Here is a 143,626-nt window from a genome sequence, read left to right on the forward strand (position 1 = left end):
CTGGTAAAGAAAGACACCGCTATGCCAAGGCATTAAAAAGATGTTACTGACTCTTTGGAAGGGCATATAAATTGATATATACAGGAAAAAGCCACCCACACAGCCAACCCTCAGTTGCCCATGTCACTGTGCCATCAGAAGCCTGTGCGTGCCTTGTTTGCTAGAATAGCATCATCACCTCCCTTCCACAGAAGAGGCAAAGGACCTGCTCAAGACCAGCAAGGTTTGAGAAGGGAACCAGCTCTCTGGCTCCAGGCCCAGAGCTTACCTCCACTGCCTTAGGTGAGGCCCATGATTCCCTATTTCCTTAAACGTGCCCCACAGGCACCCCTCCTTTGATGATGTATGTTACTGCCTTATCTCACCCACCATTAGGAAGTCCTTTCTCATGTCTGATCCCAGTCCCAGCACTTGTGGTGCAACCCCTATATCTAAGGCTGCCCCCATGGAGATAGTGCAGGGCCAGAGGCAGCAGTGGGTAGGGAGAGGGGAAAGGGCTTCTGTATGATCTAGTTCCAGAAACCACTGTCACCGAGGAAGTCAGTTCATCCTGATATTTAACTTCAGCCCCACCGTGGGTCAAGCCTGTTCTTGCCTATCCTTGGAGGACATGGGGCATTTACTGCAGGGCTTCCGTATCTGCCCTGCAGAGATAGGAATCAAGTCCTTGTACTTCCTGACTTGATTCTTGGCAGGGGGACTCCAGGGTTATATATAAGGTAGACTCGGTGCTAGCCCAAGCAAAAAGTCACATCTTAACCCTGACTATCCAGGAAAGGCTAGTACTCCAGCAAATCCTGTACGGGCTATGCTGCCCATTGTATAGATGGGAAAACTGAGTCCCTGGCAAAAGAGGAGCTTTCCCCCAAGCACACAGCCAGGAAGACTGTGTTCATTGCAGTCCTCTCCCCAGTCTATCCAGGTCGCAGGAAAGCACTGGCAGTTTGCAGGATCCCTGAGCCTGAGTCATAGGTACAGAAAAAGCAGCTGATTGACTGTCCTTTATAACTTCAAAGCAAGTAGCGTCATCCTTGTCTCCTTAAGATCCAACATGGGAGTTTAAGAGAGAAGTCAGAAAGAACCTGCTGACAGGAGGAAGTGAGGAGGACTGTGGAATTCACTTTTCTGAGGGCATTTTAAACAACAGATACACAAGCAAGTCTGCCTAGTCCAGCAGTTCAGGTTGTCTGCTGTATCAGAGGATGAAATTTCTTTAATTCAAACTGACATTTTCAAAAGGCTTGTGGGGGTGGGTGCTGTGGACTAGCCACCCTTGTACCATGCTTTGACTGGTCTGGCCTGAGAGAGAAGCAGTGGTGCCCGTCCCTACTCTTGCTCCCAGCCTTGTCTGCTCCCTGCCTCGCTCCCCTGCCCACCCTGGCTGCCTCCGGTCTCCCGTGATTGAAATCTCCCTGCTGGTCTCAGAGCTGACCTTCCCGCCTTTAATTCAATCAGGAATCACAAGCCCTTTTAATTTAGGAAATAAAAGGCTGGCTGCTGAGCGGGCTGCACCTGATTGACGGGGCTGCCAGCATGGTCAGGCTGGCCTGGGGAGGGGGCATAGACCCATGACCTCAGCTGGCCTCTCTGGGGTAGGAATGCTCCCCCGAGCCTGGGGAACAAAGGAGGACCACCCCCCTCCTGATTCCCAGCAAAGGAGGGGCCAAGGCCACATGGTAGGGGGCGGCTGCTGGCTGGTCCAGAGAAGCTGGGGAATGTCAAGCTCTCACTGCAGCCTGAGAGACTTGGGGTAGACATGAGGGAGGACTTTCCAACTGACTAATTCCTCTGTTCTTGTTATGTGATTCTGGGTTGATGCTCCAAAGTATTGCAACAACACATTTTTATTTTCCAAAAAAAGTAGAAGAGGTGCCAGAGGAATCAATGCTAGCTTTTCTGGACTTTGGTTTCTCATCCACATATAAAGGTAGACAGGGACCCAGCCACCGGGCTGTTGTCAAGAGCATTAAATGAGTTAATGAAAGCTCACTGGCACATAATAATCTCTCATTAAATTATAGCTAATAATAATCTTAATAATATTATTCCTACAGAGGCATACAGAGGTCTCCACTTCTACTTGGAAATGGAGGAGCCTTGGGGAGAGAGTCCGGGGTTCTGGGCCCTGTTGCTTGCTTTCTCTCATTGGAGACAGCCCAGGACAGGTTCATCGGCACCTAGGTTCCTTCCTGGGGGAGGCAGGCTGGGGCAGTGGAAAGCTGCCTGCTCAGGAATAGAATTCTGGTTCAGCATGTTTTGGCCTCACTTCTCTGAGCCGTAGTTTCTTCCTTCGGAAAACAGGCTAGTAGCACCCACTGGTAGAACTGCTTTGATGCTGTGTTAAGGTGCCCAGGCCAGAGCCTGCCAAGTATTAATAGGAGGTGCTCAATTGTGGTACCTCTCCCCCCCGACCCCCCAATCAAGTGCTCAGCACAGCCTACCCAAGTAGTTTTGGCCTCCATCCTGAACCTACCCTGGCCCTGTGGGAAACCCCATTTCCGTGATCTGAAGCTGAGCTCTAAGAGGCCACTGCCCTGTTCCTGTTCAACCATATTGCATAAATGTCCTATGGCCTGATTCCCGCAGGGTTCTGCCTGTGCCTAGGGTCTGGCTCAGATGCTCCTTCCACTGTGGCTGGTTTTACTTATCACCTTAGGGCAGGCGGAGATGGCCAGCGGCTCCCCGCGTGTATACAGCCCAGTGCTTAGCATGAAGAGATGCTCAAGGAGGCCTCTCCCCAAACTCTGCCCCACCCTCCTGTCCTAGGCTTATTAGAAAAACATACACTATAACATCAGTCTTTGGTTTCTCAATAAGCAATGCTACACAGCTCCTGTATAAAATATGTTTGGAGATAAAGGTAATAGTCACAGTGGACACCCACTTGAGCTTCAGGCTTACTCCGTGCTAGACTTGGTGTTGCGTGCTTGAGACACACTGTCTCTCTCCTACTTCCCTATGAGGTAGAGATTGCACTGCATCTTTGAGGAGACTGACACTCAAAGAGATTGCATAACTTCTCCAAGCTGACCCAGCTACTAAGCAGCAGTGCTGGGATCTGAATCCAAGCCCATTGTCAGCCCTCTGCAGACTTGGCTGGGCAGTTCATAGAAGATTCTCATGGCCGTTGTTGCATTTGATGGCGTAGCAACCTTGGGGTTTTGCCAAGCGTGTGATTGTCATTATTATGATCCCATCCTACAGGAGAGGAAATGGAGATTCCCAGGTCACACAGTAAGTAAAAACGGGACAGGGATTTGGACTTGGACTCCCACACTGTGCTCAGGCCTCCACTCTAAGCACAGCTCTCTCCTGATTTAAAAGCATTCCCTTACTCCTTAACATCAGTGTTCCAAAGGGATAGTTCATTCATCCATTTGGTAAATATTTATCAGGCACCTACTATATTTTAGGCCCTGTGTGGGAGATTAGTGCTGAACAAGCCAGAACCTGTTCCCTTCCTGAAGCTTTCCATCTCTGTGGGTGAGAAAAACTTGAAATAACTGCACACACAAAAATGATAAAAACTGTGATAAGTATTGTTCTCGGGGTGGGGTGGGTGGGTGATCAGAGAAGAACGCTGAAGTCTGAATGCAGATCAGCTCTGGGAAGTGGGTTTGCAGGCTGGGAAGAGCAGTCTAGGCAGAGGCTCTGAGACAGGAGTGAGCGTATGAATAAAGGTGGAGGCACTCAGAGGAAGAGCAGAAGGAAAGGGGCCAGAGCCTGCACAGCCTGGGGTGCTTACCCTCACCCTAAGAGGAGGGCCTAGGGTTGGTTTTTATTCCAGGATAGTAGAGAGGAGACTGGATGGGGCTGAGTGGATACAGGGACCTCAGCCGTCAGGAAGCAACCTTACTGGTCCAGGCACAGGGCTGCAGGGGGCTGGAGGGGAGGAAAAAGGAGATGGGGCTGAGTAGTTCTACCCACACCCCCCATCCAGGGCCTCTCTAGCCCTTTCCCAGGTACTTGCTGCTGTGGTCAATGTTCAAGGTACCCTGACACCCAGGCAGTGGCTGGTTATTGTTTCACGACCAGCTCTCTGGGTGAAAAAAATTCTCATTAGCAGCATTTGCCAATTTCTGTGGTGTAAATACTCCCACCATGGCTGACTTCAGACTACCAACCTGAAGTCAATGGATGAGCAGTTGTGAAGAAAAGTTTACAACTGTCCAAGCTGCAGGAGATTGGCTCCAACACACTACTGCACTCAGGTCTCAGAAAGGCAGTAGTTCTGATGAAGTGCCATTTGTGTATGTCTCACCCTCTATGTAATTCCTGATTCCTGTGTATATGTTGGGGGTTGTGGGGAGTAGAGAGGGTGAGGGCTGGATGGGGAGGGGTGTGGGGGAGAGAGGTTGCTAAGGAATTAACAATAATGACCACTCCCTCTAGTCTTTCCCATGACTCCAAGAGATTAGTACTATTGTTATTCCCACTTCATAGATGAAGAAACTAAGACACACATTAAATAACTTGTCCAAGGTCTCACAGCAATAAGGGACAAAACTGGGAACTCAAACCACCTCATTCCTGGGGTGAAGACTTTGCCTTCCTGAATCTCTGCCCTGTCCTGCCTGTGAGCTGGCTAAGAGTGAGGGAGATGGGGGAGAGTTAGGAGGGAACAAGGAATGGAGGATGGGCTAGCTAGGAAGAAGGAGGAAGCTGTCAGCAGCAGGAGGTTGGGGGTGGGGTGTCATTTGAAATTATCTGGTTGGAACCCTAATGTGGGTGAGGTGGGAGGTTGGAGTGGCCTCTACAAGTCAGTTTGGGGTGAACGGGATTTTTAAAGGCGATTATGAACTTCCACTGAGAATGTGCCTGGGAGAGGGTGCAGCAAGTTGGGGTGGACAGGGGTCAGGCACCCGGAAGGCCCCCCACACACACACCAGCTACTGCCACAGGGAGGGGGCACCAGGCCAGAGTCCACGCGGCCTGCTGCCTCCAGATTTTTAAGGCAAGTGACTCAGCAGCCCCAACAGCTCAGCAAGGACATGGCAGCAGTCGGGTCAGCCCAAGCAGCCTGGAACAGCTCCAGTCAAACAGGGATTGCTGGCCCCTCTCCCGCCCCCCGCCTTCCCTGCTGTGCCCACCCCACACCCGGGGTCAATGACCTAGTGTTTGGCAACATCCTTCAGGGCCCAGGGCAGATTGGGCGAGGTAGGCGGGAGCGGGTGGATGTGGGGATGGGGCTTGGCCGGGGAGCCAGGATAGCCAGTGAGCCCCTGCCACCAAGTGATCTGTGGGAGTTGGGCTCAGCTCTCCTGCCACCTGAGTTCTCTGCTCTGCAAAGGCTGGTGGCTCACTGGCAGTTCCTCGCAGAGCACCGGGCTGTAACTCATACACTCCCACATCCACAGCCTGCTCCTCCATGCACTACCATTCCCTCTCAGCTCTCCTCTCTCCTTCCTCCCTGCTCGGCTCAGAATTGCCATTGTGCTTTTGACATTTCCTTCTCAAAGTTCTTTCCAACCCTGGGAAGCAAGTCCTGCTTGTGTTCTAATGACCTAGTGTCCTTCCTTTGGCCCTCAGTTTCCCCATCCTGCACAATGGAGAGAAGTTCTCATGAGACTCTGGGAACCCATGAAGCAGTCTGTGTATTGTGTATGTCTGGGGTCAGGGGAGAATCGTCCTTCAAACCTACTTGCTTGGTGCTAAGCACACAGTAGGTGCTTTATGGATTGGTTGGTGAGTCTGCCTTGCCTGGAAGTTGGGGATGAGGAAGCTTCTAAGGGGCAATGGGCTTGCACCCAGTGGTCATCCTAGGGATGGGATGGGAGTGGCCATGGTCTCTTTGTGCTTTCAAGGAACCCCTGGATATTCTGCTTAATTGTTATTATACTCATCATCCCATTTTACAAATGAGAGACCAACCTGGAAGAGGTTACATTGCTTCCCCGAAGTCCCTCAGCTAGTATGTGGCAGAGCCAAGATTTGAACTCAGGCAGCCTGGCTCCAGGGCCCACAAACGAAACCGTTGGACGACATGCCCTTCCTTGTAGTTGAAGTCAGTGATTTCCAAAGTGGGAAGAGTTTATATATATATAAACTTATATATCCTATATATATTATATATATATACGTTTATATATATACACATATATTTTTTGAGACAGAGTCTCACTCTGTCACTTAGATTGGAGTTCAGTGTCACGATCATGGCTCATAGCAGCCTTGACCTCTTGGGCTCAAGTGATCCTCTTGCCTCAGCATCCTGAGTAGCTGGAACTACAGGCAAGAGCCACCATGTCTGGCTAATTTTCTTGTTTTTTTGTAGAGACAGGGTCTCACTGTGTTGCCCAAGCTGGACTCCAACTCCCGGGGCTAAGCAATCCTTCTGCGTTGGCCTCCCAAAGTGCTGGGATTACAGGTGTCAGCCACCAGGCCTGGCAAGTTATATTTATCTCATCCTTTAACATTTCTACTTTCTTCATAAATATATATTTTTATATGTAGTGCAAGTATATAATTTTAAAAATAACTTTATTGAGTATGACTTGTATACTATAAAATCCACCCATTTTAAGTGCACAGTTCAATGATTTGTAGTACAACCATCATCATGATCCAGCAATTTTAGAACATTTCCATCACTCCAGAAGCAATTCCTTCTGACCCTTTGCAGTCATTCCTGGTTCTCACCCTGACCCCCAGGCCACCACCATGAATCTACTTTTCTGTCTCTGTAGATTTGCCTCTCCTGGAAATTTCATATAAATGGAATCATACAATATGTGGTCTTTTGTGTCTGGTGTCCTTGAACTTAACATAATGTTTTCAGGTTCATCCATGTTGTAATACGTATCAGTGTTTGGTTTTTCTTTATAGCTGAATAGTATTCTGTTGTGTGATACACCACATTTTCTCAATGCATTCACCAGTTGGTGGTCACTTAATTGGTTTCCACTTTTTGGCTGTTATGAATAATGCTCCCATGGATATTCATGGTTTTTGTGTGGACATACAATTTCATTTCTCTTGGGTATATACCTAGGAGTGTAATTGCTGCGTCATGTGGTAAATTTATGTTTAACTTTTAAGAAAATGGGTGCAGTGGCTCACACCTGTAATCCCAGCACTTTGGGATGCCGAGGTGGGTGGATCACCTGAGGTCAGGAGTTCAAGACCCGCCTGACCAACATGGTGAAACCCTGTCTCTACTGAAAATACAAAAAAATACAAAAAAAAAAAAAAATTAGCTAGGCATGGTGGCAGATGCCTGTAGTCCCAGCTACTCGGGAGGCTGAGGCAAGAGAAGCTTGAACCCAGAAGGTGGAGGTTGCAGTGAGCCAAGATCACTCCACTGCACTCCATCATGGGCAGCAAGAGTGAAACTCCATCTCAAAAACAAACAGACAGACAGACAAAAACTACCCGAGTATCTTCCAAAGTGGCTCCACCATTTTATGTGCCTACCAGCAGAGTATGAGGCGTCCTATTTCTCTGAATCATGATACTTGATGTAAAGTGGTGTCTCATTGTGGTTTTAATTTGCATTTCTCAGATGACTCATAATGTTAAGCATCTAAGTTGTTTAATTTGTTTGTATAAAGTTATTCATAGTATTCTTTATCATTCTTTTACTTTCTGTGAGGTTAGTAGTGATGTTCCCTCCTTCAGTTTTGATTTCAACAATTTATGTCTTTTTCTTTTTGTCTTGGTCAGTCTAGCTAAACGTTTGACAATTTTATTGACCTTTACATTTGATTTTCATTGATTCTTCTCTGTTGTTTTTATGTTTTCTATTTTATGACTTTCTGTTCTAATCTTTATTATTTCCTTACTTGGGATTGCTTTGGGTTTAGTTTGCTCTTCTTTTTCTGATTTCTTACAGTGGAAGTTTAGGTTATTGATTTGACATCTTTCTTTTTTTTTGCTAATGTAGGTTTTTAAAGGTGTAAGTTTACTACTAAGCTCCGATTTCGATTCCATACATTTTGATATGTTGTTTTTGTGTTCATTCAGTTCAAAATACTTTTCAATTTGCCTTGTGATTTCTTTTTTGACCCATTAATTATTTAGAAATGTTTTGTTTAATTTCCAAATATTTGTGGATTTTCTAAATTTTCTTCTGTTGTTTATTTCTAATGTATTCTTTGTGGTAATAAACATACTTTGTATGATTTTAATTTTTTTCAACTCATTGAATCTTGTTTTATGGCCCAGTATATGGTCTGTTCTGGTGAATTCTTTGCAAACTTGAAAAGAATGTATATTCCTGACATTTTGGGGAGAGTGTTCTCTAGATGGCAGATTAAGTTGGTGATGGTGTTGCTCAAGTCTTGTATATTCTTGCTGGCTTTCTGTCTAGTTGTTCTATACACTATTGTGAATGGAGTATTGAAATCTCCAACTATTATTGTTGAATTATCTTATTTCTTCCTTTGTTTCCATTAGTTTTGTTTCATGTATTTTGGGAGCTCTGTTTTAGGTGGATATGTGTTTAATTATTATGTCTTTCTGATGAAATGACTCTTTTATTATTATATAATGTTACTCTTTGTCTCTACTATCATTTTTTGGTCTTAAAGTCTGTTTTGTCAAATAATTATATTAGACAAATACAAATATAATTGATGTTGAAGTCTTTTTTGGCTTATAATTATATAGCCACTCTAGCTTTCTTTCTTTTTTTTTTTTTTTTTTTTTGAGACAGAGTCTCGCTCTGTCACCCAGGCTGGAGTGCAGTGGCCGGATCTCAGCTCACTGCAAGCTCCGCCTCCCGGGTTCACTTCATTCTCCTGCCTCAGCCTCCCGAGTAGCTGGGACTACAGGCGCCTGCCACCTCGCCCAGCTAAGTTTTTGTATTTTTAGTAGAGACGGGGTTTCATTGTGTTACCCAGGATGGTCTCGATCTCCTGACCTCGTGATCCGCCCGTCTCGGCCTCCCAAAGTGCTGGGATTACAGGCTTGAGCCACCGCGCCCGGCCGCCACTCTAGCTTTCTTATGGTTATTATCTGCATATGTTTTTATATGTTTATATGTGTAGGTTTATGTTTTCCCATTCTTTCACTTTTAATCTATGTATGTCTTTCGCTCCAAAGACAGCATGTAGATAGATTTTGTTTTTAAGTCCAATCTGATAATCTCTGACTTTTGATTGGAGTGTTTAAGTCATTCACATTTAGTATCATTATTGATATGGTTGGATTTGTCTCTGAAGTTTTGCTATTTTTTTTCCATGTTTCATGTCTTTCTTTTCTCAGCTTTCCTTTATTGCCTTCTTTTGTGTTAAATATGTTTCTAGCGTACCTTTTAAATCCTTTTTTGTTGTTTTATTATATATTTGAGTTATTTTCTTAGTTCTCATTCTAGGGGTTATAACATGTGTTATAATTTATTACAATCTATTTCAGATTAATACTAATGCAATTTCAGTAAATTATAGAAACTTTGCTCTAATATAAGTCCATTCCCTTCCCCATCCCCATCCTTTGTACTATTACTGTTGTGTGTATTACATCCATATACATTACAAATTCAACAAGACAATGTTGGGTTTATTGCTTTGTGTCATTTTATGTCTCTTAAGGAATTTTTTTTTTTTTTTTTTTTGAGGCGGAGTCTCGCTCTGTCGCCCAGGCTGGAGTGCAGTGGCGCGATCTCGGCTCACTGCAAGCTCCGCCTCCCGGGTTCACTTCATTCTCCTGCCTCAGCCTCCCGAGTAGCTGGGACTACAGGCGCCGCCACCACGCCCGGCTAATTTTTTTGTATTTTTAGTGGAGACGGGGTTTCATTGTGTTAGCCAGGATGGTCTCGATCTCCTGACCTCGTGATCCGCCCGTCTCGGCCTCCCAAAGTGCTGGGATTACAGGCTTGAGCCACCGCGCCCGGCCTCTTAAGGAATTTTAGGGAAGAAAGGGGAAAAATATACTTATAGATTATTTTATATTAACCTACATATTTACCATTTTGGTGCTCTTCATTTTTTCCTCTGGATTTGAGTTATTTTCTGTTGTCTTTTCCTTGCTCCAATATAGTTCTACTCACATTTTTGTGCTATTATTATCATATATATTACATCTTCATATGTTCCAAGCCCAACAATATGCAGTTGACCCTTGAACAATGCAGAGACTCGGGCACTGATCTCCTTCACCGTTGAAAATTTGTGTATAACTTTTGACTCCCCCCCAAATTTAACCACTACTAGCCTACTATTGACCAGAAGCCTGATAACATAAACAGTATGTTAGCACATATTTTCATGTTATATGTAGTAGGTACTATATTCTTACAATAAAGTAAGCTAGAGGAAAGAAAATGTTATTATAAAAATCACAAGGAAAATATATTTACTATTCCTTAAGTGAAAGTGGATTATCATAAAGGTCTTCATCTTGATCGTCTCCACAATGAGTAGGCTGAGGAGGAGGAGGAAGATGAGGGGTTGGTCTTGCTGTCTTGGGAGTGGCAGAGATGGAAGAGGTGGAGGAGGTGAAAGGGGAAGCAGAAGAGGCAGGTATAGTTGGTGTAATTTTATGGAAATGCATAATAATTTCTGCCTGACTTTTTGCTTTTTCATTTCTCTAAACAGGTTTCTGTATGGTACCAATCCTTCTTCCACTATCTGCTTTAGTTTTGTGCTTATATCATAGAAGGATCTATGTCGTAAAAGAAGTCAAAGGCAGTCTTGGATAATAGAACTCATCTGCCAAATTGTCTAATGTCAATTAGTTTTCTGGCCCTGTTTCTTCTATGTCTTCTTCCTCATTGTCTTGCATGGGTTTGGAAGTGCTCATCTTCATCAGGTCGTCTTCTGTCAGTTTCTCTGGTGTGGTGTCTATTCACTCTTGAATTTCTCCAAGATCCATATCTTGAAATCCTTCCCTCTCCTCTTTTTTTTTTGCCATACTCAAAACCTCTCTCATGATTTCCGTGTTTGGCTCATTTGTACATCCTGTGAAGTCAGGCACAACATCCGGATGCAGTCTTCTCCAGCAGGAATTTATTGTTTAGGGCTTGATGGCTTTCACAGCTTTCTCTATAACAATGGCATCTTCACAGGTATAATTCTTCTAGGCTTTCATGATGTTCTGTCTATCAGGGTTCTCTTCCACAGCGTTGACAATCCTTTCCATAGAATACCATGTTTAATGAGCCTTAAAGGCCCTTATAACTCCCTGATTTAGAGGCTGAATTAGAGACATCATTTTGGGGGCAAATAGATCAATTTGACACCTTCAGTATTGAAGTCGTGGGGTTCTAGGTAGCTAGGGGTATTGTCCAATATCAAAAGAACTTTAAAAGGTAGTCCCTTACTGTCAAGATACTTCCTGACTTCAGGGACAAAGTATCATTGAACAAATCCAGAAAAAGTGTTCCTGTTGTTCAGGCTTTCTTCTTATTATTCTTTTTTAAAAATAAGGACAGCATCTTGCTCTGTTGCCCAGAGTAGAGTGTAGTGCAGTCATAGCTTATTGTAACTTTGAACTCCTGGGCTCTACCAATCTCCCACCTCAGCTTCCTAAGTAACCAGGATTACAGCCCACACCACCATGCCAGCTAATATTTTAAATCTTTCTTTCTTTCCTTCTTTCTTTCTTTCTTTCTTTCTTTCTTTTCTTTCTTTCTTTCTTTCTTTCTTTCTTTCTTTCTTTCTTTCTTTCTTTCTTTCTTTCTTTCTTCCTTCCTTCCTTCCTTTATTTCTCTCCTTCCTTCCTCCCTTCCTTCCTTCCTTCCTTCCTTCCTTCCTTCCTTCCTTCCTTCCTTCCTTCCTTTCCTTCCTCCCTCCCTCCCTCCCTCCCTCCCTCCCTCCCTCTCTCTCTCTCTCTCTCTCTCTCTCTTTCTTTCTTTCTTTCTTTCTTTCTTTCTTTCTTTCTTTCTTTCTTTCTTTCTTTCTTTCCTTTCTTTTTGTAAAGGCAGGGTCTCGCCACGTTGCCCAGGCTGATCTTGAATTCCTGGCCTCAAGGGATCCTGCCTTGGCCTCCCAAAGTGTTGGGATTAGAGGTGGGAACCCCTGCTGCTGGGCCAATTCAGGCCTTCTTGTTGTACAACCAAAAGACTGCAGCTGGTGTTTACCTTTTCCCTTTGAGGCTCAGGGGTTAGCAACTTTATGGATAAAGGCAGTCCTGATTATAAACCAAACTGCATTTGCACAAAACAGTAGCATTTGCCTATCTTTTCCTGCCATAAGTCCTGGTGCTCACTTCTGTTTCTTATTAATAACTGCTCTTTGTGGAGTTTATCCCATCCTCCTCAAGAATAGGTCACTTTTCTCTGCATTAAAAACCTGTTCAGGCAGATATCCTTTCTCCTCAATGATTTTCTTAATTCTGGGAACTTGTCTGCTGCCTCTTGGTTGGCAGAAGCTGCTTCTGTTATCTTAACATTTTTCAAGCCAAACCTCTTTTTAAAATTATTAAACCATCCTTTGCTGGCATTAAATTCTCCAGCTTTAGATTCTTTACCTTCCTTTTGCTTTAAGTTGTCATATAACTTCACTTCTTCTCGAATATTAGGTATACTTTTCTTATAGCAATCCTGCACTCACCATAAAAGCTGATAAAAAGATATTTTACAAAAAGTGCAAGGTTTTGTGCCTACTGGCGTAGCTGCAGTGATGGCTTCACAAATTTCCTTTCCTTTTTTTTTTTTTTTTTTTTACAGTGGTCCTTACAGTAGATTCATTTTTCTTGAAATGGTAGGTAACCACAGCTGCAGACCTCAGTCTACAGTACAGATCAAGCAATTCAACTTCTTCTTGTAATGTAATGACTTTCCTCTGCTTCTTGGGAGCACTTCCAGCATCACTAGTGGCATGGTGTTATTCAAGGTTTACACTATTGCACTAAATACAATGAAAGATACGTGAGAACCGCAAGAGATCACTCTTTACTGTGATATGCAATTTACTGGAGAGATGAACTGCTCATGCAGAGATCATTAGCATCATATGGTATTTTAAGCCATACAACACTTGAGTTCACCACAATAGCAACAAGAGGTAGCTACGAAATTATTATAGCGGTACAGTATATACTACAGCTAATTTTATGCAGTTATAATTTAATGCTGTATTTTTATGTTTACATTTCTCTCAACTATGAATAGTATCATTTACAATCTGTGTTTGTGTGTGTACATTTTGATAAATTATTAACTTTTTATATTAGATTTGTGTATATTTTATGGTAGTAAATGATAAAATGACTAGTATCTACACATTTTATGCATTAATGACATACCTACCTTTTTCTTATTTTTTTGATATTAACAGGCTACACAGTTTGTCTGCAGGTTTTTTCAAATTGTTACAAAATCTCCAAAACATTTACCAATATGTTTACTGAAAAAAATCAATGTATAAATGGACCTGTGCAGTTCTAACCTGTGTTGTTCAAGGGTCAACTGTAATTTTATAATTAGTATTTTATGCAATTGTCTTTTAGATAAATAAAAGAAAAATATATTTATAATGTCTTACATTTACCTATGTAATTACCTTTTTCTGTGTTCTTTACTCCTTCAAGTGGATTCATGTCACTGTCTGGTGTCATTTCCTTTCAGCCCGAAGGACTTCCTTTAGTACTTCTTGTAGGCATGCATGCCAACAACAAATTCTCACCCTTTGTTTACCTGGGAATGTCTTTATTTCAGTTTCATTTTAAAGGAATACTTGTGTTAGATATGACTACATGGTTGGCAGTTTTTGTCTTCTTTTCAGCACTTTGAATATGCCATCCCACCTCCTTCTGGCCTCCATTACTTCTGATCTGAAATCAGCTGTTAATTATATTGTAGTTCCCTTCTACGTAATGCATCCTTTTTCTCTTGCTGCTTTCAAGATTTTCCCTATCTCTGTCTTTCAACAGAGTTACTGTGGTGTTTGTCTATGGATCTTTTTGTATTTGTCCTATTTAGACTTTGTTTGCGTGTGTAGTGTCTTTCATCAAATTTGGAAGCTTTTTGGCCACTATTTCCTCACGTATTTTTTCTGCCCTTTTCTCTCCTTCCGAAACGCCCATGAGGTGTGTAGTGATATGTTTGATGATGCTCCACAGATCTCTGAGGCCCTGTTCATTTTTCCTTATTCTTTTTTACTTTCTGTTTTTCAGATTGGATAATCTCAATTGATCTATCTTTAGGTTTGCTGATTCTTTATTTTTCCAGTTCAAAATTGCTGTTAGACCCCTGCTGTAAATTTTTCATGGCAGTTATTATACTTTTCAATTCCAGGATTTCCAGTTCTTTTCAAAGATATATATAATTTCTACCTCTTTATTGATATTTTCTATTTGATGAATCATTTGATGGGAGTATTTCCTTAATTCTTTGTACATGGCTTCTGTCATTTTAACACATTTATAATAACTTCTTTGAAGTCTTTGTCAAATGCAACATCTGGACACCTCAAAGACAGTTTCTCTTGACTGCTTTTTCCCTCTGAATGGATTACACGTTCCTGTTTATTTGCATGTCTTACAGTTTCTTGCTGAAAACCAGACATTTTTGATAATGCACTAGCAGTTCTGAATGCTGATTCACTACCAGCACCACCACCACCACCCCCATTGTTGTTGCTGAGTTTTTTGTTGGTTGATTGGTTGTCTAGGAATTTGCCTGGGCTGATTCTATGGAATCTGTCTTCCTCACAGTGTGAGGCTGCTGATATAGCTCTGCTCAGTTTTGTTTTGCTTTTAATTTTTGTTTTAATTTTTCAGCCTGGCTTCCTAGGAATTGCCCCTGGGTCAGCATAACTTAGTGTGCAGCCAATGATTGGTCAGAGGTAGATTATGCTTAAATACCTTGATCTCATAAGGCTTCTACCCTCTGCCAATGAATCTGTGTGTGGGTTGGGGAACACATTCAAACTTCAGGGGGTTCACAGGTCTCCCCTGAATTTAACTCTCTATATGCTCAGCCAGGGATGAGTAGATAGCCAAGCCCTTTCAGTCTTCCCCAGTGAGCACACAACCTTCCACACTGTCAGGGGTATGTGGGAGCTCATCAAGGCTCACTATGGCTTTCTTGCTCCTGGATGTCCCTGTTGAATGTCTTGCTGCTCTGATGATTTTTGCTTGCCCCAACTAGTATTACACTTCAGCCTACCTGCAATGTTGGCCTTAACATACATAATTTTAAAATAAAGAAATACACCTATACTGAGATGCACAATGATATATTTACTGACAAAAGTGCACAAGGGAACAAATTTGGCAACTGTGGGTCTAGTTTTTGGTGTCTCTGACTGGTCTTACCCAAGCTGGAAGCTATAATAGAATGCTGAGCTCTGGACCTGGCACTCTTGGGTGGGGTCTGGGGGGGCACTTAGACAGGCTTTTGCAGAGGCCATCTCGGGGGCAAATGGTGGTCATCCAAGGTAGTTGAACTTGCTTCCCTGGGACAGCCAGCACTGCCCATCCGGGCAGGGACTCTGGCCCTAGGGATGCATGCCTGGCAGTTCCATCAGCAGGCTTGGGGTGGGAAGCCAGTTGCCCTCTACACTGGCTTCAAGTCACCAGAAGCCTGCCAGACACTCGGAAGGAAGGTCTCGCAGAGCCAAGAGAATGATCAATTTCCTCAGGGCAGGGCTGCCGGGGAGGGGGCGGGGAGGGTCACCCAGTAAGAAGCTGGCTCCTGACTCAGAAGCCCAGGCTGGAGAGGGCTGGGGCCTGTGCTCTCCTCTACCCCCTGAGCACTTACTTAGAAGACAAGGAGTCAGAGAGCAGCCCCCTCCCCTCGGGTACTGCCCCTGTCCTTGGAGCGGGCACATAGAGAGGCCTGTGAGCTGAAGGTCAGTGTGCTCAGCAGGCACTGTGGGGAGGGGGAGGGCGGAGGGCAGAGGGGAGAGCTGGGCTGACAGTCACGTACGCTGATGTCACTGGTCACTCCGCCTCCCTAAGGTATTGTTTTCCTCATGGCCAAGCCTGCAGCTGAGTTCAGGGGGGCAGTCACGTCCCATCCCTGGCACAGCTCTTTAGGCCACTCACTGCACTGCCTCCAGGGCTGCTGAGGTCAGGGTGGCACTTAGCAGCACTACCCAGTGTCAGCTCTGCTCTGACAGCAGGGAGGAGGAGTCTAGGGAGTGGGGAGAGTGGCGGAGACAGGTGTCTGGGGGTTGGGAGTGGCCACACTGCTGAGAAAGTGTCCCAGGATGCCTTGGGGGCTGGCCCAGCCTAGGGGGCTAAGCTGGGCTCCTATCACAGGTGAGCAGGGGGACAAACCAGGAGCTCCCAGGAGAAAGACAGAGCGCTTGCCCTCAGGGAGTTTCCAGTATGATGGGAGAGTCAGCCCCTGCTTATAGGGAGCTAGCTCCCTGCCCCATGAGGAGACCCAGCCCCTGTCTGCAGATGCAGCGGTTGTGTCTGGGCCGAGGATGGTAGTGGCTGTGGTCAAAGCACCTTCTTATTCTCTTCCCCATGTAAGATTCTTAGGTCACCCAGATTAGGTCCTCTGGAAGATCCTGTCCCTTGACACGTTGAGGACCTGGCAGGTGCCCTGCATGTGACTGACCACATGCAATGTGGAGGGGCTGCCAGAGCCCAAGTGCAGACAGACGGAGGCGTCCCTGTGTCTGAGCTCGTCCTTGGGGCTGGGTCCAGCAGAGGGAGCTGCCAGCCAGCAGGAGCTGAGTCAAGCTGTCCCTGACCCCTGAGATGGCCTTGAGAGAAACTCCCACCGCTCACCCAGGGTAGGGGATTCACCCCATGACAGGAGCTGAAGGGCCTAGATTCTCCCCATGGTTGGAGCTGAAGTGCCTAACAGCATATATGGGAGCCGAGGCTGCTTCAGCCCACCCCACCAACCCATGCTGTCCCCATGGAGACCGCTCTGCAGAATCGTAAGTTCTTAATTCTTCCAGCTGAGCCTATGGAGTCCTTCTCACCATCCCCAGGGGAGGCAGTAATGCAAAGAATCAGACCTAGGTGTGAGTTCTCCTCCCTTCCTTACTAGCTTTGTGACTCTAGGCAAGTTAAGTAACCTCTCTGGGTCTTGATTTCTTCATCTACTGCTTCGTAGGCTGCTGTAAAGGGGAAGCACATGAAATGTGCCTGGCACATAGTAGGTGCCCAGTTAGGGTAACTTCCCTTTCCTAACAGACACATCAAGCTGAAGCCAGAATGAGGTGGCACTAAGGGAACAAGGGGCATGACCCTTGGCTCTTCCCTCAGCACCCTGCCTTGCAACCCTTCCGCTCATGTGCCCCTGGCTGTAGGTCAGGTCACGCCCCAGCAAGACTTCCTGGCCACTTGCCACCCCCATGGAGACCATGCTGAAATCTCCTTGGGATTTGTAGATTCTGAGTATTGCCTCCCTTTCCTATTCGGCATATTTATCGAAAACTTTCTATGTGCCAGACCCTGTTCTAGGCACTAGAACAGCAGTGAGCAAAATTGACAAAGGTCCCTAACTTCATGGAGCTAGCATTCAAGTGGAGGGTGACAAACATTAGACACAATTTTAGAGGGTGGTAAGTGCACTGGAGAAAGATAAAGGGACAGGGGACAGGAGTGAGGGGTGTAGGGTGTGATGCAGTTTTAAATAGGGAGGTCAAGGTAGGCCACCCTGAGAGGGTAACATTTGAATGAAGACTTGAAACAGGGAGCCATGTGCACGACTGGAGTAGAGCGTGCCCTGTAGAGGGAGCAGCACGCGCAAAGGCCCTGGGGTGGAAGCAGAGCTATTTATTTGAGGAACAGCAAGCAGACCAGTGTGGAATGAATGAGAGGGAGAGTAGTGGGAGGTCAGATCAGAGAGGTGGGACAGACTAGATTTTGTAGGGGCTGGTGGTAGGCCATTGTCAGAACTTTGACAATGTCCACAAATGTGGACACAGAGAAGGCAGAGGAAACTTCCATTTTCCTGATGGATAATGGGAGAGGATGGAAATGCCACCTGTTTAATAAAGATGAGCCCAGAACTCCCAAGATTGGCACTGGAAGTCCCTTCCTGACTTACAGGGACAGCTTGGTCCATGGATCTGCCCCGTGGGGATCTCTCACCAGATTCTGGTGCCATCTCACAGCGGTCTTATGGGGAGAGGTGCGGGCCTGTTCAAGGGAGTGTCCACCGCAGCCTGAGGGCAGGCATGTGTCTTGTTGATCCTACGTCTTACAGGCACTGAAAGAAGGAAGGAGTGAATGAATGAATGAATGATGGACACAGGTGCTGTCCTTTAATTCTCTTTAGCACCAGGGACCAGGCTGGAGTATTTAAAAAGCCAAAGGCAATAAACTCTGAGAGACAAGGCCTTTGAGGTGGTGTGGCTGACAATGCATTGCCTAAGCCTGCTCTTTTCCCACTTGGAGGCCCCCTACAGGGTGCCTCTGCTGGCTTCTGGGTGGCCAAAGCCCCATGACTCTCACTCCTGCAACACACACTCATCTCAGACACCCAGAACCTTCAGAGGCTGAGCTGGGAGCCAGGATTCCCACCTCCTGAAATCCAGCATCTTGTCTGAGGCCTTCTCTTTCTTCCCTGAGCCCCATCAGAAGGGGCTGCCTCTTCGTGGGGAGTTGCCCCATATCCCCACCCCACACACAGTCTGGCCTTGTGGCCCTCACCCAAATGACCCTAATCTCAGTTGGCATCAGACAAGAGCTGCTTCAGGCAGGGGTAGGGAGTGGCCTAGACTAGAGGAATATTACTAATGACGCCACCACAGTAGCGGCAACTCACACTCACAAATATTGCCCTTGTGCCAGACTGTCCTAACCACGCCATCTGCATGGTCTCATTTAGCCCTTAGAGGCTTCCATGAGCTGCTTGAGGGAATGGGGGCCCCGAGAGATCAAGGGACTTCTCTCTGAGGGGCCCTTCCAGGTGCTCTCCCCTAGGTGGGGGTGGTAGCTCTGTCAGGGCTCTGGTCCAGAACTGACTCTTCCAGCCGCTGCTTGGCCTCCCTGGAGCAGCCAAGCAGAGGGGTTCATCCCAGGGCACCCCTATCTCCTGTGAGACCCGAGCTGAGTATGTCAAACTCCAGCCCCATCCTTCAGAGCAGGACCCTGAGCAGCCCCCTCCTGTCCCTGGCTGCACTACAAGGACAGCAGAGTTGGCTGTCAGGGCTCGGGCCGCCCCCAGGGTGTGCTGCTGCTCCTCTGGACTGCCGAAGCCGCCTGCCTGCTCACCCTTCACCTCTGGGCCAGCTGGGCCCGCCAGAGAGAGGTGCTATAAGCAGGAATAGGCCCAGCTCCCCTCTCAGGCTGAGAATGTGTCTCCTGCCTGCAGAGAACAGATGTGGGGACCCACATGTACAGAGGAAGACTTCGAGACTTCCAGAGCCCATGTCTGCCCTGGGAGAGGTTGCTGGAGAGCTGGTACTGCTTGCTATGAACCCGGACCATTCCAGGCCTCACTTGCCCTTCCCGGGCTAGCAGAGTGGCTGCCCTGCCTGCCTAGCTCATGGCAGGTAAGACAGCATGTTGCAGGAAAACTGAAAAGTGCTCTGCAAACAGGGCCTTCTCCCAATTCACCTGCTGCATTCTCCTCTCCCTTTGCATCTGCATGCCCATGCCACCCCTTGCCTTCAAGGGCCTGTGTTGGAACCCAACAGCAGGATGATGCCCACTTTCTTCTTCTGAACGTGGAATGCCAGGAACCGTACCTCTCACATGGCCACAACTCGCCTTCCTCTCGACTTCTAATCATTCATGCACGGGTTGGACTCCTAAACATGGAGACAAGCCTGGGTGGGCAAGACTGATGAGCTGAGTCCACTCAGCAACAGGGCTTGATATAGATCCCTGTTCTTCCTACTGCCTCTTCTTTCTAGAAAACAGTGAGATAGACATAGGTGAGGAGTAGGGGAGTGAGACCGGGGCAGAGAGCTTGGGGAACAGAAAGAACCTGGGCTGGGAGAACACAGACCTGGGGTTGTGCCCTGGCTCTCCCTAACGTCTCCTACTCCCGTGCCCCTCCCGTTTAAACATTCAAGAAAAGACATGGTGCCTCTAGGGGCTCAGGCTGAGTCTACCCATCAGACAAAGGCTCCACTCATCTCAGAACCCAGAGCTGGCAGGATGGGAGCCAGAGACCTGATGGAGGTCATGAAACTGGCAGAGAGAAAACTCACAGAAGTGGCCCGCCCTGCAGCCTGGGCTCGTGCAGCTGCCTGACTCACAGCCCCTCCTGGCAAAGCCTTCATGAAGCCTTCGTGCATCTTCTCCAGAGCTGGGTCGGAGGCTGCTTTGCATTCCCAGAGCCTAGTGGAGGGTCTGGCCCAGAACATGCCCATAATAATTGACTGTTGAATAAACGAGGCCGAGTTGAATGGGGTCCTTGCCCACATCCACATTGGCTGGCAATGACAGTAGCCTTATCATTGAGAAGGCTCAGCAGTGAGCACAAGGAGGTGGGCCTGAGGATGATGGGCATCCTGGACTCCAGGAAAGTGGTGTGCTGGGAAGCAGTTCCATGGGAAAGAAAGGATCCCATGGCTTTACACTTTGGAAGGCTTGGAGAACCCGGAGAGACACCAGGCTTTGAAATGGAGCCCTTCCTGGCCCATCTTGGCCAAGTAGAAGGCGGTGAGTGCAGGGCGCTAAAAAGCCCTCCATTTTGAAAGTCCGTGTTCAAAATCTGGCAAAATGGACTTTAGGCCAAATACCAGTGCATGGCTCATCCTGGAGGAAGGAGCTGAGATCTCAGGGATGAAGACCTCAAATTGCATTCTTTCTTTGAGCTCTGTTGGAGCAAAAAATAGCCCCAACTTCTCCCCCACAGTGGGGACAAGCCAACAGCAGAGAAGAGTGAATCCAATAGGTGAGTACCAGAAAAGACAAGAGATGTTAGGATTGAGCAAGCCCCCTTCGTGGGGCGTAAGTCTGGGGCTGGAGGGACTTTCATTTCCAGTGCTGAAAGACCTCCTGCTCATAAGCACAGAAACCTCAGCTACAGACGGAGGGCAGAAAGCCAAAGCTGGGCTGAGCATGTTATAATGTATAAAAGCGTGAAGACTCTATTTAGGAAATGACAGACTTCTGAGCTTGAAGTCAATCCCCTGTGAATACTTGAGAGTTGATTATTATGTGAATTCATAGATAAAGAAGACAGATGGACAGACAGATAAATAGTAGAACTCTGCTGCTTACATGTAATTTCATATATACTTAAAACATGGAGAGATGGGTTTTGTTACCATAGTTGGCAAGTGAGGAACCTGAGGCTTTTGGAGGTTAAGTAATTTGCCCCAAACCACATCGCTAGAACTGCGCAGAACAGGCCCCCAGCTCTGTTGACCACAAAGGCCAGGGATTTCCTCTCCAGACCCTGCAGCTGGTTCTACTGGAAGCAAACAATGCCATGCTAACCAGCCTCAGCTCTTCTCACTGGGATGCTGGACTGCTGGAGGTGAGAATGTTGGGTTTTGGCCAAGAGGGTAATACAGGCCTGTTAGGATATTCTAGTGAGGCCAGCTCCCATGATAACAGCAGGGACTCAACCATGGTGACAAATGATGAATGGACACCTGGAATTCTCTAGGGCTTGTTTCAAGGCCCTTGTCCTTGGCCTCATCTCCGGCCTCATCCCCCTCAACATTTTTATCAATTGCTTGAACGGAGGCCTGAGAAGCTCCCTTCCCTCTGTTTGCAGATGACCCACAGCTGAGAGGAACAGGCTGGACAGCACTATGAGGATTCAAAATTAGCCTGACAGTGCCTGGAACAATGGATAAAACCAATAAGAGAGATCAACAGTAGGCATAAGTGACAAGTCCAGCTCTAAGGAGAGAAAAAATCAAGTCAAAAGGCACATGGGGATTGATCCTACAGAAATGCTGATTTATGTGCGAAAGCAGTCCTGGCAACATTGCCTTAAATGCTGCAAAGGTCTAGAAACAATCAAAATGTCCACCAGTAGGGGACTTGTTGAATACTTTAGGTAGATCCACACAATGGAAGGCTGTAGAGCTGATACAGAGAATGAGCCAAGGAATTATGTACTGATGAGGAAAATTCCCCAAGATACCTGGTTAAGTGAAAAAGCAAGGTGCCTGACAGTGCACACTGATAGTGTAGACTATGTAGCTCTTTGTATGATTAGGAATGTTTGTCTCTGTTTGTATATGTACAGATCATCTCCAGACAGACACACAAGAAAAGTGTATCTGAAAAGTGGCTGACTGGGGTCTTGCTTTGTATTGTATGTATATCTTTTGTGTATTTTTTTTGTGCCATATATATATATTTGTGTGTGTGTGTGTGTGTGTGTGTAAATGGATAAAGCAGGCCTCGTAGCAATTCTAGTGAAAAAGACCTGGAAGTTTGGCCGATCATAAACTCACTGAGAGCTAATTTAAAAAAAAACCAAAACAACAACAACAACAACAAACCACCAAACTGACTGTAATGTGAGGTTATACCCACGGGAACACTGGCAGGAGGAGGTGTATGTTCTGCTCTACTCTGAGCTGGTCAGGCTGTATTCGGAGTGTGGGGTCTCTCGGAGGGGCCATGTTTGAGGAGAAACATTGGCAATTAGAACAGACCTGGGGGACAGCTTGGCTGGGGTGGAAGCAGGGTAGAGGAGAGAACCTTGGTGGGCTTGGCGATTCTGGAGGAACGGAGAGCCATTGAGTTTGGACAAGATGCCTGTTACTGTGGGATGGGAGAGGAATATGCCAACTCTCTCTGGTTACTAAAGGACTGGCATGCGGAAGCAGGAGGAAGCTGATTATTTTATTTGCTCCAAAGAACAGAACTTGGATCAATGGTTTGGAAGGTACAGAGGGGTAAATCTTTGCCTTAGGAAGTCCTATCAATAATTAGAACAGCCCACTAGTATAGGAATGGGCTGTCCATCACCAGATGTTTTCAGGTAGCCACCGTGGTCATCTATCTAGGATGTTGGAGTGAGCATTGGCAATCACTGGGACCCACATTCTTGGGCTCACTACAGGCTTATTGAAACTGAATCTCTGTAGTCAAAGTCTAGAAATCTACTTTACTTATTTATTTTTACCTCAGATATAGATAATTGATTCGATTATACTCATTGATTCCCAGCATCCTATCAGTAGTCTACTCAAAGCCCCTTTTATCTGTTACTTTTCATTGTATTTTTTCTCCTTCAGCTACATTTCCACTCTCATCCTTCCTGCCTTCCAACCAGACCTAGACCTTCATTCTGTGTGTTAGATATAGGTCTTGAAATATGCATCTTCTTTGTATGCCGGGTGGTGGTGTTTTCTGCATGTTTTATAATTTATATAAATGGTACTATGCTGTAATTCTCCTTCTGTTTCTCACTTTTTTCATTCAACACTGCTATTAAGATCTATGTCTGTACATCTGGCCTGTTTCTAACTGGCACTTGGAAAGAAGCCACCCACCTTGCTTATCTCCTCCTCCAGGGATGAACATTTATGTTGCCTCCAACTTCCTAGTACCCCAAATTTTGCTGCCACAAGCATCGTGTACAAGTCCTCTTTCATTCCTGCATGATCATTTTCCCCTGCTATAGACCCATTCGTGAGATTCTGGGATGCAGGCCATACACATATTTAGTTTCACTAAATACAGACAGATTGCTCTCAGAATGGCTGTACTAGTTTATCCTCTCGCCTACAGGAGACAAGAGTCCCATCTCCCTATACTGAGCATGATCCACCTTTCTAATTTGTGCCATTCACTTAGGCATGAAGCTATATTATTGTTTGAAGCATGCATCTCTCTGACGACTGTTGAATTAGCATATCTCTTCATCAGCCACTGCACTTCCTCCCTCTTTTATGATGTGCCTATTCATATTTTTTGCCCATTTTTTTTTCTATTGAGTTTCCTGTCTTTTTCTTGATGATTAACAGGAGTTCCTTGACTATTCTCTCTCTCTCTCTGTCTGTCTGTCTCTCTCTCTCTGTCTCTCTCTCTCTTTCTGGCTCCAGCGCTCAACCTTGAGCTTCACTATTTTAGATATTAATTGCTGTCAGGTTTTTAAGTGGCAAGTATCTTCTCCCAGTTGGAGAATCTCCCATCTTAGCAGGTGTCCTAAGGATCAGCCAGGTTTGGGAAGCCCAAGTACAGATATATGCCACCTGAAATAATTTCTAATTCTGTCACTTCATGCTTTCTTGGGCTTTCTGAGGAGATTCCTTGCCACTTCTGTGGGGAAAACAGACCTCGGCCGGTGGGGGGGTTGGGGTGGTGAGGGTAGGTGAGGGTTGGGGAGTCATTGTGAATGTGGATGTGGAGCTGGGGTGCCACCTGCATTTTGACCACCTCTAGCAGCAAAGCATTGTGTTGTTTATGTAACCTGTTTGTTTATGTAACCTGGCTCAGCCAGACTTGTGAGATCTTCCTGGGGCAGAAGGGTGATAGGCAGTTCATTGGGATAGAGTATAGAACATCTCATTGTTCAGAAGATCATCAATCTACTGGAATTTTCTTAACTATAGAAGCTTAGTTCTTTTACCTCTGTGGAAGGTTTAAAATTTGGCTCCAAATTTTTCAGTATTCCTACTGAGAGGTAGCAGGGTCTCTTATCCCTCCCTTTGAATTTTTTCCCCTTGAAGCTTTAGTCACTTCCTGTGCCCAACAGAACTCAGAAGAAATGATGTTGTGTGATTTCTGAGGCTAGGTCAGAAAAAGTCATTCATCTTCTGCCTGGCTCTTTTGGGATACTCACTCTGGGAGAAGCCAGCTGCCATGTAAGGCATCCAACTACCCTGAGGTTGCTATGCGAAAGAGGTCATGTATAGGTGCTCTGGTTAACAACACTAGCTGAGCTCATAACCAACAACTGGCACCAACTGCCAGACACATAAGGAAGCTCTCTTGGATATCTAGCCCTGGCTGACATCTGACAGCAACTGCATGAGAGACTCTGAGTGAGAACTGCCCAGTCAAGTCCTTCCTCAATTTCTGACCCACCAAATTATGAGAAAACAAAATTGTTGTTTACACCATTAAGTTCTGGGGAGTAATTTGTTATGCAGCAACAGTAACCACAACAATCTCCTTGACCATTGTAAGCACAGTTTCTTTAAATCTTTGCTGATTACTCTAATACGTGTGGCCTCTATGGGTCTCTTTCTATTGTCTATTATTTCTGATGTTTTTAATAGTATGTTATCTGACTTCTTATGTGTATGGTTATTTTTGATTATGTGTTGGACATTGTATTTATACCATCATTTGTAAAAATAAATTGAAGCCTAGAATGAGGTTATCTTCATTCAGAGAGGATTCACATTTGTGTCAGCCAGGTGCCTAGGACAGTAATAATACAGGATCTCCTACTTCAGTTTTAAGGATTGAGTGAGTGGTTCACCCATAACTCCTAGGGTGTAGCCCTTTTGGGGTCCCTGCTTAAAGAGAGGAAGTTCATTAAGTTCCACCTCTTGGCAAGCTGGGAACTTCAATCCATGTCTTCTTAGTCCCACAATGCTGTCAAAAGAGTTGTTCAGCTTCTTGGACTCCCAACTGACCCCCCCTAAAAGAGCACACGCCCTCAGGAGGGAAATGGCCTTAAATGCCACTCATACCTGTCTAGGTCTTAGTCATGGCCTAGCAATTAGTTCTCTGATGCCTTCAAGTGGACTTTTAGAATATTTTGTTCAGCTGTTCTAGTTGTCCTCAGTGGGAGCATTGGTCTAAATCACTTAGTCTGCCATTATTAACTCTTAATGTGCTTAATTCTTTAAATGACAAAAACATACAGAAACACAAAATCATGTTCTTTGAAAGTCCTATTAAAAATATATCATATACTTTCAAATCTTCTTAAACAGAAATTGCTCATAATTCAATTTTCCATTGAAGACTCAGGGCCCCATTATGAATATCCCCTTCTGGAAGTGAAACAGTGATTCCCCTAAGAACTGGGGTATGTCATCTGCTTTGCTTCTACCCCAAATAACTTGAGATTGCTTTAATTTTTTAGTTCTTGGATCTACTTTTTATCATTGTGTCTTTGCCACCTGTTTGCTGTCAGCCTTGTTGCTGTCAATATGAATAACCTTAATAGCCTTTTATTCTTGTAGTATGTATGCAAATTATATAACCAAGCCTGCTAGAATACTGTATAAGGTTGAAGTAGATAGGCTCTGATTTAGGTAGGGGAAAAATTGATGAGTGAAGCTCTAACATTTAATTGTCAGACACTTGTCAAACAATTGTCAGGTGTACCCTTAGTCTGCTCAATAGCCTTTTGATCTCAGCTCTGAGTCCAGATGGTAGAGGTTGTCAAGTATGTGGGCTCTTGATAAGTAAAGTGTTGCCGTACTTGTTCTGATTTATGTACCTCCACTGACAGTGGGGAGCTTGAGGCCACAAGCATTGCCCTAAAGTAGCCCAAGGGCTTTGGCCAGACCTAGGCTGCCCTCTCTTTGTTTCCTAGGCCCCACCCTGTCTCCTGGCCAAGCAGACTCAAGAAATCCTGGCACAGAATGATATTCCCTGCTGCCCTGCGGAGATGACCACTTCATGGAGAGCAGAGAGAGGAAGGAGGAGAAAAATGAAAAGAAAGGTCCTCTTTCAGGCTTAAGATGATGTGGAGTGGCTGCCCCATGGCCTGCCAAAAGCTGACTCACCAGGCTGGGATGAGGCACTACAGGTGCACTCAGGCCATCAGACAATAGGCGCCTGTTGCAAACAGCCCCACACCCCAGACAGACCACCGTGGTGAGGCGGAGGCAGCCCCAGAGGGAGCATGAGGGCTGGAAGAGTGGGCAGTTGAGTGTCTGGTCTGGAAGCTGTCACTCTCCAGCCTTCCCAGGGCCTGGCTCTGAGTACTCACAACTATGAAGACCTTGTGATTTCATGACCAAGTAGCAGGAGCACTGAACCACTGTCTGGAGACCTGGAGCAGCCTCTAATGTGGGCCTCTTTCCTCATCTCTCAGCTAGAAAGTACCAGTTCTAACTGCTGCTAGTATACACTCTGTGATGCTGGGGAAGGCACACACCTTTTCCAAACCTCACTTTACTCCTTGCTGGGTGAATCCTGCACCTGTAGTATCTCTTTAAATCTTTACTGTACTTTGAAGTAAGTGCCATTATTAGTCCCATTTTACAGATGAGGAAACTGAGGCACAGATGATCCAATATGCATAACTGAGAGCTAGATTTCAAAGCTAGGGCTGTGTGAGTCTAGAGCCCATGCAGCTACTCAAGTAGACTAGGACCCAGCAGCCTGCATATTGGCACACACAAGGCCTGCTCTGGGAGTCTGACAGAGGCAATAAGGGTGGGCTGGTCAAGAAGTTTCCTGGAGGGAGTAGGGTTGCACAGCTCCTGGCATGGGCATGGGCAGTGTAGGAGGTGAGGGCTGGTGGGGTTGGGGTGAGTCGGGATTCCTAGTTGGCTCCTGCATGCAGCAGATTGGGGGTAGGGCTGGATGGGCTGGGTGTGGGGCAGGCTGATCACTCTTCTGCCCATTGCTAGTTGCATGTACTTGGGCAGGTTCCAGAGATATTATAGGCTTCAGTGTTCTCATCTGTAAAGTAGGAATAATAATACTGACCTCACAAGACTGTAAATATAATAACATTTAATTCGTAAAGTGATTTGACCTTCTCTTCTCTGGGCTGAGGCTTCACTTTTCTCATCTTTCCTAAGGCCTCTGTGGCCTGGTGCTTATGTCTCTGACGTCCTCTGTGGCCCAAACCGTCCCTCCTCATCAGAGTCAACTCCCTGAGTGGGCCAAGCTCTTTCTCACCTGTGTCCCCCTCTTGCCTCCTCTTCCCTATGGGACCTAATACAGCCTGTGCTCTCTGACTCCTCTGCCAGTGGGACCCCTGCCCAGGACCCTCCGGAAGCTCTTTCTCTGCCTTCACCCCACTGGTGGGAGATGAGGTGTAAATGGTGTATGGAGACCTGTGTTTGAGGCCTGGCTCCATCTCACTTACTGGATGGGTCAGCCACCAGCCCTCACTGAAGTTTCCTGTCTGTAAAACATTCCTGTTTGGGGGCCCACTCTCATAGGGGGCTCCAGGGTGAGCTGAAATGGTTTGAGTCCATGGCCACATTTCCTGGGGAAGGAGGATGGATGAGACTAGGCAGATGAGGATGGAGGGAGAGCCTCCCTGCCTCTCTCCTCTTGCTGCCATCTACCTTCCTCCCTCCTCCGGTCCAGAGCTCCCAGGGTTCTTTGTCTGCAGAAAGAAAACATCTGCCCTCCTGTGTCAGAGGACAGGGCCTCGATAAGGAATGAGGTGAGCAAATCCAGCCTGCATGTTAATCCTTCCTGGCTCTGAACTGGCAAGACTTGGGGCCGGCCAGGCGAGGGAGATGGGCAGGGTGAGGGCCCAGCCCCAGGACTAGTCATGTCTAGATCTCCAGCTATCAAGGTGGCAGATGATTAGCCAATTAGCCCGGAGAAAACCAGGTCTGGCTCCTAGGGGGTCTGCGCAGCATCTCCCAGGAGAGCAGGGGCTTCTGGGACTCCTGATTGACGTGAATAAGAGCAGCTGTGGGGCTCCTCTAACAAGAGGAGGGGAACTTCCAGTCTGCCATTTACAAGAGAGGAGACAGCAGAGCTGGGGCCCTGCACTCAGTACCCCAGCCTGGCCTCCTGGATGTAAGTCCTATAATGACAGAGAAGCTTGGCACAGACACTGCTCGGTAATGGCCAGCTGCTGTCATTATTATTGCTGTTATTGTTTCTACCATGCACTGAGTATCTATGTTGTGACATTATCTCTATGAAGTCCTATTATTAACCTCATTTTAAGAATGGGAAAAAATTGAGCAGAGATTAAAACCCAGGTCTCCAAAATCAGATCTCCTTAAAACATTGTACTTTGCTATGCTTGTGCCACTCTGAGTCACCTGCAACCCTTGTTTAAAATGCAGATTTTCTAACTCGCCCCAGGCCAGTTCAGTCGGGCTTTCTAGCAGGGAGGGTGAAGGGCAATCCCAGGCACCTGCGTTCTTTATATCCCCAACTACCACCACCACCATCACAGTTGACTTTGATGCAGGAGATCTATGAATGTGACTCCGAAATGGGTAGAAGCTGTGAAGAGAGCACCACTCCCTTTGCCTCCTTCACTCCAGTGCACCCTCTAAGCTGCATGGGTCAGGGAGTCTGACTCCTCTGCGGAGAGGAGTGGGGTGCAGTTCCTCTCAACACTTGGCTCTTTCATCCACTGAGGGAAACTTGGTGGCTCTGGCCTCCCTCCAGAGGCACAGCGGTGGCAGGGTCGAATGGGCAGCATTACCAGCTGAGGGGCTCACCTGCATCATCTTGGGGTCAGCTTGGCAGCTCTGGCCTCATGAATCCCTTCCTGCATCCATGACAGGAAAGGCCCAGAGAAGCCCTTGGCTGGTGCCAGGTCATCCGGATCCCAGGAGAAGGGCCCTCAGGCCAATGGGTTCCCAAACTAGGGCCACTAGTGCCCACAGGCAGCTCAGCTGGGTCTGTTTCTGGGCCTTGAGGAAACCAAGGCTTGGGGCCGGCCAGAAGCTTTGTGATTTTGGAAGGAAAAGGAGGCCAAGTCCTCAAGTTCCTGGGCCTCCACATTCACAAACCTACGCAGGCATATGCACACACACACATACACACACACACGGGGGGGAGGGTGAATGGGCAGGCACATGTTCATGCATAATGCATATAAGCACTTACATGCACACACACTCCAGGGGCAGGGCTGCAAGACTTAGAGGGAGCCCTGGGCTCAGGGGTGGCCTGTTAGATCTTGGCAACCAGAGAGACAGGACGATCTTGGTCTGAGAAGGTCTCACCCTAGCTGGTCCCACCTTTTCCCAGCTCTGCCTCTTCCTCTTCAGGCTGTTTGGCCCCAGGACAGGGGAGGCCATCAGCTTTGACATCGGCTCCGGAAGTTTCTCTCTTTCCTACTTGCTACAGAAGGGCTTCGAGGCCAATAGGGGAGGCTCATGAGGTGTGAGGAGCCTCCATGGTGAAGCTCCTTCCATCCTCTGTCCCCATAAGACCCTGAATCGTGGTCCCTACACAATGAAGACCAGACCTGGTGCCCGAGGAGCACTCATCTCACCAGTGCTGGTTCCTGCTGAGTGGAGTCAGAAAGGCACAGGTCAGACCTGTCAGCCTCAGACATAAACGTCAGGCCTGAACTACCTCCCGAGAGGTGCCTCCCTCCCTGGTTAACTTCAGGGCTGGCCCTCACATCTGTGGTTATTATTCAGGCTTGGAGAGGGGATAGATGCTGTGGTCCTGGTACTGTGGGCCAGGAGATGAGGGCATCAGGGGCCTAAGGCCTGGGACACTGGCCTGGTCATCTGGCCCTGCCTCTGCAGTGACCTGAGCTGACCTGGGAACATGTCATTCCACCCCAGATTCCCCTTCCCCACTTGGATTTTAGGACATATGGGCTACAACCAACTTTGGGAGCTCTCGGAAGGCTGGGGCCATGCTATGCCTGACATTGTGCACCCAGGGCCAGCACGGTGCCAGGGACACTATATGTGCTCAACATACACTGAGTGTGCAAATGCACCACATTTGTCCCTAATTCCTTTCTTTCTGTATATTCAACTTCTTCCTGCTTCCTACATCTCAAATCTTGGACATCTCCCAGCACTTCTGAGCGCTGCCCAGGACCCCTAGGGAGGGGCATAACTTGATCTTTCAAAGCCCATCAGGGTCAAATCCCCAAACAATCCCTGAGATAAGGGATGTTTCTTACTAGCCTCTCTGGGCCTTGAGGAAACTGAGGCTTGAGACTGACCAGCAGGATACTTGCTTGACTGAAGAAAAATTGCCTCAGAGGAGGCTGGGGAGGCCTTGGGGGTTGGCAGCTCTCTCCTGTTCATGGTCATTACAGACAAACCCTTACTCCAGCCTCCCCTAACGCTGGCCCCTCTGCCAACCCTCCGTGCCCACTTCCCTCCAGGTCTGGGAGCTGCCAGCTCCAGGAGTCGGGTGCTGGACTCACTCAGTGCCTGGTGCTGAGGAGGTTTCCGGCCCTGCCTGCCAGAGACTGACAGTCTGGCCTGGGAGATGCCCAGTCTCCACAGAGAGAGGGCCACAGGCATCAGGCCATGCTCAAGAGTGCTGGGACAGGCAGGCTGGGAATCCAAGTCACTTCTCTCCAAGATGGCCAGCTCCGCCCGGACAGGGAGCTGGTGTGCAACAAGACTGTTCAGGGCCCTCTGGTGGGGTAAGGGGCAGGGGGTGGGCCTGAGGGTGTGTAGAGAAACACCCCAGTCGCTAGGCTGTGAGGTAAGCAGCACTGGGTTTAAGAGTTCAGCCCCTGGCCCAGACCGTCTGGGTTTGTATTCAGGTCTGACCCTCAGAAGTTATGAACAGCTCCATGCCCAGGTGCCAGTCTCTGCAAGGTGGGAAGGTAACAGCCCTACCTGCTAGAGCTGTTTGGAGAATGAAATAAGTTACTCCACATGAAACACTTAGAATGGTGCCTGGCACATCGTAACCCCTGCAGTCAGTGTTAGATATTATTGTTAGACCAGGGTAAGCTGAACGCCCGAAAAGGGGCTTAATTGACTGTTGACATCTGGCTTCCTCCACTGGACACTGAGGTCCCTAGGCCCTTTATCTCTTATGCCTGGCATGTCTCAGGGACATGAAAATGTGTTGAAAAGATGGACTCATGAACAAGTGAGTCAGGGGAGCAGGGCATCAAGAGAAGCTCTGGGAAGAGGTGGCCCCAGGGGAGGCCCCCACACAGGAGGAGAAGTGGTGGGAGCTGAGGTGAAGGCTGGGAGGCCTCTGGCTGGGCCCATGTCCACCAGGGCTTCAGGCAGGCTCCTGAGGAGAGGGGTCATGGGGAGAGGAAGGCTGGAAGCTGACCGAGCTGGCCAGAGCCTACCACACAAGCTGGACAGCCGCGTCCCCTGCTCTGGGCCATGAGGGTCTGGGGCCAGGTAAGAGCTGCCGCTGAGGAGAGGATGGACGGGAAAGGGCCTGGAGAGGCCCCCAGGGCTGTCAGTGTGAACCTTCCTCCTCCTGCGCCCAGGCCGGTTATGGAGCCTGGCATTCTGTTGTCGCTGAGAGAAAAACCAGCCTCGCTCCACAGACACGGCAACCAGTGGAGAAACAAGTGTTGGAGATAAGAGGATTTAAAACAAATAAACTCCCCTGCAGGAGATTTAAAAGAAAAACAGATTGTGAGCTTTCTCCCTCACCGTTCTTTATCTCTTTCCGTTTCTCTTCTTTCTTTTGCTTCCTCCAACCCTCACTCACTCTCTTCCTTCCTTCCATCCTTCTTTATATTGCTTTCTTCCTCCTTCTTTCCTTTCCTTTTTCTTCCCATCTTTATGAACAACCAAACCTTCAGATTTTAAAAAAGCTACAGCAGCAAAACAAAACACGATAAAACAACAAAACATAACCACACACATGCAAACAAACAAAAAACCACCTATTATCAAAGTATCATCCTAGGCTGACCACTGAGGGTCTATAGAATGTTTTATTGACCCAAAGATCCTCAAGGGTCAGCCTGTCAATTTCTCTTCTTTAAAGTGCCCTGTCCTCAAGGAGCCCCAGCCTGAGGGGAGACACAGCCCCGTCCTCAAGGAGCCCCAGCCTGAGGGGAGACACAGCCCTGTCCTCAGGGAGCCCCAGTCTGCAGGGAGACACAGTCCTCAGGGAGCCCCAGCCTGAGTGGAGGACACATCACTGACTAAGAGAGCTGCAGTGTCAGGGAGTGGGTAAATAAATGTACCACAGATATTAGCCTATTTCTTCACTTTGATAGCAGAGGTATAGGAGTGTGGGGGGCGGAGGACGGGGGTGCAAAATCTGTGTTACAGAGGGGTGAGTGAGAACATGTGGGTAAAGCTGGCATCCCAGAGCCTTCCGAGTTCACAGGAACACTCTACCCCATTCTCTGTGCTCAGCCCAACTCTGACCAATAGGAGGGTCACTGGAATCCAGTGTTCCCTTAGGGCAAGGGAGAGTCAGAGCTGAGAAGCAGGCGGCTGGGAGAGGCCCGCTGAGTGGCTCTCTGGAGTCTGTCAGGTGAGTGACCACAGGAGATAAGCTGTCTATGATAAGGGGCATTCAGGCCACCTCATTTAAGCTTGTCGGTGACAAGCTGAGCCTCGCACGGTCCAGAGCATGTGTGTGGTGAGGAGGTGGGGGAGTGGGCACAGTTCAGGAGCCGTCTCCAGAGGTCAGCACTAATGGGACAAGAAGTCTTAAGATGCAGCCCCCAGCTCCTGTTTGTCCCCGTTCAGGTGGAGACATTTCCATTCCCAGACATGGGAGCTTCTCCCAGGAAACCTCATGAAGACAGAGATGGTGGGGACTGAATGGGGGTGGGGGTGTCTCGATTTCCAGCAGCTTCTTGGCTCCTCTGCTGTCACATAATCAGTGAGTGATGACTGGCAGCAGGCACTTCTCTGGGTGCCCATTGACGTTCCCATGACCTACAGGCAAGTGAGAGGGTTCCAGAGAAGGAGGAGTGGGAGCCTCAGGGTGGCAGAGTGGCTGTGGCCTTCCCACAAGGATCTCCTCCGGGGACCAGATGATGAACTTAGATTGTCTGCAGGCATTTGCAAACACCAACACTGGGAACATCCTCATGGTATAGAAAGGGAAACTGAGGCACAAGGCAGTGAAGGGACTTGCCTGGGGTCACACAACATTGAGAGTTCCCAATTCTCTTCTCTACTCCAGGCTGTACAAGACCTGCAAAAGTCAAACTTCCACTCTGCCTACATACTTGTATGTGTGCGTGGGTGCTTGTGGGCCCAGCAGCTGCAACTAGGCCCTGGAAGGACTCCCAAGCCCAGCCCTGTCCAGGCACCCAACCCTCTGGTCAGGCGATGTGACCCACATGGAATGGCCCCCAGACTTCCAGGCGACACTCACTCATCACCCCGTTAGCTGTTTTCCTACTGAGAGTCCACAGGCAGTTCTCCTTCTGGCCTGGCACTCCCCTAGGCCCTGCAACAGCATCCAAGACATGGCTCAAGCTTCAGGGACTATCGAGCTCATAGCAATTTTAGCCACAGCACAGTCTGGTTGAGCAGGCAGATTAGCTCTCATGAAAGCCACGTTCAGCCTTTATCAGGCAATGCCACAGGGAAACACTGGGATTTTCTGCAGCTGGGCATGGTCCCTGCCCTGTCTTCCCTTCCAGAAGTGGGAGCAGAAGGCATGGGGACAGCCAGCTATAGAGAGAGAAAGCAAATATGGAAGTCACAACGCCTGAGATGAATTTGTGTAGGAGCACGCTTTATGCAAATAGGCACACACATCTACCCCAGGGTCGGGAGGACATGTGCAAATCAAAGCTCCAGAAAGTCCTGACAATGAGGCTCCCTGTTCTAATGAGTGGGACACTGGGATCCCTCAAGTTTGTCTGTGGACTGGACTTGGTCTTCCTACTATATCTGAGACACAGCCCTCCCGTTCCAGCTCCTCCCTTGCCCTTGTGGACCTCCTTCTGCCTGCCTTGTGTGGTCTGGCCCTGGCAAGCTTCCCAAAGGGCCTGGTTTTCCTCTACTTGCCCCAGGCTGCACCCCAAACGCTCTCCAGCTCCTAATCACTGCCCCCTTCAAATGGGAAGGCTGCCTGTCCCCCATAACTGCAGTCTCTACCTCAAGCTTGGCCTTTGTCTCCACAAAAGGGGCCAAACTGTGGTCTGCCCATCAGAAACACTGCCTCCCCATGGGCCGTCATGCTGTTTCCAGCAATGCCCAGCACATAGAAGATGCTCAGTAACAGATGAATGGTGGAATCAACGAATGAATAAATGAAAATTCAAAGGCACGATCATTTCTCTCTGGGGACTCTCAGTGCTCCCCTTCTGCTTCTTGCTCACCATTTTTCACAGCTGTCTGTGCATTGGAGCTGGAGTATTTGTACTCTTTCTTCATGTCCTCAACCAGCCTGAGTGCACCACAGGCAGGAGTGTGCCCTGTTCATCTCCCTGGTCCTGACACCTTTCATGGAGGGCTCTCAAATGTTGGTTGCCTCAATGAACACAGAAGCATGTGGTTTACAGATGTCTGTTTACTTCTCTGTTCCCCTCAGTGGACCAAGAGTACCTAGAGATGAGGACAGGTTCACCCCTCTCTAGAGCTCAGGATACAGTAGTCACTCAATACATGGGGCTTGGCTCCCTGGGCAAATAAAGGATGGAGTGAAGGATGAACAAGTGAAAGAGTGAGTGAATAAATACATGGCTGAGTCCTGTCTGGGATCAAAGGAGACCGCTGGCTGCCTTACAGCATCACTGTCCGCAGCCCATGTTGCCCAACACATGTGTTGTGCTCAGATCTGAGCTCCTCTCCAAATTTCTGCCCTGGTGGCTGCTGCAGCCTCTAGGCCTTTGCTCCCACCACACTCCTCCTCACTCCCACACCCTCCCACATCCGTGACTCCCCTTGGTTCTTCCAGTGGCCTTGACCCCACCTGCCCAGCGGTCTGACTCAGAGCCCCACAGCCTCAGGGTGGGTTTTTTCCTGCTTTTCTTTGAGAATAGGGGTCAAGTATAACTCAGGAGCCAGCCACACCTTCTGGGCTTGAGATCCTTCTGCCACCTGCCTGAGGGCAAGAGACTGAATTTTCTCCAGTCTCAGTTTCCAAATCTGTAAAACAGGGATAATACCGACGATTAAGAGAATTAGATGGGGTTCCCAAATTGACCGTGGGATGGAGTGGCTGCTTGGTCAGTACTTGGTGCATGGGGTTTTCTTCACCTTCTTGTCCCTGCCACTGCCCCTGCAGGCCTCATGCGGCTTCTGTCTGTGGGGCCCAGGAGAGCCACCTTGCTTTCTAGAACAGGAGTAGAAGAGACTCGCTCCTCTGGGAAGTGAGGTTCCTGGAGCTGGGTTGGCAGGAGGGCCCAGCCTGTGAGCCAGAAGGACCATTAAGCTGGAAAAGAGGAGATCCTGAGAGAGGATCAGAACTGGAATACATGCATGAAGCATTCTTAAGGAACAACTAGAACTGAAATGAGAGAGCTTGAGGTTAGACAAGAGACAGGACTTCCCCATTCTGGAGGCTCAGGAAGAAGCACAGTGGCTGAGGCAAAGCCAAGGCACTCCTGCCTGAAGTTGAAGGGAGCTTTGAAAAAAAAAAAAAATCATCATTTGAATTTATCTCCAGCTTCCAAGGTTTCAGAGTGTTTGCCTGATCCTCATTTTATTTCATCCTTATAACAAGCCCTTAATGTGTGGCAACAGTGTAGCTTATCAAGCAGAGAGATAAGCATTGTGACTGCCCTCCGACGTGGGGAGGGAAAAAGGTTCTGAGGCCTAAGGTTGCCCAGCAGAGGCACAGGGACCTGGGCTAGAGCTCTCTCATGAAGTTCTCAGGTTATCGGCTTTCCCTCACTCTCTCCGAGGCTTAGCAAGTCTGCATATTTTTTGACGCTGAGGTTTGATGCTAATTTCTTTACTTGGCTAAGAAAAACACGAGAAATGAAGAGTAGGAGAGGTTTTCCCATACTATGGAGTGCAGTGACACCCAAGTGTGTGCCTTCACCTCTGGTACTAGACTAGGGCCAGCTCAGAGGTGAACAGAGAGCATTCTCTCCTAGGCAGGGAAAGGAAGACTCAGGAGAGCCAGAGGGGGCTGGGTCTCAGATGGAGCCTGGGCTTCCATCAAAGGCAGACGCCTCTTTGACCCCATCTGGGCAGCAGCCCTTTTGTCCGTGTGGCCAGACACCCCCCTCTCCATTCTTACTCCAGCCCCGGCCCATCTCTGCCTTGCCCCAAGCCTGCAAACAATGCGTTGTTGACAATCGTGGGGGCTAAACACTCGATAACACGGTCCCCACCACACCAGACATCCTAACAGCGGGCAGGGCTGTGCGCTGTGACGGGAAGGTGCTTTGAATACATCATTCTGTCAACTGAGTTTATTATTCTTTTGCTCAAGATAAACTGCAGCCGCCAACGAGGGGCTGTATAAATTCCAGGCTCAGAAGTCGAGCAGGCCCCACTCCTTGTTAAACACTCACTCACACACACGCACATTCACATAAATCCTGCTGAGAAAATACCACCCCGCCGCGGCCCCACAGGTCTCTTGGGGGCTCAGTAGCCTCTATCTCATGGGGTGGTCCTGGGAGCAGCTGCAGACATCAGGGGACCCAAGGCTTGGGCCTGCCCTTGGGCCACTTCCCTGGCTAAGGTTGAGCTGACTCCCCCTGGGGGCCAGAGAAGGTCTCCCCACAGAAGCCAGCTGTCTTTGGGGTCAAACCAGCGTCTTGACTCCCGAACTTCTGTCTGTCCAAGGCTACAGCCCTGCTGTGGGTGGCCAGGGCACCCACATGCCTGTTCTGCGGAGGAGATAGGCTTCAGACCCAAGGGTGGCCAGGCACAGAAAGCGAACCCCAGTGAAGGCTTCAGAAACAATCAGCATCCATCCTGGGGGAAAGGGGACTCCATGAACCACCACTGCCCACCCCCACACAGAGGAAACGCCGAGGAATCCACGTCACCTCCACATGCCGGCAGAAAGGGGTATCTCCGTGCCCAGAGCACACACCCAGCCCATTCTTCTCAGGGCCCAAGCTATTCACAGCTGGGGGGGAGGGGTCCTGTGGGCTTCATTTCCATCTTGCCCTGTCTCACTTGGGGACTTAGAATTAAAACAAAAACAAAACTGAAAAATGCCATTTAGAATTAAAACAAAAACAAAACTGAAAAACGCCATGCTGGGTGCAGGGACTGTAATAGGAAGCAGCAGAGTGCAGTGGAAGGAGCATGAGCTTTGGCCCTAGACCTGGATTTCACTCCCCAACTATCAGTTTCCTCCCCCATAAAATGGGGAGTACAATTTCTACTGTGCGGTACTGTCACGAGCCTGGAGTCAAAGCGAGGCTGTTTTCCCATTCGCAATGCCCCTTTCCTATTCACAGCCAGGCCAGGAAGTTCAGCATTACTATCCCCATCTTATGGAGGAGGAGACTAAAACCCCAAGCAGAGTCCAGAGCATCTCAGGTTGTAAGCTCGTTTCAGTTCTAACTCCAAAGCATGATTATCACAATAATTTAGCACCTGCTGTATGCAGGGGAACGCACTGGATGTTGAGGGAACATATAGGAGTTTGACTTGGCCCTGAGGATACCCCCCACCTCCCACCCTAGAGTATGGGCTCTGTCAGGGCAGGGGGCTGTCTTCTCCAGGGCATGTCTCCCCTTGCTTAAATAAGACCTCAGCACTAGCAGGCGAAGCCCTGGATTTGGGATTCAAGGACTGGTCTCACCACAGTTTTAGCTACATTATCCCAGGCAGGCTGCTTGATCTCTCTGAACCTCATTTTTCTCCTCTCCCATAGGGTGGAGTCTCTGGGAGGATGGCTGCGGAAGGACTGCCAATTCCAAGGGCCTGCTCAGGCAGAGGGATTCTTACTATTCCAAATCAAGGAAAGGGTAAAACCAAGATGTCAAAAGCCCTGCTGGTGTGGAAACAAATTTCTGCCTCCACCAGCTGGATGGCTGCTACCCACTGTACAGGTTCCTAACACTGGAACAGAGATCATCCCAAGTGCTTGGGACTCACCACGTCCTCCTCCCCAGCCAGGACAGCAGGTGGAAGACACTGTGGAGCTGAAAGAGGCTCACTGTGTGCTCAGCCCTAACCCCCTGCCTCACTGGCACCAGGCACTCAGGACTCCTCAGAACTCAGAGCCAGGGTTTGGGGCAGGCCCCCCTCCACAGTGCTCCTTAAATAGGATTTACAGGACTTGCACCAGGAGCTTGGGGCCATTCCAGGGGACATTGCTTTGGGGGAAGAAAGGACCCAATATGGGTACCTAGCACTTGAAGCGTGTCGTCAGAGACTGGAGCTCCAGGGAACTGGAAAATTATGCTTCAGAGGTTCCCAAGGGAATGACGGCCTGAATCCCACCCCTCCCCACAAATAAAGCTCCTTGGACCTGTTTCGTATTTTGGGCTCCACTTAGGACCTAACTGAATGAAAGATTCTACTGCTAAAAAGCTAGTGAGAAGTTCACTGATGGAGTTCAAGCCTCTTATTTCACACACGAAGAGACTGGGCTTCGGAGAGAACTGGCGAATTCAGTGGCTCAGAGATCAGAGCAGAACTAGAGTTAGGCTCCTGGACAAGCGCTTGCTCCTCCAGCCTCGCCTGTCCGCAGTCATTCCCCAGTGGGTCACCAAAACTGGTGTCATAAAGATTCTGTCAAAATCACCGAGGCAGCTTATCAGAATTTGAAACCTGGTTATCTGGATTCTTTGTAAGTTCCTTGGGTGATTCTAATCCATACCTGAGACTGGGAACCCATGCTCTGGGCCAAGAAGGGTGCTCCCAAATCAGTAATATAGAGCCACAGGCCTGGAGTGTGACCTTCGGTGGATTACTTTTCTCTGTATCTCAATTTCCTCATTAGCTAGAGAATAACAAGAGTGCCTGGTACCCGGCATTGTTGTAATGTCAAAAGAGTTGGCCTATGACTGACACAGGCCTCATCTTCTACACTGTGCCACACTGCTCTTTCCTCACTGTGCTCCAGCCACAGCAGCTCCCTGTCTGTCCTTGAACTCAGCAAGCACGTTTCTGTCCCAAGGCCTTCACAATTACTATTCCCTCTGCCTGTCATTTTGTCCTCCAAATAGTCTCATGCTAGTCTCCAAATGTCCCACCCATAGCTCCTTCAGGGGCCTGTCCAAATGTCACTGAATCAGAGGCTTTCCGCTATCCACGCTTTCTCCTCATTTACTTTTTACCACCTCACCTATTTTCTTTTCTTCTCTCTCTCTCTTTTTTTTTTTTTTTCTTTGTTGAGACCGGGCCTCCCCCTGTCGCCCAGGCTGAAGTAACATGGCTCACTCCTCCCTCAACCTCCTGAGCTTAAGCAATCCTTCCACCTCAGCCTCCTGAGTAGCTGAGATGACAGGTGTGTGCCACCATGCCCAGCTAATTTCTTGATTTTTTGTAGGGATGGGGTTTCCCTATGTTGCCCAGGCTGTCATTGAACTCCTAGGCTCAAGCCATCCTCTCACCTCGGCCTGCCTATTTTCTGTGTACTCACTTCTTGGTTTATTGTCTGTGTCTCCCACTAAAACGGGAGCTCCCTGAGCACAGGGACTTTGCCTTGCTTACTGCCATATCCTCAGCACCTAGAAAAGTGCCTGGCACTCAGCAAATATTATTGATTGAATGAATGAAAAGAAAGTACTTAAGTTGTGCCAGGTACAAAGTAGGCATCTACTATATGCAGTTCAGTTACTATTTTCATTCACATTTTCACCTAGATTGGGATGTGGTAAAGGCCAAATATGGGGCACGTCTCTACCCCTAAGGGTGGAAGAAAAAGGAAAGGTGCATCTCACAGGCTAAAGTAGGCCCACATGAGATGTGCGTGACCTCAGGTAGCTATGACCATATCCCTGAGTCCCGGTTTCCTGTTCCATCAAATGGGACACCCATGCTTGTTCTGTGTTTCGCCATTGCTGAGAAGGGTATTCAGGCAGCCATGTCTCTGCTGTTATTTTGGCTCTTAGCTCAGAAGCAGATGGGAACCAAGGACAGATACCTGAGTGAGGTCACAACTGAGGGATCTAATGTCACCCTGACACGAGAGCAGAGTGGTCACCTCCTTAGTGATACAGACACAAGGACAGCCCCCTCACCAACAGGGCACATGCTGAGAGCTGCTGACAGGTAAAAAGATGCCTCACATGGCTCCCTCCCTGCCACCACCTCCTCACACTCAGCTTCTGTTGACTGTACTGAGGCAACTGGGAGATCGCTGTCGGTAAGGTACAGGCCCTGCTGGGCTAAAACACACAAGGCCGCCCCCAGTGCCACCGTCAGCCCAGCTCTGGCGGTCTGCCCAGCCTGGAGGTAAACTTGCACTGGGGGTTGGCTTCTGGAATATTCTCCCCACCCCACCCAAGGGCCAGGGACTTCCAGGGAGCCTATAAGTGCCTTCGGGGTGGTATACAAAGCTGACAGGTCTGGTCCTTCCCTTCCTGGCCTGCTCATCCCTGTCCCCTCCCCTCACTACATGGATTCAGATGACACGAATGAATAAGTGAATGAATGAAAGAGTAACTTTTCCAGACTTGACCCCAAGCACCAGGCCTCAGCTACATCTGCCTCTTGCTTGTTGTGGGCAAAGGCAGCAGTTCAACATAGAAGATGTTTGTGAGGGTTTGATTATAGGATGCTCAGTTCCTCCCCAGGGAGCCCATGGACTCTGGGGGACATGGCACAGAAGGAGTTGCTAGGCTAGAGTCTGCTCATGTTGGAAGGCACAGAAGAGCCACCTGGAGAAGGGGTTCTGGGAGGAGGGGATACTCATACTAAAGTGAGGCTCCTAGGCTGAATCTTTTAGTTTTTTTTTTTTTTTTTTTTTTTTTGAGACAGAGTTTCGCTCTCATTGCCCAGGCTGGAGTGCAATGGCGCAATCTCGGCTCACTGCAACCTCCACCTCCCGAGTTCAAGCGATTCTCCTGTCTCAGCCTTCCGAGTAGCTGGGATTACAGGTGCCCACCACCACACCTGGCTAATTTTTGTATTTTTAGTAGAGACGGAGTTTCACCATGTTGGTCAGGCTGGTGTCAAACTCCTGATCTCAAGTGATCCACCCACCTCGGCCTCCCAAAGTGCTGGGATTACAGGTGTGAGCCACCATGCCCAACCTCTAAGGCTGAATCTAAGTTGGCCAGGTGAACAAAGGGAAGGGCAATCCGGGCAATGGGCACAGCTTGCCCAAAGGTGTGGAAGTATGAAATAGCCTGGGGTTTGCTGGGAAGGACCAATGATTCAGGGTAGCTTGGGCTGCACGTAGTAGGAAGTGGCTGGAGAAAAAAGCAGGGCCCAGGCTTGGGGAGCCTGTGGAACCTGTTAGGCCCTGGGACATTGGGACGGGGTGCCTTTGATGGGGTTCAAGCAGGGGAAGAGTGTGATCAGCCACAATTTTTAGCAAGGTCCTGTGGCTGCAAAGGAGCAAAGAGATCTGAGGGGCCAGGACTGGAGGTCTCTACAGTAGTCCAAGGGAGTGATGCTGGGGTCTGAGCGAAGGCAGTGCTGGTTGGGATTCCCTCCCGATCTCCTCTCCTTGCTTGTTGAGAATACCTACTTCTCTCTGTCGGTTTGGTCCAGTCCCTCAGTCAACAGAATGTAGGTGTGAGGAGGTGCTGATGGGGATGAAACTGAGGCCCAGAGAGAAGATACGGGAGCCCCAGAGCGGTTGAGGGCCACAGTTCAGAAGGCAGCTGCAATATCTCTCCACTGGAGCCAGGTCTTATCCAAAGAAACTTTCCTACAAGGCAATGGCCTCAATTCTGTGCTTTTCCTTTCAAGAGAGAACTGAGTTCATTGAACTTACGGGCAAATCTATATCCTTGTCCTTCCTTTGCGGAGATAATAAAGTTAATGGGATTATTTCCTGTGTACAAGAATAGGGCTGCTAAGGAAACATTGTCGAGTAAATGCTGTTTGCAAAGGCTAAACTGAAAGGCCAAATCTTCCACGGGGAGGAAGTAAAGGGTGTGCCTGCACAGGCTCACGGGGAGCAGTGCCACCGGCGACTTGATTTGCCTGAGCCTGACTTCCCCTCTGCCTCACTGGGCTCTGATTCATGCAGACGGCCAGATGGCAGGGTTGCCAGGCCCATTTCCCTGGTCTCCAAGGTAGCAGGTGAGTTGGCTAGTTGGTTAGTTTTTGGAAAAACAGAGTTTACCTTAGACTGAGAGAAGGCCCCAGCTGAACTTTAAAGATTGGATAACTTTTCTCCTTGAATATGGAGAAACTGAGGATGCAGAGGGGGAGCTGGTCTCAGGTCACGTGGCCAGTTGTGGCAAGGCCTGGTGGGGAAGTAGAGACACAGAGATGGAAAATAACTTGCCTGGGTCATAGAGCCAGCAGCTGGGTTGTAGTGGGGAAGCTGAGGCCCAGAGAGGAGGAATGGCTTGCCAGGCTCCTACAGCCTCCCAGTGTCAAAGTTTGGGATGGAACCAGGTCTTCAACTCCCAGGAGAGAGCGTGCTCTGTCATCAGCCTGAGCTGCCATCCTCCCCTACCACAGAGACAGCTAAGGGAATCACTCAGGTGCATTCCTGTTTGCGGAGTCTCAGTCATCCCTGACTGGCTCGCCACACCTCAAGCCCAGCAGCCCCTTTAGATCTTATCAGCACAGCCCCCACGATGGCTCCTCACGTAGACCATCCTCAAACAGCATCCGTGTGCACAGGTGCACCAGGTGGGTGGAGCTGAGGGACATTCCAGCAGAGGGTAGACAATGGCTGGGTTAAGAGGGCTATCTTCTTTTCACACCTCCTGATTTCCTTGAGTTTGTAAATCATTATCCCAGGCTACACAAAGCAGGTATTGAGTAGGCCTTGTTGCTGTCCCTAGACACAGTAGACAGAGGCTACTCGGCTCCGAGTGGCGGGTGGCAGCTCCCAGGCCCTCTGTCCCCCTTCCCGGCACTGGGATTGGGTTACCCCATCTAATCCCTGCTCCTCCATCCACTCTCTTTGTGGCCATTGTAATTTATAATCGAGGGGCATGATGCAACCTGCTAATTACATTGCTTGATTTTGAACACATCCCGGCTTCTCTGACTCAGGCGGCAGAGGGAGGAGGGAGCAGCAGGCACTGCTTTGTGGCTTATCAGGCTTGGGTTATTCCGCTCACACCCGCTCACGCCTCCCCCCATCCCTCAGCCTTTGTTAACCAGGGCTTGCATCACCTCCTGCTTTCCATTTCCCCAGAATTTTTTTAACGGCTTTTTTTTTTTTTTATGAGCCGCTCTGTCTTGTTAGCTAATGAATGATTGTGGAGCAGTGATGGGGATCGCTTTGTGCCTCTATTAAATGTTACATGATTGCAATTATGAGTTAACAAGGGACAGCTAATAAAAAAAAAATAATCTATTTTGAGGCCTGAGGCAGACATGAGACTCGTTGCCTGGTTCCCAGGCTGAATAAATCAGAGCCCCAAGGACCACAGGCTGGACAAGGAATCGAACAAGGAAAGGATAGATGTTTGCAGGCCCCCGGGAAGTACGAGAGGCTGGAGGGCAACAGGTCCATCCCCAGGCCTCTTTTGAAGCCTTCCCACCTACGTGGAGTGTTTTAGGCTCCCAGAGGCAGGTGTCTGGACTATTGCAGTTGCTTCTTATCAGCCCTTCCTGTGTCCACCATTGTCCTGCAACCCCTTCTCCACATCACAGCTGAGTGATCTTTCAAAGATAGAGCTGGTCAGCCCGGGCGCGGTGGCTCGTGCCTGTAACCCCAGCACTTTGGGAGGCCAAGGAGGGAGATCACCTGAGGTCGGGAGTTGGAGACCGGCCTTACCAACATGGAGAAACCCTATCTCTACTAAAATTACAAAATGAGCCGGGCGTGGTGGCGCATGCCTGTAGTCCCAGCTACTCGGGAAGCTGAGGCAGGAGAATCACTTGAACCCGGGAGGTGGAGGTTGTGGTGAGCCGAGATTGCGCCACTGCACTCCGGCCTGGGCAACAGAGTGAGACTTCATCTCAAAAAAAAAAAAAGATAGAGCTGGTCATGCTGCTACCCTGCTCAAACTCCCTCAGTGGCAGCCCAAGACCTCCCTTCAGCACTGGCTCCTCATTTCAACTTTCTGCTTTCAATTAGCCTATTCCCACATCCTGACTGTCCTCACCAAAACTTGTTCAGAATAGGGTGAGGCCCTGGAAAACAAGTGACACCAAGAATAGGCAGATGAGGGCCTGAGCAGTGGGATGGGTGATGAACTGAGCACGGAGGGCCTGCAGCTGCTGTCCCTTTCCTCGGACTTACTCAGCAATGCCCAGGACCATCACACACAGACATGGAGTGGCGCGGGCCTCTTCGTCACTGATCCAAGGAGGCAGACAGGCACCTGGCCTGGGATCTTCCCTTGAGGGTTGCTGTCATGTGTCCCAAGGCTTTGCAGATGCTGGGTATATAGGCCAGGCGCAGTGGCCCACGTCTGTAATCCCAGCACTTTGGGAGGCTGAAGCAGGCAGATCTCTTGAGCCCAGTTCAAGACCAGCCTGGGCCGCATGGCAAAACCTCATCTCCACAAAAATAAGCCAGGCATGGTGGTGTGAGCCTGTAGTCCCAGCTACTTGAGAGGCTGAGGTGGGAGGATCACTTGAGCCTGGGAGGCAGAGGTTGCAGTAAGCCAAGATGGTGCCACTGTACTCTAGCCTGGGTGACAGAGCAAGACTCTGTATCAATAAACAAACAAATAAATACATACACAATAATAAGAAGAGGCACCCATGATGTCCAAACAGGGGTGCCACAACCCATCAAGAAGACCCCAACTCATGCCCTGAGGACTGAGCCTAGACCTGTGAACACAGCTCACAGTGCTAACCACAATCCTGGGACATGGCAGAATTTGTGTGTGGGGTGTCTGATGGGCAGAGAAACAAGACTCCTGGGCCCTGGTGTAGGCAAGTCACATCCCCTACCTGGGCCTTGGTTTCTCTATTTGGGCATGCACTCCATTCTAGTTAAGCTTCTTACACTTCTGCTTACAGCCACCCCCACTGATCCCCTGCCTCCCCGAGACTGTGAGCTCCTTCACAAAAGCTATCTTTTCTGGCTCGGCTTCTAGTAGGCACTCAGTAAATGGTGAATTAACGAGCAGCTAAAACTAAATGCTCTCCAGGCACCCACTCTGTGCCAGGCTTGTTACCAGGTGTTTCCTATATGTTACCAGGAATCCTCCCACCAACACTGCGGGGAGGACTTCTGAATCCCCATGTTACAGCTGAAGCAACTGAGGTTCAGAGAGCTTAGCACTGACGTGCCTTAGAATGGGGCTGGGATGAGGAGTCTGTATGTGGGCTCTAAGCCAGAAGCTGAGTATAAGCTGAAGTCCTCCTTCCTGGGCTTCTCATGCCCTGGCAACAGCAGGCAAGTGACCATGGGGTGGGAGCCAGCAAGGCCGACCACAGGCTGGGCGACAGAAGGAACACAGACTGAAGACACCACCGAAGTGCATCTTCAAACACTGCGGCTGCACTGTGGGCGCTGGGAAACCACAGCCGCCCACATCTCAGCAGTCTGGGCCAGCCCAGGGCAGGAGGCCGAGCTGGCAGTGGCAGGGCCGCGGAGGGGCATGCAGGCAGCAGGAAGTGGGGTGGGGGCAGGGCTGTGCCAATCACCCACAGAAAGCCTCAGCCAATGGCAGAACCAGCTGCATAATTTGTGGGGCCCTTGTTCGAAAGCTGTTAAGAATTTCAAGACAGCAACAGCAGAGTGTTAAGCCAAGCACAGGGTCTTTCTAAGGGGTGGGCCGTTCCGGTTTCATGTCCATGAAGCCACTCCTGGCCAGGGTCATTTGCGCAGCTCCCAGTTTAAGGGTTTGCGGCATGGCACTTGGGTAGTAGAAGCCGCCATACAAAAGGTCTGGCCCCCTCCCTGCCTGGGCAAGGCCCATGTAACCCATTGTGTGGAGTATGGCAGGGCTGGCAGAGGGGCTGGGCAGCAAGAAGGCTTATGCTGTGCCCCTCTGTGCAGGAGTGTGGACAAGCCAGGCCTGGGCACTGCTATGTCAGCAGGTGCTGGGTATACAGGGGGTGCTTAATAAATACACAATGATCCAAAGGGATGGCAGGCATTCGGGGTTGCGCCTGCCCGGTGACTCACACCCCCCTGGCTGCCCAGGGACACTATGTGGTTGCTTCCATGGTGAGTATGTTGGGGAAGGGACCTGAGCCCTCCCAAAGGCATCCAGAGTCTGTGGCTGGGCCACCCCCAGACCTCAAACCTGCAAGAGAGCCCAGGTCTGCAGGTACCCAGAACTAGGCAGGGAGCTGGGCTTCCAGAGGCGGGTACACCATCGGCAGAGAGGAACTTGGAGCCTGCATCCCCAGGCCAACTTTTGGCAGTGGGGATGACTGTGCTCACTGACTCATGGCCCTCTCTGCCCTGCACATGGCCCTCTTAAGGGGCTGGGTCGAGCCTCCATTTGAGTCTTTCACCATAGTACCCAGCATAAGGCCCTGCATACAGTAGGCACTCAGGAGATACTGGTTGAGTGAACACTTGCAATCATGAGAGAACATCCACTCTGCCTTGCTTGTCCTAGGACTGACCCCGAGTTTGGGGGCCAGGGAAAGGAAGTGCAGTATGCTCTTGGTTAGCAAGGTAGCAGGATATGCTCCATCCACATAAGGGTTTGGGTGTGTGCAGTGTGAGAAGTTTGTGTGTCTCGGTATGGGAAGGTGCCTGGGGAATGCACAAGTATAGGGTGGCCTCATGGATAGGCATATATGCATATGTATCCATGTGCTCAGGTATGTGTGTAGGCACTTAGGACGTGCACATGTGTGGGTGGGGCAGGTACAGGGGATGTATTCACTCATGCATATTTGTGTGCGAGGTGCCCATTCCCACCTGGTATGTGCCATGTGCCTGCATGCATAGGTGCACATGTATATGGGAATGTGCCACAGATACTGCCCTGCCCCCTCCATGGGCCAACTCTGCACAGGCAGCGCTCATGGCCTGGCCAGGGAGAGAGGAAAGTCGTGATGCTGGGAGTGCAGGCTGCCTTGTTAAGTCTGGACCTGTGCCTCACTCATCAGGGGTGTTCTTAGATGACTTAAACAGACTCACCATGCCTCAGTTTTGTTGTCTGTAAAAGGGGCTCACGACAGCGCTCCTTTTATAAGGCATAAAAAACAGTGCCTGGTACCTAGTAAGAACTCCAAAAGGTTGTTTGTTATTTTCTCTTGGCTGGGGGCTGCTGCTGCAACAGACGCCAGGACGAGAACTGGAAGCAGAGCTGGAGCCTATGTCCATCCATCACCATAAACATGATAGACAAGTTCCAAACACCGATTGCCCTAACCAGAGAGGCAAGAAGGGGTGGGGTGGGGACACTGTGGCCCCAGTAGTTCCCCTCAGACTCCTCAGAGGGCACTGAGGAGCCTGCTGAGGAATTCCCGGATTTGGAACATACCTGTGGTGGGGCATGACAAGCTGGGGGCATAAAGTCTCTCATGCCAGGCAGCTCTTTAAAAACAGTCCTCTTGGGACAGCGAAGCTGGGCCCCAGAGGCCACCCACTCACTGCAGGGACTGGCGGCCGCGCATGGCAAGGTAAATCACCCAAGACTGCCCTCTGGAATGTGATCACTGTGAAAGGTAACACGCATGTTACTGCTACATAAACACAGTTAAACTGTTTACGATGGCCACGGCCTGGTGGCCCCAGGAAGACCCTGCCATGTGGGAGTGGGTGGACCTGCCCCAGCTCTGCTGTCTGCAAAGGTTAGGAGATCGATTTATTTTGGCAAGAGCCCGATCCTTGGCACCCTCCCACTGCCACCCAACCCAGGGTCCAAGTATTGGCCCAGGGGAAGCATCTTCTTACAGGCCACAAAAACGCATTTTGAACTCATGGTAAGGAGAAGACCAACAAAATCCCCTCTTTGTTTTATGTTGGCACTTGTTCTTTGGCACAGTTTGCAAAGGACCCTTTTTTAAGTAAGCAGGAGTTTCTGTCACTACATCCCAAGGGTGCACTGAGGAAGATCTCCGTGTGGGATCCTGAGGGGAAAACTGAGGAGGAAGACCCAACCCTACCCCCAGGACCCCCCGGTCCATGGGGAGAACCAGCCTCTGCCCTCGGGAGCCTAAGGTCTGAAGACAGAGACCCACTCTTGCCCAGTCCAAGAGTGGAGGCCAGTCTCTGAGCCCCAGGAACCCCTCCCTGTTTCCAAGGGTGAACTGGACCCACTGAAGGCTCAGGGCCTCAGGTAACCTCTGGGAACAGGTTGCACTAGAGGGCAAAGACCCTAAGGGAGGCTGTGGCTGGCCAGGCCTCCCAAAATGCTGAGCACCCACCTGGCCTCATTTCGGGGCAGGGCCCTTCTCTGCCCTGGTACACGTCCCAGCTTTGGTCAATTTTCTTTCCCCAGAAGTCCCATCACCTGCTGTTTATTTTTTTAAAGGTACCAGGGTCACCAAAGAACTCACTGAGGCTAATAAATCCTAGAGGGATTTACTCTCAGGACATGGAAGCCCTGCCACCTCTGTGCCTTCTCTCTGGTCCTTCCAGGCTTCCTTTCTGTCCCGCTCCCCAGGCTGCCTCCCCTCCAGCCTCCACATGTTGCTCAGCCCAGCGTCCTGTGTTTGCTCTTACAGTTCCCACACCTGGAGTAGCCCCTTGCCTTTTCCTGCCCATTCACACACTGAGCACCTGCAGGATGGGCCTTCCTGTGCCACTCAGTCAGCCACACCTCCTCTGTCCCGTCGCCTTCACAGCCCAACTCAGGTCATCCTGACTGACCTGTTCAGATCTTCAGCTAATAGTCACCATCATTAATTGAAGGCTTCACCACACCTGACCCTAGGCTTCTTCGCTCACATACGTTCTCTCCAATTCCCCACCACCACCCCCCAGTAAGGGGGAATTTTGGCCCTGTTACAGCAAAGAGGAAACCAAGGCTGAGAGAGGTTGGGTTACTTCCTGGGGCCACTCAGCTGTGAGTGGGACAGGGATTCTGGCATCCAGGTTCTGTCCCCCGCACCACCTTGCGCACTTGACTGCATCCCCAGGAACAAGGAGGAACACATCCTCTATTAGGTAAGATCAGAAAGGGGTCTGGTGGATTTTTTTTCAATAAAGAATATTGGAAATTAGGCACACATGTGAGGTTATCATTCAGAGAGGTCGCCTGAGAAGGGAGGAGCTGCTAATCAATCTGCTTTGTTCAGTGAATTTTTTTTTTTTTTTTTTTTGAGACAGTGTCTCGCTCTGTCACCCAGCTGGAGTGCAGTGGCGCGATCTCAGCTCACTGCAATCACTGCCTCCTGGGTTCAAGTGATTCTTCCCTCTCAGCCTCCTGAGTAACTGGGATTATAGGCATGTGCCACCACACCCAGCTAATTTTTGTAGTTTTAGTAGAGACGAGGTGTCACCATGTTGGTCAGGCTGGTCTCGAACTCCTGACCTCATGATCTGCCCGTCTCAGCCCTCCCAAAGTGCTAGGATTACAGGTGTGAGCCACTGCACCCGACCTTGTTTTTGTTTTATAATTTACTTATTTATATCAACAGCTGAAAAATGGAAAAGGCCAAAAAGCAAATCTTTGTCCCTGCCCTTTCCCAGTCCCACCATTCCCTCCCTCTCAGCAGCTTCTGCTGTGGTGGATCCACCCTGAACTATCCCGTCTCCCCTGAACTCTCCTGTTTCCAGAAACATTCATTTGTCAGAGCATTCTTGCCTGCTCTTCTGGAATTTTAGTTACAATCACTTTTAAAATCAGTCAAATTCATACCTCATCACATCAGAATAAAACTTTTTTTTACCCAATTTCATTCATCACATTATTTATTCAACTTGATTTCAAATGCTGCCTTTTAAAACATGGGAAAAAACTATTGACTAGAGTACAGTGCTTATGCACAGTTCTTTTTGCCTTTAGTCTTACAAGACTCTTCTCATTTCCAAAACTACTTACATTAGCTTCTTTTCCCCCTTGTCCCTTCAGTGAGGCTGTTTTATACTTTTGTAATACGCTTAGATTAGATTCTTTTGTCACATTCTGCATTCCCTCTTGCAATCTCCCAACACCCTAGATGACTTTTTAAAATTTGCATACACTAAGGGACCTTTACCCTGTAGCACTGGGGGGTTTTGACAGTTGTGGCATTATACATTCGCCATTGCAATATCACACAGAATAGTTTCACCACCCAAAGAAATTCTTTTGCACGTCACTTATTCAACCTTCCTCCTACACTGAATCCTTAGCAATCACTGATCTTTTTACCATCTCCATAGTTTTACCTTTTCCAGAATGTGATATAAACAGAATGATATGGCATGTAACTTTTTCAGGCTGGCTTCTTCCACCTAGCAATACGCATTTCAGATTCACTCATGTCTTTATGTGGCTTGATAGCACATTCTTTTTTATTGCTGAGTAGTATTATATTATGTGGATGTACTACAGTTTGTTTATCTATTCACCTATTAAAGCACATCTTGGTTACTTTTGGCAATTACATCTTTGGCCATTCTTTTTTTTTTTTTTTTTTTTGGTGAGACAAGGTCTTGCTCTGTTGCCCAGGCTGGAGTGTAGTGGTATGAACACAGCTCGCTGCAGCCTTGACCTCTTGTGCTCAAGCAATCATCCCACTTCAGCCTCTCAAGTAGCTGGGACCACAGGCACATGCCACCCTGCCTGGTTGATTTTCTTTTTTTAACCTTTTGTAGAGACTGAGTCTCGCCGTGTTGCCCAGGCTGGTCTCAAACTGCCGGACTCAAGTGATCCTCCTACCTTGGCCTCCCAAAGTGCTGGGATCACAGACGTGAGCCACCATGCCCAGCACATCTTTAGTAACTGAATAAACTGTTGTTGTAAATATGCACAGGCTGGTTTTAGTGAGGACATGAGTTTTAAAATCAATTGAGTAAATAGGAGCACAATTGTTAGATCCTATGGGAAGACTATATTTAGTTTTCTGAGAAACTGTCAAACTGTCTTCCAAAGTGGCTATATTGTTTTGCAATGAATGAGAGTTCATTCCCAAGAGTTCTATTGCTCTGCATCCTCACCAGCAATTGATATTGTCAGTTTTTTGGATTTTAATTATTCTAATAGTCTTTTTACAGGAGAAGGAAATGGAATTTTGAGAGGGGAAGTGGTAGAGTGGCAGAGACATTTAGTGCTCACCAAATACCCACATGTGCCCCACACTCAGGCCCCTCGCCATGAGGTAGGACCCTAGGACCAGTCGTGGTCAATAGGCTGTGAGTGAAAATGCTATCTGGCACTTCTGGGCCAAAGCGTTTAAGAGCCACTGCAAAGCCCTTCTGCTAACCAGAAAGCCATATGTTGAAATTTGATACATCCAACATCCAGGGTCCCTAAGCAACTATATGGAACAGAGCCCCTGCCAGTCTGCTTCAGCCAAATAGCGTGAGCAAGAAAAAACCTCCGTGGTGTTAGCCCACTGAGATTTCCGGGATACTTAGTCACTGCAGCACAGCATGGCCTATCCTGACTCACACAGCCAGCCACCAGGTCATGCCTTTGGCATTATGCTGACATCATCAGAGCCCCCGAACCTGGCGGTGGACTGGCCCAGAAAAAAACCTGCTTAAAGGAGGGAGATAGTTTAATGAACTAATGTTTACCAAGACCTACCACGTGCCTGGCCCCGCTCAGGCTCTGTACCTACACTGTCTGGTACTCCTCAGGCCTGTCTGGAGGAGACCTGCTCCTGCCGAACAGCCTGCTCTAACCTCTCCCCAGGCCTTATCTCCCCAGAGGCCATGTGAGATTGACATACCATTGGGCTAACTTTCCCCCAAATAATGCAATCCTTACAGGATACTAAAGGCAGATCTCCCCACCCAAGCCCAGCCCTCAAAAATTCCTGTATGTCCCCATGTTGCCCAAAAGGTTTTACCCAATTAAGAGGAAGCAAGTCTCAGAAGTTCTGTTCTATCTTCTGCTGCATCTTTTCTTCAGACCCAGGCTTTGCTTTCTGCTACCCCCATCCTTGCTAGATTCCCGGTTGTCCAGAAGACACATCCCCGTAGCATTTAATAGGATTCTTCTTGGCCGGACGCCCGACCCTCCACTACGCTGAGCCTCAGAGAGCAGGCCACAGGCTGTGCTGCAACATCCACACTCTCCCTGTTTCCCAATCACAGTGCGGGGGGCTGCCCTCAGGGCAGGGAGCCAGCCTTTCTCCCATGAAGTGAAGTGATGTGATGTTCACAGGGCTCAACATCAAGACCTTGACCTCATTAGCACAATGTTCTGGTCAGCGGGCTTGGGGAAATGTGATGATGTTAATTATGTGCTGATTTATTTAATCCCTGGTCTTGTGAAATGCAGTGCACTTGCCTTCCCCTCCTTCCCCCAGGGACTATAAACTCCTGGGGACCAGGCAGGGGGTGGGGCAGGAGGGCGAGGGCCCAGTGGACTGGACTCTGAGGCCGTGCAAACCTGGATTCACTTCCTAGCTACTGTGACCCTGGGTTACCTTCCTGAACCCAGGATTGGCTAAGGATTATGGGCTTGGCACTGTGCCTAGCACGGAGGAAGCTCTTGGTAAATTGTAGCCATTGTTATCATTACTGTTAATTATTATTTTAGTCTACTAACTGAAGGATGATTTTCCATTGCCCCATCTCTATTCTTGAGAGGCAGTAGGCCGTAGACCAGTGTTGTCTAATAGAACATTCTGCAATGATGGAGACATTTACTGTCTGTATTGTCCAGTGTGACAGCCTGTAGTCACATGTGGCTACTGAGCACTTGGAAAGGTGGCTAGTGCAATGAGGAACTGAACTGTAACTGCATTGAACTTTAATGAACTCAAAGTTAAATAGTCACTTGCTTTTAGTGGCCACTGTATTGAACGGCTCAGGTGAAGAAGGTAAGAGTACAGGCTCTGGGATAGATCCTGCTCCTGCTACTTCCTTGCTGTAAGACCTTGGGCCTGTTAATGGCTGCTCTGAGCCACAGCTTCCTCACCTGTAAAATGCAGATATGATAGCACCGGTTTCCCCAGGTGATTTCGAGGATTAAACATGTTAATGGATATAAAGTGCCTGTTTTGGAAGTGCTCAAGGAACCTTAGCTATTATGATTACTCTCTTTGACACTAATGCTGGCCTGGAATCCATGGGCATGACTGTGTCTGCATTCTGACAACAGCATCTTGAGGGCAGGGCCTCTCTTGGCTCCTACTCTGAATCTCTCTTGTGCCCAGCCCAGGGAGGAGAAAACCCATGTCCATTGGACAGGGAGTGCAGGAGACTCAGAAAGCTTCGAGGATACAGATAGGAGATGCCCCATTTGATAGCTCAGCCAAGGCTGCCCCCCTCCCCACTGCGGTGGTGGGACTGATGGCCTTCTCCAGAAGAGGAGGGTCGTGAGGGGCAGGAAAAGGCAACCTGAGAGAGGGGCTTTGATGGGCTCAGGGTCAAGAGGCTTTCTCTGTTCCAACCTCCTGAGTCAGGGAGCTGTAGGAGCCAAACTGTGTCCCTTCAACCCCCTCTCCAAACACTGGGGTTTGATTGATCCACCTGCCAAACTCAGCCACAAAGCCAGAGGTCAGAAGGCTCTACCAGAAAACAGCAGGCTTCTAAGAAATGGAAGCTCTGGGTTCAACACCGGGGCCCTGGAGCCGGGTCTTTGGAATTCCCCTTTCCTCTTCACCCAGATGAGGAACTGAACTCCTTGATTTCAGGGAATGGATGCAAGCTTGTGTCCTTTCCACTCAGCTTCTTCCACAACTAAAGGCCTGAGGGCAACAAGGGTGTGAGGGCCATGTGGGGATTTCCAAACCCTGGGACTTCTTGGTGTCCCAAGAGGCATGACCTCAACTTGTCCCAAAGAACAAAACAGCATCAGAAGCCAAGGACCCTCTGAGGGTCTCCAAAGTCCCCACCTTCCTTCTGGCTCTCCCCTCACCTGTTCTGGACTCAGTAGGAAATGGTAGGGTCTGAAGGCAAGGCCAGTCTCCTCTGTGAGGTGGCCCAAGAGAACACCTGTCTCTCCCAGCAAAACGTTAGAGCTCCCTCCTTCCCAAGTGAGACTCCTGCTTCTGCAGCCAGGAGCAACCCACCCTCCAGAGCCACAGAGTAATGCCATAGTCCCATGGGACCCAGAAACAGGGCGTGGGGCAGGGTGGGGGAACCATCTTTGCTCCATCTTCCCTGATATCAGGGTAAAAGACAGCAGGAGGCGTGAGCTTAAATACCAGGAGGGCGTCCTGATGGTGGGACATATGAAACGGTGGGTTGTAGGAGCCAGTTATATTTGACTTTCTGGTCAGGCTGATGGTCAGGGATCTGGGAGAGGGGGAAGTGTGGGATTTAAAAGACACAGAATACATGGCTGATATGATCTCTCAGTTGGACTTGGAGTCAGACAGATTTAGGTTTAATCCCAGCCAGGCCGCTGACTGGCTGGGTGACCTTGGGTTAATTATTTAATGATACTTCTATTCAGCTTCCTCATCTGTAAAATGAGGGTGAAGAGATTCACCACCAAGGTTTGGAGGAGTGGGGGAGGCAAATGGCCCTAGCCCAGTGCCTGGCGTATCCTGGAGAATGGAGAGGTGGCTGAGGGATTTAGGGTGCAGAGGAAAGGGAAGACCTGCAGGAAGGTGGGCTGAGAGTGGGGAGCTAAGTCCCCTAGTGGGAAAGACTGATTCCCACATCAGGAGATGGTCTGTGGCCCTGCTCCAGACCAAGAAGTGGGCCCCCCTCCACATGCACAGGCTGAGTCTCCCGCTCGCCTGCCCTGCTCCTGCACCCCACTTTAGGGCAATCCTGGGGGCACTGCCAGAGAACTGGGAGGCCTCCCTGGAGATCTAGGCTCTTCTGGCAGATGCCCATCCCCCTTTGGCCAGGGGCCTCTCATTTGCCAATCCCAGGAAGCCCCTTGCTTGGAGGGAACTGATTTCCCTTAGACAGCCTTGCCCCTCCTGCTGCAAGACTCTCAGGGAGCCCTAAGAAAGACCCTGGGCTGTGGGCAGCCGCCGAGCCTGCTTCACATCCAGCTCTGGTGAGTGTCGGGAAGCCACTGGTGATCTGGTGGTGTCAGCTGGTAGGCACGTTTGCTCAGAGACCCACTTACTACTAGACTCAAGCGTAACTTCAAAGCCCATCTGGACCTCGTGGGGTGCAGGAAGGAAGCTGGCTTTGCTCGACTGGCACCATGGCATCAGCTGGCCCTGAGTTAAGTGGCCTTCGAGGACCTCCCTCCCCTGTCCACCCCCATGATGAGTGAGAAGGACTCTGCCCACTGGGCTGTAAAGAGCCTCACAAAGTCAGCTCAGGCAAGTCTCCCTACTTGCTGAAGAGGAAAACGGAGAGATGGGGAGGGCTTGGGATTTCAGAGCTTATGGACCCAGTGGGTGTTTCAATTCAATTCCAGGCCTCTTGGATGCAAAGCGGCAAAGCTCTTTTTATGAGTTGAGACACAGCCCCTACCCTCTTAGCCTGGGGATTTTGTGGGAGCAGGGCTGTGTTCCCTCATCAGATTGGCCCTGGGGGGTGCAGGTAGGGCTAGAGGGTGCCTCAGTTAGCTGTGACTTACTCCCACAATCAGAGTAAGACTGCAGTGTCTCCAGAAGGAAGAAATCTCTAACTCGTGATGCACAGGATCTGAGAGTGATTCATTACCAATGAGGACAATATGGGGGGAGGAGGGGGCATGTTTAACTTTCCTGAGAAGCTGTGGACCCCTGAGGAGATCTCTTAGTTTTCCTCCCTATTTTCTTCATCTCCTCACCTCTGCCAGTCCTAACAGAGAGAGGAGAGCCAGGGATGGGGTGGCATCAGAGTAGGGCTGGGGGTGTAGCTGAGGCGTGGGGAGCCGGCCTGCTCCAGGGACTCCCTCCTGTTCTTTCAATCCCCTGTTCTGCGTCCCTAAGCTGGCCCCTTTGGCCTCTCTGCAGCCCTGTCTTGCCCAGTGAGACACCAGCTGGGTACCTCCCTCCCTCCAGCTGCCCACTGCCAGGCACAGAGGATAAAAATACCCAGTGGAAAAACACGTGGCTCCAGGTCAAACATTAACCTGCAGGGCCTGGCATGCCAGCCACGGTGTCCCTTCCCAGGCCACCTGGCCACCAACTTGTGGCTGGTAGCAGTGTCCTCTCCCTCTGACCACCACTGAAATTCTCAGACACTTACCCATAAACTTCTTGCAGGAATTCTTCAGAAAGCAAAGCAGCACCCACCTGAGGACCCCAGCCCCAGGGGCACAGGCCAGCCAGCCCTTTCAGACTGCTGGCTGCAGGGACGCTCCCTCCTCTCTCCTGCTCAGCCTGGGGTCTTCCCTGAAGCTCTCTGGGGTTCCAGCTCACCCCAGCTCCCAGCTGAAAACAGCCGCTCTGACCCTCTTGGGGAGGAACCCAGCTCAGAGATCCTTAGTTCCTCAGGTTTCCCTTCTACTGCAAAGCTGAGCTCACTTACAGCCAGAAGGAAGGAAGACAGAGGGAAGGGAGTGGGGAGAGAAGCGGGTCTGGCCAATGCTGGCATCCACCCCTTAGCACTCTGGGAGGCCACCTGGAGGAGGTACTGGGGAGAGGTGGGCTGGTGAGAAGTTCCAGCCCTGTCCCTAACTTGCCCAGCTCTGTTGTTCTCTGGGCTGTGAGGCCAGACAGGTGGATGTCCCTCCCGTGGGCCTGGATGGCTCTATGCACACACCTCAGGCCCACCAGGTACTACCAGGCAGGGCCTCCTAGAAGCCACCCCCACAGCTGCCTGAGGCACAGGTTTGGGAGAGTCTGACCCTTGGCCCCAACTCATCACACACTTCTGGGGTCCAATGCCCAGTGGTTCTAGGAAATGCCTACACTGCAGCTTTGAGCCTGGGCCAAATGCCCCATTTTCTGTCAAGGAAGCTTGACTGTGCACGGTGAAGAGAGTACAGTCCATCTGGCCACAGCATGCTGCCCATCTTTGTGGCCGCCTGAGGGTCGATGGGCCCTGCATGGAGCATGGAGCCTAGGAGGGGTTTGGGGGGCCCTGGGGTGTCTCTGGGGTCAGGAAGCCCTTTGATATCTATGGCAGCATCACAGGGGCATGGCAGAGAGTATGTAAATATTAACTTTGAAGGGGAAGCAGAGGGTTTGAGCAGAGGTCAGCAAGGGCCTCGCCAAGAGGTAGTCCTGCCCTGGGTCAAGAGTCCAGCACTGGACAGAGAGTTGAGAGGCCTGGAGCCTGACCTCTGAGAAACAGTGAGTTTCCCCCAGGCACAAGAATTCTCACCCGGGACTGCTCCCCAGGTTCCTTGAGACATTTCCCATCAGGGCGGTGGTCACCATGTCAGGATAGGGCTCTGGGGACAGCTCCCGAAGGTCTGGCCCTGATGCTGAGCCAATCGGGTCACGCAAGAAGTGCCATGGGCCTTGGAAGCCTTTGGTTTGGAGCCAAGTTCTGCCACTTAAGAAGCCACAGGGTCTTGCATGAGTTACTAAGCCTCTCGGAACCTCAGTTAGCTCATCTATAAAATGGGGACAAGGGTGTCCAGCTCTCAAGGTGTTCCAAAGAATACCTTGTTAAGTTAGCTGATCTTTATGTCGTGCCTGGAGCACAGAAGTTATTATATAGGTGCTTGCTCTGGCTGGTTTTTCCTCTCCATTCTGGGCCTCAGTTTTCTCATCTGTAAAATGGGAATAAGCAGGCCCAGCTCACAGGACTAAATGAACCGATCTTTACATTGTTACTACACATGGACCTTGGTCTGTAACTATTAGCATGGTTGTCATCTGCTCCCCTCAGTTCCCTCACCTGGATTTGGTCATCTCTGAGGACCTCAGCTGGAGGTCAGGGCCCTCAGCACCTGCTCCCCCAACACAAGCACACACCCTGCTCTTCCCCCTCCCTGCCTAGGCCGGAACTGCATCGTATCTCCCTCATTATCATCCTGACATTTGTTTCGACTGTGAAGCAATTACCTGTTGAATTGAACAAAGGTTGAGGAGGGAGGCAGATCATAGGACGGCCAGAAGTTGGGCTTTGGAGAGAGCCACAGGCAGAGGTGTTAGTCCATGCGCTGACCTCAGATCCCAGAAACAAAGCTGACAATGCAGGGAGGTGGGTGTGAGGTGGGGGGTCAAGATTCAATTCCCCTAGCTGAGGAGCCAGAGCTGGGGGAGGGGGGATGTTTGCATCTGGATGCCATCTGGACGAGGGCAAACACCGAGGGGCCACTCAAGGAAATGCCTGAGCGGCAAATCAAATCCTGCAAAGAAATCACCAAGCCCTTGAAACGAAAGTCTGAAGGAGAGGAATGTGTCTGGGGAGTGTTGGGGGTGGTAGGGAGACCAAGCTGGGAGGAAGGCCAAGGAGGGAAAAGAAGGGACAATCCAGGGGGCCTCTGCAGGGGGCTCCCGAAACTAGTGGTCCCTCACCCCCAGCAGACGACGAAGCTAAGAACCTCTGGGCTGGAAGTGATGCAGGCAGGGTCCTCAGACGTGAAGAGGGTCTGCATTACCTCTGAATTCTGGGGCTGGCTCCTTGTATCCTCCACCACTCGTCAGACCCCATCCTCTAGAGCACCGCCGTTCTTTAGATCAATGGCTGTGCACATTGATGTAGCTCCTACTATGTGCCCAGCCCCAGGCTGAGACTCCCAGACACAGAGGTGTGGAGCAGCATGTTGTGGAGGCTTCGAAATCCCTTCTCTCCTTAAACTGGTGTTTACAAACATTCACTTGCTTGGTCAAGCCATTTTCTCATCTCTTAAAGGGCATAATCTGGCAGCTTTTGGGGCCTCCCTGGGAGTGTGGCCAGTGGTTAACCCTGGGTGGGACTCTAGAGAAAGGGAGGGGCTTGGGGGTCTCTCAAGCCTCCATGGGCTGGGGACTACTTACTTGAATTTTTAGGCAACCTCCCTTGGCTCACCCTGCTGATGTAATGAGGACAGGCTGACCTGGCCCTGTACCAGCCCTGTTCAAGGAAGGCACTTTATGATGCAACCCCAAGGAAAGAGTAAAGAAACACACTCACCGCAAGTCACCAGACACATACAGGACCTGGAGAGGCCAATGGCCTTCTTCCATCATCCCCATATAAACCAGGCCAGGCAGGCATACGTGATTGCGTGCACACACATGCAGATATGGGCATGTTTCTTCGTGCACATAATGTGGATGTGTTTGTGCAAGTTTTTGCATCTGTGGATGTACGCATGTGCTTGCATATGTTTGCACTGTAGGTTTTTGTATATTTGTGCATTCATTTGTATGTTTTGTGCAAATGTGTTTGCATGCTTTCACTTGTGAAAAATAGGTGCATGTGCTTTGTGCAACTGTGTTTGTGTATGTTATGCAAATATGATGTGTATATTTATGTGTATATATGTATATATTTACATATTTGTGTATGTTTTCATCTGTACAGTATGTGTATATGCTGTGTATGTCTATCCTTGTGTGAGTATATAGTACACATGTGTTTGTGTTTGTAATAAGGTGTTTGTATAATGTGATTCTGTGTTAATATATGTTTGTGGGTTTAATATGTCTGTGTATAACTGGTATGTGTGTATGTTATGTGAGTATGTATGTGTTCCTGCGTATGTGAATATGAAATGCAATTGTGTCTATATGTATGTGTATATAATGTGTCCATGTGAAAATGCATGCACATAATTAGCATATGTAAATAATGCATATATATGTTTGTGTATTTGTGTATGTAATGTGCATGGTGTGTATATGCCTGTGCCTATAGGAAGAAGTTCAATGCATTAGGAACATCCCTGGACTTGCAGGTAACGGAGGGAATTCAAACCCCAGTTCCCCAGTCATGAGGCCTTACGGCACTGATTTGGCCTTCCTGAGCCTCTGTAGGCCCAGCTGTACCTGAACCAGCAGTGCTCCCTGTCCTGCCTCCTACCCACAAGGCCCGGGGTGGAGAGCATGAGGACAAGTAGACAGTCCAGGGCAGGCACATCTTGGCAAGCACAAGATGGCCTGCTGGATCCAGTCCTGCTTCCAGGGCTGCAGAGGAGCAGGACACAGGGCTAGCTTACAGCCTAGGCACAGAGACAAGACTGAACCCAGGAAACAGTGAGAGGGTGAGAAGGGGCCCAGAGGAGACTGATATGAAGATGTGCTCCCAGAGGCCATATGAGGCCAGGTAGACACAAGCCCTACAGTGGGAAGAGCCTGGGTTCAAATCTCAGCTCTGCCAAATACTTGCTCAGGGATTGTGAACAAGTCACTTAACCTCTCTGTGCCTCAGTTTATTCATCTATAAAGTGGGATCATAATAGTGTGCACCTCAGAGGGTTATCATAAGGACTAAAATGTGTTACTACCATGAAAGGACTTTTAGAATAGTGCCTGGCACCCAGGAAGTGCTCAATAGGTATTAGCCATTATTATCAGAAGTGAGAAACCACTGAATTCGCTCAAAGTGCATGACAATTAAATGAACAATAAAAAAGACCATCAGCAACGTCAGGGAGGAAAACAAGTTGTTCAAAGGAAAAACACAACAATCATAGATTACTAAATGGCTCAACCCTGGGTGTCAATGTTTTTACAAGGTCATGTTCCATCCCCATCTAACCAATACGACATAGGTGTTGTGGGTGGGGGCTGGGGTACATATAAGTTGTGGGCAGGGGCAGCATGGGATAGAGCCATTCCAGAAGAATCTGTCAGTGAAAGAGAATGTGGTCCCTCTGCTCAGTGAGGATGCTTTGTTTGTAAGAAACTTCATAGATCTATGTGACTCTTTATGTGTATAAACAACTACAATAAAGGCTGAAAAAAAACAAAACTAAATCCATTCATCTCTTTTGAGATGGAGTTTCACTCTGTCACCCAGGCTGGGGTGCCGTGCTTGATGTCGGCTCACTGCAACCTCCACCTCCCAGGTTCAAGTGATTCTCCTGCCTCAGCCTCCTGAGTAGTTGGGATTACAGGTGCGCACAACCACACCTGGTTAATTTTGTATTTTTAGTAGAGATGGGGTTTCACCATGTTGGCCAGGCTGGTCTCAAACTCCTGACCTCAGGTGATTCGCTCGCCTCAGCCTCCCAAAGTGCTGGGATTACAGGTTTGAGCCACCGCACCCAGCCCTAAATCCATTTAAATACATCAAGTAGAAAACCGTGCCTTGTGGTCAAAGTGTAGTTGAGCTTTAAGTATTGAATGGGGCGATGCCAGGTATCTGTCTCAGCAGCAGGTGAGACCACACCAGCCCAGGGCCTCCCGGAATGAGGGTGCCTGGGGAGTGGTACTTCTCCCCACCCCGCCCCGCCAGGAAAGACTTTAAGCCAGAGTAAGGGAGTGTCCCCGTCACTCAGCTCTGGTTTTTCAAAGAAGATGGACTAGGGTTGCTAGTACTTTAACCGCCCTGACCACCTCTCCCCTCACTCTCCACTGGCTACACTGTCATCAATTTAAATGAATAAGACATAATATAATAATATTAACAAAAATATATATGCAGTTTGAGATGTACTGTTAGAGCCTTTTAAATGTTTTAGCTCATTTAATCCTCACACCAATCTTTACAACAGTCTGTTCTGATTTCCATATTAAAGATGGGGAAATGAGGCTCAGAGAGGTTAAGTAACACTCCCAAGGCCACACAGCAGAGCCAGGGCTGGGACTCAGGCAGTCTGACTCTACACCACTGACAATTAACCACTAATTATTAAAGAAGGTCCAAAGAAGCAGCTCAGAGAGGGGGTATAAGGAAGAAAGGGTAGAGGGGCAGCACCTTGGAAGCAGCTAGCAGCCAGGCCACACTAGATGACCTTGACGGACATGGCCAGGGAGAGGCTGTGTTCCCACAGGAGGCAGGGATTATCAGGTCAGGCATCCCTGCCAGGGCCCTAGCAACCGAGTCTTGTTTGGGCAGCCTGTGCAGAGCCAGGTGGTTGGCAGAGCAAGGCAGGGCCAGAGCCTAGAGACCTTCAGATTCTGAGCTGCTAACTTCAGCCCCCAAATCAGTCCAGAAACCCAGGCCTGCTCGCCACTACCCAGTCAGGCCCTCGGCCATGCCCTCTGTGTACCTGCCTGTCTGCACTTCCCTCGGTCACTCAGCCACTCCACAAATGCTCACTGAGGGCTCAAGGTGTGGAAAGTGGGTTCTAAATCCAGAAAGCCAGAGTTTGAATCCTGTCACCTCCTAGTTGTGTGACTTTGTATGAGTTAGCCAACTGCTGTCTGCCTCAGTTTCCTCTTTGCAAATGATCATAATAGCATGGCTCCCACAGAGTTGTGAGAATTAAGTGAGTTAATACTGCCAACGTGCTTAGCATAGTGCCTGGCCCATCACATGTGCCCAGTTAATCTAGCTACTGTTATGTCCCTCTGTTAATATCTTTGCAGATACTAAGAATAGCAGTGTTGCACTTGAGTTTCACAGACCTAATCTCTAGTAATGGTAGTAAGAGGAGTAAGAGCTTGTCTCTCAGCCCTTATGGGATTTTCAGTCTATTAAGGGGAAGTTGGACAGATAAATACCAACTAAACTAAGGCACAGCTGAGTTAATTGTGCCTGACAGTGTGGCACCTAACCCTGGTCCGTGGAAAACTAGCCCATTCGTAATGAGCTGGGGAGAGCCAGAGGGAGTGCTCTCCCTTCTCCGGCTTCCATCAGGGAGAGCAAAGCATGACGCCCCTAAAGAAGGAGTGGGGTGTCAGAAGGGGGCTCTGAGGGAGGCCATGGGGGGAGGCACCGAGAGGCAGGGGTGGCAGCTCCTGCACAGCTGGCAAGCCCTGCTGGAACCGAGGCCTGCAGACACACCACGCATGCTGTTCTTCCGCCTGCCCTCTATCACTCAGGCTGAGTCCAGACATTCTCAAATCCACCTGCAGCGAGAACCCTTGCCACCATCTGGCCAAGGAGACTTTCTAGCCTTTAAGGTGATGTTCTCTCCTGGCGTGCCTTCTGATTGGGATTGGCTTCCTTCCTATGGTCCCACTTCTCGGCAGGGAGGGGGCATGCTGACAGTATTGATGGGCACAGGCCTGGCCTGGCTGGCAGGCTGGCCGCTCCTTCATAATGAATACCTAGGCAGTCTAGGGTCTTCCTCAGGCCACGATCCCTCTGGCAGTGTGAAGAAGGAGGGCCTGCCCACCCCGCCCCCGTCCCCCCTACACACACTGCGTGATGCGCCAGTAGATCCTCACCAGCAGCCTGAGGCAAGAAGGTGTGGCTCACACGCTGCCCGCCAGTCTTCCTTCTGCCCCACCCCCATGCTGTGATCCATTCTATGAAGATTTATTGAGCATCTGTTTTGCACCAGACACCATCCTCGACCATCCTGTGAGGTAAGAGTCACCCCCATCTTATAGATGAGGAAACTGAGGCTTTGAGAGGTTAGAAAGATTAGAGCTAGAAAGATGCAGAGTAGGGGCCGGGCGCAGTGGCTCACACCTGTAATCCCAGCACTTTGGGAGGCCGAGGCGGGCAGATCACCTGAGGTCAGGAGTTCAAGACCAGCCTGGCCAACATGGTGAAACCCCAACTCTACTGAAAATACAAAAATTAGCCAGGCAGGGTGGCACACACCTGTAATCCCAGCTGCTCAGGAGGCTGAGGCAGGAGAATTGCTTGAACCCAGGAGGTGGAGGTTGCAGTGAGCCGAGATAGCACCACTGCACTCCAGCCTGTGCAACAAAGTGAGACTCAGTCTCAAAGAGGGAAAAAAAAGAAAAAAAAAAAAAAAAAAAAAAAGATGCATAGTAATGATTGGAAGCCAACTTGTCTAACTCCAGAACCTAAAACATTGATTGTGACCCCTTGTTAGTCTTCCCACTGAGATTCTAATGACAGTCATGATCATCATGAACATTCATTGTGTACATCCTAAGTGCCAGGCATTACTCAAAGAGCTTCACATGTCTCAACTCCTTCCATCCTCACACCACAGAGATTAAAAAATTGCCCTAGGTCAGGCAGCTAAGTGTGGCAAGCTGGGCTTTTAACCCAGGGAGTCTGGCTCCAGAATTTCTCATGCACACCATCACTCTACTGACTCCCTGATAGACACTAGAAACACAGAGAAATGCTGTGGAGACATATTATGATGTAAAAAAAGCCAAGGAGCAGAACAGTGTGGTTAGGAGGTCACCGTTGATATGAGAGAACAATAATCACATAGACCTGGCTGACCTCGGGGGCTGAGGGTTCTGGGGCTTGAGGGCGGGGGCTGAGGAGTGGCAGGTCCAGGCACGTGGTGGCAAGGCCTGAGCATGGGGAGGGCCTGTAAGCTGTAGCAGGTCCACAGGACACAGAGTCTGAGTCCTTGCATAGTGCTGGCTCATTGGCAGGTGTGGGGCTCAAGAAATCTGGCTGGGAAGAGTTCCTGGAGAAACATTGAAGAGAGGGCCCCATAGCCACCTAAGGCAGCCTTCACTCCCTCTCAGAGCTGGCAGCACAGAGCTCTGGACGAGCCAGGGGATAGGGGCAGAGGGGAAATGACAGGTGAGATGAGACTGGGTCCTGGCCACTAGCGGCAGGGGACAGAGGGCACCAGTGCCCACCTAGAATGTCTATTGGGTCCCAAAACCCAACTCTGGCAACTCTGATTTATAAGGAGATCTGGCAGTGAAGCCCTGGAGCTATATTCTTGTTTGATTTTGAAATTATTTTCATATAATTTTGAAAAGATGAAAAGAGAGAAAGAAAGAGAGAGAAGGAAGGAACGAAGAGAAAGAAGGAAGGAAGATGGGAAGGAAGGAGAAGAAGAAGAAGAAAGAAAAAGAAAGAAAGAGAAAGAGAAAGAAAGAAAGAAAGAAAGAAAGAAAGAAAGAAAGAAAGAAAGAAAGAAAGAAAGAAAGAAAGAAAGAAAGAAAGAGGGAAAGAGAGAGAGGGAGGGAGGGAGGGACGGAAGGAGGGAGGAAGGGAGGGAGGGAGGAAGGAAAGAAGGAAGGAAGGAAGGAAGGAAGGAAGGAAGGAAGGAAGGGAGGAAGGACGGAAGGAAGGAACCAAATAAGTACTGGAGAATATAGTAAAAAGCAAATCTCCCTCCCACTCCTGTGTCCCCTCCCGTAGACCACCCCTGGGGCCAGAGGTGGCCAGTGACTCACCTTCTTCCTGGAGATGTTCTAGGCATATACAAGCACCATATTGTTGCGCAGAGAGCTGCCTTATTCTTTCTCTGGCTTTGTTGTAAAGAAGACGTATTTTTAAAAAGCTTCTCAGAAAATTTAAATAAACAGCTAATTTGGGGAAAAACTGGCTGAGCAAACTTCTTTGGAGCTGACAGCTCTATCTAGATTCAAATTTTTACTGACATTTATGAATTTAGTGACCTTGGACAAGATCCATGACCTCTTCAACCTCCAAGGCTTAGTTTTCCTATCCTTAGAGGGAGGATAACCATGGTAGAGTTTTAATGATGATTAGAAATAATTTATGGTCAGTGCCTGGTGCATACTAGGAGATAATAATAATGGGGGAGTCTGTGATACATTTACATGCTATGCAGTGATATAAGAATAATCACAAAGAAAGTTTCAGCAAACACAAAGGGTTCCAAGGTGGGCCATGCTGCAAGATGAATCCTTTCAGCTGGGGTGGAGGAAGAATCTGTAGAAGAACAAGACAGAAGGAGCTGTCCTTCTGGCCATCTCCAAAGTCTGTAAGTGACACTAGAGGATACTCTGTTAGGGATTCTGCACAAGAGATGTGATGGGCCAGATGAGATGCCTTCCAGGCACTTCCCAGCTTTGGGAAATTGTGCATGGCCATACACTCAGAATGCTGAGAGGTAACTTTCCGGGTAGAACTGACAAGCCTGAGGTGCACCTGTTTGTAGGATAATCCACTGTTGGTCTGGATGGCAGATGTCACTAAGTCAAGGGCTGGCACGGCCAGCGTTGCCAGGAAACTGCAGCCCTGGGCTGACTGGGACCACTGCCGTGAGTGCTTCAATCAAGCCCAGTGCTCTGCTGTCCTTTGGCCTGGTGGCTCCTGACTGATAGGGACTTGGGCTTCCTGTGCATGCTGTCTGGTCTTGGGCACACAGGAGCTAAAGAACTCTTTGTAGGATTACCTTTTGAATCACAAAACTAGTTAAAAAATAATTCCATGAAATTCAGGAAAAGAGTCAGGGGAGGGATTGAGTCAGAAGTGAGTTCAAATCCCAGCTCTGCAATTTCCTAGACGTACAACTTCAGGGGCACTATGTAATTTTCCCTCCTTAGAGCCTTAGTTTCTTTTTTTCTTTCTCTTTTGAGACAGGATCTTGCTCTGTCATCCAGGCTGGAATGCAGTGGCACTATCAGAGCTCAGTGCAGCCTTGACCTCCTGGGTTCAAGTGATTCTCCCACCTCAGCCTCCCAAGTGGCTGGGTCTACAGGCATGCGGCACTGTGCCCAGCTAATTTTTTTATTTTTATTTTTTGTAGAGACAAGGTCTCACTATGTTGCCCATACTGGTCTCAAACTTCTGTGCTCAAACCATCCCCCTGCCTCGGCCTCCCAAAGTGCTAGGATTACAGGTGTGAGCCACCGCACCTGACACATTCATTTCCTTGTTTGTGAAACAGGGCCTTCTTTCAAGAATTAAGTCATATAATGTCTGTGAAGAAGCTAGTATAGGGCGTGCTACACAATAATAATAATCTAAATTTGTCGTTTTTTTCCCTTCGAAAGAGACAGCTGTTGGGATTCAACTGATTATATTTGCAAATGAATGTTATATGCACTGCTTTTGAGTAGTCACTGAAGTAGAAAAGCTTTATCAAGGAGATTTTTTAGTAGGAAGCGAGTTCTGAATTGGGGTTGAAAAGGACTCTAATTAATTCAGCAATTTTTTTACTGAACACCTGGCCACGCACGATCTTAGGCTCTGGAAATGAAGCAGTGTACAAAGCGGACCAGAATTCCTGCCCTCATCGAGCGTACTTTCAGTGAACTGTCTTAAAACCAAAGCTGCCAGTTTGGGAGGGGGACTTATCCAGACTCGAACAGGCCCCTTTCCTACTCCTTCTCTGTTGATAGGATCAGACCAGGCTGCTTCCCCACCCCAGGAAAGAATAGCCTGGCTAGTACCATAGGTCACACTTCCCTGATCCTAGGGCACCCAGTCTGGGTCTGACCTGCAAGACTCACGTGGAGTGAGGGGCTGGCAAGGGGCTCCAGGTGCTGCAGAACACTCATCCCATTCTGGTATCTGTCCAGGCCCAGAAGGTCTCCCTCCAGATGCTAGCCAGGGGCCCTTGGCCTTCCCTGGGTAAATAATGAGGTATGTGGAAAGGGTGGACCCTATTTCCCACAGTTCTGGCCTGTTTGGTAGCCCGGTCTCCTGAGTCCATAAGCTGTGTCTATGTTACAGCCCAATAGGTTCTTCTTGCCCACTGCCCTGAAAATACCAATGCACTGAGAACAGCAGGTGCTGCAGCAAAGAAGAATCAGACGATCCCATAGCCAGCCAAGCAGGATGGAAGAAATTTCTCAAATCCACTTCCCTGAGATTCAGAGGGTAGGGTTTTTAAGGGTACTTTGGTGGGCAGGGGGCTGGGAAACTGAAAAAATTCATTGGCTGGGTATGAAATCACGGGGGTATCTAAACTGTCTTTGCACAGCTCAATCAGTTCCTGGAAGGAAGTCTCAGGACCAGGTGACTTTTCTCAGTCTGTCAAAATGCTGCATCTGAAAACTATAACAAAGACCCCGTGGCTTCTGGCTGATAGGGACTGGGACTCCCTGCCTGGCCTTGGGCATACACAGGAGCTAAACAGCTCTATGGAATTACCTTTCAGTTTCTTTATTCTTTAGGTTTCACAATAGCGATGTTATAAATCTTGAAACCTCTAGTTATGTGACTCTGGGGCAGTCAACAACTTATGGAAAAACAAGCTAAGTGATGGTTCAAGCCCCTACCATAATTCTAACTACTTGACCTTTCGTTAGCCTTTACAAATGTGTTTTCAATTTTTGAACAGGTAGGGAGGGGATCAGTTCAAGGAAAGGACTATTATGGCCTCCACACAAGAATGGGCTAAAGCTGGTAGAAAACCTGGTAGAAACAAGATGGAGTCGGTTACATCAGATTTCCCTTACTAAAATTTTTGCCAAAACGGTTTCATCTATTCCTCTCTCAGACTGGGGCTCCCTCAGGGCAGGGCTGTGTCTCCTCCCTCAGACGGTCTCCCCTTCCTCTCAGCTCCTCTTGCACGCCCTGGCCTCTGGGCAGAAGGGACGTTCTTACCACTTTCTGGAGTAATGGCCAGCCAATTAAGGTCTGAGCTGGCTGGAACCCAGCTCTCCTGATGCTTGGCCAGGAGTCTGTCCCCTGCCCGGAACATCCTTAAACTCCTAATTATTGCCCTTGATCTATGAGCTCCATGGTCAGCTCTGCCCCCTGTTTGTTCACAAAAGTTTCGGGAGGCCCGGCCACCAAGCCACTGCCTCCCCACCTGAGGAACAGGGCAGTCTGAGGGCTGATACTCCGTATCTCGCCCCTCCCTGGGAGCTATTAGGCAAGTGAGGCGTTTCCTTTTCTGAAGCCCTCGCTGTTTAGCTACAGGATTAGTTCTAGTCCATTTCCTCACCAAGTTTGCTGGCCAAACACTGAGACTAGAAAAGCACATCTCCCTTGCATAATAAATGTTTAATAATGACAGTTGGGTTTGGACAGAAAATGCCCTGGCTGGCAGGCCCGAAGCAACATCAGCTCCAGAGAGCGTTTAAAGTTCAGCTCCATTGCCCCCATCTACCTACACCACCTGCCTCCAGGCACTGGAACATGCAGGCAGCCTTCCTACCTGCCTCCTTCCCACCTACCCACCCTGTGACGGCAGAGCCAGCGGGAGTTACCCCTTCCCCACCTGCCCCAGGGTCTCCTGGGTTTCTATGTGTGGCCTGCTTCCTTCCTCAACATCGGAGCTCCCCCAGGGCAGGGCTGTGTGTCCCCCCTCAGACTGGGGCTCTCCGAGGACGGGGCTGTGTCTCCCCCAACACCCACTCCAGCCTGGGATCTCCCTTCTTCAGGCCTCCCTGCTCAGCCCAGCACAGAACTGGTTCCATCAGAGGTTGTGGTATGCCCAGGCTCCAGGCTCATTTGCAAACAAAGACCAGATCTGTGTCGGTGCTGGCAGATGTTAAAGATAACCCCTCTCAGCCCTTTAGGAATTAGTCTAAAATACATGATTGTATTTCAGGAGCCTTAAGGGTGTTTCTGAAACCTTGGGGCCCAAGACAGTTATAACATATGTCCATTTTAGACTTTGGAAAATAGGGCGCTATAATTGGAAAAGCTAGTGCAGTGCTAAGTACAGGGAGCCGGTCTCTTTACATCTCAAATACCAGGTATTTAGGTGGCTTTCTTGGAACCTGGCATTAGGGACACGTGTGAACGGGCCAGGCTCATTTCTGAGGAGTGAGTGGGAGTGGCCAGTGAGGGTGCCCAGGCGGGGTGGGCAGCACCATCTCTGAGCTCTGAGGCTAATGTTCCTGCTCCTGGGACACAGACCCCAGACTCGCCCCCTTCGCCCTTTTCTCTTCTAATCTGGGCTTTCTCTGGTCCCCAGGAGCACTTGGTAGACTCAAGGTTGGAAATTGTGCCCTAGAACGTGCCAGACCTTGGCTTTCTCCAAGGGTGGAAAATGGGAGCCCTGCTATTTGCCATCGTGTGGTTGCTATGCCCTTGGGTACTGGCGCCAGACTGTCTGGGTTCCAATCTTACCATCCTCATTCAGGCAAGTTACCTAACCTTTCTGGGCCTCTATTTCTTCATCCATAAAATGGGATGAAAGTTATAATACCAGGCCGGGCGCGGTGGCTCAAGCCTGTAATCCCAGCACTTTGGGAGGCCGAGGCGGGTGGATCACGAGGTCAGGAGATCGAGACCATCCTGGCTAACACGGTGAAACCCCGTCTCTACTAAAAATACAAAAAAAAACTAGCTGGGCGTGGTGGCGGGTGCCTGTAGTCCCAGCTACTCGGAGGCTGAGGCAGGAGAATGGCGTGAACCCGGGAGGCGGAGCTTGCAGTGAGCCGAGATCGCGCCACTGCACTCCAGCCTGGGCGACACAGCGAGACTCCGTCTCAAAAAAAAAAAAAAAAAAAAAAAAAGAAAGTTATAATACCTACGTGCCAGGGTTGTTGAGATGATTAATGCAATAATTTACATGAAGTATTTTGCACAGTGAGTGGCACAGAGTAAGAACTCAGTAAATGCTCACTACTATATTTTAAAGGAGTTAAAAAGATTTACAAAGCCATCTTTCATTAAACCTAGGACTATCTACTGGCCTTACCCTCCCTGGAGAGCCCCTGCTCCCCTCTCACCTTGATCTCCTGCTGTAAACCAGATGAGTTACTTTTCACTCACCATTCAATCATTCATTCATTCATTCATTCCCCCAACATGTATTGCACACTTATTCATGTGGGCACTGGGGATCCCTCATTGACACAGTCAGATCTTGCCTCCAAACACTGCTTTCAGCCCTTCTCTAAGGGACACAGGACCTCAGCAGCCTTATTATAAGAGAGCAGGTGTGGCCTACAGAATCCGCAGCCATTCCTGGAGCTGAAAGTCAGAGCAATAAGCCAAGCTACCAGCACCTGACAAGGGCTGAGAGAGGAAGAACATGTTTTGGAGGGAAAGGTGGCCAATCCATAAGTATTTCCAGAGCATCAGTAATTACCCATGTGTTCTAGTTTCAAGGCACAAGTAAGACATGTTTACTATTTTGGTGTGAAAAAGGCACAATGGACTTGAGTTTTTCAGACAGTGCAAAGGGCCCTGAACCATCCACATGTGTTCCAGTTATCTAGCGCACAACAATTATTGATTTGATCATAATCCTGTAGTTTGGACAGGGTGTGACAAGAACAGCTTGTCTCTGTTTCCCAAGGCCTCAGATGGGAAGATCCTCTTCTAAATTGGCTTCATTCACGTGCTGGCTATTGGCTGGGGCTGAAGGCAGGGCCTCAGTTCTCCTCCACATGGCCTCTCCGTGTGCCTAGGTTGGGATTCTCAAGACTGACACTTGAGTTTAGAGAAGGAACATCCCAAGAGTCAGTATTCCATGTGGTAAAGCCCCGCTGTGCAAGTGCTTACCAAATCCCTGCTGGCATCATGCTTGCTCATGTCCCATTGGCCCAAGCAAGTCACGTGGCCAAGTCCAGAGTTACTAAGGGAGGGAGGTACACAAGGGTGTGAATATTGGGAGAGATGATCTATTGGGAACCACCAAAGTCTACCAAAATAGGGGTTGTCCCCAGCCCCCCCACCAGTAACCAGACATATCCATATAGGTCCAGGTGTGGCCATTCCATTGAGAGACATACAGTGATGGGTATGTAGATTCAAGATGCTGGGACAAATCAACCCTAAAATACAGAAGTTTAAACAGGATAGAAGTCACTCTCTCTCACACATAAAGATTCAAGTAGGTTGTCCAGGGATGATATGGTGACTTAATGGTGTCGAGGATCCAGGTTCCTTCACTCTTGTTGCCCTGCCTTCCTCAATGTGTGGTTTTCATCATGTGGTCCAAAATGACTGCTACAGCTCCTGGCATCACATTTGCATTCCAGCCAGAGGGAAGAGGAAAGGATGAAAGGGAATGCTTCCTCCTTGCCATCCCATTGGCCAGGATCTAGTCACAAGCTAGATCTAAATGCAAGGAAAGCAGGAAAATATAGTCCTTAGTGGAGAGCTTTGTGCCCAACTAAAACTTTCATTAATATATTAATAGAAGAGGAGAAGAAAAGATACAAAGTAACAAATGATGGTCTCAGTCACAGGAAACAAATGTCCAACCCCGGGATATTTTGTCTGCTAATCTTGAGAGTTAGGAGGGACCATATTTCTCACATCAGCAGTAGAGATTTTTAAAGCAGTGTGAAACTGTGGCTCATGATATGAGAAGATGGGGCCCTGATGAGTGATAGTCGGCCTGTGCTTTGCACAATCAGGAGCTAGGGAGCCAGCTTCCTTCCTAGGGAGCCCGCAGAGAGGAGCACCGTTTCCTATCTCTTCTATCAGCCTCCTTGGCATCTCCCATGGGCAGCTCCTGAGTATCTCTAGGGCCTGGCAGAGAAGGGTCCCCTCAGAAGCCACCCACAGTTCCAAAGAAGAGTCCATGAACTGACCACCATGATCCAAAACACTAGCATTTGCTGGCTCCCAGGGGCTGTGATGGAGCTGTGGATTTCAGAGGCCAAGGTCATGGATGGGATCCCACGAGTAAACCTGAATCCCTGGCTTCAGAGAGCACCGCTCACTACCCCTCTCTCCCCAGCCCCCACAGCTGGCCCCTGAGCGGGTAGCTCAGTGCAAAGCCATCTGGCTGCTGAATGAAGGCTGACCTCGTAGTTGCCTGCCATCCCTGCCCATAGGAGCTTCTGCTGCCTCAGTTCTGGCTGTTCTAAACACCTGTCTCTCCCTGGGCCCAGAGCCTTCACTGCCTCTGTCAGCTGCATAAGACTTTGTAGATGTCACCTCCTGGGCTTTACATTCCTTCATGGAAGGCTCCAAACTTCAGTGCTAAAGTAATGGGCACTTTGTTACCTATGGGTTCTAGGGATAGAAGATGGGAGAGGATCTTTAGCCTTCTACAAGTAAGGGGATGACGCGTTTTCACAAAGAGAGATGTAGGCATGTAAGTTTTGTTTCTGGGGACTTGGGAGCAAAGGTGTGCACACAGTCAGCCCAGAATTGGGACAACAAAAAAGCCTCAGACCAACAAAGACATGGGATACAGCTCAAGAATGAGTCCCACAATATGAGCAGCAAATCAGGGTCCCTGAAAACTCCTCTAGGTTGATTCATTCATTCAGAAGGGGCCAGGCAGGAGAGGGCAAACTCAGAGATTTTCTGGCTGGAGAAGTCCCTGCTAACGATTGTCTAGTCCAAGCAACACGCCAGGTTGTGAGGGAGAAGCAGGCTCTTGGAAACACTGATTAGGAAGCCTGTCAAAGCCTGCTAGGCCTTAGGGACAAAGAAAAAGCCATTTAGTGAGACATCATCCTCACTCCGCCTGCAACCCCTCTCGGCACACTGTTGTTCTGTCTGGCATTAATATCTGTGAGATATACAGCATGACCGAGATAGGAAAAGAGGCAGACAATGCACACGTGAAGAAAGGAACACAGAAACTTGTTCAGCCTCACAAATAATCAAAGAAAAGACAAATGCAAATAAGCTGTACTCGATCTTAGCCAGAAGACTGAGACACAATGAAATGCAAAAAAGTTAGATTTATACCAGTTACATTACTTTTTAATATTTTCCGGCAAAGTCCAATGCTGGCACATCAAAACAGTTTCTCCACCGGCCCTCTTGGCCCGGCATCCTCCTCTGGGGTTTTTTGCCCGACCTCCCCCCCATCACAGCTGATTGGGCCTGGACTTCTAGTGTTCCAAGACATAGGCGGGGCTGAGCCAATCAGATTCTCCCTCTTCAAAATTTGAACTCAGAGATCCAGAAATGATGGGCTGGCCTGTTGGGGGTGGATGTGGCACCTCTGTATTCCCGGGGAGACTGGTGTGGGTCCTGAGCACATGTTTAAAGAGAGACAGGTCAGTCACATGGGACTTGTTCCCACCAGTTACTGACTGTGCATCTTTAAACAAGTGACTTCGTTTTTCCGTGTTTCAGTTTCTTCATCAGTAAAATGGGGATAGTTATAATTCCTACCCCAGAGGCTAGTTGTGAAAATTAAGATAATCAATGTGAGCAATTGGCATGGTGCCTAGGACACAGCAAACCCTCAGAAAATGTGAGTAGTTATATGCTCCGAACTGATAGCTCTGCTAGGTCAAAAATAAATAAAGATAGAGAAAGATAGATGGAGCAGAGAAAGCAGAGAAGCTGAAACAAAGCAGGCCCATGGGAGCTGGAGGCAGCTGTTTGAGCTCTGGTTGGCTCTCAGCTCTGATTTCCCTGAAGTCTGAGTGTACTTGGCTCCCGGTGTGGATGTATCCTCACATTAAACCCTCCTTCATTTACTTTTGGAGAGCAACTTGGCAAACCACATTAAACAGCATAAAAACAGCCTCACCCGCCGACCTGGGCACTTATCTTACAGAAATAATTAATAAGAAGGGAAAAGCCACATGCACAAAGATGTCCATGACAGCCTTATTTATAATAATGACAAACTGGAAATCATCAAAAGCCCAACAATCAGGGAATAGAAAAGTCTTGGATGGAATACTATGCAGCCATTAAGAATGACAAACATGAAGACCACATAGCAACATAAAAATGTTTATAAAATAAGTTTAGAAGAACAGAACACAAAATTGTGACAGATTTAGATTACGTTTGGGGAAAAAAAAAAAAAACAGTGTGTGTTGGCGGGGGCCGGGGGCTGGCTAGGATTGCTGAAAATGACTAAAATAAGCTTCTTCTTGAGCGGTCTTCCCTACCAGGCTCTCTAGAGGAAGGGGATCCCCTTCCCAGGCACCCCACTCCCAGAAAGGAGAAGGATAAATGCTCTTCAGACTCCCTGTCCCCACAACCCCCTCCTTGACAGCCCCAACTCACCCTCTCTAGGGAGAGGATGCTCAGGCTCGGGCTGCTGGTATTTTTAGCCAGACCTCTTGCAATCCAGTGTTCTTGGGTAAAAATAGCTGGGGTGGAGGGCACAGCACTAACTTTGCTGCTTTCTGCCCCCGCCCCCTGGACCCAGGCGCCTCCTGGTCTTGGAGCCACAGCTTTCCGCTATTTGACTCTGGCTCTATCCCATCTCAAAGGCCTCGGTGGCCAGGAAGGAATGTTCTGGTCTGGTACATCTTGGAGCCTTGGAGCTCATGGGGGAAAGCGTTCCATTTTATAGATAAGGAAACTGAGACTCTGGCAGAAGAAACACATTAAGAAGTAGGTGGCCAAAGTAGGCTCCTCCTCACCCACACTCGTCCTTCCAGCCCCACTCTGTCCTGGCCTGACCCCTCTCCTTCCTGTCACTCACAGGAGGGAAGAAGATCCAGGCGGTAGCTTTAGGACATCAGCAGGGGGCAGGATGGGGAGCACTGGGCTGGAGATGTGCTTTCAACTCTTGGCCCTATCGTTTGTCAGCTGTGGGGTTTGGGGCAGGTCACTTTCCACCCTGAGCTGCAATTTCTACTTCTGTAAAGTGAAGGAGCTGGACAAGACCAGCTCCGATGACTTTTTGAATCAATGAGCTATATCCTCCATCCCAGGCTGGAGGCCAGGCTTGCCAGCTTTTCTCACCTTTACCATATCAGTCCCACCATCCTCCCGGGAACCTGCCAGAAGCTGTGAATTCTGCTACCCAAGTACGTGATCCACCTCAAAGATTATCTGTGGCTGACACTGCCTCTCAGGCAGGCTTCCCTCAGTTCCAGCCATGCATTTGAGCCCCCTCCATCTGTTGGGGTACAACCTTAAGGCATGCACATTAGGGAGGTAACTCTGCAGGCAAAAATAAATCCTATAAGTGTAGTTGAAGGCAAAATACGTAAGACTTGAAGCCCATTGCCTGCTAGAAGCCTGGTGCTCCCTGACACTCCTACAGAGCATAAAGAGTTGTCCTGACAAGAAAGAACCTGAATGTACTCACTACTCCAGAGACTCTCCCAATTTTATGTGCCTTCCCTGTGGCCCAATTCTGTTCCCCTCCTGGACGTAGTGTATACACCTGCCCATAGCATATATGGATGTCATGTATGGCCTTGGACCAGTTATTTCAGTTCACAGGCCTCATCTCCTGACTCAGTTGGAAGCCCCTGTCTCCTCCCCAGCTCACGACCCATATAGGAGGGCAAAAAGTTAATCTCAGGTGAGAAATCACAATTCCGGGAACCTAGGGAGAAGCTGAGCCTATGAGACTGGATTGGCAAACAAGCCACTTCCCCCTGGGCCCAGCATTCTGGTTCTTCTGGGACATGTATGTGAATGTGTGTGTCTGGAGCCCACGTGTGCCACAGAAGAGTCCCACGACTCCTCTGTGTCCTCCGTGTGGGGGCCCAAACCCTCGGAGGTCTGTGATGATAGTAAGGACAGCCCCTGACCTCTTTCCCGTATTTCAAATATTTACCTGGAAACCCTACCTTTTCTTTCGTTCAGTCGCAGCCTCTAACTCAAATGTCAAACATCTGGCCTTAGCTGGCATTTTCTCAGTGCAATAACACTGGAAACACTGATTATCTCAGGAACAGTCATCCCTCATTAATAAAATGGAGAAATAGATCAGTGCTTAATAAACGTGGTGTATTTGATAGACAAAACACAGAACTCAGGCAGGGACACTAATCCTGGAAGTCTTGGGGCTGAGTTGGGTGGAAGCTCCAGATCAAGGACTCTGGAGGATTCTGACTCAGAACTCAGAGTCTTGGAAGCTGAGTTGCCTGAACAGAGGTCTGCACCTTGCTGTCAGTCTTGAGACCACATGAGACACTTTGTTGTCTAAAACAAAGGTGAAGCTGGGCCTGGGTGGCCTATGGGGAGCTCCCATGGAACCAGCCTGTTGTCCTTGCCTTTTGCTGCTCCCCATTCCTGGAAGCCAAAGGCAGAGCCATGCACTCAGCCGGGTATGAAAATCAGGGAGAGAAATAGATAGCAATGTCCTCTTCCAGCCCCTCTCTCTGCCTCACGTCACTTGTGAGCAGGACCAATGGCCTGTCTCCTGGGCAGGGCCATGAAGGTACATCTGGAATTCCTATAGCATGAGCTCTAACTCAGCAAATTGACTGGGAGCCCCCACACCCATCCCAGCATAGCCCGTCTGAACCTTCTCTGAGAGCAAGCTGTCCCCCAGGTGGAGGCTGGGACGGTAGTCCGGCCACTGTGGTTTGGAAGAAAGAGTCTAGAATCTTAGGCTTTAATCTGGACCTTGTCTCTAATAACCTCTGTTGCCATTATGCTCTGCCTCAATTTCCCCATCTGTAAAATGAAAATGACAGACAGACTCCTGGGCTTCTTACCAGTCTCACTTGCTAACTGACCTTGGACAAGTTACTTGACCTCTTAGAAACTGAAGTTCCTTTGACTATAAAATGGGGATGTGAAGCTATGCCCTGCCTTCCTCACCGGGCAGGGCGTGGAACAAATGCTGTGGTGTCTGCTAAAATGGTTTGAAATCAGAGGCTCCTCATGACTACAGGAGAGTACTATTATGCTCAAGGACATCTGGTTCACCCCACCTGGGCCAGGCCCTGGGGCCAGAAAACAAAGATGTGACCCTTCCCTTAGCCACCTTCTGGTCTGCTGGGGACATGGAAATGACCAGCACCCCATTCCGACAAGGCGGGAGAACTGAACCCATAGGAGCCGAAAAGATTCAGTAGTGGGAGAGAACCCTGACTACTCTAGGAGGAAGCTTCCTGGAGGGGTGAATCACCACAAGGAAATGAGGCTTTTTTTTTTCTTTTCTTTTTTGAGACGGAGTTTCACAATTGTTGCCCAGGCTGGAGTGCAATGGCACTATCTCGGCTCACTGCAACCTCCGCCTCCCAGGTTCAAGTGATTCTCCTGCCTCAGCCTCCTGAGTAGCTAAAATTACAGGCGCCTGCCACCACGCCCGGCTAATTTTTTTGTATTTTTAGTAGAGACAGGGTTTCACTATGTTGGCCAGGCTGGTCTTGAACTCTGAACCTCGTGATCTGCCCGCCTCAGCCTCCCAAAGTGTTGGGATTACAGCCGTAAGCCACCACGCCTAGCCCAGAAGGCTTTTTAAAGTAAGCCCCATGGGGTCACTTAGAGAGGGCACGAGCTGCTCCTGACCCACACCAAACCCTCCAAGTCTCTCTACAGGGCTTTCTCATTAGAACACATCCTCTCATTTGATATTGAAGATAGCCCAGTTAGTCAGTTAGTCGGCAGAGGAGTCCCCCAGCCAAGAAGGTGCAGCGGTGGGTTCCAGACATGGGCTTTTCCCCGAAATACAGGCTTAAGAGGCCAGGCACAGCCCCTCTCAGCACCCCCTCCGCCATGCCTGCTACCCTCCCCGTTTCCATCCTCACCCCTCCCCTGCTCCTCTACCTGAAGGAAACACAAATGCAGATGGCTCTTTTGATGTCTCTGGGGATCAAAGGTTTGGCTTTGGAAGAAAGATGTGCTGCTTGAAAGCCACCCAGAGCCTGGCCTGCACAAAAGCCCTTTCCTGTGAGCCCCTCCCGCCCGGCCCTGGGCACCCGGGTGCACCTGACCAGCCTCCTACTACCGCCCCCCAACTCCCCCCACGATGTGCACACAGCACACAGCAGGGCCCGTGCTCACGCTCACCTGAAGCACGTTCTTCCTCGCTTTTGTTGGATAATTTGTCTGTGAAACATGTCTCCGCTGGGTCAGGCACTGCTATGTCTCAGAATAATGAGAGACGGAGAAAGACGAAGAAAGAGAGAAAATGACAGAGGCAGCGCATGAGATGGAGAAACGCTCGAAGAAAGAGAAAGAGGTGGACAGAGGGAGAGAGGATGAACAGACAGGGGACACTCACAGGCGCACAGAGGAGACGCAGGAGAAAAACCCAGCCATGAGAGGAGCAGAGAGAAGCAGAGAAGGGAACAGGCAAAGACAAGACGGTGAAGAGGAGATGGATGAGGCATCAAAGGGATGGAGTTCTTAAAAGACAGGCCAGAAATGAAGAGGGAAGAATGAGATAGAAAAAGAGGGAACAGATGTAGAGACTAGAAAGGAAGGCTTCCTGAGCTGGGTGCACACAGGGAAGCCGGGCCTCTTGTCGGGGGTGGGCAGGGGGCAGTTCCCGCCATGGCTCTGGGTACCCCTACCCTGCCACTGACAGAGTCCCGGGGGTGGGACCCAGACTCCTCATAGCCCACTCTCTCATTGCTAGCTCCCCCCACCACCTTGAGGTTCTTTCCTCCCGCTCTGAGGCCCCACGCCTCCCAACCCAGATTACACTGCCAGGCGACCTCCAGACAAGGTGGCTGGACGGGGAGCGCCTGGAGTTAGCAGACCTGGAGGAGGGAAGGATCCATGGCAGCTTGGTCAGGAACCCCTGTGTCCCTCTCCACCGAGGAGTGAAGTCTGTGCCCTTCCACTCGCTTAGCCCTGAAAACCTTCTGGGCTGGAAACCAGGGGGTTGAGGGCAGGGCAGGAAGACCGGTTCCTTCCATGCAAGCTCTCTAAGGCACCTTACTGCTACTGTGTCCTGAGACGTCACAACCAATTTCTTCCACCGACCCCCACCTACCTCTTGCCTGGCCCTTCACTGTCTCTAGGGTGGAAAGACCTAGACTTCCTGAAGCCAGGGCCCCTGTGTCCTCTGTTCCCACCCTCTCGCCGACTGGCTAGGTGGCCTTTAGCCCATCACTTCTTCCCTCTGAGCCTCGTTTTCCTTATCTGTGAAATGGGAAATAAGCACAGTGCCTGCCCCAGAGGCTGGTGTGAGGATTCGATAAGATTAAGGTGACCATGTGCCTAACACAGCACCTAGTATGGGCAAAGGAGCAGCTGAGGACGTCCCCATCCCAGCCATGGCCATAGCCATAGCAGTGGTAATGCCAGTGGCTGGCATGGGATGAGAATTCTGGCCCTGCCCAACTCACGGGGACAGTATGAGGCTTATAAAAGCTAAAGGATGGTAATCCCAGCACTTTGGGAGGCTGAGGTGGGTGGATCGCCTGAGGTCAGGAGTTCAAGACCAGCCTGGCCAACATGATGAAAGCCCGTCTCTACTAAAAACACAAAAATTAGCTGGGCATGGTGGTGGGCACCTGTAATCCCAGCTACTCAGGAGGCTGAGGCAGGAGAATCGCTTGAACCCAAAGGGCAGAGGTTGCAGCGAGCCTCCCAAGATCATGCCGCTGCACCCAGCCTGGGCGACAGAGCTAGACTCCGTCTCAAAAAACAAAACAAAACAAACAAACAAACAAAAACAGCAAAGCTAAAGGATGGGGGAGGCATCTCCGCCAGCAACGCTAAGGCTCAATGCAGACTCCTCCAGTCAGGCCCAGCCTGGGCCCCAGCCATCAGGGCGGCTTCTCCACCAGGCTCAGCCCCAGCCCATGATACTCCCAGGAGCCCACAAAATATTCTGAGTTGTTTTAAAATCAGAGGGAAGAAATGATCTTCTAAGTCAAAAGAAATGTTTTCATATGTAATGTGAATATATTTACCTTTATCCCAACACAACTGTAAAATGTAATTTTTTACTTTTTTAATGGAAAAAGGGGTCCGTGACGACAAAAAATGCTTATGGCACACCAAGTCCTAATGTGGTCCTGTCAGCCACTTCTGCTTGCCAGGGAGGAGCAGGACAAAATGCACTCTTGGTGGCTTTAATAGACATAGCCCTGACCAGGGTGTAAAGCCATCCTGGGATGTGGGGCAGGGCATGGCAGGAAGCAGAGACGGGGTGATGGCAGCAGAGACACAAACAACAAGAGATTTTGAGGCCCTGCCCTTAGCTAGGCCTGAGGCCAAAGGCCACATAGTGCCATACCTTACAGATCCCTAATTTGAGAGAGAAGCATATTCTCTCCTTCGGGGAGCCCCTAATCTGAGGTGGGAGATGCAGCCTGTCCTGAGGGAACCCCAGTCTGAGAGGGGAACACAGCCCCGCTTTCAGGGACTCCCAGTCTGAAAGACAGACAGACATCGCCCTGCTTCTGTGAGCCCACATCTCAAAGAAAAGACAAAATGTAAAACTAAAACATAGCAAGCAACTGGTGGTGGGAGGGTGGAAGCCATCGCCGCTGTAGTGTAAGTAGCTGTATGGCCAACAAGGAGACCTAGACAGAGTTTCTTCACCGCTGGCGGTGAGAGGGAGGCATCTCAGCAGAGACGGAGCCCTCTGGCCACGGGCAGAGAGAGACGTGGGGACAAGCAGCAGGCAGGGACATGCGGCAGAAGGAGATCCTTGCTCTGCCATCAGGGCGAGGGTTTGAATGAAGAAGGGGGGATGGTGAGTCTGGGCATGGCGGGGTCTCGATGCCCATCCCTGCCCCTGGATGCCATGCCCACACCTGTGAACTCCAAAGACCATCTGTCCCTGGGGCTTCTCTGTCAGAGCAGCACAGGGACACAGGAGTCACTCCCAGTGCGGTCAGGTAACCGCACGCCTCAGGTGCCCCCCAGCCAGGCACCCTGCAGAATGAAATTACCGTATTGGAAATAGCAAAGTAAACACCAATAGGTAAAGTGCAAATTAAAGCCGTTCCTCCCAGATACCTTATTTTTAGACCTAAGCTCAGCAGCCGCGCCCTCCTGGGCAAAAGCCACAGGAGCAGAGCAGGGCACCTGCCCTGTGCCCGCCTGTGCCAAGAACACTGGGCATCTTTCTGGCAGGAGTAGGGGCAAGGACCCGCCTGCAGCCTGGCCACCCCCAGCACCTGGCCTCTCTGTAGGGCAAGGTGGGGACCCTCCATGTGACCCAGGCTTCAACTGCACAAGAGCCTTGGGGCCAGTGAAGGTTTGACTTAGTATGAGGGAAGATGTCTATAAGGAGTGGGAACAGTGGGAGGGGACCATGTAGAGCTAGAAATCGGTACAAGGGACACAGGGTCCATGCAACTGGTGTTGGGATTGAGATACTGCAACGGGGCCGGGCACGGTGGCTGATGCCTGTAATCCCAGCACTGTGGGAGGCGGAAGCGGGCAAATCTCTTGAGGTCAGGAGTTGGAGATACTACAGTGATAACAAGAGCTTACCATTGTCTAGCAACTCCTCTTCCACGTGCTCCCAGGCTTAGCTTACTTCAACTTCACAAGGGGCCCTTGAATCATCTCCATTTTACAGATAGGGACACTGGTACAGAGTAGTTTTGAAACTACACTGCTACTGAGTATCCTGTCAGGGATTTGAACCCCACAGGCTGTCCTCTTCACCATCACACTCTGTTGCCCCTCCAGAGGCTTCTCCTGGCGGTGTAGAAGTCTGACTGAGTGCCCCTGTGCCTGCCCGTCTGGCACTTTCTTGTCTCCAGTGGTTTCCCACCCACACACGGGGGAAGCCAGCCTTCACGTAGGGAAGGACCAAGGATCAGGCCGATGGACCAGGGAGAGAACCCCCTCAGGGGAGGGGGTCCACGCTCCACAGGCTCACAGCCTTCCCCAGGCCTGACCACCACCACCCCCAGCCCAGGCTGCACAGCCCACATCTGCAGGCTGAGGCCATGGGACAGAGCGCACCTCTGATCCACCCCGGCTGGGGCGGATCCTGACCTTGGCCTCATTGGCATGGTGCTCTAACCACGGAGCACAAGGCCACGGATGGTTAGCCACAGGTTTATTAGCAGAGGGAAGATGCCGGGCCAGGGCCAGGAAACCACACTTTGCCCAATTTGCTCATCCCACCAGACCTGGGAAGGCTGTCACCATCTTGGTGGCGAGGAGCCAGGAACAGAAGCTGTGGGCTTGGCAAGAGGGCAGATGGGAAGGAGAAATGGCCACATCTTGTAAGGAAGAAAAAAGCCTCTCCAAAGCCTCATGCTCTCAGCCAATCTGTGGCATGTCCAAGAGAAGTTTCCAGTTGGAAGCCAAGGGACACCAATGGCCTTACCCTCCACAAATATCCCCTGCCACAGGGCAAACACCACACACTAAAAATAGCCTCTGTCCCGAATGGGTTGACTGGAAGTGCTGGCCAGAGGGCAGGCAGGCCCAGGGTCTGGGTTCAGCCTGGCTCCAGCTGGACAAACACCTGTGAGGTCCTCACCTCCATTGCTGGGATGGCCAGGGGTGTCCCTTACCTATTTGGTGAGGGGGGTGGGAGAGGACTCAAGCAGCTAATGATCAGAGGGCCTGGGTTCTACCATTACCAGCTGTGCAACCTCAGAGAGGCCACTTACTCCCATTAGGGCTCAGTTTCTCCACCTGCACAGTGGGGACAGCAGTCCTGCCTGGTCAGAGAACAGGAACCGTGTAAAGAATGCCACAGTTGCCACCTTGCATCAGAGCCTGCAGGGAGAAGACTGTCCTGCAGAGTCCGTGTGTTTTCTATGGCTCAGCTTGGGGCTAAGCGCTCACCTGTATCTATTCTTTTAACCTCATGATGACCCTATGAGGGAGGTACTAGTACTAGCTCTGTCTTAAGTTGAGGAAACTGAGGCACAAAGAGGTTTGGGTACCTGCTCAAGGTCACACGTAATGAGAAACTGGAGTGGAACTCGAACCCAGGCAGTCTGGCTCCACGGTTTTAACCACACGAGACGCCACATGACAAATGTGTCATCGTAAGAGTGAAAATGGAAAGGCGTGGCCTGTGTCACCCCTGCTGCCCCCAGGAACCCAACCATCCATGAAGACACTCTGTTAGAAGCCAGAGTGCAAGATGAAGAGGCAGGCAACCCCTCCTGTCCCCCCATCTCTGCTCCTCCCTGGGGAGGCCAGGCAGAGCTGGGAAAGCCACTGCTGAACCGGCGGGATAACCAACGTGTGAAACGTGCCCGGGTCACAGCACCCACATGGGGTGGGGGTAGCGGGCTGCCAGCCATGTGGTCCCCAGCCCACACACTGTCTGGCCGCCCAGGGGGTGGGATGGGGGGCCCATAAATAGCAGGTCTCTCACCGGTGTTGGGAATAGAAACCCAATCCAAACAGTGTGGTGAGTTGGGGCTTTCCAGACTGGCCACAACCCCCAGGGGCCTGGAGGCAACTCGAGGGCCCCCTTCTCCTCCCGTGTCTCCTAAAGGATCAGGCCATCTTCAGGAGAAAGCCCAGCTGGCCCCAAGCCCCAATCCCCAATCCCAATCCCCAATCCCAGAATCCTTCCTAGCTCAGGAAGGAATGCTGAGGCGGGTGACAGGAATACAACAGGTGATATTTATTGAGCACGTATTAGGTGCCTGGCACGGTTATAAGTGCTTTACATGAATCCTCCCAGTTAAATTCACCACAGTTCTATGAAATGGGCCTACAATTCTGCCCATTTTACAGAGAAGGAAATCGGGGCACAGAGGGGCAAAGTCACATGACTGAGGTCACACAGTTAGACAGTGGTAGAGGTAGGATTTGAACCCAGGCCCTGGCTGCTGAGTGTGCCTCCCTCTCCTGGGACTGGGGGACACAGGTCAGTCTCACTAGGTCCTGCCCTTGAGGTCATCTTGGTGTGGGGGAGCCCCAACATCCAAGGAAAATACAATAGCAGCTCAAAGTGCATATGCTGAAGGCCCACCAGATGGGGCTGGGGCTCTGAAAATTCTTGGGCAAGGCTGCCACGTGGAACTTGGATCTTATCCCCTCACAGGAGAGTCCAGAGGAGCAAGGGGTCCCAGGAGGCCCCCTCAAGACTCACCTGCTACATGGCCAGCTCAGACCCTCCAAAGTGAGACCTCTGTTCTGGGCCCCTTCGGTTCTGCAATAAGGAGTGAAGCGAGTGGGGGCAGGAGTCCCAAGGGCTGTCAAGGAGGATGCACAGAATCCAAGGGAAATGAGACCTGCGTGTCCCACCTGCTGCCACCCACTCAGGGGCCCTTCCAGGATTTGGGCCAGAGAGGAAGTTCATGGTCAACTATTGATGCCTTTTTGAGATATGACCAGGGTCAGATGACCCCTCCTGCTGTGCAGACCCCACCAGACTTGTGACTTTGTGTGTTTACCTGTTCCTGGTAGCTGCCCCTCCCTCAGAGTCCTCCTCAGGACACTCGTGAGCGCTGATTTGCTGGCCTGGTAAAAGCCTTCATTTCTCTTCTCCTTCCAGGATGCGCTGCCAGTGGCCAACAAAGACGTGGAGAAACCTGGACAACTGTCTAATGTCTCTGGGTTCTTGGAACGAGGAAGCCTATATATACATGAGATGGGGGCAGGTGACAGCGTGTGGTTCTGAGAGCACAAGTACAGGTGGTCCATCGCAACCCTGGGGAGACATGGGTTGGATGGGGAAAAACAGACCCCTGCCACAGCCCCCAGGCATTTCCAGAGGAGGGGCCCTGGGCAGGCACCAGGCATGGCAGGGAAGAAGGGAGGTCAGCATCTGGGGCAGGCAGGGCAGGGAGGCTTTCTCAGAACTGGGTTTGAGGAAAGAGATGTGGCCTGGCAGGTCTCCCTCAAACCAAACGCCCAACTCACGCTCCCGCCACCCCGAGGCTGGCTCTCGACTCTGTTGGCCCCAGAAATTGTCTCTCTTCTGCAAGAGGCAATTTAGGGAAGAGAGGAAATTTCTCCCTTTCCCAATCCCACATTCTCAGAAGGAGGATGAGCGAGTGGAAGGGAGGCAGAGGCCCTGCCTCAGACTCCAAGTGCCTCTGGCTTTACTTGTCTGTTGTAAGGCCTCTCGGGCCAGGTTGGACTGGTGGTGACATGGAGAGCTGGAAATTGCATCCCTCTTCCTGTTCTCTGTGTGCCTGGCACATAGTAGATGCTCATTAAGTATCATCTGAGTGAACAAGTGTTCACAGGATCCAGTAGGCTGTTTGGGGAAACAGCCAGAATCTGCGAAGTTCCTTTGGACTTGAAACTCAGGCCAAGAGAAAAAGGAAGTTGCTTCCCCCAGGCTTCAAAGTCAAGAAGAGGGAAGTGAGAGTGAGCCAGCCAAGGATGAAGCCCCCCAAAGAAAGAGGCTGCACAGAGAGCCCGAGGCGGCCTTCTCATGGCCTGGCTGAGCTGAACTGGGGCACATGAGGGAGGTGCCTGGGGCCAAACTCTCCTGAAGGTGGCTGTGCTTCTCAGTTCCCTCAGGCTGTGAGAAAAAGCAAGTGTGCACAGAGCCGCAGATCCCAGGGCTCTGCAGGGCCTTGCCAGTCACCCTCCCCCAGCCCCAGGATGCCTGCTGATTGGCGCTTTGGAGCTCAAGTCTTGGCACTGCTCAATCATTCAGCGCATATTTATTGAGCAACCTGTCACGCTGATCTGGGACCTGATCTAGCAATGCACAAGAGGCAAAGTAGCTGCCCTGGTGGGACTTACATTTTAATGAAGTAATATAAGCACGTGTGCACGTGCACGTGCGCGCACACACACACACACACACACACACACACAAATGCTACACAGAGTGAAGAGAACAGAGAGTGAAGAACCAGCTGAGTGGCTCAGGAGGTGACACTGGGCCAGAGACCTGAAGCAAGTAAGGCCAGAGTCACCCAGGCATCTGGGGAAGAGCCTTCCAGGCAGACAGCAGCCAACGCAAGGGCCTGGAGGCAGGAGCAAGTGTGGGATTTTTTTTTATATATATATACTTTAAGTTCTAGGGTGCATGTGCACAACGTACAGGTTTGTTACATATGTATACATGTGCCATGTTGGTGTGCTGCACCCATTAACTTGTCATATACATTAGGTATTTCTCCTAATGCTATCCCTCCCCCCTCCCCGCAGCCCACGACAGGCCCCTGTGTATGATGTTCCCCTTCCTGTGTCCAAGTGTTCTTATTGTTCAATTCCCACCTATGAGAACATGGGGCGTTTGGTTTTCTGTCCTTGTGATAGTTTGCTCAGAATGATGGTTTCCAGCTTCATCCATGTCCCTACAAAGGACGTGAACTCATCCTCTTTTTTTTTTTTTTTTGAGATGGAGTCTTGCTCTGTTGCCCAGGCTGGAGTGCAGTGGCGCGATCTTGGCTCACTGCAAGCTCTGCCTCCCAGGTTCATGCCATTCTCCTGCCTCAGCCTCCTGAGTAGCTGGGACTACGGGTGACCGCCATTACGCCTGGCTAATTTTTTTGTATTTTTAGTACGGACGGAGTTTCACTGTGTTAGCCAGGATGGTCTCGATCTCCTGACCTCATGATCTGCCCATTTCGGCCTCCCAAAGTGCTGGGATTACAGGCATGAGCCACCACGCCCAGCCAACTCATCCTTTTTTATGGCTATATAGTATTTCATGGTGTATATGTGCCACATTTTCTTAATCCAGTCTATCATGGATAGACATTTGAATTGGTTCCACATCTTTGCTATTGTGAATAGTGCCGCAATAAACATATGTGTGCATGTGTCTATAGTAGCATGATTTATAATCCTTTGGGTATATACCCAGTAATGGGATGGCTGGGTCAAATGGTATTTCTAGTTCTAGATCCTTGAGGAATTGCCACACTGTCTTCCACAATGGTTGAACTAGTTTACACTCTCACCAACACTGTAAAAGTGTTCCTGTTTCTCCACACCACAATGAGATACCATCTCACGCCAGTTAGAGTGGCGATCACTAAAAAGTCAGGAAACAATAGGTGCTGGAGAGGATGTGGAGAAAGAGTGCGGGATGTTTTACAGACAGCAGAGAGGCAGCCTTGGAGCCGGAGTGGGGCTAAGTGAGGAGAGGGTGGCAAAAGACAAGATCAGGGCTTGGGAAACCAGATTGGGCAAAGGTGTGGGGGCCTGTGAGAGGCCTTGGGCTTTTACCCGGAGTATAAAAGGCATCTGGGGAAGGTGGCTGTGCTTCTCAGTTGCCTCAGCAGCCACTACAGAGCTTGGAAGGAGGGCAGACCATGTCCCACCAGGCTCATTCTACTGTGCTAGGAGTAGACTGAGGAGGCAAAGATGGAGCAGGAAAACCAGACGGGAACTGTGGGACTTAGGGCCTGAAACTTGGGCTCTCTGAGCTTGAGTCCTCACATGTGAAAAGAAGACCCCTAAGTAGCGGCCTCACAGACTTGTTGAGAGTGTTCAATAAGATGGTTCCTATTAAGAGGCCACATGGCGATGACTCAATGCATGGTAGGGGATAACATGTTATTTTTGTTATCCTTAGCATAGGGTCCCCTCCAGAATCACCTCCAATGGGTGACCTTTCTGCCCCTGCTTGAATTCCCTGGGTCATGGGAAGCTCTCCAGGGAGGTCTATGCTTTTTGCCGAAGCCAATTGTGTGGGGCCTGCAATTTTCTCCAATATTTTCTCTTATGCCCAGGCAGGAAGTCCTCAAGGGGAACACTAAGGGGCCATAACTAGGGTTTGCTACTTACTCAGGCAGCTGCCGCCAGGCCGTGGGTCTCTACTTATGGCCCTGGTCAGAGGCTGACACTGGATGATGGTGACCCAGGGCTCACCTAGAGCAGTACTTCCTCTGCACAGCAGGGTGGATGGCAGAGCCACTCAGGGGGGCAGGGAAGAGATGGCAGGTGTGGGGTATCTAGAAGGGGTGGGCTGGGGGGTATGTGGGTGTCACATTGTCACAGCTTCTCTTTCCTGATGCTAGCGTCCTTGGGAAGATCCAGGGAAGTCTGTGCTGGCTGGAACTGCCACTTATTTACCTCTGTGCTTCAGGCAGCCTGAGAAAACTGGCTCTTCTCACTGGTCCCTTAAATCATAGATGGAGTCACTGTCTGTCTTAGTCAGTTTGTGCTGCTATAACGGATTCCAGAGACTGGGTAATCTATAAAGAAGAATGATTTATTAGCTCATGGTTCTGGAGGCTGGGAAGTCCAAGAGTATGGCACTGGCATCTGGTGAGGGCCTTCTTACTGCATCATCCCATGGCAAAAGGAAGAAAGGCAAGACAGGGCAAAAGCAAGAGAAAGCAAGAGGGAGCTGAACTTGCTTTTATAACAAGCCCACTCCCACAATAAGGGACTCACTCCCACAGTAACAACATTAACCCTTTCATGAGGTGGAGCCCTCATGACCTAAGCACCTCCCATTAGCCCCCACCTCCCAGCACTGTTGCATTAGGGATTAAGTTTCCCACACATGAACTTTGGGGGGACACGTTCAAGCCATAGTACTGTCCTGTGCAAATATACAAGGCTTTGTGCCTGACTGGGCCTTCCAGACCCCCAGAGTGATCCTGGCCGTGGATCAGGAGAAGCCTGTGGCTAGAGGAGGAAAACCTATGACTACCAAGCACCTGCCATGTACCAGGCATGGGGCAGGGGCTTTGCTCATTCATTCCTCTCAGTAGCTTTCTATGGGGGATACTGTTGGTGCTGCCCCCAGATCTCTCTATCATCCTGGGTACCCTCTCTCACCTTCTGTGGCTTCTCCTTCTGTTCATTCTTCCTTGAGTAATTGCCCCCAGGCTATAGGAGCTGCTTTGCCTGCAGATCTGGAAGTACTTGGAAGTTATATCCTCCAAAGTGACCCTTAGCCAATGACTGGAATGCAGGAGAGCGAGGTCTCAGCTCCCTTGCTTGGGATGGAGACATCCCTGAGATATAACTAATACTCTGGAGTCCTCCCACAGAACCAGGCTGGAGCTATCAACTTCACTTGAAATCAGATCCTTTTTGTCCTTTTTCTTTCCCATCTTGCTTCCCCCAATCCCTCTCCAGTTTCCCTGAGAAACTCATAAATCACTTAGCTATGAGTCCTCATCTCAGGGTCTGCCTCTGGAGAACTCAACATAAGGCACCTTCTGAGGTGATAGTACTAGAAGCAGTGGTAGCAGTAGTAATAATAATAATAGTGAGTATTTATTGGGTACCTACTATGTGCAAAATAATGTCAAGTGTTTTACAGTGTTAACTTACTTAATCCTCACAACAACCCAATGAAGTAGTTACTCCCTTTATCCCCACTTCATGGATGAAGAAACTGAGGTACAGGGAGGATGAGTCAGTTGCCATAGAGATACTATTGTTATCCTCATACAGATAAGAGGCAGAGTCAGGATTCTCACCTGGTATCCCCTCTGAAAAGGCAAGAGTAACACACATACACATACACACGTATACACGCATACATGTATACATACATGTGTATACACACATGTGTACACACACATACACATTCTGATGATGTGGCTTGCAGGGTTCGTGGGCTAAGCCACAGAAGACACTGTGCCTGGCATCAGGTAGGCATTTGGAGAGTGTCCCATGAAATGGCCTGGCTGCAGACTCAAGGCAGGCCACCTCACCAACCCATGGTTTGTTTGTCCTTATGGGTTCATCAAGTTAAGGTCAATCTCAGGGATGTTTCTTGTCCAGTCTCAACTATCTCACTCTCTCAAATTCAAGGGTACTGGGCACAGGGTGGCCCAGTAGGGCGGCCCTTGGGTTTCTAGGTCCTTGGCCATTACTTGGCACATCCCGCACTCATAAAAAGTCTGCTGAATAAATACATGAATTAGTTCAGGCCTAAAGGTGGGGCTACAAACTAATCTGGCTCCACCAAACCAGATTTTTTGGTGGAGAAAGCCAAATATGCACATCCATATGAATATCACATTGAATCAACAAAAAATACCATTCCCAGTAACTTTTGAACAAACAAAACCATAATCAAACCCAGAACCATGATTGAGCACTAGGCTCCCACCCAGGCCACTCACTTTGCCAGATGCCACAGGGACCTCCAGACATACAGGATAGAAACCCTGACCTCTAGCAATGTAGTCTACCTGCGCCAGGGTCTGGAGGAGGACAGAGGAGCATCCTGGCCATCGGGACCCCAGGAGAAGGAGTATCCAATGAAGGCAGGCTACATTTTAAGTTCTCAACTGAACAGCCAAGTGCCCTGTGTGAGCCAGCTCTGCTCCACTCCTGACCCCCTTCTGCCTCTCCCTGGCCGCTGCCCCAGCTCAGCTGGTCACTCTGGGCCACAGAGGCTCCCAAGGAGATCTTCTGTCACTTCAGACACCCTCGTCCTGAGGCCTTTCAATGCCAGAATCAGGAAGGAGGCAGGCCCAGCCAAGCCCACCCGGCAGAGCCAGTGGCAGCGCGTCAGGATCCCCGCAGCTGCCTCCTGTCGTCTCCCAAAGGGCCTTCCCCTGTGCATGCTGGCCGCCCTCCTTGTCTGGTGGAGGATGTCAATGTCCCCTTTGTCACAAGCCCCTTTCAGAAGGGAAGCTATTCAGCCAGAGCAGCAAACTTTGGGACGATTCATTACCAGACCAGGCAGCAGCCGGCTGGCTGACTCCCTCCCCTCCCTTGCCCCATCCTCCCCTGGGGCTGGGGTGTGTGTAGGGGTGGCAAGTGAGGAGCCAGCCTGGGTGGGAGCCAGGAGCTGCATCCCAAAAGGAGCCAAGGAGTTCCACTCCTCCTCTCAGAGCTTCCTACAGGGATGAGAAACAAGCAGGGCAGGACTGACGGGGCTTCACAGCTTCTAGTGGTGTTCCTGCCACGCAATGTCCCCTGGGAAGTGTGCCAGCCAAGGCTATGGGCAGAGATGCTGGGTGAGGCCTGCTGTGCGGAGATGGGCAGATCATTTCCTCAGAGCTGCAGATGCCTGGAAGGGTCTTGCTCCCCATCACTCTGATCCTGGCTGCCAGAGCAGCTGGTGGAGACCAGCAGCCCTGGGCCCAGCACAGTGCCAGGCACACAATGGACCATCTACAGATGCCGCTGAAAAACAGGCCAGATGGCCTCTCCCCACTTAGGACACCAGCCCCCAGGAGAGTAACTGGGGCCAGGGCCTCCAGGACTGGAGGAATCTGTGCTCCCACTCCCAGCCTGAAGCAGCCCCTTGCACCCTTCCTAGCATGGCCCTCACTGAGCCCCTGCACCCCACTGGCCCCAGCCTGTACTTCTCTCTCTCTTTCTCCTTCTCCTCACTCTTTGCTCCTCATTTCTCCCTCTTATTCCCTATTTCTTCTACCTCTTCTCCCTTCTATTCAGTCAACACACATTTTCTGTACTGTACACTGTGCTGGGCCCTGGGAGCACAGACGCAATTAGACACAGCCTCTGCCCCCAGGCAGGTGAGTGGCAGGCAGTCACCGCAGGCCGAAGAGTCCCAGTGGAGGTATGTGCCAGGAGTCCAGAGTCCCCGTCCTGTCGGGAGGGAAGAAGGCTCCCTGGAGGAGGGGCTGTTGAGATGAGGTTTGAAAAATGTGTTGGGGGTTGCCAAATGAGAAGCGGAGGGTGGTCCGTGACATTGTCACTAGAGAGAGCAGCATGTGCAAAGGCCCAAGACAAGTCAGAGCAGGACACAAGGCAGGGTCGGGGGGAGGGAGGCTCCAGCCTGGGGTCCAGTATGGCTGAAGTGGGGTTACACTGGGGTCCTCTTCACCTCCACTCACTCTCCACCCTGCACCATGACCCACTTTTCTCTCCCTTTCCCCTGAATTGCAGCAGAATAGCCACTGGTCAGTCACTGACAAGACGGGATAGGGGTGGCTGGAGAAGGTGCCTGGCTCCACCCCCTGCAGGGGGTGCTGCAAGTTCCTCTGCCCAGCATCTTCCCGTCTCCAGCAGCATCTGGTGGGAACAGCCCAGGCCCCTACGTCTGTGGTTCTGGCAGGACTGCCAACTGCTGTGTCCCAGCTCCTGGCCATGGGGGTAGGCCTGGGATCGGAGATGGCCAATCACAGCCTCCAGTCCCCTTGGCCAGAAAGATGGCCCCAGGACGGGCTCATGATCCCAGACCTGCTGATCACAGTCCTTCTCTGGGTTTTATATATGACCACTAGGGAAGAGAGTGGCTCTGTGAACATCAGTAAAGGACAGTAACAGGGTTATAGTGAAAATAAGTGGGAAACGACACATGTGAGGTAAAGTGTTTCATTCAACACCTCCTCCCAAGAGTAAGTGCTCAATTAATGTTACCTTTTGTTTCTATTTTCTTTCCTTTCCTGACCACAAAGAAAAGTGCTGCAGAAGTGGTTACATACCCTCAGGCACACCCCGCACACCCCAGAGAGCCCAGGCTGGTCCAGGCCCCTTCTGGTCCATGGGGGACACAAAGCCTGAAAAGGGGCGGTGACTTGTTCCCTAAGTCTCCTGACTCCTGGACTGGTACTCACAGTGATAGGTGCTGCACAGTGGTAGGCGGTTTTCCACACCCTGGGACTTTTTCCGGTGCCAACTTCAATGCGGAGGACCCTTGAGCCCTCAGCCAACTGAGGCTTTGTCATGGCCAAGCTAGGACAGCTTGGCCTGAAAACCACAGTAAAGCCTCAGCTCCCAGCCACTCCACCTGCATGGACAGCGGCTGAGCAAGGACCCCCTCGGCGCCTCCACCGCTCAGCCCTCCTCCGCAGGCCTCTCCCCACCCATTTCCCCTCGCCCAGCTTCTCAGATTTCTCCTGTGTTCCTGTTCTGCCGCAGCTGGGCACAGGAGCCACCACGGGCTGCCACGGGCCACACCGGGCCTCTGGGGTCACTCTGCCCAAACCACCGCATGTTTCAGAGTAACCTCTGCTGTTCCCGTGGGAGTGGGACAACCAGGAAAAGGCCTCAAAAACCAACCTGGAAGGTTTTTCAAACAAAAGAGTGTGATTTCCTTCAGGGGAGGGAAGGAAAAAGGAAAAAAAAAAATATCCCCCACAGCCCTCCTTGGCTCCAACGGCCTCAGTCGCTGTCTTGGGTGCATTTAGTGGTTTGGCAACTGTGGGCGTATTTTAAAATCTGCTGTCCAGGCAGAGAGACAAAGGAGGCTGGGATGGGGCCAGGGGAGACCTCAGAGGACAGGGGTATTCATCTTGTTAAAAATAACCCACCCCGGTGCTATTTCTATTGAGCTTGGCAAACAGAGCTGTGTGATTTTCCCTTTTTTCGGCCATGCTTCGCTTGAACCATCTGATAAAAATAGTCGATAACAAGCTCAAAAAAAAAAAAAACCTGGGCTATTTTTACATGTAAGCCCCACTTGGAGTGAGCCCGGAGTGGGGTGGCCAGGGAACAGGGAGGTGGCCAAGAAGTGGGGAAGCCTGGGGTAGTTGGATGGGGGCAGGCCTGGGACAACAGAGGACCAGGGAAGGGAGGAGACCAGGAAAGGGAGGTGATGCTTTTGCCTGTGTCCACAGCTCAGGGTCAACAAACAGGAGCCAGTCTCTCCTGACCCACCATGGACCTCGCGGTTTCCCAGGCCCTGCTGGCCCCTGCCCCGACCTTCGGTGCTGTTCCCACCACCCTCCCCAGCGCCTGCTCACCCGGAGGCTCCGCGGGAGGCTGGGCCTCATAGGAAGCAAGCACTGGGCATACTTCGGGGCTGGGTTAGCAGTGCCAGACGCTACAGACGGGGAGAAGAGTCTTCAGGGGAATACCTGGGGCCCCAGGCATGCAGGGGGGGCAGGTACTGGAAAGATGGGGGTATCGGCTGCCCCAGCCAGACAACTGGCCATCCAGGTGGCATCAGCCAGTACATGGTTTCCTGCAGCTGGATCATAACTCTGAGTGTGGTGGCCACACACTCAGCCCGTGAAGGAGCCCCGCTTCGCTGTGTGGGTGAGCAGTGGCTGTGCACACACCTGTCCAGTAGTGTACTCCCTGAGGGCAGCAGCCTTGGGGAACTCATGGCTGGTTCCCACCATGTCTGTTATTGATCCATGACAGAATCACTGCTTAGGGCAGGGAGACCCTACTGAATGAATACATAGCTGCATGGGGGGCAGAGGTGGGAGCCACAGGCAGGGGCTGCTCATACCAGGAGAGGTGCCTGGGCAGAGGGGGCGGCTGGCCCTCAGGAGTGGGGCCGGGAGACCAAAATCAGGGGCAGCCTCCATGGCCAGAAGGCACAGGCCTCCTTCCCTTTGAGCTAGAGATCAGGCCGGCACCCAGCTCACACACCAACCTCTGCTGGAGCTCTGTGAGGTCTGGCCGTGGCCTGCAGGACTAGTGGATGAAATTTTCACAACTTAGGCCCTTGGGCTCATGAGTCTGGCGATTTCTTATAGGCAGAAATTGAGCTTTCCCCATCAGACTCCCTAAGGGCAAGGTAGGTCTCCCCACAGTCACCCCCTTCCCCAGGCCCACAGGTACAGCCTGCCTGGAAGTGGAAGCCCAGCACAGACACCCTGGGGACATCTGGGACTCACGTCACTGCCCCGTCTCTGCTTGTGCCACCACGTGACCTCGCCCTGCTCAAGGCAGATTCCGCGGTAGGGAACTTAGAAGGGCATGTTCTCATTCCCCACAGAAACCTTGACAGGTTGGTAGGGCAACCCATTAACAGGAAAAAGATGGTGAAACTGACCCAGGGATGGAAGCCACAGAGCATGCCAGAGGCACCTCCCCCAGGTTGGCCACGGGCTCCCTGCAGCCTAGCCAGCCTAGAGACATGCCCAGCTCCTCTCTAACTCCTGTGGCCCTAAGCTGGTCACAGCCCTCAGGCCTCTCCTAGGCAACCAAGCAGACATAAATGCACTAAGGAGCAAGCTCCCCAAGGCCACCAAGTGGTGTCTGAAGCATTTGGAGCGCTTGCTTGTCAGAGCACTGGACAGGGAGTCAAGAGTCCTAGGCAGGCTTTGCAGCAACTCATTGTGCGACCGACTGGTGGAAAGTCATTTTCTCTCTCTCTCTCTCTGGCCTCACTTTCCCTAACAAATGCTCTTTGTGGGAGAAACGTTTTTAACCCCAGGCCCTGGCTCACAACAGGCCTCAGTATTTCAACTAAATAGATGGAAGAGTGAGACAATGCAGGGATGCAGCAGGGCTGGACCAAGCCCCTTCTGGGCCTATCACTTAAAGCTTCTAGGTTGATGTCCCCCAGGGAAGGCACATGTTCCCAGTTGCCCCAGAACCATCCCTTGTCTCTAGAATAGCCATGGCCTGTCCACAACCAGGAGGGCCAGTTCTGCAGGCACTGCAGCCACCAGCACCTGCCTGAGACTAGGGTTTCTTTCTCAGCGCTCCACCCTCTCTGAGGCTTGTTTCCTGTCATTACCTCTGCCAGTCATTCCTGAGGGTCACATGCTTGCCAGGGAGCACAGTGGGCTATGGGCCTCCCTGCTGTCCCCTCCTTCTTCATTGTTCCTGGGCACTGTTGACTTTACAGGAGCAGTTGGAAACCCATGATGAGGGGGGCTGGTGCTGGGCCCAGGACTGGTGGGGCCGGTTTCTCAGATGAAACTTCAATGCAGGTAAAAGGCAAACAAATAAACAGAAGGCCAAAGGGCACCTCTCCCCAGGGGCATGGGCATGGAATGTGGGCAGTGGGGACAGCGCCCAACTGAGCCCCAAGACATCAGGGGGCTTAAACACATTTTAAACCTCTAGTCCCCCTGAACCAGCTTAGATCTCCTCAGTTTTTGTGGGTTCAGTTTATTCCACTTTGAATATGTGGTCCCAGTACAATAGGTTCCTGTGGGTCAGAAATTACTGAGAGCTGTCATTGAGTGAGCATCAAGTGTGCCAGGCACTGTGCTTATGACTCAGGTAAGCATGGTAAAAATACCACCAGGTAAGGATTATTACCAACCTTGTTTTCCAGATGAAAAAACGGAGGCTCAGAGAAGTTAAGTAACTCGCCCAAGGCACACAGCTAGAGAGTGGCAGGGTGGGAGCTGAAGACTTTCCATCCAGTCCTTCTCTCATGACCCCTGCTACAACCCTATCCAAACCTCCACCATCTCTCACCTGGGCTGCTACAGGGTGTCCTTGCTGGCCTCCTGTGTTCACCCTCGCCTTGTTCCCTACAGTGAATTCACACAGCAACCAGAGAGAGCCTGTTAAAGTGTAGGTCAGGCCGGGCGCGGTGGCTCACGCTTGTAATCCCAGCACTTTGGAAGGCCGAGATGGGCGGATCATGAGGTCAGGAGATCGAGACCATCCTGGCTAACACGGTGAAACCCCGTCTCTACTAAAAATACAAAAAAACTAGCCAGGCGTAGTGGCGGGCGCCTGTAGTCCAGGTACTCGGGAGGCTGAGGCAGGAGAATGGCGTGAACCCGGGAGGCGGAGCTTGCAGTGAGCCGAGATTGCGCCACTGCACTCCAGCCTGAGCGACTGAGCAAGACTCTGTCGCTAAAAAGAAGAAGAAGAAAAAAAAAGTGTAGGTCAGATCAGGACCTTTCCTCCGCTCACTTTATTCGTGGATGTACTATGACCACACAATACGCTCCCCTGTTACCTCCCTGACCTCAGCTCCTCCACTGGCCCCTTCATTCTGCTCCAAGCATACTGGTTTCGCTCCTTGTTCCTTCAACACAAGCATAGACCTACCTGCCTCAGAGGCTTTGCGTTTACTGCTCCTGCCGCCTGAAAACTCTTCCCCATACATCCACTCTGTCGGCTCTATCAGGGCTCTGCTCAAATGTCACCTTTTCAGAAAGGCCTTCCCTGCCCTTCCCGGGTAAAGCAGCCTGCTATCTCCTGTCTACGCTCCACCCCCTTCCCCTGCTTTATATTTCTTCAGAGCAAATATGGCCACTGACTAGTGTATTTGAATGTTACCTGATCTACCAGAATGCAATCTCCACGAAGGTAAGGTTTTACATCTGTTTTATTCATTGCTATAACCCCAGACCCTAAAGTGGTGCCTGGTACATAGTAGGCACTCAGTTATTAGTTGTTGATCAAATGAATTAAAGAATGAACGACACTAGAGTTGCAGCTCTTATGCACTCTGCTCTTTCCAGCCTCTGTGCTCTCTGTCCCCAAATTTTCCTCGTGGATGCAGACAACTCTGCCTCCTTCTGCAGATTAGGGACCCCTCAGGGTGAGGGCTGACTTTAGCTCCTGTTTATTCCACTACCCACCCTGTCCCTACCCAGAATCTCTTTCCCTAGCAGCTCCAAGCATTGCCCTAAGCACATAGAGGGCGATCGAGAAAAGTCTATGGAAGCAGAAGGCTTTCCATTCCTGACTTATTTCCCCACTGTGAGTCTGCCAGCCACTGAGGAGGTGAATTGATCCTAGAACTGCTGGGTGATCATCTAGTGATGACTGGATAAGCCCCAACTCTGTGCCAGGCACTGCACTGGGCACTGGCAGACCCTGGTAGGCAATGAGTGCTTGATAAAGTTGTGCGCCTTATCCAAGTGAATGAGGTCCACTGACCCAAGATGGACTGTTAGATACCTAGACCCCTGGCTGGCCCTCCACTGGGTGGTCCACCCTGCCAGCTCTCCCACATGGCAGCACAGGCCTCTACTTCCATTCTCTGCCCTGGCCTGCCATGGCACGCTGAGTCTGCTCCCTCCCCAGCTCCTCTCGGCGGGTGGGGCTGTTCTCTGCTAAGATTCTATCCCAGCCTGGGTCCTGAGAGAAGCACATGGACCCTCCGAACCTTCGTTTCCTGCTCTGTAAAATGGGAGCCCAGGATAAGTCTTGTTTCCCTTTAAACAAACTTAGATTTCTACAAAGACGCCCTCAGAGAACTCTCTCTCCCCACTTTACAAAGGGATTTGCCACAGATCTTTTTAAATAGCCAGTAATCTGACCTCATGACTTAGAATATAGGATGCAATTTACAAAATAAATTTCTGATAGAGAGCCGGTTCCCAGATCTGGGTATTTGCCGCACCGCTCCTGCTCTCCTGGGCAAGTCTCTGCGAAACTGTGGGGAGAGGACTGGTATTCTAACACAAGAGCATTGGCAGGTTCTTTATGATAAATTAAAGTAACCTGGTCCCTCTCAGGTCACCTGCCTGTGCCCTGGAGGCAGATATGAGACCCTGGTACAGGAGTGACCCTTAGTAATGCCATGAGAGGCACATAGGGCAGCTGGCTCAAGGGCTTTTATAGACCTCACTCCAATGCCAGGACCATGGAACTGACATGCTCATTTATAAATGGACAAAACTGAAACCTGGAGAGGCTGGTTTACAAATGGCAGAACCGAAACCCAAACCTAGCTCTCCTGGCTCCTGGCTGATGCTCCCACCACTCCTTAAAGTTGGTCCTCTGGAGACGTCCTTCGGCCTTGCCTCTATACTTTAAGTTGGACTCGTATTTTCAGGAGAGGCTGTAGATTTTCTCTAGGACTTCCATTTTTTTCTCCTAGATCCTGTGTTCCAACAGAAGCGATCTACAAGAAGATGAGTAGGAGTCAGAAGTTCAGATTTTAGTGAGAAAAACAGAGCCACTCTGGAAAAGCAATATAGTAGGGTAATGGTTCAGACCAAGGACTCTGGGAGCCAGGCCACATGAGTTTAGATCCCAGCTCTCCTACCTGTCAGCTCTGTGACAGTTTCAGTTCTCTGTGCCTCTGTTTTCTCTTCTGTAAAATGGAGTAATGCTAGCACCAGTCTCCTAGGATTATGAGATAACCTTTGAGTTGACAAATGCAAGATGTCTAGATCAGTACAGGGCAGAGAGAGAGTGCTAGACAAGCACTGACATTATTGATAAGTAGAACTGCCAGCACCATGTCTGGACCCTGGTGATATGGACACAGAACTTTTATAATTTAAAAAAGAGAGAAATGATTGCAAATTCCTACTCATCCTTCAGAACCCATTCAAATCTAACCCTCTCCTTGCTGGTAGTGTTTATTCTCTCTCTTTAGGGCTCTCATAGGAGTTTGCATCCCTCAAGTATGCAATGCAGGGAAGGAAAAGTGAATTCACATTTATAAACACCTATATATACCAGGCACTGCTAGATAAACTTTCTAGAGTTTATCTCATTCATTCTCCACAATAACACTGGGAGGTGATATCATTATCACCTTTTTAAAGGTAAAGAAACTGGAGTTCAGAGAGGTAAGAGACTTAGTAAGAGACTAAGCCAGAAACTAAACCCACTTAGCATTTCTCATCCCATGTTTAGTTCCTGGTTTCATGTTTGCCTCCCCCGCTAGGCTGACAGCATCCCAGAATTTTTACCGGGGTTGGTAACAGGCAAGTTTCTGGGAAAGGGGGTGTATCTTGTTCATTACTCATCAAGATTTTTGCTCCAAAAAGATTAAGAACTCCCATCTCCCACTTCTTTAGATTCCCAGATTCCAGCAGAAGGTCAAGTATCTATCAGGTACTCAGATGAATGGAAGAAGGAAGGAAGGAAGGAAGGAAGGAAGGAAGGAAGGAAGGAAGGAAGGAAGGAAGGAAGGAAGGAAGGAAGGGAGTGGGGAGGCGGGCAGGCAGGCAGGCACAAGGTGAGCACCAAGGGAAGGAGGGAGGGAAGGATTGAATCAACAAGTGAATCTGAGGGAAATGGGAACCTCATCTTGATTCTTTCTATTATTCTGAGAGAAAACCAACAGCTGGGGAAGTCGACCCTGCAGGGGGACTTCGTGGAGGGTAAGAGTGAGCCCTGAGTTTTATTTGCCCTCCTCCACTGGGGAGCAAGCCCTGTTCACGCTGCTCGCCCACTAATACAGCCTCATCCTCTGGGGCCCACTCCTCCATGCCTGGCTCCTCTCAGAGGAGGCCCCTCTCTGCATCACTGGAGCAGGGCTAAGCACCCCCTCTTCCATGGCTGCCTTGCCCTTCAGGCCTGGGAGGGCTGGGGGAGGGGCTGGAGAGGAGGTCAAGAGGATCTGTTGGAGCCTTTCTGGCCTCGGACATCCTCTGAGGGCCAGTGGGCGCCAGACACACAGTAGGAGCTTTGCAGATGACTGAAGAATGACAGGAGCTCAGCCCAGTGTTCAGCCCCAGCGGGGCCTGAGAGACCCCAAGCAAGCGACCACAGGAGGAGCTCCTTCCCTGTACCCCACCGCAGGGAGCCAGCTGGGGAACACAAACCTGGTTTTCCGGTTTTCCCCAGAGCCAGCTGCTCTGTACCTGAGAAGTCAGTGCGTCCCAGATCCCAGTCAGCATGGGCTTTTCTCCTAGGCCCTGAGCCTACATCCAGAAACATTCTTCTGAGGTTTATCTGCCCCCACAACCCACTCAGTACTGGAAGCTCTGACTTCCTCATCAAGGATCCCAAGGGGAAAATGACCAGTGGGGTAGGGGGCAGAGGCCAGAGCCTTGATCACTCTGCCTGCTGCTGGCATCCTGTGGGGGCCTAGCTGGCTAGGGTCACCTCCCTCTTCCCCACACAGAGCTGGCAGGACAGCTGGTTTATCCTTCTTCAGCCACAGCCTGCAGAAAGCACGTTCCCCTCGGAGCCCCGGGCCACTAGCCAGTCCACTGGGGACATCCCTCAGAGAAGGGAGGGGAGGGAGAGACAGGGCGGACACCCAGGCTGGCACACTGTGGCCAGCCACCCGGCTCCACTGACTGGCGGTTTTTGTGTCTGGCTCCCTGAGGCCCAGATGGTCTCAACACGTCCCCTGGGGGGTAAGCAAACTCCTGCCCAAACTTGAACTCACAGCTCCAACCCCCAGAGGCTCTGAGCCAAGGCCCCAAAGGAGGGAGGTAAGAGAGAAGAGGCTTCTGGAGCCTACGCAGAGCTCCTGGGTGTGGCTCACAGGCTCTGTGGTGTGAAGCTGGAGTAGCCAGGAACGCAGAGCAGGGTAGATGGATGTGTAGAACTCCTGGAGGAGGTGGGACAGAAATGGGTCTGGACAGAAGGAGAAGAAAGGCTGAAGGAAGAGAGCAGGAAAGACTCCACATAGAGGAACGACTTTTCCTAGCCTGGAGGCTGACAAGATGACTTCCACCTCTCCTCCACTTATTTCCTGACCCTTTCATACCTCCATCTGCTTACTTGCCTCTGGGCCTTTGTTCATGCCATTTCCCCCACCAGAAGTGTTCTTCCCCACTCATCTATCCTTCAAGGTGGCCTCCCGAGTTAGCCCCCCTGTAACATATTCCCGGGCTCTTCCTAGCTAGAAGCACCATCTCCTGAACTCTCAGAGGACATGGTTTATATGTTCCACTTTTTTCGGTCGGCTTTGCCTCCCTCATACTCACTTACTCACACCAGCAATCAACACGCTTGATTTAAATGGCCCCTGTATCAGGTGCTAGGGGAATCCTCAGCAGAGTGAGACATGGTTTCTGCTTCCAAGTTGATATCCAATAACCCTTCTACAGTGGCATGGTACTAGAATTCAATTCAAGAAACATTTAAATGAACACCTACTGTGTGCTGGGCACTCTCCTAGACCCTCAGAATAAGAAACCAGAACATGAGGAGCGCTAAGTGCTGGCTGGAGATGGGCCTAGGAGGCTTTGAAAGCTCAGACTCAGGGCCTGGGGACAGGAGCAATACCTCAGCTAAGAGTCCCAAGCGAGAGCAGGCCTCAGCCAAGACAAGAAGTTAGGAGAAGGCTTTCCAGGCCCAGGAAACAGCATTGTAAAGGTGCAGACTTGGCAGATTGGAGTAGTGCAGGCTCAGGGGCATGTTTAGCTGGAGACATAGAGGGTACATGGGGCATGGTTGCTGGGGAGAAGGGCTGAGGCCAGAGTGCCAAGGTAGTCACTCTCAGAGCTGGGGCTTCTGCTGGCATTCTCCCCAACTTCATTTTCTACCTTTCTATGTTCTGGGGGGCTGGCCCCCATGGACTGTCTCACCCTGGCACTCCTGCCCTCTGGCTTCTGGTTGAATTCAGTCAATGGGAGGCACCAGCAGATAATCTGAAACTGGGAGGAGAGAGAGGCACCTCCAGCAACCTTGCTAGACCACAGTGTGGTGGGTACGTCCCTCTCTCTATGGCTGCACAGCTCCTAGCAGGTGACCCCTCTCCTGCAGCAACAGCCTTCACCAGGCTCCAGTAGCAGTTGCTCCCGGGCCCTTCAGGCCCAGAGGTGTCTCCGGCCATTGCTCTTGCCCAGACTTCTCCATCCCATGCTGATTCCCTTGATCCCGCTCACACTCCTGTAAATAACCCTGCATTCAACTCTGTGGTGGCTGTCGGCTAACAGGGCTCTGGAATCATGGCTGGGCTGACTTCATGGAGGAGCAGGTCTCATTGGGAGAAAAGGAGGGAGGGGTCTTGGAGACAGGTGAGGGCTTCAGACAGGGGATGCAGGGTGTGCTTGAGGCAAAGGTGGTGGCAGGAGCCAGAGCGGTGGATGAGATCCTGGTGTCTCTTTTTCCCAGAGTAGATAAAAGAGAAGGTCAAAAAAATAGAGGAAAACAAGAAAGCACCAGGTGTCCTGGGAGCCCAGGATCTAGCTAGTATGTAAAGAAGTCAGGCCAATATGCAGGGCAAACAGCCCACCATGCCCCAGGGTGAATATATCCCACCGTGCCCTGGGACCAACATCCCACTATGGCATCCCATTATGTGACATGCCCTGGGGCAAACACCCTGCTATCCCCTGGAGTGGAACACCCCAGAGCAAACATGCTCCAGGGTGAATGCCCCACTATGCCCTGAGGCAAACTATGCTCCGGCCCTGAGGCAAACATCCCACCATGCCCTGGGGCTGGCCAGTCCACCGGGAGAGGCTTGTTTCTTTGGAGTAGAGAATTAAAGAGATATTTTTGGGCCAGGTGCTCACACCTGCTGTAACCCCAGCACTTTGGGAGGCTGAGGTGGCCAGATCATTTGAGCTCAAGAGTTTGAGATCAGCCTGGCCAACATGGTGAAACCCCACCTCTACTAAAAATACAAAAAAAAAAAAAAAAAAAAAATTAGCTGGACCTAGTGGCAGGCGCCTGTAGTCCAGGCTACTTGGGAGGCTGGGGCAGGAGAATTGCTTGAACCAGGGACAGAGGTTGCAGTGAGCCGAGATTGTGCCACTACACTCCAGCCTGAGCAACAGAGTGAGACTCTGTCTCAAAAAAAATAAAAAATTAAATTAAGAGACTTTTGGGGGAAATGGGAAAACAGTTATTGAATTACTACTTTATTTAATCCTCATATCAAATGCCTCAGAGAGACAAAGTAACCTGGCCTATGTAGCTGGTAACTGACGAGGCTGGGATTTGAACCAGGGCGGTCTGCCTATGTAGCTATGCAGGTTCTTAAATGCTGTGTCGGCTGCCCTTTGGGCAGTCCTGGGTCTTCTCTGTAGCAGCTGGAAGGTGCTCTTGCCTCACTTGCTCTCTTTCCATACTGCAGGAGCTCACTTCCTTACTTTCCAGGGCAACCCTCTTATTGTTGCAAAGCTTGGGGTTCAAGGTAGCCTTGTCTTAGTTGTTCTCCCCCATTCATATTCATCCTGCCCATTGGGGTGGCCCCCACACAACCCCATTCTGTGCTCCTCAGGACAGCCTTTCCTGGGCTGGAAGACTGCCCCTGCCGCTCCCACCTCCTCTCATCCTCAAACTTGGGCTGGGGTTTCAGGGTTCCTCTCTGTCCTTATCCCGCAACCCTCAGGTTCTGAAACACTGACACATACATCCTCGTGGGAATTTAGAAACAGGCCCTACTTCAAATAAATTCAATATGTGAAAACTGAGATCAACATGACGGCTTCCCTCTTCTCCCCTTTCCAAAGTTTCCCACTGTGGCCCAGGGCCTGGCTGTATCATGGAGCCTAAGGTCCCTTCCAGCCCTGAGACTCTGTGGTTCCAGCAATTCCTCTGCAAGGCCCTAAACACACCCCAAGGGCATGAGGTCTCCTCTTGAAAGAGGTGCCAGGCCTCCTTCCTTCCTAGCTTCATGGACTCAACCCCCGCCCCTCCCCTGTTCCTGCATGGCAGGCAGCGTACTCAGCCCCACTGGGCCAGAGGCACTCTGCACACATGCAGACATCCCCTGCATCCCACAGCTGCAGCCCTAATCCTAGACTTGTTTAAAACTGAATTACGAGCCTGTCGTGTGGTAGCTGAGAAGCGGAGGTGGAAAAGGATTTACTGGCCACATTAAATCATGTGCTTATTGTTAAGTGAGCTGGGCAAAGGAGGCGCTTAGAAGTTCTACATCCCTCCCCCTCCTCCTGACGTCCCACCAAAGTGCCTCCCACCCACCCACAAAGACCACCACTGGGGTCCTATCCGTTTATTTCAGAGGCTCACACTGGTTCCCCTGGCCCCACATCCCTTGCAGTGGTGGACAGAGGTTATTTTGTCCCCATTGTACAGATAAGTAGACCCAAAGTCTCAGAGAGGTGAGGCAATTTGCCTTCAATCGCACAGCGAGGATGAAATGGAAAGAAGAGGCTTCTCGGCCTAGTGCCCCTGCAGCCCTGATTTTCCAAGCACAATTGCACATGTAAGCACTCCAGCACTTTTTTAGAAAGAACTCTTGAGCTTTAGGTATAAAGTTCACGTGACCCACAGCAGGCAGAGTTCAGCTCTCCCTGTGAAGGTCTCGGGCTATTCTGGTGAGACTCTTGAGAAAGCACAGAGGCCTGGCTTGGGGGTTAGGGAGAACCTCCAGGGCCCTGTGCCCCCTCCCACACCCACTCCACACCAGTGCTGGTCAAATGCTGGAGGACAGGTTCACAGCCCAGTGTGAAATTCTCTTATAGGAAGCAATCAGGCAGCTCCTGTCCTTATCTCCATTCACGCTCAGCCAATGCCCACCCCTTCCCATCTCCACACCCACACGCTGGCTCCCCATGGCAGGCCACTGTTTGCTCCCACACTCTGCTCTCCCTCCTCACATTCCTGGCTGGTCCCCTCCCAACCCACTGTCTCTAGGCATCCCCCACTCATTCACCCCTGCAAGGTGCCCCTGGCCAGACCCTGCCCTGAAGCTGGGACACTGAGATCCCCACCAGACCACCTTCCTGAGGGAACAGCTGAGTCCAGGGGGCTTGACCAGGGTACCCAGGCAGCCGGCAGGCAGCTCTTTGTATTGGCAGCATTGGTAGGACCCACTACCCCTGAAAAGAATTCTGAGGCATCTTTGACTCTGTTTAGTGGGCATTTTTACGGCCTTTACAGCTGGAAAAGGGGCACAGCTAGTGAAGTGTGGCCCCTCTGCATTAGCAGCCCTTCTGCCCACCAGGAACACACTGTGATCTAGACTGAACCCCACAGCCCCATCCAAGTCCCCACAGGGACGCAGTTCCATCTGAATTACCATTACCATACTGCAGGCACTTAAAGGTGTTTCACAGTCATAGTCTCAGAATGCCTGTAACATTCCAGTTTGAACAGGCTGGGGGGGTTATTACTCACCCATTTTACAGGGCAAGAGACTGAGGCCCACAGAGCAGACGTGAGGTCAGCTGGAGGTAGTGACCCAGCAAGGGCAGGGACCCAGAAGTCCTCATCCCCATCTGGGTTTTCTCTGCCTAGGCAGAAAGGAGAAGTCTGCCCAGGTTCTGCAGAGCCTGACAGATCGTGACCCCACCGACCTCATCAGGGGTCATTCTGTTCAGCCAGAAAAAGACTCCTTGCCACAGTTCCCCTTCCCCAACCTCACCTAGCAGGACTGAGCTGCAGAGTTGAGAGGAAAGCAAATAGCCCCTGAAGGGTGGGCTTTCAAGCTACCCACTTACAGGTGGGGCTGAGGACCTGTAGATTTAGGTCTGCCGGCTTTCTCCGGAGTCGGCTCCTCAAGGACATTAGGGAAGGGCTTCAGTTCCCCACCAGCTGTTAAGAGCTCCTAGCCAGGGGAAGTGAGTCTCTCCCCGGAAAACAATGCCTTTGACTGAGGAAGCCAGATTCCCAGGGAGGGAGGGAGAGAGGGAGGGAGGGAGGGGAGTGTTCCGGGTCTCCTGGCTTCTGGGGGTGGGGAGGGGTGAAAGGTGAGGCTGCAGGGGAGGGCTGTTGACCCCAGGCCCCAAAGTGCAGCTCAGCACCCCTCCTAAGAGGATTCTCACTGCCGCTCAAGCTAGGATAGGGCTGGGGAAGGTGGAGCAGTGGACAGAGTTGGGCCAAGAATCCAGGTGTTTCCAAAAGAGGTGGTCAATAAGGAGGAAATGGCCAGAAGGGAGGGAGGGAGAAGGGAGGTAGTAAACAGTCTGGCAGGAAACCAGGAGGAAAGGGACAGGTAAATTGAATATGATGTCTGAGAGGGGTATTGGGCCAGGCGTTTTACATGTCTAATTGTAACAACAGCCTTGAAGGAAGGTAGGAGCATCCCATTCTGTGGATTAGACTACTAAGACTTAGCAAGATTAATGTGACTTTCCCTCAAGGTCATACAAAATGAATGACCCTTACGTCGCAAAACTCAGGCTTAGGCTCTGTAACACCAAGCCTGGGACTCTTTCTTCCCTACCAGACGCCCAGTTCTTGAGAGCTGTATCCATTGATTCCCCCACCATATCTAGGATCAAGCTCAGGATTTCATAATATAGTAATAGGTGTTCAATAAATATTGTCGCCCTGATGACTTTCAGGGCTACAGTTTCCCTTGTTGTGAAAACAGCTAACAAATCCTAAGGCAGACCTGCCTGGAGACAGCGTCTCTACCTGGGCTCTGTGGAGGCCCCATTCCAGCCCTTTTATCCTTAATCTGCCTCCCAACCCCACAGTCATCCTGTACCATCTGGGCTCAAAAATGTTTCAATGTCTCCACCCATGAAATAACATGGGGACAGAGTGGCCACCTAGGTTTCTCCCAGAGCTCCTGATCTGTGGCTGAGGACCACAGCCTCCACCTTCCACCCTATCACTCAGATCAATGAGTCCCTGGCATCTGAGATGCCAGGCATCTCAGATCAGAATATTCCCCAGAAGCACAGAAAGTCTAATTCATTTCATGTTTCGGGAGGAAGGTCCATAAAGAAATGAAAACTTGTGGTGATTCACAGAGAAGTGGCTGAAAAGATTCAAGCCTCAACCTTGGTCCTCCCTAATCACATGACCACAACCAAACTTCTCCTCTGTCAGCCTCAGTTTTTGCATCAGTGCAATAGGAATGGTATCTGCCCTGCTAACCGCACAGGACTGCTGTGTGTTCAGATGAATCAGGTATGTGAAAGACACTTCTGCAAGTGGGGAAGAGGTGTGCAAAGGCAATTTGCTTTTATGGAGCTTATATTACTGTCATTTCCCATTGTTATTTTAATGCCCGAAAGGTTTGGGAGGCATTTCTCTAACTGAGGTGCTCGTGGTAAGCCCACACTCACTCGCTCCTGCTTGGAAAAGGTTTTACATAGACTGAGGAGACCTGAGGTAGTTGCTGAGCTGCTTAGAACAGTATCTCCAGGTCACAGCCATCCTATTACTGGGCTTATACCCAAAGGATTATAAATCATGCTGTTGTAAAGACACACGCACACATATGTTTATTGTAGCACTATTCGCAATAGCGGAGACTGGGAACCAACCCAAATGTCCATCAATGATAGACTGGATTAAGAAAATGTGGCACATATACACCATGGAATACTATGCAGCCATAGAAAAGGATGAATTCACGTCTTTTGTAGGGACATGGACAAAGCTGGAAACCATCTTTCTGAGCAAACTATCACAAGGACAGAAAACCAAACACTGCATGTTCTCACTCATAGGTGGGAATTGAACAATGAGATCACTTGGACATAGGGTGGGGAGCATCACCCACCAGGACCTGTCGTGGGGTGGGGGGAGGGGGAGGGATAGCATTAGGAGATATACCTAATGTAAATGACAAGTTAATGGGTGCAGCACATCAACATGACACATGTATACATATGTAACAAACCTGCACGTTGTGCACATGTACCCTAGAACTTAAAGTATAATAATAAAAATAAAAAATAAAATAAAATAAAAAAAGAACAGTGTCTCCAGATTAATAAATATTGACTAAGAGAATGAATGAAGAAAAGAAGGGATGACCTTTGTGTACTGTGCTAGATATTGAGGTGGTAGCGTGGGATCAGGACTCCTTTTATGGCCGCTGGGTCAGCAAATGAAAGCTCCTGAAACATAGATGTCAAATTTGACTCTGATATAAGGTTCTTGCCAAGGATTGTGGGGAGAAAAGGGCCACAGAGACACAACCCTTTAGGAATTTTGAACCATTTCAGGAAACAATTCAGATATCTCCAGGCAAAAAGGATGAGGGAAGAGATGACACTGAAATTTGGGTCATTCACCACCTGCCCCCATCATTTTCTCCTGTCCCCCTTTTCCCCTCCCCTGTCCTATCCCTGCTCCCTGCCCCCAACACCCTCTGGTACAGCCAGAACCTGGCCTTGGGTTGGGGACACTGGGGAAAGGCGTGGGAAAAACAATCAAACCTTGGTCAGCCGGATAATTAGCTGTTCCTCTGTGACCATGGCCTCCCTGTCCTCTCCGTTTCGCCGCCACCCTCTACCCCCGCCCCTGCAGGACAAGTGTTTCCAAATACCCAGGCGACATCACCTCATTAATGTTAATGGGAAGACCGGACATGAGCTTGAACGGTCATAAATTGCCCTATGTGAGAAAGGGTGAGAGTGTTTGTGTGTATTGCCTATGTGTGCACATGCTTCTGCAAGTGTGCACCACCTGTGTGTTGCATATACGAACATGTGTGTACAACACAAATGAGAAAGTGTACATAATGCATGTGAGCTGTGTGTACATATTACTGTGTGTGTACACATGGACTCGAGTGTGCTGCAGGTGTGTGTGCTAGTGTGCAAGTATGTCTACTGTATGCATTCTGCATCTGTGTGGAGTGTGCATGCATAGGTGTGCATGAGTGCATACTGCCTTGTGTGCGTGTGTTATTGCATATGTGCTTGCATATGCATACATATGCATACATATGTACATGTGTGAACTGAATATGTATACTGCATGTAGATGAATGTACATATGTGTGCACCCATAATAGCTCTGCAGTCATTTTTGCCTTGATCATAAGTGTATGTGTATTATGTACGGTATGCACTGTATGATATTTAGGAACCCAGGTGTACATGCCTGGGAGTACACACATGATATACACATATACCTACTATCAGCTCACCCTGTTGATATTGGTGCATTTCTGTGGGATTGTGTACCAGGCGGCAGCGGAGCATCAGTGGTAAATACACTAAATGGTGTAGTAACAAGGAGCTTAGACTCTGTAGCAAGACTGCATGAGTTCAGATCCCACTTCTGTCCCTTACTTGCTGTGCACATGACCTTGGGCAAGATATGTGACTTCTCTGGGCCTTGGCGTCTTCATCTCTGAACAGAGATTATAATTTTTACGTTCCACATGGTTGTTGTGAGGCTACACAGCAATTCATATGAAGGGTTTAAAATAATACCTGGCACATATCAAGCACCCAATAAATGTTGGTTATTATGATGTCATCATTAATAGCTCTGTGTACACATGGAAATATGTGCTTGTCTGGGGCATGTGCTATGTAAATCTGGGTGTCCGGTATGTGCACATGGCCCATGTTTATATCTAAGCCAGTGTGTGAATAGAGCTGTGAGTCTGGGGGCATGGGTAATATCCATACCTACAGGTGTCCTGGCACTCTGACAGTGGCGGACAGCATGGCAGCTGCAGCCTTGCCTCACTCCCATCCCCTGGAGCTCAGTTAAGAGGGCTGCTCTGAGGCGGAAGGCTGGCTGTAGCCACACCTGCCCATGCCACGGCTCATGTGGTCCACAGTACATAATACACACACATTGGTCTGACCAGCACTACCCACTGCCCCTTGTGAGGAGCAAGCTGGTAACTGGAGAGCCCCACTTCCTACTCCCTCTCCCTACAAATCCGGTCAGTCTCCAAGTTCTGTCAGCTCCGACCCTGAATCTCTCAATTTGTCCATCCCCTCTCTGTCTCCTCTCATGACTGCAATAGCCTCTTGTCCCTCCTAATCCACTCTCCATGCTGCAGCGAAAGTGATCTCTTAGAAATGCAAATCTCATCACCCGCTCACTCGCCCGCCTAAACCCCTTTAATAGCTAGCTTTGCATTACTCTTGGAATAAGGTCTAAAATCTCTTCTACAGCATATGAGGGCTGGCCTGCCCACCCCAGCCATAGCTCCCACCCTCTCAGCCACTCCCAGCTTCTGCTCCCCCTCTCCCCACTCCCACTTTGGTCTTTGGTTCCCTCTGCCTGGAATGCTCTTCACCACCTTCATGTCAAATCTCTTTGGGACATCTTTAATTACAGACAGCCCCCCAATTTATATTTTCATGTTGCCCTGTAATAATTCTCACCTCTGCCATCAACACACAGGCAGTTCAATAACTGCTGCCATGTCATCCTCCTCTCCCCTAGGCACGATGAGCGCTGAAGGTGTCGGGCCACCCCTGTGTTTCTGGGCCCAGGTCCCATGTTGGCTGGACACATGCGATGCACCAGCAGTTGTGCTGAGGCTGGTGATTTGAGGCCCCGGCTGTCAAGAAGTTTGCAGTCTCTCAGAAGAGAAAGACAGACGCAAAGCATACTGTTACCTTGGTCAATGCACCGACAGAGTGAGGAGGGGCCTGAGGGAGGATTCCAGGGGCCTTGCCAGAGGGGACCTTGAGAAATGAAGTGTAAGCCCGGAAAGGGAATTCCAGACATGGGAAGAGCAGGAGCAAAGGTTCAAAGGCAGGAGATCGTAGTGCGTGTGCAGCTTGCTGTTGCTGCGGCAAAAACTACAACATGGGAAGCACTAAGAGAAGGAACCGGGAAGGTCCGTGGGGACTAGACTGTGGGAACTTGAAGAATTTCTCCTTTGTTTGGACTGATCACACATCCATCAACTTAACATTTCAAAGTCCCAGCTGTGATAGGGTCACTCCTGTCCATCAGGCTTCATGTGACTGAGAGGAGGCTTCCCTGATGCCTGATGGAACCAGTTCAAGGACTCCTTGGGATGGCCATTGAGTCCATGGCCCCAGATCCCTACTTTATTAGCAGGAAGGAGAGGCCCAGAGAGGAGCAGTGGTTTCTCTCAAACTCACAGCTCAGCCAGCTGTGGGGTCGAGAGGCTGGCCTCGGCTCTGAGTCCAAATTGGGCCACCCAGCCTGCTCGGAGCCTGTGCCCAGAGGTCAGGGGTCAGAGGTCAGGCAGCTCCTTCCCCAGGAAGGCTCCAGTTGCCTCTGGGTGGAAGGGACGGCCCCTCACACAGGCCCCAGGCAGGAACTCAGGCAGGGCAGCAGATTAGCTCTCTGAGGAGGCCCAGGCAGAGACTAAAGGGGGTGGGGGGCCTCTGCTCGACGGCCAGGAGCTTTAATTCCCCGCTTTCAGTTGCTATTGCTAATTCAGGTCCCAAGGGGCTTGCTGAGTTTGTCCTGGACTCAGCCACTTAATCTTCTAATACCTCCCAGTAAAGCCCCTTTGTTCTCCCTCTTGCATAAGGTGGTAGGAACTGTGCAGCCTCCTCCCCTCTGCACCTCCCTCATCACTCAGCCTGGAGCCCCTGCTGGTGGCGGCGGCTGCACCTCCAATCCCTCCCGGGCCCCCAAGAACTTTCCAGCAGGGGATGTTTAAGGCAGTTAGACACTCTAAAGACACACTTCTGAGTCTGTCTTGCCCCTATCTTTTAGAGGCCTGGCATCGTACCACAGTGACTGGGCCAGAGGGATCCCTAAACTGTGGTTTTACCCATCTTGGCAATAGGAAGGGCTTGGCTGGCTCAGGGAACCTTCCAATGGTGAGGCACGTGCCCTCTGAACGCCCAGGAGCGATCTGGCAGGGGGTCTCCCTCTCGTCCTTCCCCAGCCCTAGGGTAATAAGGGTCGGCTTCACGGACTGCGGCTTGGGCTCAGGTTGAGAAGAGCCCCACACTTGGTTTAATGTTCTACTGTCACCATCTTGAAATTATTTGTTTTTGAACAAATGGTCTAGTGTTTTCATTTTGCAGTAGGCACCACGAGTTTTCCAGCTGGTCCTGCCTAGAGTTTTGTGGGAAGCCAGCCTGGGGACCTGAGGAAAGCTGGGTTCCGGTCCCATCTCAGCCCTGGCTGGATGAATGAACTTTGGCAAGCCCTTGTCTTCCCTCTGGAACTCAGTTTCCCCAAGTTACATCAGTTTAGCTAACATTGACAGAATACTAAATATGCTGTCTAAAACTGCCCCAAAAGCCAAGCTTAGCAGGGGCCTAAGTAAGCTGGGGATTATTGAAAGATAAGTGATGGGGAGGGGACAAAAAAAGAGAAGGGGGCCTTCAGTGTTTGCCCCTCTGGACTTTTGCAGGAGTCTGGTGGAAGGAGTTTGGGGAAAGCAGAAGCAAGATGCCTGTCCTGGGCCTCGTCATCCCTTCCCTGGGAGCTTGGAAGGCCAGGCAGCGAGAGCAGATGGCTGAATTGGCCATGAGCATAGAGGGAGGGCAGCTTGATCCAGATCCCCATTACCCTTATTCAAGGCACCCCCTCGTGGGCCAAGCCCCCCGGGGCAGGACAGCCCTTTGCTAACATCCTTGCCTCTATTAGGTATTGGGGTAGGGCTCTGCTTGTGGGAACATCAAGGGGTCAATGGCTCATGTGGGCCAGGGCAGACCTGCTCTACCTTCCCAGGTTCTGGAAAGACCCAGAGACTTCCCAGGGCATGATCACTCCCACCGACGGTTCCCCCAGACCCAGAGGGGTATGGTTCCATGTCCATCTGCCATTCTCCCAACCCCTGATCTCTACCCCCTTCTCACTAAGTACTAAATTAGCCCAAAAGCCAGGAAAGAGGCCCTGGAGGAAATGGCTCCTCCCTGGGAACTGCAGGCTGCCCTCACCAGAGCCCTTTGAGTTCGGGCCTGGCTTATGCTTGCTGAAACATGGTTTCTACTGGTCCCCGAGGCATCAGCTGGCTTTCCTCCCTGCTGCAAAGGAGGGAGCTGCACAGCATGGGAGCTTCCTGGGGGCCAGGATGCATTTGCTCTCACCTCCACTTCCCCTTCAGTAGTTAGGACAGGGCTCTCTACACCGTTGGGATGGACAGAGGTCCCAATGGTTCTTGGGCTTATTATCACCACTACCCATGGGCCAGCTGTATCCCAGCTTCCCAGGAAAAAGAGGGCTGCCTGTAAGCTCTACTAAGGACTAGGTCCCTACTTACCTGGTTCACCATCAAATCCCAGGTCCTAGCACAGTGCCTGGCTTACAGTAGGTGCCCTATAAGATTTATTAAACAAATGAATGAACTGAATTTATTCTTCAATTTCATTGAATGAATAAATGAAGTAGCAACTGGAAGCTTCCAAGTCAGAGCCAAAAAGATCTTCCTCACTTTTACACGGGTCATGTTTAACCAAACATAGTTGTTCTCTTGCCTGTGGTTTGCTCTCTGATGTTGGAGCTGATACTGAATGAATGAAGAGGGGTTGGCATGCCCCTTGTCCCAAGGCTAGGGAAAGGATGCACAACCTCTCCAGGGCCTCCAGGTGACAGCAACTCACACTCCCAGAACACCAAGATAGAAGGCACCCTGGACAACCATAACCAAACTTCTCAGGCTCAGCTGAGGTGACTAAGGCCCAAAGAAGGGAAGGGACCTGCCCTAAGTTCCACAGTGAGTTGGTAGGGGAAGTAGTTGGTACCAATTCAGAAGTTGGTAAGGGAACTAGAACTCAGGATTCCTGACTCTCTGCCCGGAGCTCTTTCCATCCTGTCAAGCACACACATGAGTCTAGGTTCCCTCCTGGTCAGGCAGGCCTTTTCTAGGACCTGGGCCCTGGCTGTCCCAAGCAGTGACAGCCTGGCCACCTGCTGGCCAGAATGCTTGCAACTGCCAGGGAAGAGGTAAGTTTGCCGTTTGTTTGGACTCAGGTGGCTGTGCACAACTGTGAGGTCTGCAGGAAGCTGGGCAGGCCCCTCTCATCTCCATCCCTGCTCTGGGGGCAGAGGGCTGGCTGGCTGCAGGGCACACAGGGCCAAGGCACCAGATTGGCAGGAGAAACTCAGGGCCTGACAGTTTATAGTGGGGATAGCTCCCCAGGCTCTGTCATCAGACCTCAAACAAGGTAGGATGTCATAGACAGCTGCCCAGGCAGCAATGGGAATGGTGCTAAGGCCCTGGGCATGGATACCAGGCTCTGACCCCTCAGTTACGTCCTTGGAATGAGCTCCGGCTTCTACCCTCTCCTGGACCACACAATCTGACAGTTTCTAATATAGGCTCTCTCATTCTTGCCACAACTCGGTCATAAATATTAGATTGCTCCCATTCTACAGATAGGACAACTGAGGCCTAAGTAGTTTCAGTGCCTTGCCAGAACTCCAACAGCAAGAAATCCAAGTCCAGGTCTGTCTTGGAAGCCTTCTCCCTTCCCAAAATTTTACAACTTTACATTCGAGTGACTTGTGACACTGTCCAGTTCTTCTGGCAACCCGCCTTCCCAGAGCTCCCTGTTAAGAAAAAGTGCATGGAACCCACTGCCACGGGAAAGATGCATCAGACACTGATGTTACTGGACAGCGTCAGGCTGACAGATCTGACCAGGTCATTCCCTTCCAGCAGAAATCTGCTATGGCTCCCCATTACCCACAGGATAAGGCCCCAGCTCCCCACCACCCTGCTGCGATGTCACCCCTGCCGGCCTCTCCAGCCTGAGCCCACACTTTTCCTGCTTTGAACCTCAGGATCTAGCCCCTAGCAGGTGGTTTCTAAAGCAGCCCTCACCATGCAGTTTCTAGCCTCCAGGCTTAAGTGCAGGCTGTATTCTCTTCCCGGACATCCCCAGCCCACTCCCCCCTTCTCTAATTTAAAACTAATTTAAAACTCAGATAAAGTATGACCACTCTCATGAAGACTTCCCTGCCTTCTCTAGACCCGCTAAGACTGAAGCAGATCCCCCTCCTATCCCCTATAATCCCTTGGCCTACTTGTACCATACTAGAGAAAAATGATCTGCTTCTGTGCCGCCCACTTGTCTACACTGTGAGCCATCCTTCCACCTCTGGGTCCCAGTGCCTAGCGCTGTACCGGGTGCCCAGTGGGTGTTCAGTGAACATTTGTTGAATGAATGAATGAATGAATGAAATGAAGAGATGCCCTGGGGAGGTAGCCTCTGTAGGCATGGGAGTGTCCAGAGGAGCTGTGGATGTCCCCTACCAGCTGGAGGAGCCCAGGGAATCCCTACCTCTCTGTCAACTCTGGGCTGAAACCAACAAGGTAGAATTGAACTGGGATAAACATCAAAACTTCCTGGCTGTATCCACTTCCTGTGGGGTCTGTGACCAGGTGCCTCACAGCCCCGCTTAAAGACATGGAGGGTCACCTCCAGCCCTCTGTGCCTGAGGATGTGGAATCTCAGGACCAGCCAGAAAGGGTATTGCCTCCAGGAGCTCCTGGGACATAGTCCAGTCCTGTCTCCACCTCTGAGCAGCACAATACCTCAAGCTCCTGCCCCATAAGGAGCAGAGAGACCCAGAAATCTGTTCACTTTGAGAGGGAAGAATGGAAACATTCAATAAGGAAAGATTTCTGGGACCTTCCAGAAGCATGACACATGGTGGTCAACCCCAGAGGGGAGAGTCATCCTTTACGACCTCCCTGCCTTCAGTGAGGTCCTCAAGATGACTGAGCGCTTCAGCACCAGGACTCTTAACCAAGGAGCAGGTAGGAGAGAGAAATGTGCTGTCTGCAAAAGTGTAATCAATATGGTAATATCCGGGAAATGAAAACACTCACACGCCCTGCATATACACCAACTGCAGACAAAGTTCTTAGCTGGTGAAACTATGCAGGGAGAGTGGGACAAAGCACAAGGCCGTGGTTTAAACGAAGCTGACTGCATTGCTTGAGCAGTGCTTTTCAGGATGACTGTTTATAGACAATTGGTGAGTTATTAATACTAATGGCTGTCGTGCGTTGTTCCTTCCTTACCACCAGACGAAGACAGCATTTTTAGATGCATTCTTTTCCTTTGCCCCGTTTAATGTATTAATTATGCTTTGCGGCCAGGTGCGGTGCCTCATGCCTGTAATCCCAACATTTTGGGAGGCTGAGGCGGGTGGATCACGAGGTCAAAAGATCGAGACTAACCTGGCTAACATGATGAGACCCCGTTCTAAAAAAAAAAATATTAGCCAGGCATGGCAGCGCCTGCCTATAATCCCAGCTCCTCGAGAGGCTGAGGCAGGAGAATCGCTTGAACCCAGGAAGTGGAGGTAGCAGTGAGCCGAGATCGTGCCACTGCACACCAGCCTGGCGACAGAGCGAGATTCCATCTCAAAAAAAAAAAAAGTATGTTTTGCTTTACACCTCTACTCTCAGAGCTAATCTTTTGTGTGCTTGCCGGAATTCTAGCTTGCCAATCATGTGAAAAGGCTTTGCGGTGGCTAGACAGGTACGTTCCATACAATTTTTGCAACAAGACAACAAAGTTTTCTTCAAAAATGAGGCAGAAGTTCACTGTTGCTTCCTCACAAGGTCTTCTTGGGTCTTCTCTGAAAACACCCATGCATACCCTCTGTTCCAAATGCCCTGGAAGATGCCCACTGGCTTGCTGAACTCACCAGACAGCATTATGGGTGTTTCCTGCAATCCTTTTTAACTTGATGGGCCTTTTGAGGACAGGTCCCAAGAGCATGGCCCTAAACTACCACAGCAGAATCACCAGGAAACTTTATGAAAAGTACAGATTCCTGGGCAGCTCCTATCGCCTTTCTGCTCCAGAATACCCAAGAGGGGGGCCCAGGAGTCAGCCTTTTTCACAAGCTTCCCAGCTGATTCTTCTGTGCACTCAACTTTGAGAACCTCTGGCCTAAAGCACGGCAGGTATTCGGGAAATATTTGCAGAATGAACTGTTGGTGAATGAGTTTCGAGAGGTGCAGTGTAAACAGAAGCGCCATCTGTGGTGGAGTTGCTCAGGATTCTTCCCGTCCATAGAACTGGGCAATGCTGCCTCCGAGCCACTCACTGGACCTTGCCTAGGCACCGTGCTTTGTGGGGCTCAGGCTGCTGTTTCTTGTGCCTCATCAAGTCGAAGCTAAGGCTGGGAGTGTTGAAGTGCCCTACTTTGCCCCAGGTAACTCCTGCAGGTGGGTATGCAGACTAGGGTGGCCAAGGGATCATCAAACTCTTTCCCCTTCAAACTGCAAACAGTATTCTCTGCCTTCTATGCCCAGTTGGGCCAGGGTAACCTTCTGTGGCCTAGTCATAGGTTCAGTTTCAGTGCAAAACACACGCCTACCCCTCAATGCTCATTGATCCCTAATTCTGGGTATAGACTATTCCATTTCTGGGTACAGTCTGATCCTTAATCCTGGATACAAACTGGCTCTTAATCCTAGGTGTAGACTGATCCCTAATCCTAGGTACAGTCCTGGATTAGGAATCCATATTCCTGGTCCTGGGTACAGATTGGTCCCTAAGCTTGGATACAGACTGACCTCCTACTTAACCGTAGTCCTGGGTACAGACTGACTGTTAGTCCTACCTAGTCAAAGTCTAATCCCTTTAACCCAGAAAACAGGCTGACACAAAACCCTGGTCAGAGCCTGACCCTAAACCCAGATCTCAGACCCTTAATTCTAGCCACAGACTGGCCCAACCCTGTAGAGCTTGTCTATGACCCTGACCACAGACTGACCCAAATGAGGCTGGTCTAGGAGTGTATGCGGGAATTAGAAATAGATGTCCTGCCAATGGAGGCCAGAGAGCTATGTCCGCAAAAGGACAGGGTGTGACCAGCCAGAGTTGCCAGAGTTTTGGCAACTTGTGTCTTCCATAACAAAGCTGGGGCATTGATGGAAATTGAGGGTGCTAGAACCTTGTGACTGTGACCAGGCACCAGTCCTCTGCCTCCTTCTGTGCCTGCATGGCTGCCCCTACCCTGGGGCTCCTGCCTAGCCTCCATCTCACCTGCTGGCTCACTGAGACAGAGCCAAACACGAAAGGGAAGGTGATGGCCTGACCATAGGGCCCACGAAAATGCAGGTATCATTAACAGCCAGTGGCCTGTCCACTCTCAACCCCCTACCGCCCACCCCTTCCTGGAATAGACCCCAGGACACATGCAGAGGGGGCAAGCCCAAGGTATGATACCAGCAGGGCCAAGTGGACTGTCCAGATGGGTAACAGGGGCCTGGCTTCCTCTGGCCTCCACATAGGGGCCCCAGGTGTTCACATGGATGGAAATGGGAGGGCCAAGTCTCTTCATAGGCTGCTGTCTGGTCCACAAGACTCAACTGGCCCTCTGAAGGCTATCCCGCTTTCCAACCAGGATTGAAGGATTTCCAACCAGGATTGATTGGATCTAAAGGAATGGGGGTGGAGACTGCATCTTGTCGTTCCACTTCCACCCCATTCTGGACGTGGGAAGCATTTGTGGGCTTCCACTCTATGGGAGACTCATAGCCTCAATCCTTAAGGAATTTTCAATCTGAAAGGAAAACACAAACCCTGACCTCAGGGAGCTCCCAGTTTGACAGTGGAGACAGAGAGGCCCCGCATCAAGTAGAAAAACAACCCTCACTCTGAGGGACACAGGAATGAAGATATGTATCCTTGGTGCTACAGGCAAGTAGGTAGGAAAGACTGAATGGAGCAGACAGAGAAGTCTAATCCAGGTGTCCTCCTTGGAGGAGATGATACTCATGTCTGGAGAAAGACTTAGCCCACATACATACCCGTTCACTGGCCCTGCGACCACCCCAGCCCCAGGAATGCTCAGGGCCCAGACCATTTCCCTTTCTCTGCCCAGTGCCCGGTAGTCCTGAGGCCTGTACTCCTTCCCCCTGGGGAGTTGAGGATGGGTGGGGGACGGAACGGGCCTCCCAGGCATTCCTCCCGCATTCCTGGGGCCATGCCCTCCTTCCTCCCGGCCTCAGCCTGGCCATAAACTATTTCAGGCTTGCAAAATCTGGTCTGCTGCTCTCTTGCTCACAGCCCCCAGCAAGGCGTAGGCCTGGGTCCCGGCCAGAAAACCCGTAGCACCCACAGAATCCAGAGGGTTCTGGTCAACTAGGACAGAGGAAACTGGGTAACCTCTTGGGCAAATGAACATACAGTGGCGGGGAGCAGAGAGGATGAGGACTGGCCCCTCCACAGGGCAGCAGCCACAGGGCCCCACTTCCCAGAGAATGTACCCTGGGAAAAGGGAGAAAGGGCTGGGAAGACAGGCTGGCTTGTGTTTGGGGGTCCAGTTGAGGGCGTTCAGACAGATTTGGGGGTCCAGCTGAGGGCGTTCAGACAGATTCCTTCATATGAGACTCACCTCCCTCCTGACACCAGGCCCCATGCCCATGCCCACTTTACAGATGAGAAAATTAAGCCTTCGGCCAAAGCTCTTCTTGAGGCTTATGTAATGCCTCGCCACTCTGCCCATATGAAGTGCAGGGACTGGAGTCTGGCCTTTTGCCCTTCTTCACCAGTCCCCACTCTGCAGCCTATCCCAAATGTCAATAAATGCCAGTGTTCTTTCTCTGTCATGCCCCCCCGCCCCACACAGCTGCCCTAGACACCCAGTGCCCAGAGCCTCCACGTACCCATTCACCGTCTCCGCCCAGGATTCCCCTCCAAGTCCCCACACCCTGCCTCCCAAATGAGCTTCTACCTTCCTCCCCACCGCCACCTCCCTGGTCACAAGCTACTGTGTTCACACCCCGAGTCTCCTCAGTGCCATGGGGGCTTCCCTGATTCTGCTCTGGGAGTTCCTTGGAGAGGACTCTTAATTCTCATCCCTAGCTTCTCCTCCCCCGGGGTGAGCTTCCAGAGTCAGCGCCAGTGGGACCTGGGTGAGGGGGATCCCTCCCACCCGCAGGCAACTGGGTCCCAGAAGAAAGGGCCTGAAGCCACCTGAGCCAGGAGCCAGGGGCCAAGTCTGACACTTTTCTGTGTCACCAGGGTCTGGAAGAGGGCACATCAGAGAGGTGACCAGCCAATGAATGAATGAATCCCGCCATTCTGTATTTTAGATGCTGACAATATGACAGTGAATACAATGTGAAAAAACAAGCACACTTCCCGCCCCCATGGAGTTTTATTCTAGTCCGGCAGAAGGAGAAGGAAATGTAAACATACAAGGTCAGGTACTGCTGTGAAGCAAAATAAAGCTGCGGGTGCTATGCGAAGGATAGACTCTGTGTGTGTGTGTGTGTGTGTGTGTGTGTGTGTGTGTGTGTGTGTGTGTGTGTGTATTGTGCATATTAAGTAAAAGAATGAATCTGGACGATCCTGGGCCAGGTCAGACCCTAGCATTGCCACTGACTGTAAAATCTCAAGCAAGTCATGCCTCCCCTCTGGGCCTCACTTTCCTCATCTGTAAAGTGAGACCATGGACTGATAGACCATTGTGATCTGGCCTCAGCCTTGACCTTCCAGGATCCAACACATTTTGCCTCTGTGAATTTAATGGGGGGAATTATAGGCAGCTTAGAAGCGGTTCTGAAGAAGGAGAACCTTTCTGCTCTAGCAATTCCCTGAGGTTCCAATTTTTCTGTTGATGGCACATAATGTGCATAGATTTGCATACTAGGCCCCCAAACTCCCAGGAAAGGCACGTCTCAAAAATGTCAACAATTAGCACAAATGACTTGACTTATATTCAGACCTCTTCCCAGAGCAAGGGGAGGAAGGTGAGGTAACCTCCAGCCACAAAGAAAGCAGAATTCTTTGCCCCGAAGAGGCAGAGAGAGAAACCCTGCTTCCTCTCGTCTCCTCGGTGCCTTCCAGCCCGTTCCCTCATCTCTGCTCAGACACCCCTGGCTAGGCTGCCCAAGAAATGCCCAGGGGGACCTCCTAAAGACCTACTCCTGAGTCACTTGATGACTTTGCCTAAGCCCCTAACAGGAGCTGCCTAACCCTGCCCTGCGCTATTGGTGTCCAGAGCAGCAGCTTTCAGGGTTTGCAGCAGCCTAGGGGATCCAGAGCACCCCCAACTCCAGTCCCGCCACCTCAGCCCATGCAAGGCCAATCCTAGAGGCTCCAACCTCTAATATCTCCCAAGATCAGTAAACATTGCAGCTTCCCCTCACAATGGCTGCCTGGTCAGGATTTGCAAATCACACACTCACATACACACTAACACATACACACACGGAGGGGCTTGTGCATGCTTTCACACACACAGCATACTCACTCATGCACACACAAACACATACTGAGGTGCACTGAAGGCTCCCACCCAGGACAAATGATCTGTGGGGAAAAGAAAATTAATGTTCATAGAGTGCTTTACTTATGCCCATCTCATCTAATCCTCTCCACACCCTAGGAGCAACTTTTTGGCACTCCCATTTTGCAGAAGAGGAAACAGGCTGCCTGGGTCTGCTGATTCCTGCCCTTGTGAGCTCACTGCCCCATACTCCCATGCTTGTTCACAAATGGAGGTGCTGTTACAGAAGAAGTTCTGAGCCTGATTCTGCTGCTGCCTCTCCAGCTAACCTTAGGTACAACTCTCCTCCTCCCAAGGCCTCAGTTTCCTCATCCAGGTAATGGGAATCCTAATGCCTTTCTTTTCTCTGCATAGGCTTAAACCAGATGGCCCACGACAAGCCGTTCCAATTCCCATGTCCCAGAGCTGCCAAATTTGAGCCCCAGTCACCCACCATGAACCGCCACCTATTCCAGGAACCTGGCCAGGAAGCCCAGGATAGGCTTCTTACCTTGTCTTACCATTGGGATGGGTCTCAGAGGAGGCCAAGCTGGGCAGAACTCTCTCTCCCATTGGCCCTCAGGTGCCACCCCCATTAGTGCTGACTTACAGCTTTGCACTGCTGCTGACATCAGCACCCATCTGTCTGTTGTGGTAAGAGAGGCCTCCTAGGGAAACAAGTTTGCTAAATCTCAGCCAGGAAGGACCTCCTAGCTGGGCTGTTGGGGCAAGTTTGGTAAATACCCTCAACAGGCACCTTTGGAAGAAGGAGCGGGTGATCAGAAATCTATGCCTCCCCCAAGCAATCCTCTCACCTCCCTAGCCACCCCCAACCATGATCAAATTCCCATCCCTGGCTTTGGACTTTCCAGCTGGTTCCCTGAGCTACTCAGCCCGTCATCCCAATAACCAGCTTCCTACAAAATCCATCTCCTGTACCACCATCCCCCCAACCACTGCTGTCACCATCCTCTATCTGTCATCTCAAATCATCAAAACCCCATCTGCCACCACCTTCCTCCTCCTTCTTCATTCTCATCCCTACCACCAGCAGCACTCATCCATTCCAACTCAAAAGGTCACTATCTAATCCATGATCTATCTCACTTCCTGCCTAAATTCTTTATGGAGCAATAAACTTTCGCTGGAATGATACCCAGACCACAAATCTGGGACCCAATGACAGTTCCAGGAGGCCATGGTGCACCGTCTGTGGCTCAGTTGGTTTCCATTGGGGTCTATTCATATGGCATCTGCAAACACTCAAATGATGCAGATACTTCCCTTACTTAATACCCATCTGGCCCAGGGTGGGCTGAGGGTGGCCCAGCTGGATGCAGCACTATCCCTAATCTCTCTGAGCAAGCAGCAAGCAGCATACCTGGCTTGTTTAAACACACACTTTGCCAGATGCTGAAGAACAATTAAAAGTGATCACAGTAGATCCACTACCCTGATCAATCTTGCCTGTCTTAAGCTCAGATAAGTCTGTATAGGAATCTGTTTCCAAATCTGTCATTTCTGATGGTACATATGCTGGACTTTTCCTTACAGGGCCAGCTAAAGTCAATGGAGTTCACACCCCAAGCAAGAGAAGAGCTTGCCCTAGCCTTCATCCAGCCTCATGTGTTGCAATTTGGCTAGAAATTGTTCAGGAGAATCTTAATTAGCATTCACCTGTGGTGTTGTGAAAAAAGAAAAAACAAAAAAAAAACACCTCACTTCAGGTTCCAAAGTCTGAGTTGGAGTAAAAAGACTGTTGGAATCCAGGATCCAACATACAACTGCTAAGCCTGTTTCTTCATCTGTAAAATGAGAATGACAATGTCTACCTCAAAGGATTGGTTTGAGGGTAGAGCATGTTAAAGAACTCTTAAGGATCTTTTGTCAGACCCAGCTTGACCACAAGATTGAGCTGAATCTGAATAAACATTCTAGAACACTGCCAGAAAAGCTACATTTACTATCTTATCTGACCTATGTAATTTGCAGAGTTCTTTTTACATGGGTTACTTCCAAAATCAAAATTAACGTTATCACTGATGCTCAGTTAAAACAGCATAGTAACTTCTGATTATTTCTCTCATGAAACTACCTATTTAGTTTTATACAGTCATGTACCACATAGCGATGTATGAACTGCACATACAACGGTGGTTCTGTAAGATGATAATAGAGCTGAAAATTTGCTAGCGCCTAGTGACATTGTAGTGCAATGCATTACTCACATGTTTGCAGTGATGCTGGTATAAAGAAACCTACTACATTACCAGTCACATAAAAGTATAGCATATACAATGATGTACAGTACATAATACTTGATAATGATCGTAAACCACTATGATATTGGTTTATGTATTTACTATACTTTTTATTGTTATTTTAGAGTATACTCCTTATCCTTTTATGTTAACTGTAAAACAGCCTCAGACAGGCCCGTCAGAAGGTATCCGGAAGAAGGCCTTGTCATCACAGCAGATGACAGTTCCATACCTGTTGCTGCCCCTGAAGACCTTCCAGTGCAGAAGATGTGGAGGTGGAAGGCAGTGGATGTTAATGATCCTGACCTCAAATAGACCTAGGCTACTTACCGTATGTGTTTGTGTCTTCATTTTTCACAAAAAAATTTAAAAATTTAAAAACAGAAAACAGCTTAAAGAATAAGGATGTAAAAAAATAGATTTTTGTACAGCTATACAGTGCATTTGTGCTTTAAGCTGTGTTTACAAAAGAGGCAAAAAGCTTTTAAGATTTTTTAAGTTTACAGGGTAAGAAAAGCTATATTAAGCTATGGTTAATTTATTACCGAAAAAAGAAATGTGTAAAATAAATGTAGTGTAGCCTAACTGCACAGTGTTTATAGGGTCTACAGTAGTGCACAGCAAAGTCCCAGACCTACACACACACTCACTCACTCACTCACTGACTCACCCAAAGCAAATTCCAGTCCTGCAAGCTCCATTCATGGTAAGTGCCCTCTATAGGTGTACCACTTTTTTTTTTTTTTCCTCAGCCTCCCATGTAGCTGGGACTACAGGCACCCACCACATCGCCCGGCTAATTTTTTGTGTATTTAGTAGAGACGGGGTTTCACCATGTTAGCCAGGATGGTCTCGATCTCCTGACCTCATGATCCACCTGCCTCAGCCTCCCAAAGTGCTGGGATTACAGGCGTGAGCCACCGTGCCCGGCCAGGTGTACCATTTTTTTTTTTATCATTTATACCATATTTTTACTGTACCTTTTCTATATTTATATATGTTTTGTATGTTAGACATACAAATACTTACCACTGTGTTACAATTGCCTCCAGTATTCACTAGACTAACACACTGTACAGGTTCATAGCCTAGGTGTATAGCAGGCTAGACCATCTAGGTTTGTGTAAGTGTACTCTATGATGTTTCACATGATGAAATTGCCCAACAACGCATTTCTCAGGATTTGTCCCTGTCGTTAGGTGATGCATGACTGTACTCTGACATCCTCTCCAGCTTTTGTGTGTTTTTATTTTTATGATGGGCTGGAGACAGGACATTGTATCTGCTTTTCCCTACGTAAGTCTTGCCATGCCCTTTGGCCAAAGGCAATTCAAATATGGACTTCCTACTGTCACCATCAAGGTCACTACGATCTAAGTGTTTTTTGGGGCTTGTGCAGAGAAGGAAGCAGATGAGCCCCCGCCTTCTCTGTTCCCCATGATGTAGGAGAGAAGACACAGGCTGAGCCCCAGGAGGAGAGATCAAAGCTTTAGATCTGAAAGGGTGGTTCCAGCCCAGCAGCATGAACGTGGCCTGGGAACATGTTAGACATGCAGGTTCTCAGGCCCCACCCCACACCTGCTGGATCGAATACTCTGATTTCTGCACTTGAGCATACATCACTCAAGTTTAAGAACCACTGCATTAGAGAACAGAACCCCTCAACCATAGCTTGCATAACTTCACTGTTCCAGTGAAGCCGTGAAGACACATCCAGGTCTCAGGAAGTCATTTTAGCCTGGAAAGGAAAAGAAGGAGGCATCATTGGCGTGGGCCTGGGAGCCCCTATGCTCAGCACTCCTGGAAGTGCGCAGACAGGGAGGTCTGGGGTCTGGAAAAAGAGCAGGAATCTTGGGAATTATAAGGCTGAGAAGGAAGTGAGGAGGGCGCAATGTGCCTGGCTGCTGCTCAGGCCTCCTCACTGGCAGGGGGTCCCAGCAACCTTGTTCCCTAGGCCCATGCTGAACTTGCTAGTGATGCTGGCATTCCTAGCTGTGGTTCGGCACCAAGGTCCAGTGACCTCCCAGACCCAGCCCCGGGCTATTTCCCTAATAGAGACCTAACCAGAGGGCCTGAGTTTGGGGTGCTGAGGCATTGACTGTGTAAGGGCCCTGACCCACTACCCCATCCACTGTTCTCCCTGCCCCCTCCACATGTGTCTGGGGCTTTCCCAGGAGTTGGAGCCACACTGAAGGGACATAGAAGCCACAATTCTTGCCTTCAGAGAGCCCTGCAAGCTGCTGGGAAGATGAGTACTGAAGACCACCAGTTCCCAAGTCCTAAACCATGTGCCAGACATCGTGCTGAGCTCTTTGTGAACATTATAGGATTAAATGAGACAGTCACCCTTGAAACAGATACAAACCCAGAGCAGAGAACGGTCAGCACAGGAGATCTAATTGGCAGGTGTACCATGGGCACCTGAGAGCTGGGTAGTCAAGAAGTTTCCCAAACGGAAGGAGGCCCATTGCTAACTTGGAGACAGAATGTGGAGGCAACAAGTTCATATCTGTCTCTATTTCTGTCTCTTCCTCTCTCTGTCTCTACCTCTCTGTCTCTTTCTTTCTATCCTTCTTTCTTCCCTTACAATAGACCACTCCATAAATGAGCAACCTCTCCTATGCCAGACTATGATCCTGTCATTAAACCCCTATTGAGACCAGGCACTATGGCTCATGGCTGTAATCCCAGCACTTTGGGAGGCCGAGGTGGAAGGATCACCAGAGGTCAGGAGTTCGAGATCAGCCTGGCCAACATGATGAAACCCCGTCTCTATTAAAAATACCAAAAAAAAAAAAAAAAAAAAATTAGCTGGGCATGGTGGCAGATGTCTGTAATCCCAGCTACTCAAGAAGCTAAAGCACAAGAATCGCTTGAACCTGGGAGACAGAGGTTGCAGTGAGCTGAGATCGCGCCACTGCCCCCCAGCCTGGATGACAAGAGTGAAACATCACCTAAAAAAAAAAACCAGGAGAATGGGCAAACAAACTACTCTATATCCATACATTGGAATACTGGCCATCAGTAAAGAGAAACAACCTACTGATACATGCTACAACATAGATAAATCTCAAAAGCACCATTCTAATGAAAGAAGCCAAACAGAAGAGACTATACATTGTATACTTCCATTTATAAAGACTTTCTGGAAAAGGCAAAATTACATAGAAAAAAAGCAGATAGACTAGTAGCTGCCTGAGACTGGGAGCCATGGTAGGGATTGACTACAAATGGTATGAGGAGAACGTGCTTAGGGTAACAGAAGTGTTCTAAAACTAGATTATGCTGATGGTTGCACAACTGTATAAATTCACTTAAATCGTGAAATGTATGCCTAAAATGAGGATATGTTCTGGTATGTCAATTTTACCTTCATAAAGAGGCACTGACAATGAAAAAAAGAAGATGGCTGATGGAAGGATAGATAGCTAGACTTGTGAAAAAGTGATTATAACAAGATGTGGATGATGTGATTATATTATAGGATTGGGGTTGATATGGGTGATCACTGTACAATTTTTTCAACTTTTCTGTAAAAGTTTTCATGCTAAAATGTTGAGGAGATTTTAGGAAGCTTGAAGCAGGAAAGGGATCGAGGGATCTATGGTTTAGAAAGGTAATTTTGGCCACCGGGATATTAAAGTGAAATCACTGACAATGGTGTTGGTGAGGATGTGAAGAAGCTGGGACTGTCATATGCTGCTGCTACAACCACTTTGGAAAACTGGCAGTGTCTACCCTATGACACAGTAATTTCACTCCTAGGTATTTAGTAGAAATGTGTACACTTGCACACCACAAGGCAAAGATAAGAATGTTACAGCAGCATTATCCATCATAGCCCTAAGCAAGGAACAACCCAAAGATTATTAGTAGAATGGATTAAAAATCGCATAGTCATACAACGGGACACTATACCACAATGAGAATAAATGAACCACACACATGACATGGGTGAATTTCAAAATGGTGAGCCAGAGAAACCAGAAACAATCAAGTTCATCCAGTGCGATTCCATTTATATAATGTTCCAAAGTCAGGCCACACTAACTGTCAGGAATAGAAGGCAGAAGAATGCCTGCCTTTGATGGGAGTGACAACTGGGCGGGGACACCAGGCAAGGGTTACGGGAAGCTGGCAATGCTCTATTTCTTGATCTAGATGATGTGTTGCAGGTAAAAGATCACTGCACTATGTATTTATGATTTGTGCACTTTTCTGAGTGTGTTTTTTTATTAGAGGAAAAAAAATGTTTACTAAACAATTGGGGAAAAAAGAAACCTGGCCGGGCACAGTGACTCATGCCTATAATCCCAGTATTTTGGGAGGCCAAGGAAGGAGGATCACTTGAGCTCAGGTGTTCAAGACCAGCCTAAGCAACATAGGGAGACCCCATCTCTACCAAAAAAAAAAAAAAAATTTAACTAGCTGGGTGTGGCCGCACATCCCTGTAGTCCCCGTTTTTGGGGGGCTGAGGTGGGGGGATTGTTTGAGCCCGGGAGGTTGAGGCTGCAGTGAGCCATGATCATGCCACTGCACACCAGCCTGGGCAACAGAGTGAGACCCTGTCTCAAAAAAGAGAAAAGAAAAGAAACCTATTTGACCTTCACTCAAGGACACCCTCACCTTAAACCTGACCTCTGAGGGGCTTCTGGAGATGCAGCAAGTTTGCTTCCGCCCCTCTGAGCAGCCTGGGACAGTCTTCGGCTACACATCCAGCACAGGCAAAGTCCTTGGCATTTGTCAGATCTGCAAGGTCAGAGGAGAGGAAAGAGGCACTGGAGGCTTTGATGCAGGATAGCCCAGGGAGCCCGCAAAAGTCCTAGAAAGTTTGGCAGCCACCCTAAATCAGAATGAATCACAAAGGATCATTCCAGCCCGGTCCTGCATGAGATCGGCGGGGGGAGCAAGCTGCGGGTGAACAGAAGTTAAGAATTGGTGAGACATCAGGCCTGCTCTCCTGCTCAAAGCTTTCACCTTCAAACAGTCCTCTCTGCCTTGTTATAGTTGTCTAAAAAGGCTTTAATAAAAATCTACTAAAATTAACTCAGTAGGAACTCTTCTTGTAAAAAGAATACTCCTCCTTTTGATATATTTTGTGTTCGTGAGGTTTCCATTTTCAGATGACAGGGCCTCTCAATACAGAGACTACCTTCTTTTTTTTTTTTTTAATAATCAACTCCAATTTTCCACGAAGGGAAGGCAGGGAGGTTGGTTTATAGGTTATCCATAGCAGGAAGTCTAATTCCAGGTAGAGCAGTCAGGCTTTCCATGATTACAGCTAATTGAGTACTGGCATTGTCTGTGTGCCTTTGTAGGAGTGAGAAAATGTTAAAAATGTGATTAGAAATTGCAAACCCCTGGCTCAGGGCTGAAATGGTGAAAAACAAGCACAACCTAAAGCATTATCAGATTTAACCAACAGTTTTAATATGCTAACAGGCCCCAGAAGAGACTGCCACCAACAACGTATAAATTTGTGAGCACCGTAATATTGAATCAATATATTGTATCTTTTGTTTCTTTTTCTTTTCTTTTTTTTCTGGCGGGGAGGGTAGCGGGGGTGGGGATAGAGCTTCGCTCTTATTGCCCAGGCTGGAGTACAATGGCACGATCTCGGCTCACCGCAACCTCCACCTCCCAGGTTCAAACAATTCTCCTGCCTCCACCTCCCGAGTAGCTGGAATTACAGGCGCCTGCCCCCAAGCCTGGCTAATTTTTGTATTTTTAGTAGAGATGGGGTTTTTCCATGTTGGCCAGGGTGGTCTCAAACTCCCAACCTCAGGTGATCCACCTGCCTTGGCCTCCCAAAGTGCTGGGATTACAAGCGTGAGCCACCGAGCCCTGCCTGAATCAACATATTGAATGAATATGCAGCTGACCTTAGCAGAGACTTTCAGGAGACTTTTGCTGGCTGTAGACCAGTCTAGACCACATGGTGGGCTGGCTTCTCCCAACAAAAACCTTGACAAACTCAGGTGGGTACGGGGGAGAGGGGCTTGAAGGCCAAGTGATCCCCCAAGAAACTCAATAACAGACTTCTCTGCCCAAGTAAATTTGAGAAATGCTATGTTCAAATGAAACACACACTGTTGGTGAGGCTGAGGAAATAGGCTCAAACTCAGCTGGTGGCCGAGCGACCAGGACCACCCCTAAGGGGGGACCACCTGATGATATCTTTCAAAATTAAAAACGCGCATGGCCTTTGACCCAGCAATTCTACTCCCTGGAATTTTTCCTGTTGATACACTCCCACAAGGAGCAAATGACGTGTGGGGAAGGTTATTTGTTTGCAGCATTGTTTATAATAATAAAAGCCTGGAAACAGCCCAGCTCTCTCAAAAAGGGTCTGGCAAAATAACCTCAGGAGGAGCAGCGAACATCTATTGAGTGCTTACTGCACACCAGGCACCGTCCTAAGCCATTTACAAGCTTTATCTTATTGAATCTCCACAAAATGCTTCGAGGTAGATGATGCTGTTATCTTTGGATCACAAATGAGGAAACTGAGTCACTCAGACATTGAGTAACTGGCTCAACATTAAACAACTGGCTTGAACGAGAGCATTCTGCCACCAAAGACTATGCTTTTAACCACCTTATTATACAATCTCTTCCAAATAAACATTTGAAACATCTGTTTGGTGGAATAAACTGGAGTCATGAAAAAGAATGAGGCAGCTGTCTGTGTGCTCACACCAAATGGTCTCCAGATTATTGTTCAGTGAGAGACAAAGGTTGCGGAACGGTGTGGAGAAAAGTCATCATTCATGTGGGAGGAAAACAGTTTATAAATATATATTTTTTAGACTATCTTTAGAAGGATCCACAGGAAACTGTTAACTCAGGGGCCTCCAAGAAAGGGGCTGAATAATTGGCTAGAAGAAAGGATAGACAAGAGGCTTACACTTGTCTGAATTTGTTTTTAACTTATTTATTTTACTTTTTTATTTTTTTAAACATGCAGACAAGTTGCAAAAATAAGAACTGCTGATGTCCTTCACCTACATTCACTAATTCTTATTGTGCTTGCATTTTTCACTGTGTCCATATAATATCTCTTATTTAATTCATTTATTTATTTTTTGGAAATAGGGTCTCACTCTGTCACCCAGGCTAGAGTGCAATGGTGCGATCTCGGCTCACAGCAACCTCCGCCTCCCAGGTTCAAGCTATTCTCATGCCTCAGCCTCCCCAGTAGCTGGGATTACAGGCCCATGCCACCACTCCTGGATAATTTTTGTATTTTTAGTAGAGATCGGGTTTCATCATGTGGGCCAGGCTGGTCTCAAACTCCTGACCTCAAGCAATCTGCCTGCTTCAGCCTCCCAAAGTGCTAGGATTACAGGTGTGAGCCTCTGCGCTCAAACTAAAATTAATTATTTAAAAATAAGACAACATTAAACAAGTATTTTCTACTTCAGAAATTCTGGGAGATTGTAAGATGTTAGCTGTTCAAATCTCTCAGAAGCAAGCCAGTTGCATAGCATTTTCATGAAGTCTATCTTCAAATTCACCCACTTCTGGAATAGATGCTTCCGAACTCAGAAGGACGTGCCTGAGCCAAGGGTCTTAGAAAAAGGGCCCCAGGAAGCTTCCAGAACGGTAAGTAAGGCCAGAGGCAGCTGTGCCTCACTCAGGGGTGGGGTAGGGCAGAGAGAGGGCTGAGGTGGCCCATAGGGCTCCTGCCTCCCAAGTGGGTTCTCTCTCCACCCAGCTGCGGGTGAGGAGCACAGCAGAGAGGAAAGAAAGAGAGGCATGCCAAGTGTCCAAACAATGCCTCCCAGTCCTGTTGAGTCTCTTTTATTACCTACTCAGGCCCTGGTGCCATGGGGCTTAGTGTCTGAGATGGACGGAGGTCTCTCACCCTGTGAACCAGGCGCTGGGGAAAAGCCCAGGTACACACATGGAGGACAGGGGCAGGTCCCCTGCCATCATTAAAGGCATTGCCTCTCCTGAGCACGAGCAGCTACTCAATCCCAGTGCCAGTCACTTGCCCCCTTCCCAGTACAGCCCCTGGGGCCCTGCTGTCCTAAAATCATCTGCTCTGGCTTTTCTGGTGCTTTGCAGGGGTCGTCAGGTCTGTTCCACTCATGTGTTATTCCTTCCTGCTCCCGCCTTCATCAGGGATCTCTGTGAGGGCTGGGGAACTTCGGATTGGGGTTTCCTGAGGGCAGGGCTATGTCTCCCCCTCAGACTTGGGCTCCTCAAGTCAGGAACCTTAGAGAACAAGAGATTGGGCCCTGTCCCTTCCTCCCACCCTCCCTTTTGGTTCCAAGGCCAAGCGTTTGTGCAGGCTGTCATTTCACACACCCCAAGTCTGGGCACATGTACCGCCCGAAGCCCCTTCCCTCCCTGAAGGGAAGGCTGAAGGCCAGCCGCGGACACCAGCGGACCCATGGCGGGATCATTGCATAACAGCAGCCTGGCCACAGGATGATTCAGCACTGAGGCCTGCACAGCACTTGGACTTCTGTGGAGGACTCAGGACAGGGCTCCTCAGAATCAAGGGACAGGAGACCCAAGGATCCCACCTCACCTGGGGACGCTATGTTGCAGCCCTGGCGTATTTGGGCCTCTTTTGGCTGCCCTGGGCCTGGCCTCTCTGTCTGGACCTGAGCGCAGGTACCTGGCCTGGGTTCCAGCCTGGACAGGGCCAAGAGAGTCACCCTGCCCTGAAGAGCCCACTGTCAGGACTTAGACTACCCTCAAGCAGGGTTGTGGCCCAGCAGGAAAGGGACCTGGGGCCAGGGAAGGGACCCCAGGGGCAGCCTGGGGCTGGGGGGGGTCAACTTGGCAGTTCTTTTTCAGACCACTAGATGTCACTTCCATTTCAAAGGAACCCACTGGTTGGAATTTTCCCCAGTCAGGTCCCCATAGCCTTCAAGTCTTAAAGACACACAGACCACAAAATAAAACTTCATTTTCTCCGGAGGACCAAGACACTGGAAACCTGGCCAGAGCTGCCTTCAACCCTCAGCTGAAGCTTCCAGGGGCTCCATAACATCCCATCCCAACCCTGGAAAGAGTCAGAGGTGGTAGAACTCCATCTCCCCATCCCCCGCCTGTCCTGCAGGTTAGTATGGGGATGGTATTTTCTGACACGAACAAAAAAATGAAAGACGTCATGAAATGAATGTGAGTGCCTTGGAGGGGGACAATGTTTGAAACAGGGGACGTATATGCCAAAGATCCTCTTCAGGGCCAAGAGATTCCAGGTTCATCAAGGTCATGTTGTCCACTCCCAGGCTTCAGACTATCCTCAGAAAGTTCAGGTAAGGTGGCACTGAAGGAAAGTTCCAGGGACCCTGCTTTCTCCACTCCAGTCCCCAATATTCAGTCAACATCTCTTGGCTGGCTGGGGCTGGTTATTATAAATTACAACCTCTGTGAGGTAAGTATAAAGATAACCCCATTTGACAAATGAAGACACAGAGGTACGGAGAGGGTTAAGTGAGAAAGTTCTCCCCAGGCCTCTTGCTGCTGTCTCATCTCAGCTTCCCACAGAAATGGAGCACGGATTCAGCTGGTTGGTTTATCTACAGCTCAGGTTGCTGCTTAAAGACTCATTCTCTTTAGTTCATTTGTACTGGCTTTTACCCAATGGTTTTCAAACTTGGCTGCCCATTAGAATCACCTGGGGAACTTTCAAAAATTCTGATGCATGACTGGGCGCAGTGGTTCACACCTGTAATCCCAGCACTTCGGGAGGCCAAGGTGGGAAGATGGCTTGACCTCAGGAGTTTAAAACCAGCCTAGGCAATAGAGTGAGGCCTTGTCTCTATTAAAAATTTAAAAATTAGCCGGGTATAGTGGTGCGTGCCCATAGTCCCAGCTACTTGGGAGGCTGAGGAAAGAGGACTGAGCCCGAGAGGTCGAGGCTGTAGTGAGCCATGATCGTGCCACTGCACTCCAGCCTGGTGGACAGACTGAGACCTTGTCTAAAAAAACATCTGATGCCCTGGTCACCCCCATACCAATTAATTCAGAATGCAGGAGGGTTGGAGTAAGAGTCAGGCATCAGTATGCTCCTGTAAATGTCCAAGTAATTTCAATGAGTGGCCAAATCTGTGGACCATTATTTAACCACTCCCCCACCCTACCCTCAGCCAACACTGAGGGTTTACCCACAGGCCTGGCAGGGTGAGATTGGAAAGGCTGTGTTGCTATTAATGATTATTTAATCACACTATAATAGGATACTCAGAAACAAATGCCTCACACACTGTAAGGCAGGAGGGCATGCATCGTTACTTTCCTGCAGAGGGAAGACTGACGTTCAGAGAAGTGAAGCAACTCACCCAGCGTCATCCAGCCAATAAGTGAGTAGAACAAGGTCTAACACCCAAGTCTTTTTAGTTCTCAAACAAAGGCTCCTGCCTCTTCATTATGCCTCCAAGATAAGGTGAGCTGCTTCCAGAGCGGTTAGCATCATATATAGAAAGCTGTTCCTGGTCAGTATCTGACCTCTAGCCCCAACCACTTACCGACGGCCAGTCATAACCACAGCTGACCCTTTAACTTGACCACAAGCTTGCTTTACCCTGGCTACCACTTGACCCCTAACCCTGGCCACTGCTGATTCCTAATTGAGACCACAATCTGTCCCTAATGCCACCCATGTTCAGCACTGAGCAGAACATGGAGGGCTCAGGCTACCCAGTCACCAAACCAGGGAATACCTCTGTGTCATGTCATAATTACTAGTGATAATAAGCACATGGGGCCTGTGTGCCAGACAGGGTTTTGTTTGTTTGTTTGTTTTGAGACAGAGTCTTGCTCTGTCTCCCAGGCTAGAGTGCAGTGGCGCGATCTCACTGCAAGCTCCACCTCCCGGGTTCACGCCATTCTCCTGCCTCAGCCTCACCGAATAGCTGGGACTACAGGCGCCTGCCACCACACCTGGCTAATTTTTGTTTGTATTTTCAGTAGAGATGGGGTTTCACCGTGGTCTCCGTCTCCTGACCTTGTGATCCGCCTACCTTGGCCTTCCAAAGTGGTGGGATTACAAGCGTGAGCCACCGCGCCCGGCCCAGACAGGGTTTCAATATGTCTCTATGAACTATCAGGTCAGGTCTAAAGGCTTCCCCAAAGTTTCCTTTTCTTGTACGTGAGGCTTGCCCTTTCCTGCTCCAATCTCTGTCTCTTACACACACACACACACACCTCCTTGCTCCTGCAGTTCCCCAGGCATGGAATGTCCTTCCTCCTCCCCACACCGACTCTCCAGGATCCCCCAAGGAAGCCTACAGGGCCCCCAGGGTCCCACATAGCCCAGGCTTATGGACCCCTTCAGTAGGTGTCACCAGGCCTAAGACAGCCAAGAGTCACTCAGCCCAGCATCTTCTCTCCTTTCTCACAAGGTTAGGAAGGTCAGGGTCGCCCAGCGGCGGTGACAGATGTCAGGGGACACTCACCCGCACAGGCACTCACATACGCACACATGCTCGCCGAGTGTGTTTATAGAGTTCTGGGCAACTGTAAACTTGGCTCGCTCCGGCTGCCCCCAGGAGAGGGAAAACCATAAACACCTCCTGCTCCCACCAGTTTCCCTCGACAAGGCGAGTCACCTCCCAGGACCTGGACACCCACCATTATAGGGAACTGGCTGCACTCATCGACTTTCTACTCAGTGAGCAGTGCCCAGCCTCACATCCCCAACACAGGGGAAGCGCTCCAGGCCCCTGCCATGGCCCTCCTGAGTCTTTGCACCCCTGGGAATGCCTCACCCTCCTCTTCCCTCGCCACCCTCAAAGGCCCACTCTCAGTCTCACCTCTAAGACACTCCCACTGATCTCCTTACTACACACTGTGTACTTTCTGGAAGGGGCTTTAAGACAAAAAAGCCTTTGGGATGACACCTAATATTCACTCTTAGAAATCCATTCCTCTGGGTCAAGCAATGCTCTTTCCTCTGGAAGAGTTGTCTCACTGGGTCTCTGGGTCTCTATGTGACTGCGCCGCAGCAGAGGCAGCTGGTACACAGGTGGGCACCACCTGGAGCATGAATTCTGGCTCTAAGTGTGGCACCACCTGCTTGGGAGGTGCACTCTCTGAATGCACAGTGAGGAATGGACTGCAAATCTCTAGGGTCCCTCCAGATCTAGTAACCAATGGTTTCTCCTTCCAAGCAAGGATTGTTATTGGGAAGTCACACAATTGATCTTGCTACTTCGAAATGTTGCCATAACTTTAAAGGAGAAGTCCTACTGAGGCGGGCCTAAAGCGTAATAAAATTAGGTTAGCTGTAGGGAGGAACTGCCAAGACTGTGCATTACAACAAGGCATAGAGGATTGTAAAGCAAAACCAAAGAATCTCTCTTCTGGAAATCTTTTAAAATGCAAGAAAGATATTCCTCAAAGGCCAAGTCTGACTTTGCTTGATATTTGGGGCCTTTTATTATTATTGAAAGGGGAGACAGTGTGACCTTTCCTCAAGCAAGGAAAGGGTTGGGGGGGCCTTGATGGAGTTCCCAGTGCCAAATGATAGAGAGCTGAATGGACCCAGGGCCTCACCCCTACCTCCTCCATTGTCCCCTGTTCCCCTTAATGAAGGCTGAGACCAGAACAACCAATGAGGCTTGGAAAATCCGCCTGTTGTGTGAGGGGATTTTCCATAAATCTCCCTCATTCAGGCAGCGACAGCCCCGTGCCCTGTGGAGGGAGGGCTGCCTGGCTCCTGGGGACCCTCGTTAAGAACAGGTGCTTTCTGGCCAGATCCCTCTTCCTCTGGGCCCCTCAGCCACCTGGGGGCTTTTGTGGGGATGTAGTGAGGAAGCCCACCCAACCTTCCAGGAGCCATCTCCAAGGAAAATAACCTTGGGCTCCTTCAAGCCTGCAAGGGTGAGAAAATGGGCTCTGACCCACCAATGGGATTGTAGTTTAGAGGGTTGTTTTGCATAAATCTGTTCACCACCCGTTTAAGGCCTCCCTTGTGAAACATTATAGACCTTGCCACGGAGTATGGGAGCCACTAGTCACATGTGGCCATTTAAATCTAAATTATCAGCCTTAACAATGCTGTGAAACCCTGCCTCTACAAAAATTTTTCTTAAATTAGCCAGGCGTGGTGGCATGTGCCTGTAGTTTCACCTACTCTGGAGGCTAAGGTGGGGGAATGGCTTAAGCCTGGAAGGTCGAGGCTGCAGTGAGCTGAGACTGCACCACTGCACTCCAGCCTGGGCCACAGAGTGAGACCCTGTCTCGTTCATAAATAATCTAAATTAACTAAAATTAGATTTTAAAACTACAGTAAATCAGATGCATAGTTTAAGTGCTCGATACCCACATGTGGCTAGTGGCTACTGTTTTCCACAGTGCAGCTCGAGAACATTTCCACCATCACAGAATGTTCTAGTGGACAGCACTGCTTAGAGCTGACACTAAACAGAGCAGCCTTCCATAAGAGCAGAAATGCAAGCACTGACAACAGGAATAGAAGAAATCTTGTGCTGACAATGGAGAAGGCTCCAGGCACTCAGGGAGCCCCAGTCTGAGGGGAAGGCACAACCCTGCCCTCAGGGAGCGCCTGGCCCAAAAAGGGTTAAATAATTCCTTAGTCGGATCTTGTTTTCCTGAGCAGGTGAGGGGAAAGGGCCCAGCTGTCACTTAGCAGGCTCATTAGTGATGTCTGCTGGGGCCTTGCCCTCCCCAGGGGTAATTATTAACAGGCCTCAGGTGTGAGAGAGCGTGCAGCCCAGGCCCCACCCTCCCATTCAGCTGACTTGGCCAGCTGGGCATCCTTGGTTAGGGCGGGAGGACCCCAGAACCAAGAATCCCAAATACAGAGACAGCCCTGGGGCTGCCTGAATAATGATACCACCAAGACCTGGCTCTGTGGCCCCTGTTCCCCAGTGCTCCCACCCTGAGTGAAGCCCTGTTCTGTGATAAGATGGACTGCCAACCAGGGGCACAGCACTGACCAGGAAGGCTGCCCACCACTTCCCAATTAAACTGTTCAAAACTGGGGGGCTGCCCCTGCAGCCTCACTGGGGGAGGTCTAATCTCGCCAAACCTGGGCCAGGGCCCTTTGCCTTGTCAGCAGGAATTTTCCACATATGCTGAGATTTCTGTTTGCCTTCTCCATTAGCTCAACAAGCATGGATGGAAAGATGACTAAGATAATTAGTGACTGACAGTAGCTCTGACCGTGGGGCCAGGCCAGGAGTGAGTGGCAGGGGCTGGAGTGTGGCTGGAGAAGCTGTGAGTTAGCCAGAAAGTGTGAGCGCAGGGCCTACACCAGGCCTGGAGACCTCAGACCAGACAGGAGGGAGCCCAGAGCAGACCCATCAGAGTCAGAGGCAAGGGACAGAGAGCAAGTGATGGCTCCTGCCTCATAACCATGGAAATGGCTCCAAACAGATGCCACCTCTACCAAAGAAGACTCAAGCCCCTGGGTGGGTCAGTGGGCCTGAGAAGGGAGAAAGAAGCCTATTCCACAGCTGCAGCCCACACCTGGCCCTCAAATGGCCTGTCTTCAGGTGACACAACAAGCAAGCAGGGATGCCACTAGAGAGAGAGTCCAACCTAAACCTCTTGCCAGTAGGGATGGGGTAGGGGAGCTGGGTTTAGAAGCTTCTTCCTGAAGCATATCCCAAGCTTACCTCAGCCATGACCCACTTCAGTAGGCTCCCAATTCTTTTAATTGTATACCTCTATCCACAGAAAATCTGTGACATACACCTCTACATGTATATAAGATATATAATATGTGCTACCATACTAACAAATTATGTACATTATAAAGGACAAAAGAAAGAATAAAAGTGAGGTTCCAATGCCTTCCCAAATGTGGATACAGTTTGGAGACTGTTGATTTACTTAGAGTATGGGTGACACATTTCTAACTAAGCTCAGTAAATGAGCAAATCTTCCTGTGTTTGCAAATTTAACATCAGCCAGTCCTCCCTGGTTAACAGTTCAGATTAGTCGCTATCTCAAAATTATTTTGCACTTGAGCTGACCCTTATGCTGGGATGGAGATGGTAGCAGAGCTGGCCATGTCAGCTGACAGCAGGCTCAGAGCACCCCTCCCACCCCACATGGTGACTTTGCCCATGCTGTTCCCTCTAAGTAGAATGTCCTCCTGCCATTTTTTGCAGTGGCAATGATTTGCCTTCAAAACTTCGCTCTTCTCCAGGGTTTCTTCCCTGAATTCCAGGCTGCTCAAGCATCCCACCCCTAAACTCCCACAGCCCACTATGAAGACAGTACTGACTTTAAACAAAATGAGAGACAGTGGATCCTCAAATAATGTCATTTCATTCAACATTGTTTTTAAGTGAGAAAAAAAAATTCATTTTATTATATGTAATTTCACTTAAAGTTGCAATTTCCAAGAACCTATTGATGATGTTAAGTGAGGATGTACTGTACCTCTATTCTGGAATGTACTGTGCTGCCCTGGAACAATGTGTGTAACCCTCTACCTCCCTGACTTGATTGTAGAACTCCTGAAAGACAAGGGATTGCTTTATTCACCTTTGTATCCTCAGCTATCAGCATATGCAGACACGGATATATCACCCATATCTGCTCAGCACCCACCATTCTGACACTTTGAGCCCATTTGGGTTCCCATACGGGGCAGGTCAGAAGTGCCAGGAAGTTGACACCCACTTCCCTAGGATCTCTCAACCAATGGCTACATGATTGTGTGGCTAATACCCCAGCTCCCTTGCCCCCTGGGTGGGTAACTTTGAGATGAGTTACCCAAAGGTCCCCAGTTGCCTACAGCAGTCACCTACTCAGTAGCATGCATTTATTTTATTGGCTTCTTTCCCTTTCCTGCCTCACTTCTCCACTCCTTTACTGGTGTTTTATGGAAACCTTCCAAATAAACTATTAATGCTCAAGTCCTTATTTCAGAGGAAACCAGCCCAAGACACTGACATGTAATAGGTGATCAATAAATTCTAATTAATGAGAATCTATTGAGCAACTTCTATCCTTGTCATTGAGGGTCTCAGGAGAAAGCTCACTAGGATGGAACAGCCACAGAAGCTTTTTGAGGAGTTGGATTGAGCTGGGGCATTCAGGATGGGCAGGGCTGGAGCAGGCAGACAGGAACGGAGATGGAGTTCCCAGCAGAATGAAGGGCATGAGCAAAGGTGGGGAGGCTGGAATGAAACCTACCTATCTGGAGGGCAATGAGGAAGCACTGAGTGACACATCTTATCCCTGCCCCTAAGGGTTTTCCCTTTTCCATGCCTAGTTCCCCAGGTTCCTCTTTCCCTGAGCCGTGGCAGTTGGACTTGGGGCTTGGCATCTTGGGGGAAGGGCTTCTCAGAAATTCCGTGCCCTGCCAAAGAAGCAAGCCCCTGTCCCCGCCCTTCAGAGCAATCCTCATTATCTTTCTCAAGACTGGCAAAGAGATTAGGCTGACTTCTGGGAAGGCAAATGCCTCCACCTGCCCCTTCTCCTAATGTCTGGAAAAGGGAATCAGAAGAAAAGAGCCAGAGATTGACTCGGTTCCTCTGCTGATTAACACATGAAATTAAAAGCAGGCAGGAGACACATCTGGGCATGCTGAGAGGGGGCCCTGTGTATCCCCTCAACCACCCTGGCCTCTGGGGGTCCTGCCTGAGCCGGCAGCCATCCAGGCTGTGGGGACAGCAGCTGCAGCAACACCCATCCTGGGTATCCACACTTAGAGAGGCATGTGGGCTTGTTTTGGGGCTGCAGACCAAGCCCCCACCCCTTAGTGCTCAGCTGGAAGAGGCCTGCTGGCAGAGAACCCAGCAAGGGCAGGCCTAGGAGTCTGATACCACCTGCCTAGCCTGGTTCTGCCATCTGCTCACTGGGGGACCTCAGGTGAGTCCTTCACTTTACCTGCAACCCAGTTTCCCCAACTGTGCCATGAAAGAGCTGGATACTAAGACTTCTTCAACTCTGATGTTTTATGTTCTGAGCTGAGAAGCTGCTTTTTTGCCCATTTGTTCAGCCCAGAGATTCTGGGATGCCGACCTTCAGCCTCAAACTAAGCTGCTCTGGGATCCCAAGCTGGGTCTGGGGTGCTGTTGACCTCAGACTGGAAGCTGACCCTAAATGTCAGATTCCTCAGTACACACACACACACACACACAGAGCTTGTATATTACCATGCCTGTAACAAATGGTAAAGACTGACAATTTGCAAGGAAGGAGACCCAGCATTTAAACACACAGGCAGATTCCCAGGGGAGAGGATCCCACAGGAAGCATCCCTGGCCTTAGCAATGCCAGCCTGAGGGCTTAGGGTCAGGTGGCCTCTGGCCTCTCCTTAGAGGAATGAGTGTCAGGAAAGAGACTGGGGGTTGCATGGAGCAAGAATGGGTTTACATAGAACAAATCATGTGAAATTAACCTTCTTTTCTCCTCCAGCGGGGTCTCTGGTCTCTGAGGGACACCATGGAAATTGTGATTCCAGTGAGACCAAAAGGGACATAAGCACCTATTCATTCACTGGCGTTTCCCATCTTGTGATTCTTCCAATCCATAGGGTACCAACCTGGAAGAATGGAATGATCTCTGGTGGAGGAAGTTAGGTCTCAGGGAAAACCTCCCCAATGACTTGAGACCCCAGGGACCTGGCAACATCCTGACAGGTTGCCCTAAGCTGATGTGCAGACCCCATCCCACCTATCCACAAGCAAGAAGAAGCCGAGTGGCTTTTCCAGGTACCTTTAAATTTGGAGATGACTTGGGTGATTCCAATCTCTCTCTGGCCAGTTGTCCACTGGTTAAATGAGGTCAAGTGCATAGGGCCTTCCTCAACAGCTTGGCCTTAGAAAATCCTTTGTTCCCCAATATAACACCGCATTCCCCACATCCCAACCAGAAGCCTTGTACATAAAAGTATGTCCAAATTATAACTATATTAAGATACAATGTTTCACCTATCAGATTGGCAAAAATCCAAAAACAAATTGGTAGCACACTTTGTGGGCCAGGCTGTGGGGAAATAATCACCCTCATGCATTGTTGGTGGGAGTTTAATTGTTACAATCTCGGTGGAGAACAATTTGGCAAAAGGAACAATCCCAGGTCTGGGAATCGATGCTATCGATATACCTAGTACGTGCGAAATGACGCATGTACAAGATTATTGACTGCAGCATTGTTTGTAAAAGCTAAAGATGGAAATGACCTAACTCAAAGAAAGCCTGGTTTAATACCTGACAGATCAGCCATACGATGGAATACTATGCAGCTGTAAAAAAAAGAAAATCAGGATATTCTTTTTGTACCATTAGTGAACATCCTTCAAAGACGTGGAATTAAGAGAGTTACGGAGCCACATGCAAAGTACACTATCTTCTATAGAGAAAAGAGAGACATAAAAATATATATTATTTTCTTCTTATAAAAGTGGAAGTTTTAAAAATTACGCCTTCCCTCACAGAGGCAGAGTAAAAGACTCAAGAACCCTGGAAGGAATTTGCCCTGCTCACTTCTCCGGGTTTGAATGGGGTGCAACTGAGTTAATGGATGCAAATCAAGAGCTCTAGACACTGTCAGGGCCAAGGGGAAGGCGGAGCCTGACCCTCTCTGGAATTAATGCTGTCCCGAGGCCTCCACCCTCATTGGCTAGGGTTTTCTCAGTTGCAAGCTAACCTCAGGAGTTTAAGCATACTCCCCCATGAGCTCATTAGGGCTAGTGGTCTTGGCCAATGAGAAAAAGGCAGGGGTGGGACTTAATATGTAAATGAAGCATTGAGTCCGGTGAAAGCAAATTCCTCTTAGGTCCCCCTTCAAAGAAAAACAAAAAAGCCTGCACACTGTTCACACTGCAAGTGATGATTTGGTTTCAGCAAGAGACATCACACTAAAGTGTGTACCCTCCATTCGAAATCAGTTTGTTGTTTTCTTTATAATTAAACTGCAAATTGATCCTCCTTTTTGAGTTGTATATAAGCTGAACACGAAAAGTGTTTTGTATCTTGGTTGCGTGTTTGCACAGATCTAAGTGAACATCATATTAAGATGACACTGGGGTCCCCTTAGGATTCTTTTAAGTGAGGTCCTAGACGTTATTCATGGCTGAAATAAATCTATTTGATTACAAGTTTCTAGAAAGCCTAGGAAGACTATTTTTTCTTTTTGAATCCTCTTGGGAATACAGTAGGTGCCTAGGAAATGTTTGCTGAAATAATTATCTAATTTAACAAGGAGTCTAGGAGGGAAGCTGGTGAGGTCCTGCCCCTGCCCCATTGGCTGCGGCTGGCAAGGAGGCAGGGGCTTCATCATGGGGTGGCAGATGGGGCAGTGCTCAGCTCACAGGCTGGGCCTGCATCTCCCAGGCACCTGGCTGAGTACACACCCTCTTCCCTCTAGGGGCCTCTGGTTTCCTGCCTGGGAATGGGGGTGGGAGCAGTGGCTGACCAAGGCAGACCACTGCCGATGTCGGGCGTGGTCTCCCGAGTTGATGGGAGCACGTTCCTGAGATAGGGGTGCGATGGCCGGAATGTAAGGAGCCAGAGGCAGTGATAGACTGTGCCATTCCAAGAGCTGAGCAAATATTGACCCTCAGCAAGACAGCCTCTTGAACACCCTCCACAGGATGCCTCTCGCTGTTCCCCTATCTCCAGCCAGCCTCATGGTAGGGTGCCTCCAGCTGGATGGAGGTGGGGTAGGGGCTGCTGATGCTTCCTCTTAGGCCCAAGACCAAAACCCAGGCCCAGAGACCCCGGGCTGGGGACACCAGGGTGGCCTTGCTGCTCCTGCAGGAGGGTTTTAGGTGCTTCCAGGCCTGGGTCTCACTGTTCTCTGGGCTCTCCAGCCTGGATGTGGGTGGCACCTGGAATAGGATGTGGACCTCCCTAGAGCCAGGCTGTCCTTAAAATGCCCCAAAGAGGCCCTTGTCTCAGTTCATTCATTAAAAAAGAAACCCGCTACGAGCCATTAACGACTGCATAGCAATCAACTGCCCTCTTAATTACCAAAAATAATAATGACAAGTAACATTTATTAAGGGATTTCTGGGATAGGCACAGTGGCTCACACCTGTAATCCCAGCACTTTGGGAAGCTGAGACCAGAAGATCACTTGAGGCCAGGAGTTCAAGACTAGGCTGGGCAACATAGCAAGACTTCATCTCT

The 143,626-nt window shown here is 50.0% G+C and overlaps 2 long non-coding RNA genes across 2 annotated transcripts; one reads left to right on the top strand and one right to left on the bottom strand.

The window, feature by feature from the left end:
- Positions 1-15,103: 15,103 nt before the first annotated feature.
- Positions 15,104-97,008, bottom strand: LOC144340350 (uncharacterized). The gene is made up of 3 exons (XR_013416369.1): positions 96,880-97,008; positions 19,545-19,708; positions 15,104-18,061 (listed from the first exon to the last, which is right to left on the bottom strand). It is a non-coding gene; the product is annotated as an uncharacterized LOC144340350 (long non-coding RNA).
- A 20,965-nt stretch (positions 97,009-117,973) lies between these two features.
- On the top strand, positions 117,974-125,683 carry LOC114677404 (uncharacterized). Its single transcript, XR_003728679.2, has 4 exons — positions 117,974-118,130; positions 120,110-120,218; positions 121,408-121,582; positions 124,729-125,683. It is a non-coding gene; the product is annotated as an uncharacterized LOC114677404 (long non-coding RNA).
- The last annotated feature ends 17,943 nt before the right edge of the window (positions 125,684-143,626 follow it).

The sequence above is a fragment of the Macaca mulatta genome, chromosome 4 (assembly GCF_049350105.2).
Source record: "Macaca mulatta isolate MMU2019108-1 chromosome 4, T2T-MMU8v2.0, whole genome shotgun sequence".
Taxonomy (NCBI): domain Eukaryota; kingdom Metazoa; phylum Chordata; class Mammalia; order Primates; family Cercopithecidae; genus Macaca; species Macaca mulatta.